The 144,179-nt window shown below is 39.9% G+C and overlaps 1 protein-coding gene across 2 annotated transcripts; it reads left to right on the top strand.

Moving 5' to 3' along the window:
• The first annotated feature begins 40,433 nt into the window (after positions 1 to 40,433).
• On the top strand, positions 40,434 to 142,303 carry NACC1 (nucleus accumbens associated 1). 2 transcript variants are annotated; one of them, XM_053717826.1, is made up of 7 exons: positions 40,434 to 40,699; positions 41,150 to 41,302; positions 68,707 to 69,655; positions 70,993 to 71,166; positions 137,357 to 137,462; positions 137,775 to 137,872; positions 138,385 to 142,303. In XM_053717826.1, the coding sequence occupies exons 3-7, from the start codon at positions 68,803 to 68,805 to the stop codon at positions 138,636 to 138,638; spliced, it is 1,485 nt and encodes a 494-aa protein (XP_053573801.1). In that variant the 5' UTR covers positions 40,434 to 40,699; positions 41,150 to 41,302; positions 68,707 to 68,802; the 3' UTR covers positions 138,639 to 142,303. The 2 variants fall into 2 exon arrangements, with proteins under 2 accessions (XP_053573801.1, XP_053573802.1); XM_053717827.1 differs by having other exon boundaries at positions 40,456 to 40,513.
• The last annotated feature ends 1,876 nt before the right edge of the window (positions 142,304 to 144,179 follow it).

Here is a 144,179-nt window from a genome sequence, read left to right as displayed (position 1 = left end):
CCAAATCATGAAAGAAAATGTTGGAGTTTCCAGTTCCTTTAATATCGCTTCATCTGGCCATGCTTTTGCTTTTGCCCCCTAATGCTGGTTTCTTATCTCTTACCTTGGCCTACATGTCTTTATCTTGTTTTACCTTTGTTTCTCACTGTTTTTCATCAATGTTTATAACATCCATGCCTCTTAGTCCTGTTTGCACTTAAAGGGACATTATACACTCATTTTTTCTTTGCATAAATGTTTTGTAGATGATCTATTTATATAGCCCATAAAGTTTTTTTTATTTTTAAAAATGTATAGTTTTGCTTATTTTTAAATAACATTGCTCTGATTTTCAGACTCCTAACCAAGCCCCAAAGTTTTATGAGAATACCTTCAGATACCTACTCCAGCTTGCTCCTGTTTGTGTAAAGGGTCTTTTCATATGCAAAAGAAGGGGGAGGGGGGAGTGTCTTATTTCCCACTTGCAGTGGGCTTTCCAGCTACCTTTTCAACAGAGCTAAACTGAGAGCTTCTAAGTAAGTTTCTAAATGGTTTTATACTGGATTTTTATATCAGTATCTGGGCATCTTATTCTTTATAGTAGTGTTTATTACATGCAGTTATATGAAAATGAGTGTATACTGTCCCTTTAAAGGGACAATCTACTCAAAATTAAACTTTCATGATTCAGATAGGGCATGTAATTTTAAACAACTTTCCATTGTACTTTTATCATAAAATTTGCTTTGTTCTCATGGTATTCATTGTTAAAAGTTAAATCTATGTAGGCTCAAATGCTAATTTCTAAGCCTTTGAAGGTCACCTCTTATCTCTTATGCATTTTGACAGTTTTTTACAGATAGACAGTGCTAGTTCATGTGTGCCATATAGATAACATTGTGCTAACACCCGTGGAGTTACTTATGAGTCAGCACTGATCTGATTGGCTAAAATGCAAATCTGTCAAAAGAACGAAAATAAGGGGGCAGTCTGCAGAGGCTTAGATACAAGGTAATCATAGAGGTAAAACGTATATTAATATAGCAGTGTTTGTTATGCAAAACTGAGGAATGGGTATTAAAGGGATTATCTATCTTTTTAAACAATAAAAATTCTGGAGTAGACTGTCCCTTTAATTTGTTTTTATTCATTACCCACTATTTATCTGTTCCTCTGTAATGCCTATCTGACTCCTTAATTAGTGTAGGTTTCTCGCTTTCATTGCTGTAACTACTAGCATTTCATGTTAGTGGTTACAGTCAGGGGCAGAACAGTCGTGGTTGCGACCGGGGCCTGGAGGTCCGCCACTTCCCAGCAGATTAAATAATGGTTGCCGCTTCTGCAATTACTGTGCTTTATGCAGGTAGCTGCTCTGTTGTATAGAGGCCCGCGGCATTGATCTATATTCGGCACCTGTAAAATGAAATACTTTAGGTGGCCGGTTCCCTCACCACCCGATATGCTGCTACACATACACATTATGCTCGCCTCAAGTTCAGTGCCGGTCACATTTCTGGAGCTGTTGACTATAAGGAACATGACCGGCGCTAAACTTGTGAGGAAGAGGGAGGAGCATGATGAGCAGTTTGAGGAGGACAGAGGAAGAAACTGAGCTGGAAGACAGAGCACTGCAGGCATCACAACAAGAGCCGTAATGCCAACAACCGGCAGCAAATCTGCAAGGCAGTAGAAGATCTGGCCTTGTGGTTAAATTTGAGTAGAGAAGATCTGGGGTAAGCCAGTGATTACAACTTGCAAGTACACATCACGCAGGGGAAGCACTGTACATGTCTATGCTGGTGTTCCAGAGGTAGGGGGCTGCTTGGGACCTGTTGAACTTGTCAACATTAGTTTGTGTGCATGTTTGGCTTTCCTGACCCCTTAGCGCTCACTGTTTGTATATATGTCTGTCATTCTGAGACACCTCAATCATGTATGAATATGTGACAGTGTTTGCATGTATGTTACTTCAGGAACAACAGAAGTTCTTGTGCATGTGTTTCCTTCATCATGACTCATTAGTACTTTTTGTTTGGACATATATGTGTATTTGATGTACAACAGTATTCTTTGTGATACCTTCTGTTCTGATTTTATGGTTTTATACTGTGTATATAGACCCCTCGCTATGGTATACTACTATACATTTGCACATATGTGTGTTACTTGATGTACAACAGTATTCTTTGTGATACCTTCTGTTCTGATTGTTTTATACTGTGTATATAGACCCCTCGCTATGGTATACTACTATACATTTGCACATATGTGTGTTACTTGATGTACAACAGTATTCTTTGTGATACCTTCTGTTCTGATTGTTTTATACTGTGTATATAGACCCCTTGCTATGGTATACTACTATACATTTGCACATATGTGTGTTACTTGATGTACAACAGTAGTTTGTGTGCACGTGTCCTTTGTGACTTTTCTCAGTACAAGCAAATATGGTCCCTCATAAGACCAATAACCATAATATACATGCATATTAATATATTTATAAATGTATGTAATATACATACATATTTAGACATGTATACGTATGTATCTCTATATGAAAACCCTTTGGCTGCCTTTTATTATTATTTTAACACATGAGACCTCATATTTTTGAGCCTTTATAACTTTTGTGTGCAATATTTTTTGTGAATAATTTTTATCAGATGGTGTTATTATGAGTGTAACTATACTTTATAATGTATTTTTGATGTGTTTTGTGCAACTTTTTTGTTTCACGAAGCAGTTAACCACAGCTCTGAGGAGACAAGAGAGAAATGTGTGCAGGCACCAATCAGCAGTTAGCTCACACTAGTGTTGTATATGTGATGTGCATATTCTTTTTCAACAAAGGATACCAAAAGAACGTTGCACATTTGAAAATACAAGTGAATTTAAAAGTGTCTTAAAATTACATGCTCTCCTTAGAGGGCTGTGTTCTAAAAATGAGTTCTGGTTCCGGAGGAGGAGCTAACTGCACACACCTGTGTGTGAGATTACCTTCCAGTCCTGCAGCTGCTGGCGGAGCCTCTCGTGCCTAACCCAGAGAACTGGGTAGCTATTTGGATAGCTTATTTCATCAAAAGCCTGTATAATTGGACTCTTTTTATTTTTCCCTTTTTTTTTATGTACAAGCCGAACTCTCAATCTAAATTTAAGGAGGACCTGGGTGCTCCCCTCCCCCACCGGTGCTGCGTGGGAGGTCGAGGCTGACTTTATTCACTTTTTCTTACCATATTGACAAAACTGCCCTGAGTCCTACCTGCAATATAAACAGCAGTTTCTTTATATGCCCTCCCTCCCCCACCGGTGCTGCGTGGGAGGCCGTGGTTGATTTCATTTCATCTCTTTTGCTACACTGACAAACTGTCCTGAATCCTATCTACAGCATAAACAGCAGTCTTTTCCCACACCCTTCCCTCCCCCACCGGTGCTGCGTGGGAGGTTAAGGCCGTCCACACATCTCAGCATAGCTGTATCTGCAGAGGACCTGCTGTTTTTCCCCCCTGGCTCCTGCCCCGAGTGTCTACAGTGATCCGGCGAACCTCTCACATACCTTCCCCTCCCCCACCGAAGTTGTGAGGGAGATAGAGAGCAACTGCGGAGCTGGCCCGAAGTGTGGTGGCGAAGTACATTTTCAAGCAGGGGTCGCTGGATATCCGAGGCGGTTCTGTCAGGTGACTAGCTGAAGGTCTGCCGGAGACTTCCCCCCTCCTCCACCGGTGCTGCGTGGGAGGTCGGGACTGAGTGTGACCGATCTTGGGACAGCTGCTGAGGATCTCCTTGCTTGGCGCCTTCAAGTGTCTTCATCCTGGTCTCCTTAGACGCTGGGGCCAAATGTCAGCATAAGAGGCGAATATTCCTGGATCAGGTTTTCTCTGTTTCGATTTTCTTTTTCTTCACAGAGGTACTATCCGAGTCTGCCTGTCCTGGGGAACGCTGCGCTGGTGCTGGTAAAAACGCTTGATAGCTGGACACTAAACAAACCCCACAAACAGGTATTGCAATTCGGTACTACCATATTTGCAGGCTCTCTCCGCCTACCTACCTTGACATTAGTTGAATACTAACACAGGAACATTCCAGGTAAGGTGGAGAGCTCTACACATAAAGAGACTGGCTGTATTTCTTTAATTATACAAAGGAACTTTTTTCTTTTTTTTTCTCTTTCTGCTTTTTTTTTGGCTTAGTTAAAATGTAATTCCTATATTTTGTTACAATATCGCCATATCAATGTATTGAAGGCAAGAGTTAAGCTTAGAAAATTGTAAGTTGTGTATAACATGTAAAAGTTCATTGTATTTTTCTCCTCTAAGAAGCGAAGTTTATTCAGGGAAGGGAATGCAAGGTTATTAAGTGTATTTGGAGAATCAATGTCTTAAAATCAAAGGAGTTTTTTATAATCACTACAAGATTTATCATTTCTTATTACTGCTAAAAGGATAAGGTTATATAGAAATATAAAAGATCCCTAACTACACTATTTAATTAGCCTTTATTAAGAATAAATCTCCTGTTTTCCCTGAAAATAAAATATCATCTTTATCTATTTGGCAGGGGGGAAAGCCGGTATAGAAATACAAAGATTATTAGTTAATTTACTTAACACCCATTTTCAAAGGAAAAAAAGGATTCTATTTTCACTGAAAATATACATAAATGTAACTGAGGGAACCTGGTTATAAATAGGTCACTGCACATATATCTCGCAATCTGCAAGATACATTGTATACAATCGCTGGAATAACACTCTTTTGGCTATAAAGTTAACTGAGGAACTGCTATTGGTGCTTCTAGAGATATTATTCTCTTTATAGTCCATAATTCGTCACAATTTTGCCCATAGTAATAACGTCCCTGATCATTGCACCCTTGACTGGACTTAAATAGCACGATTTAACTCACTTTTTTTTTTTTTTTTCTCCTCCCCTTTCCCTCACTTAGCCACCACACTGCACATACCCATCCTCACTTGTCCAATTGAGAACGGTTTACCCTCTCAAACTTAATTCGGAATAATTCACCCCCTGTATTGACCCTCACTGAGATAACTCGCTTCACTTTATTTTTTTAATTTCTTTTTTCTTTTCACTGGCACATGGATAAATTCCTTCACACTTCACCCCGGAACCCTTCACCAGTCATGGCAGCAAGACAGAGAGACAGAAAATTGAAGGGCAATCAAGAGACCACCACAGAAGCACAATCAACAATGCTTAATCTATCAGCCATACAGGAGTTAACCAATATTCACAGTTTAGTTGCCAATATATCAGATGCGCTCTCCCCTAAATTTGAGGCTCTTAGAGCTGAAATTAAGCAAGATTTTCTCTCCCTTACACAAGAGGTTCATCAATTTTCAAATAGGTTACAAGAAGCCGAACAAAGAGTTTCGGACCTGGAAGACTTAACAATAGTACACAGCTCCAATCTAGAAGGTATAAACAATAGCGTGCAGAAAATTCAAAATAGATTAGAAGATCTTGAAAACCGTTCTAGAAGAAATAACATAAGAATCATAGGTCTTCCGGAAGAGCAGCAATATGACAACCTCGTTAATTTTATATCAGAAACCTTGCCTACAATTTTAAAAATGCCATCTACTTTATATCCTATCCCAGTGGAGAGAGCACACAGACTTGGTATCTCTCGATCAGGCAACAAAGAAAGAACTAGGCCTAGGCCGGTTATCGCTAGAATATTAAATTTTCAAGATAAACACACTTTATTCCAGTATTATCGCAAACAACAGCCTGTTAAGGCTGGTGACGCTACAATCCTCATGTTTCAAGATTTCTCTGCTGACACTGCAGCAAGGAGAAGGGAGCTTGCTCCTATTTGCTCCAAATTGATACAAAAAGGGTATCAGGCAACCATAATGTATCCTTACAAATTAAAGGTTAAAGTTGGAGAAGTCACACATTTCTTTGAAGAACCCCAATTGGCTGAGAGCTTCTATAACACACTGGGCTCTTAGTTTAATAATAACAATTTTAAATAATCAATTGTTAGACTGAGTGTAATTTACAGGTTTTTGCTTATGGGGAAGACTGTGTCTCTTCTAGACACGTGTCTTAGGGTCCTACCCCCACCTATGCGGAGAATATGTAATTGTTCAAAAAATATTCTTCCCCTTTTTTTAATTTTTTTTTTTTTTTTTTCTCTCTCTCTCTCCTTCTCTCTCCTCCTTCCTCCTAAATACATAATCGACTATGCGGAATAGTAATTGTAAAATAGTATCGTGGAATGTTGGTGGTATAACCACCCCTATAAAGAGAAAGGCAATTCTTAATCATTTACGAAAGCTTCAGACTGATATAGGGTTCATTCAAGAAACCCACTTATCAGCTGAAGAATCTCTAAAACTTAAATCAACATGGGTAAAAGAAATTTACTTTGCACCCAGTGTTAAGAGGAAAAGGGGGGTAGCAATTTTAATAGGAAAGAAAATTAATACAGAAGTTGTACATTTTGAGGCTGATATCGGGGGGAGATATGTCTTATTGAAAATAAAGATTGCCCAGAAGATGTATACATTTTGCAATACATATGGCCCTAACGAGTTTGATCCAAAATTCTGGAATACTCTGCAGACTAAATTATTATCTTATGCGGAAGGTTCCTTAATTGTAGGAGGAGACTATAACATGGCACCACAGTGCCCGATCGATAGGCTTAGGCACAATGTTAAACAATTAAAACAAAAAAAAGACAACCTAGAGGGTAAGATGTTTAAAAAAATCATGCAGAATTTAGCGCTGCGGGATATTTGGAGACAGCAAAATCCTTCCATTCAAAACTTTACATGCCTCTCCAAGGCGCATAAGACACTCTCTAGAATCGACATATTTTTAATTGATGAACGTATGGTATTGCAAGGGGTAAATTCAGATATAGGACCAATCTTCCTCTCAGATCATGCACCGATTGTACTCGAATTTCAGCTTGCACGTTCCCATTCTACTCCAGCACGTTTTTTTTTTCCCTATTATTTAATCACTGAGTTAAAATTCAAGAATTGGCTCATAAATAGATACAAGGAATTCGCACATTTTAATAGAGATTATCTAAATCGCCCTGAAATATTTTGGGATACTGCAAAAGCAGTGATGAGAGGGGAGATAATTTCATACAGTGCAGCTCTGCATAAGAAAATTCGAACTAGAGAAAAGGAGTCATGCCAACGTTTAACTAACGCATATAATCATTATCTGCTCGATAAGACCCCTTTAAACTGGGCAAAATATGTTAGAGCAAAAAATGAAAGGGACACTTTTGTTTTATCGCAAGAAACTCAAAAGGAATTAAAATTGCAGGCTAAACTACATAAATATGGTAACAAATCAGGTAAGATGTTGGCCAAACTAATAAAAAATGAGAAAAAACAATCAATCATAGACAAATTGCATAATAAAGGGCTTCAGCTCTCCAAAGCCGAAGACATATTGGCTGCATTTAATGAATATTATCAGGAACTTTATTCATTTAAAACAAGTAATTTACATGCATCTGATGACTTCCGGAGGGATATTACATATCCTACTGTCACATCAGAAATGCTTGACAGCCTCAACGCTCCTATTTCTATAGAAGAAATAGAGAAAGTAATATCTAAACTTGCCCCAAATAAAGCAGCAGGCCCAGACGGCCTCCCTAACGAATTTTACAAAATTCTTACCGGCGAAGCCACCTCACATCTCTGTACGCTCTTCAATAGTTTTTTCATTGGTGGTAAATTGATTCCCTCTTCGTTTACCAATTCTTATACAACTTTAATATTAAAAGGCGGAAAATATCCTGAATATAAGGAATCTTATAGACCAATCGCTTTGCTAAACTCAGATTACAAAATCCTTACTGCAATTCTTGCATCTAGACTTCAGGGGCCGCTCTCAGAAATTATTCATACTGACCAAGCAGGTTTTCTAAATAATCGCAATTCAGCTTCAAAAATCAGGGAAGCCCTAATGGTGACAGAATACTTTGAGGTTTTACCTAGCTTAACTAATGGGGGGGAGGACTTACCTGATCTTTCTATTATTTCCTTAGATGCTGAAAAAGCCTTCGATTCAATATTCTATGAACATATCAAAACATCGTTAAGGCAATTTGGGATCGGAGGTAATTTTCTTGAATTTATCAAGAATCTATATAAACAACCATCTACAAGATTGATAGTGAATAACAATATTTCTCCTCCTATTCTTTTAGGTAGAGGAACAAGGCAGGGTTGTCCTCTCTCCCCACTTTTATTTAATATCTCTATCGAACCTCTGGCAATTAAAATTCGTCACCATCTTGATGGTATAAAAATTTGCCACTGTGAAATAAAAATTGGTCTCTATGCTGATGATCTGCTGCTTTATCTGGCTAATACCAAACTAAATTTACCAAAACTTTTCCAGATCTTGGAGCAATTTGGCTCATTCTCTGGATACAAAGTAAACATGGCAAAATCAGAGATGTTATGGCTTAGGAAAAATAAAACCTCAATATTAAACATTCCTTTTCGCCAAGTAAAAGACTCCTTCAAATATTTAGGAATTCATATCCCGATAAGATCTGCAGATCTCTACACTTTGAATGTACCCCCAATAGTTAAATTGATCAAAGAAAAGCTTACGACATGGCAAATTCTTCCAATATCACTCTCTGGAAGGATTGCCCTTTTTAAAATGGCTCTTCTCCCAAAACTCTTATATATACTTCAAAACACACCAATAATTCTATTAGGAAAAGATATACGTTCAATTAATACCTCACTTATCCAGTTCCTATGGCAGAATAAGAGGTCAAAGATATCTCTTTTGAAACTTTCAATATCAAAAAAAGATGGTGGTCTTGCTTTACCAGATATAAGGTTATATAATCTCTCTTTCCTGGCCCGTGTTGTAGTAGATTGGATCTCATCTAATAATTATGTTTTGAACAACCATCTTGAGGCCAGTGTCTGCCATCCGTACTCCTTATCTGCATTATTACACTTAGCACCTAAGGAAATCCCCTTAGAAATTAAACGACTCAAAACAATTCTCAACCCACTTAAAGCCTGGCACAAAATAGTAACTCTTCTCTCAATTAATAACAGCGCTACTTGCCTTTTGCCCATAATAGGTAACCCTAATTTTCAATCAGGAATATCTTCCGAAGTCTTTAGGAAATGGCATACGCAGGGGTTAACAAAGGTATATCAAATAATTGACAAAGAGAGAAAATATATTAAAACATTTCAGGAACTAAAAAGAGATTTTGATATATCTAACAAAGATTTCTTTGCGTACTTGCAATTAAGGCATTATGCACAAGATCTAGTCAAGAAAGCAGGCTGGGAATGGGGATTAGGTAAACTCGATGACTGGCTTGTTTTAACCAGAAATGGCCATATGTCAATTGCACCATGTTATCATCTTCTGGGTACAAATAAAGGTGAGCCGGTTTTGGCAAGGATTGCCTCCTACTGGAATACAGTAATTCCTCAGAGTAATATTGAGCCTAAAAACATTCAAATGTCAATTAAAAAAATTGCACAAGTAACGCTCTCTGCAACTTGGAGAGAGGCTCATGTTAAGCTCCTTCATGGGGCGTATTTTACCCCCGAGAGAGGCTTTAAATGTGCAAATGCAGGGTATAACAAATGTCCTAAATGTTCAGGCAGCTGACTTAACGCACATGTTTTGGCACTGCCCAAGGATTAGAAATCTTTGGGCTAGGGTTGAATATTGGTTAAAAAAGGTTCTTAAGATAGATCATGTCTCCTTGACAATATATCAAATAATATTATGCCTTAAGGAAGAGCCTGGTAAACAAATCGAGGAAAAAATAATAATCTCCGCTATCCTTGCGACTAGATATTTAATTTGCAAGAAGTGGAAAAGTCATGCAATGCCAAGCATTACTGAAATAAAAAACTGCATGAAAAAGCAATATATTTTGGATCAGAAAAATGCAGATATAAATAACGAACAAGATATTAAAAGGTTCTTTGATAAATGGGCCGCTTTTTTAAAAATATTCCCTGCTGCAGAAATAGATTATTTAATCTTTCCCTTCAGAAACACAGAAATTGTTTTGCTAGGAAACTGGTAAAATCTCTGGAGGAGGAGGGTGATGGCAGAGGAGAGGGGGGGGGGGGGGAGAGGGAGGAAGAGGGAAGGGAAAAGGGAAATTTTCCCCCCTTCTTTTTTTTTTTTTTCCTTTTCTTCGCATGGGGGGGGGGGAGGTTCGAAAATTAAAATCCCAAGCATTGTTGGAAATTAAAATGTTCATGTTTTCACCAACATGATGATTAATTTAAATTTAACTATATGCATAATTGAATATAGTATTATATTGTCGAATCTATTGTATCTTTTATGTTATGCTTTCATTATGGTTGATTTTGTCTTGTTCAATGACTTGGATCATAAATAAAAGTTAAAAAAAAATAATTACATGCTCTATCTGAATCATGCAAGTTTAATTTTTACTTTTCTATCCCTTTAACCCCTTAGTGACCAGACCATTTTTCAATTTTCTTGCCCTTAAAGGGACAGTAAACACCAGCATTTTTGTTGTTTAAAAAGGTAGATAATCCCTTTATTGCCCATCCATTCCCCAGTTTTGCATAACCAACACAGTTATAATATACTTTTTACCTCTGTGATTACCTTGGATCTATGCCTCTGCAAACTGCCCCCTTATTTCAGTTCTTTTGACAGACTTGCATTTTTAGCCAATCAGTGCTGACTCCTAGGAGCTTCACGTGCCTGAGCTCAATGTTATCTATATGAAACACATGTAGAAGCAACAAATGTCCACAGCACTTGTAAATAACTTTCAATTTTATTCCAAACCCTTAGAACAAGCGACGTTTCGAGTCCACAGACTCTTATTCATGCTAGTTACATTGTATTCAACGACATACTTTTAAAACAACATTTTCGCGCCAACAACCAAACATTGTGGCTCTGCTGCCATCTATTGGTAAATGCTGCACATTACAGTGTCAAAAAATTCTTTAAAAACAGTTACATTTGCCATAACCTTATTGCTACAAACTTTCTATAGACATGTTAAGTGGATACATCTTAACCACTATTGTTTTCTATTAATTTTAATTTATACAACACCTCTCATGTGACATAATCATATCTACATTTGTATTGCATCTATATAAATATTTATTCCATATCTACAAAAATATTGACCAGTCATATTCCCTATTAAGGCCTTTTGGTGCCAAACTTTCCAACTCATATACCCAATACATTTCTCTCTGTTTGAGTAGTTTTTTCCTACTAACCCCACTTCTTTGCTGTTTAATGCTATCAATTATTTGCCATCTTAGCTGGCTAATGTGATGGCCACATTTTAAGAAGTGGTTTGCTACTGGTGCTTCATAATTTCTACATCTTATGTTTGAGCGATGTTGACTAAGCCTATCGCGGGCCTTACAAGTCGTTTCCCCTATATAAATTAGGGAACAGGGGCATTTAATTAGGTATATAATGTAAGTGGATTCACATGTAAAGAATTCTTTTATTTCATACCTCTTACCTTTTCTAGGGTGAAAAAAGCTAAAGAGGATAAAATAAATAAATGTTGTCACAGTAAACCTAGGGGTTACAATTTGACAAAAGGGGAATTTAAAGCAATACAGACCCTTAAAAGTAAAACTAAAGAGGTAACCATTAAAAAAGCAGACAAGGGTGGAGCCACAATAATCCTTGATAGACACTATTATATTAATGAAATAGAGAGCCAATTGGGGGATATAGAAACCTATAAAAAGCTTGACTTTAACCCAGTTGAAAATATCCAAAAAGAGATGGACAATGTATTATATAAAGCGTATAACAACAAATTAATTGATAAAAAACTAAAAGAATATTTATTTAACCTCTTAAGGACATATGACGGAATTTTTCCGTCATAAAACAATTGAGCAAACTGAAAGCTGTGTCCTTAAAGGGTTAACAAAGAACCCAGAAACCCTATTTTTTTACACAGAGCCCAAAGTGCATAAAGACGTGAATAGACCCCCTGGGAGGCCTATAGTCTCTATTATTAATTCAATATTTACTAATATTTCTGTTTTCCTCGATAAGCTACTGCAACCAGAAGTGTTACAAATGTCTTCATATTTGAAAGATACTGGGGGTTTTCTGAGTAAGGCTAGAGATTTATGCCTAGAGTCTGATAATTTTTTGCTGTATACAATGGACGTAAAAAGCTTGTATACAGCTATTAAACATGAGACAGGCATTGGTGTCATTAGGAAAGTCCTTAAAATTAACCAGAAACATACAGAGGTGCAAGTGAAATTCATTGAAGATTTGCTAAGGCTTATTTTGTACTGGAACCATTTTATCTTTCAGGATGACTGGTATGTCCAGATCAAAGGTACAGCAATGGGGACCAACGTTGCCCCATCATATGCCAACTTGTTCATGAATGAGATTGAAGAGAGAGTCATCTATGAAAATGAAAAGTTTATTACATATGGGGCCACATGGTGGCGCTATATAGATGACGTGTTTGGCATATGGTGGGGCAGCATTGAGTCCCTATTGGAATTTGTTAACAAGATTAATATAGCTGTAAGGGGTTTGGAATTCTCTGTTGTATATAGCGTAGAATCTGTTTCATTTCTAGATACAAAGATTAGTAAAGAGGGGAACAAGCTTACGTTTGACCTTTATGTAAAAGAAACTGATAGAAATACATTGTTAAGCTATGACAGCTTCCACCCCAAGAATCTTATAAAATCATTACCTAAAAGCCAACTACTGAGGGTAGACAGAATAGTTAGTAACAGCAACATTAAAGAAAAGCGGCTAAAAGAAATGCAGTAAAAATTTGTAAATAGAGGATACCCACAGACATTAGTTAAAGGGACACTGTACCCAAATTTTTTCTTTCATGATTCAGATAGAGCATGCACTTTTAAGCATCTTTCTAATTTACTCCTATTGTCAAATTTTCTTTATTCTCTTGGTATCTTTATTTGAAAAGCAAGAATTTTAAGTTTAGATGCCGGCCCATTTTTGGTGAACAACCTGGGTTGTCCTTGCTGATTGGACAGCACCAATAAACAAGTGCTGTCCATGGTTCTGAACCACAAATTGGCTGGCTCCTTAGCTTAGATGCCTTCTTTTTCAAATAAAGAAAGCAAGAGAACGAAGAAAAATTGATAATAGGAGTAAATTAGAAAGTTGCTTAACATTGCTTGCTCTATATGAATCATACAAGAAAAAAAATTGGGTTCAGTGTCCCTTTAATGAACAGCTAGACAATCTGAAAGATGCCAAGAAAACAAAAAATAAAGATACAGACAGGATGGTTCTAGTAACACAGTATAACCCTAACAGTGAGCAGGTGTCACGAATAATAATAAAACACTGGCATATCCTTAAAGAATGCAACAAGGATATGGAAGTATTTAGGACCCCCCCCTTATGGCATATAGGAGGGTGAAAACCCTTAGGGACCAATTAACTAGCACTGATATAGGGTCTAAAAAGAAAGACACACAGACTTTCCTTAGCAAAAAGCAACTAGGATGTTTCCCATGTCTAGGATGCTTAAGTTGCAATTCAATGATTAAGGGTAAATACTTTTTTCACCCTAGAAAAGGTAAGAGGTATGAAATAAAAGAATTCTTTACATGTGAATCCACTTACATTATATACCTAATTAAATGCCCCTGTTCCCTAATTTATATAGGGGAAACGACTTGTAAGGCCCGCGATAGGCTTAGTCAACATCGCTCAAACATAAGATGTAGAAATTATGAAGCACCAGTAGCAAACCACTTCTTAAAATGTGGCCATCACATTAGCCAGCTAAGATGGTAAATAATTGATAGCATTAAACAGCAAAGAAGTGGGGTTAGTAGGGAAAAACTACTCAGAGAGAAATGTATTGGGTATATGAGTTGGAAAGTTTGGCACCAAAAGGCCTTAATAGGGAATATGACTGGTCAATATTTTTGTAGATATGGAATAAATATTTATATAGATGCAATACAAATGTAGATATGATTATGTCACATGAGAGGTGTTGTATAAATTAAAATTAATAGAAAACAATAGTGGTTAAGATGTATCCACTTAACATGTCTATAGAAAGTTTGTAGCAATAAGGTTATGGCAAATGTAACTGTTTTTAAATAATTTTTTGACACTGTAATGTGCAGCATTTACCAATAGATGGCAGCAGAATAAAATTGAAAGTTATTTACAAGTGCTGTGGACATCTGTTGCTTCTATATGTTATTTTGGGGAATGGGCAGACCCCCAGTCTTCACAGGCACTTGCTCCATTTAGTTGCTGTTATTGAAGTACATTGGATATATGAAACACATGAACGCCCTCTAGTGGTGAAAAACTGTCAAAATGCTTTGAGGTTAGAGGCGGCCATTAAGGTCTAAGAAATTAGCATACGGACCTCCTATGTTTAGCTTTCAACTAAGAATACCAAGAGAACAAAGCAAAATTGGTAATAAAAGTAAATTGGAAAGTTGTTTAAAATAACATGCCCTATTTAAATCATGAAAGTTTTTTTTTGACTTGACTGTCCATTTAAGTACAAAGGCTATTTTTACATTTTTGCGGTGTTTGTGTTTAGCTGTAATTTTCCTCTTACTCATTTGCTGTACCCACACATATTATAAACCGTTTTTCTCGCCATTAAATGGACTTTCTAAAGATACCATTATTTTCATCATATCATATAATTTACTATAAAAAATGATAAAATATGATGAAAAAATGGAAAAAAAAACACTTTTTCTAACTTTCTAAATAGTTTCTAAATTTTGTCCTGAGTTTAGAAATACCCAATGTTTTCAAGTAGCACTTTGCTATTTCCAAACAATTTTTTTTTTCATATTAGCCATAGTGACATTGTAACACTGATATCTGTCAGGAATCCCTGAATAACCCTTCACATGTATATATATATTTTTTTTAGAAGACAACCCAAAGTATTGATCTAGGCCCATTTTGGTATATTTCAAGCCACCATTTTACCGTCAAATTTTTTTTTTTTTCACTAACTTTAGGTTTCTCACTGAAATAATTTACAAACAACTTGTGCAATTATAACACAAATGGCTGTAAATGCTTCTCTGGGATCCCTTTTGTTCAGACATAGCAGACATATATGGCTTTGGTATTTCTTTTTGGTAATTAGATGGCCGCTAAATGCTGCTGCGCACCACACTTGTATTATGGTGGAGAGGATAGGGCTAAGAACCACCCTATGGAGGTGCGCTAATGATGATAAGCAATGCTTCGCAATCGGTCAGGATGATGGCATTAGCAGCTCTTCCAGATAATAAGGTCAGATGGAAGTCCTGTAGATACAGAAAAGAAGGCACCACATGGAACAGTATTGTCAGGTAAAAGAACCAAACACATCAGACAATTTCCAAGTCACATAGGAAGCGGCACTCGTGGTGTCAAAAACAGCAGGCCGGGACCTATTAGTTGCCTGACAGACTCAACCGCAATGTACGCAGTCCGATCACGTGGGTACATCTCACCAATTAGAGGCAGCGGATTCCCAATGCCTTCAGCTACTGGTACCAATCAGCAAAGCCAAATGAGGAGGTGTGTGTGAGAAGCTCTGCAGTCACTCGTGTCAATAAAGTGCTCGAACAGCTCGACACCACCAGTAACGGCCAAATATACAAAGCAAGAGTATAAAAAGCTTAAAACAAGTTTATTAAAACAAGTAAAACACAGCAACGCATTTCTCGGCTACACAGAGCCGTTTCATCAGGCTGTTACATACACACACCCTCATTTGGCTTTGATGATTGGTACCAGTAGCTGAAGGCGTTGGGAATCCGCTGCCTCTGATTGGTAACACGTACCCAGGTGATCGGACTGCGTACATTGTGGTTGAGTCTGTCGGGCGACTAATAGGTCCCGGCAGGGCCGCCACTAGAAATTGTGGGGCCCCTGACTTAACCATTGATCAGCCCCCCCCCTCCTTTGACATGTGCAATTTTTGACAGAGTGACTAAAATGTATATGCACTTTATTCTTAAGTGTCTATTTAAACTTGGAAATGTTGTAAAGGTAGTAACATACACTGAAACACACACACTCACACATAAAGATTCACATATAGACACTCTAGCAAACACGCAAAGAAACTCAGACACAGACACCCAAACAGACACTTAGCACTTGTTTACATTGACCTGACAAGTAATGAGGTAAACTACAGTTTTGTAAAAAAAAAAGGAGATTTAGAAAACAAAATATGGAGTTCTGATTATCTTTTTGTAAAGGACGATGCCAACTAAATGATGACAACAGCATGCAGTGGCTGAAAGGAAGGGCCCTGAACTGCCTAAACAATAATATAAAGGTTAAATGGTAGATTGGTGACTTCCGGAAAGGTCTCATTAGTCTCAAAGTCTGTAGAAAGTTGTGAATAATCAGTAGTAAGGTCAAAATGTCCTAAAAAGGAACAGACAATGGACACACACACACACAAACTCAAACTTGCACATACACTCTAGGAAACACCAACAGAGACAGCCTCAGAAAACACAGAAAGACATACACACACACACAGAGACACCCACAGAAAACACAGAAAGACATACACACACACACAGAGAGACACCACAGAAAACACAGAAAGACATACATACACACCCTCGCTGAGACATCCACAGAAAACACACAAAGACATACACACACCCTCACAGAGACACCCACAGAAATTACACACCCTCACAGAGACATCCACAGAAAACACAGACATACATACACACACACCCTCACAGAGACATCCACAGAAAACACAGACATACACACCCACCCTCACAGAGGCATCCAGATAAAATATACAAAGACAAACACACACCCACCCTCACAGAGACACCCATAGAAAAAGCTCAAAGACATATGCACACACCCTCACAGACATCCACAGAAAATGCACAAAGACATACACGCCCACCCTCACAGAGATACCAACAGAAAATAAATACATACACACACACTCATAGAGACACAAACCAAAGCACAAAGACATAAACACAGACACCCACAGAAACACTCACCGGAGGAAACATTTATGCACCTTGCATCCCCTAAATCAACAGTGTGTGAAATGCATGATAAAAAATGCAGAAATTAAGAGATCACTTTTTAAAGAATCATATTTGTAAATGTGCAAACAAAAATAATTCTGTGAATTCAAAATTGTACATTAATGATCTGGGTAGATGGCTAGATGAAGAAAAGTACTTTTAAAAGGTTGACATATGTTTGTTTGATATTTTCCCCATTTTCCCCAACCAAGAGCACCACTTCAAATATAGTGTACAAATATTCCCATCTTAAAAAAGTGTTTAAGCAGAGCGCTGGTTAACAAACGGGATACCACACAACTTACAAGGGAGAAAAGATCCTTCTATCTTTTCAAAAATGTGGTAGGAGTTTTGGTGGTAGTAAGTGCGCTAAAAGAAAGCTAAAGGTATCCAATTGTATCCAGTATTAAATAAAAGAGTTATAAAATATATATATAACAATGTGCAAAGTGTAATGCGTGTATTAGGATTCCACAGTCAAAAAAGAAAGATAGGGTGTGTGGGGGGAAATGAGAGGATCTATACAAAAATAACAGTGTCCGTGAAAAAATAGTGGTTTTTAAATATCTTACTTAAGGAGGATGATAGTTAAGCGTTCTATCAATAGTGTACTAATGATAAAAATAAAGTCAAAGTATGTGACAATTAGCAGTGTGACCATATATTGGTGTAATATTAAAAGTATCAAGCAAATTGTTAGTGTATGTTAAAAAGAAACAATACGTTAAATTGTAGTGAAAAAACTAAATATATCTAAAAAATTTCCTTGCAGCCTAAATCATATATCAAAAATATTTAATTATACACAATCACAATCAAATTGGAACTTGAAAGGCAAATAAGTAACGAAATTTCAGATAGTATTCAACATACAGATTTCAAAATAAAATCCAAATTTAATCCCACACATGCTAAGGGTAACTACCTTGATACTTTTGAAAAGCTAGTATGTAAGGATATACAGAAATACAATCCCAAGAAACTTAAAAATTATAATTTAAGCATTAAAGATAAAGAAATTATCGAGAACCTCCAAAAAAACAGTGGGGTGACCATCAAACCTGCCGATAAGGGTGGAGGAATTGTCCTGATGGACACTACTAATTACATCAAAGAGGCAAATAGACTTCTAAATGACACCAAGACTTATAAAAAATTAGATTTTGATCCTACAAAAAAATTCAATAGGACACTAGATAAATTACTTAAGGAAGGCAGCAAATCTGGCATTTTGAATGATAAAGAACTTGAATTTTTGATACCTAAATTTCCTCGTATCCCCATTTTTTATTTCCTGCCGAAAATCCACAAATGTTTGGTCAACCCTCCGGGTAGACCAAACATTTCTGGGATAGAATCTTTATCAGCGAATTTATCTAGATATGTGGACAATTTTCTCCAGAAACATGTCAGAAATCTTAACTCATACCTTAAAGACTCCACACAAGTCTTAAATGCACTTAAATCCATACATTGGGAGGAAGGGATGATCTTAGCAACGTGTGATGTAACATCATTATACACGGTAATTGATCACTCCAAGGGAATTAAAGCGGTTGAAATGTTTTTAAAATCTGATCTAAACATGTCAGATCAACATAGGGCTTTCATTTTAAAAAGCATTAAATACATACTTGACAATAACTACTTTTCCTTTAATGACAAATTTTACCTGCAGATAGAGGGTACAGCGATGGGCACAAGGTTTGCACCTAGCTACGCCAATCTTTTTATGGGTGTTTGGGAAACTCAATTCCTTAATACTGGCAGCTATGGTGCAAACCTTGTGCTCTATAAAAGGTACATAGATGACCTTCTAATAGTCTGGAAGGGTACTGAAATTGAACTTAAGAATATGTTTGATGAAATGAATAATAATACTTGGGGACTAAACTTTACATATAATTACAGTACAGATTCAGTGGTGTTTTTAGACCTAGAAATAATGAAAGCAGAAAACAAAATTGAAACTAAGACCCATTTCAAGAAGGTCGACTGCAGTAATTATATACATGCAAAAAGTTGCCATCTAGATGTATGGAAGAAAAACATCCCGGTAGGACAATTTTTACGTATTAGAAAGAACTGCTCTAGGATGACAGACTTTGAACAGCAATCTGAAATCTTACTAGAAAGATTTAAGGTGAGAGGTTATAAAGATGATATTACAGATAAAGCCATAGAGAGAGCTAAGAACACAGACAGAGAGTCCCTTCTGACCTACAAAGAGAAACAAAAAGAGACCAGTGATAAGATCATGGTCCCTTTTATAACAGATTATAGTGCTGACCTGAATGTCATCAAACGGATAATAAGAAAACATTGGCACCTGATAAGAGAAGATGATCTGTTAGGGGATAAAATTATTGACAACCCCAAATTTATTTTTAAAAAGGCAGCGAACCTTAAAACATTTTTGGCACCTAGTGAACTGAAAACAAAAAAGAAAAATATACTAAAACAAAAAGATATAACTGGGAAAAGTATTATGGTTTTTTTTCCATGCTATTCATGTAAGGCATGTGGCCACAGTAACAAATTAAAAAATATTAGAATTAATAATATAGAGAAACCCTTCACAACTAAAGACACCATAAGATGTACCAATAAAAATATAATCTATGTTCTTAAGTGCACTTGTAACCTTTTTTATTTTGGGGAAACCAAAAGAATGGTCAGAGACCGAATAAGAGAGCATATTGGCAATATAAAGAATGTTAGAGATGATACTCATCTATACAAACACTTTAAATCAGTCCATAAAGGTAAAACTAAAGATCTAAAATATTGGGGTGTACAAAAAGTACATAATCATTGGAGAGGTGGCAGTATAGAGAAGAAATTACTGATAAAAGAAGCAGAGCTAATTTATAAATACGATACTCTGTACCCAAGAGGTTTAAACTCGGAACTAGATCTCTCACCCTTTCTGTTTGATTAATGGTGATTCTATATTGTAATTTTTATACTGTTTAAGTTTTATGGTCATAATCAACTCGACAAAATTCCTTTTGGAATTTCCAGTAATGTAGGATGTACATATATATCTCTTCTGTCTTATAAAAACCCTTATATTACAAGATTCAAGTTTTAAGGCCATTTTTATTAAAATACTCTAAAAGAGGTTTTATATATATATGTAAGACAAATTTTATGAATATTATTATTTTTTAGATGCTGTTAGATAAATTTTATGAATATTAAAAAATTTTTTATGAATATCATTCATTTTAGAATATTATGAATATTGCAGTAGTACCTATATAGTAGCCTTTTTTAGTAAACAAGATATTAAGCTAAAAAGATATTCCTCTTTAAGCTGAGAATGAACATGAAGAGACTATTCCACCTTAATCAGTTGGGACATACACAGATACATAGTATTCCTGTGATTCCACCTTAAATACACCAATCAAAAAACTACCAATGAGGGTTTTCTGACACCTTTATAAGGGTACACCTGACCAGTCACATCTATCTTGAAAAAGCTCCCTGGCGAGCGAAACGCGTTGATCTGAGTGGCTGTGTTACCTGACATTACAACTTGAATGAGGACATTCTATATTTAAGGATTTTCTCAACTTTACTTATTAACCCGGGTTATCTACATTTTTCAACATCCTCCTTTTTTCCTGCGTGCAATCAGCACTAAGTGCAGGGAATTACCTCCGTTGGAAACACAAAGAGTGATTATCTCCAAAACAACCTGTGATTCTAATATCCAGAAACCCGATTATCACGGTAACAGCAGTTGAAGTTTGCCGATGACGTCAGACGCCGAGATACACGCGGCGCACTGACTTAGTTTGGAAACTTGGAGCTGTACAGATGATATCGTTGCCACACGAGTGGTGAAGTAAGTAGAAAGAATCTTAAAGCATTAAGTTCAATAAAGTTGAATGACTGTATTGTGCTATAAGGAGTCTACACATTTCCCAAACCCTGAACTTGGTCAGTAAAACCTATCTATAAAGCAACAACGAAAGGTTCTGATGCTATAAGAGACTGTCTCTCTCTGCACAACACAGTGGATTATTAACACATTTCCTCAGCCAAGTCTGCTTACTTAGTATTGAGTATGGAATTTCTACTTGCTTAAATTCTGTTTTTATTATTTTTTATCTGGGGAGACGTCCCTTTGTTTCAAGTTCCAATTTGATTGTGATTTTTGATATATGATTTAGGCTGCAAGGAAATTTTTTAGATATATTTAGTTTTTTCACTACAATTTAACGTATTGTTTCTTTTTAACATACACTAACAATTTGCTTGATACTTTTAATATTACACCAATATATGGTCACACTGCTAATTGTCACATACTTTGACTTTATTTTTATCATTAGTACACTATTGATAGAACGCTTAACTATCATCCTCCTTAAGTAAGATATTTAAAAACCACTATTTTTTCACGGACACTGTTATTTTTGTATAGATCCTCTCATTTCCCCCCACACACCCTATCTTTCTTTTTTGACTGTGGAATCCTAATACACGCATTACACTTTGCACATTGTTATATATATATTTTATAACTCTTTTATTTAATACTGGATACAATTGGATACCTTTAGCTTTCTTTTAGCGCACTTACTACCACCAAAACTCCTACCAAATATTCCCATCTGTCAGCTGTACTTGTGGATTTTGAAAATGCTGTACTCTATATGGTCTTGGTGGAACTATAAGCTGTGGTACTCATACCATTAGATCTGGTTAAATGCAGGATTTAAGCTTGTTGGTATGCATTTCAAAATTAAGTCAGCTGTAGAGTAAACTGAACAGTTTTAAGTTAACCAGTCTCATTTCCAACACTGAGCAATCTTAGTCTGAGAGTATAACATGTTATGCAGATGTAAAAATCTTAGATAAAATGCCTCCTTGTATCTGGAAAGTCCTTGCATAAAGGGGAAGTAAACTGGAATGTAATATATATAATTTGTGTATTGAGGAGGAAAAATGTCTGCATGGTTTTAAATATAGAATTTCTACAGCATTGTCAAATAATCATAAATACACTGCTGCCAAAAAATGTGTTTTTATGGACCCCTGGCCCCACCATACAACTACTACTACACTGAAGTTACAATCTTAAATTGCACAAAGAAATTAAAAACATTTGCTAAGTAATTCCTACCTCCTCTGCAAATTAAAGTGATCAGCCGTCTGACTCAGGCACACACTCTACAAACAAAGTGCCAAGTCTGTCTCACACTGTGCATAGTTGTTTAGTGCACACTCAGAAATCCTCTCAAATGCTAATACTTTACTCCTTGTAATAACATTTCCCATGCTCAATTAGCACTCTGCTGTAGTACCCACTGGTGGCTACCAAAATTTAAAAAAAAACAAACATTTTTTTTTTAGTTCTTGCCTCATGGGGCCCCCCTAGCCCATTGGGCCCCTGACAGGAGTCACCCCTGTCACCCCCTGATGGCGGCCCTGGGTCCCGGCCTGCTGTTTTTGGAACCACGAGTGTCGCTTCCTATGTGAGTTGGAAATTGTCTGATGTGTTTGGTTCTTTTACCTGAAGATACTGTTCCATGTGGTGCCTTATTTTCTGTATCTACACTTGTATTATGCCCAGCAGTTAAGGGGTTAATTAGGTAGCCTGCAGGGTTAATTTTAGCTTTGGTGTAGAGATCAGCCTCCCACCTGACACATACCACCCCCTGATCCCTCCCTGACCCCCTTAAAACAGCTCTCTTCCCTCACCCACCTCAGAATTGTCACCACCATCTTAAGTACTGGCAGAAAGTCTGCCAGTACTAAAATAAATAGCATTTTTTTTTTATTGATTCTGCAGTGTTGGATCCCCCCTTTGCCCCCAACCTCCATGATCCCCCCCATACAGCTCTCTAACCCTCCCCCCTCTACCTATTTGCCGTCATCTTGGGTACTGGCATCTGTCTGACAGTTTTTTTTTTATATATACAATAGAACGTTTTCTGTAGTGTAGCTGCCCCACCTCAATACCCTACCCCCTCCCAGGTCCCTTGCCCAACATTTTTCCTTTCCACTCCCTCTCCCACCTTCCCATACATTTACAATACATAAGACTACTGCTCCTTAAAGGGACAGTCTACACCAGAATTGTTATTGTTTTAAAAGAAAGATAATCCCTTTATTACCCATTCCCTATTTTTGCATAACCAACACAGCTATATTAATACACATTTTACATCTGTGATTATCTTGTATCTAAGCCTCTGAAAACTGCCCCTTTATTTCAGTTCTTTTGACAGACTTGCACTTTAGCCATTCAGTAACTCCTAGGTAACTCCACGTGCGTGAGCACAGTGTTATCTATATGATACACATGAACGAACACCCTCTAGTGGTAAAAAAAATGTAAAAATGCATTCATATAAGAGGCAGCCTTCAAGGTCTAAGAAATTTGCATATGAACCTCGTAAGTTTAGCTTTCAATTAAGAATACCAAGAGAACAAAGCAAAATTAGTAAAAAAAAAAAAAAAGTATATTGGAAAGTTGTTTAAAATGACATGCCCTATCTGAATCATGAAAGTTCATTTTGGACTAAACTGTCCCTTTAACTCATCCGCCACCTCTGAAGAAAAGTAGAAGCCACAGCTCAGGAGATTCACAGCCTTAGATCAGCAGGAGAGTGGAAGGCATGTTCAGGAGGAGTCTGAAATATATAAAGAAGAGAGTGCCCCAATAGTGAAGTATGTCACTGTAGCAGAAATCATAGTAATACAAACATGCCGTAGGTGAAGGTGCACTTAAAAGTGCCGAAAAAGCAGGCTGAACCTTTCAGAGCCGTCCAGCTGACTCTCACTCCGGTACAAGATGGCACAAACAAGACTCCAAATGCTGTGTAGTGAAGTAAGTTGGGGTCTCACATCCAATGTGGCATATGTTTTCTAGTACAAACACCACTGCGATTGAGTATGGCAATCCTCCCAAGTGCAAACACCACTAAGAAAAGGAGAACTTCCACCCCCAACAGTATTTCTCAGTCCATGGCACACATTAAAAGATATATATTTCTTTTAATAGAACAATATATATAGATAACACTCCAGTATAAGATGACACAAACAAGACTCCAAATGCTGTGTCTTGAAGTAAGTCAGAGTCTCACATCCAATGTTGAGTATCTTTTCTGTCACAAACACCACTGTGATTGTGAGTGTGGCAAATCCTCCCTGGTGAAAACACGAAAAAGATTCACCTGATTAAACAATTGTATAACCGAGAAACGCGTTGTGGATGTATATATTTTATATTGTTTTATTAAAAGAAATATATATCTTTTAATGTGTGCCATGGACTGAGAAATACTGTTGGGGTGGAAGTTCTCCTTTTCTTAGTGGTGTTTGCACCTGGGAGGATTGCCATACTCAATCACAGTGGTGTTTGTACTAGAAAATATACACCACATTGGATGTGAGACCCCAACTTACTTCACTACACAGCATTTCTGTTTGTTTGGGCCATCTTGTAACGGAGTGAGTGTCAGCTGGACGGCTCTGAAAGGTTCAGCCTGCTTTTTCGGCACTTTCAAGTGCACCTTCACTTGTGAGTACGGCATGTTTGTATTATTGTGATTTCTGCTACAGTGACATACTTCACTATTGAGGTACCCTCTTCTTTATATCTTTCAGACTGTATACCTTTTTCTGGTTTGTGGGAGACGCTATTTGAAGAGGAAGCAGCCTGGATCACTGCCAATAGTATTTGGACTGTGATTGTAGTTACTGACGTATTCTTTATAGTTTTACTGTGCATATTCTGTTTTGGCGCATTCCAGTTTAGGAGTGATTACACCTTAGAATATTTTGTATAGTTCAGGAGGAGGGTTGCAATTCTGGCTCAATCCCATTTTCAGGAGAGTGTCAAACACAGTTTAAGATAAAACTGTTAGGCATGGCTCATAAAGATGATGTCAGTCATCATGGTATAGGAAAAGGATCCAGCTCAGGAGCAGAGTGACAGCCACAGCTCAGGAGGAGAGTAGCCCACATACTTCATAAAAAAATAATTGAAGGCATGGTTTATGAGAATAGTGGCAGACAGGAGAAGAGTCCATAGCTCAGGAGGAGGGTAGCAAGTATGGCTCATGAGAAGAATGGCAGACATGATTTATAAATAGAAAGACAGACATGGCTTATAGGAACAGAGGTAGGCAGGGCTAAGAAGGGGAGATGCAGCCATGGCTCCCCAGGAGAGCTGCAGACATGGCTCAGGTTAGTAACAAGCAAGGCTCAGGAGAAGAATGGCAGACATGGCTCTGTAGGAGTGTAGTGAGCATGACTTAGGACAAAAGTTGCAGACATGTTTCTTGAGAAGGGTGGCAGGTATGGCTTATACGGATAGTGGCAGGAAATCATTAAGAGGAGGGTAGAAGATCAACAAATAGAGTTATTTGTGGTAAGGGGAGGTTGCGATTAAAATTAATTCTGGCGGTAGATCTGGTCAGCTATTGGGTTTATTTGTGGGTGGGGAGGTTATGGTTGCATACCGGATTATGAGGGTCATGTATTGGGATTAACTGGATTCTGGGGGAGCAATGGATACGTCACCAATAGGGATCTAGGGCTTAAACACTGGTATCTAAAAAACACAGGTTTCACTGTTATAGTTTTGCACAGAGACTGCTGGCAGTTCCTAAAGCTAATTGTGAACATGGGTCTTCTGGGTGTTATCTTAAATATTTGGTCTGCTTCTGTATGTGATAAGGCAGCATTCCATCGTTTAGCTCTGCACGCCTAAGCCCACAGGTGTGCTTTATATCAGTAATTGTAGCCTCTCCCATATCTCCCTGGCTGGACATTGGTGTATTCTATTTAGTTCTTGGATCTCTTTTTACTACTAAGGCAACATGGTTTGCTATTAGCAGCTCTGATTCAGCTTCTGCCAAGACTTCTGCTCCTCTGGCAACCCAGTTTGCAATTATCAGGTGTGCTGTACTTTAGCTTCTGACAATACTCTGAGTCCTGCCCCTCTGGGACCCTGGTTTGTAACTGCCAGCTTTACAGCACTTGAGCTTTTGCAAAGCCTCCTGCTCTTGCGGCAACCCAGTTTGTAATTGCCAGCTCTGATGTACTTTGCCAATGCTCTTGCTTATCTCACTACCTGGGTTATTATAACTACCAGCTCTGCTGAAATGTAACCTCTGTCAACACTCCTACTTATAACTACAAGCCTTGTAAGTAAACTGGAAGCAGGTGTCAGTGCCAAAGTACAAGAGAGAATCAGAGAAACATGCTGAGGTTAGCAACCATTAGATAATACTATAGCGGAGATGTGGAACACAGGAAGTAGTGAGAATAGTCTGAAATACAGTTTCAATAGTAAGCTGCCAGATAATCAGTCCAAAACTCAGCAAAGGGGCAAGCAAAAGAAAGAATCCAGAAGGCAGACCAAGGTCATAATAGAAAATAAATATCAGAAGCATGAACACCAGGATCATCATCAACAAGCACTAAATAGCACTTGAACAAGCCTTTTAAATCTTCCTGCACAACTTTTGATGCACTTTCAGGGTCACTCATGATGTTAGGTTCACAAATAGTGATGTCATCAGTGCATAACTCACAGCCTGCGTCATGTTTAGCCCTACCATAGATGCACATTGTACTATCTCTGAAGCAGCGCTGCCCTCAGAGCTAATTTCCACAGCTCCTTCGTGCACTGAATACTCCCATAGCGCTGCCACACACATTCCTCTTAGTGCAGGCTTAAATACAGACTGGCAAATGCCTCTGGCCCTGATCCTAAGATTAGAAACATACATTTTAATGGAGGACATGAATAAATATGCCCATCTAACCTCCTTGTTTACACCTATGAAGTGTTTGCTTATATAATATTCACAATAGCCTCATGTACTGTAAATCCCAGATATTTGTGAATTTATTATTGCATTTGCCCATTATACTTTTCCTTGAAGGTTATTTCAATACTTTAAAGAACCAGTAAACACAGCAGATTTGCATAATCAACAAATGCAAGATAACAAGACAATACAAAAGCATTTACTCTGAATTTCAAATGAGTAGTAGATTCTTTTCTAACACATTTTAAAGTTATGTATATTTCAACTCCCCCTGTACCATGTGATAGAAATCAGCCAATCACAAATGCATATACGTATATAGTCTGAGTTCTTGCACATGCTCAGTAGGAGCTGGTGATTCAAAAAAAGTGTAAATATAAAAGACTGTGCACATTTTTTTTAATGGAAGTAAATTGGAAAGTTGTTTAAAATTACATGCTGTACCTGAATCGTGAAAATTTAATAAAACCTGAGTGTCCCTTTAAAAGTGATTCTAAATTATCTACACTTCAGCTCCCCCCCCCCCCCAAATACAGACATGCAAAGCACTAGATCATGTGTCAGACAGATAACGCATGTAGCATGTGTTTTGCTATTTAATAAGATACTAACTCATATAAACCTTGATTTACAATGATTTGCAGTATTTATGTCATAGGTTATATATTTTGTTGTTCTTCCTTCAATGTGTTATAATATTATTCTACTTGTCTTATTAAAGGGACATAAACATTTTTCTTTCATGACTCAGATAGAGAAAACTAAAAAAAAAGTTTTGAATTTACTTCTATTATCAAATATGCTTTGTTCTTTTGTTATTATTTGTTGGAGAGCTTTCTAGATAGGTTACGGTATCATGCACATGTCTGAAGCACTACATTACAGGAAATAGTGGGCATCTAGTGCTCTTGCTAATTATACGTGTTGCAAAACTGCTGCAGACACGTGCACACTCCTCAACTTACCTTCCTGCTTTTCAACAAATGATAACAAGAAAATTTGAAACGTTTAAAAAAATTGTATGCATAATCTAAACCATGAATGAAATATTTTGTATTTTTTTATACTCCTTTAATATTCAGTAGGCATTTTAATAAAAATGAAGGTCTAAATTATCTTTCAAAAACAATTTATGTATGCAGAGATTAAAGCTAGAGCATTCAGCCAATGAACAGAATAACTTTTGCATTAATTGCACAACTTTCTAAAATGAAATTCAGACCTCGGAAAAGATCACCAAGGCTGTAACCACATTTATACATCAGGCTTCAGGCTATACCCCTGGGCCTGAAATTCAATAACCCAAACTGGCCTAAAATAGACATCCAGTCCTATTGCAAAATCACACCTTATATGAGACTGCTGAACCTACAGTCGCATACTAAGATCACACCGCAGATAAGACACCTTTGTTAGACTCATAACCCTTAATAGGCCCTATGTCCATTTCTGGTCACAAATCAGCCCACTCTGTCAGCTCCATGTCCACTAAGGCCCTCAGACCAGTATTTTCAAACAATAAAAGCTATTATATAGATATACAGAAGGCCTGCATTCAATAATTACAGATTTATAAGTAACTACTGTGTGAGAGACTTGAAAAAAAGGTACTACAGCCTTGGCAGATATCATAAACTGACCTTTATTGAACCATGATCCACAAAAAAACAAGGTTTTAGACCCTCATTAGGTCCTTAGTTATGTCTAAGGACCTAATGAGGGTCTGAAACGTTGTTTTTTGTTAGAATTAAACTTTAATAATGTAGATATAGTGTGCACTTGTATATTTACAATTTACTTCTGTTATAAGTTTTGCTCTATTCTCTTTGTATCATTTGTTGGAGTAGCAATTTACTACTGCGTTTTAGCTGAACACATTGGGTGAGCTAATGCAAGAGGCATATATTTGCAGCCACCAATTGCCAGCTAGCTCCCAGTAATGCACACATTGCATCTATCTAGATATCCTTTTCAACAGAGGATAACCAGAGAATGAATCAAGTTCGATAATGGAAATACAATAGGAAGGTGATTAAAATTGCATGCTGTATCTGAATAATGTAAGTTTTTAATTTTGACTTTACTGTCCCATTTAAACTCCAGAAAGGGTTTAAACACACAAAGTCCCACTCGGGAGCTGCATCCAATCAGAAGTGGCAGTTTCATATCACCAATCGCCTGCTGTGCAAGCCCTTCACAACTAAAGACACCATAAGATGTACCAATAAAAATATAATCTATGTTCTTAAGTGCACTTGTAACCTTTTTTATTTTGGGGAAACCAAAAGAATGGTCAGAGACCGAATAAGAGAGCATATTGGCAATATAAAGAATGTTAGAGATGATACTCATCTATACAAACACTTTAAATCAGTCCATAAAGGTAAAACTAAAGATCTAAAATATTGGGGTGTACAAAAAGTACATAATCATTGGAGAGGTGGCAGTATAGAGAAGAAATTACTGATAAAAGAAGCAGAGCTAATTTATAAATACGATACTCTGTACCCAAGAGGTTTAAACTCGGAACTAGATCTCTCACCCTTTCTGTTTGATTAATGGTGATTCTATATTGTAATTTTTATACTGTTTAAGTTTTATGGTCATAATCAACTCGACAAAATTCCTTTTGGAATTTCCAGTAATGTAGGATGTACATATATATCTCTTCTGTCTTATAAAAACCCTTATATTACAAGATTCAAGTTTTAAGGCCATTTTTATTAAAATACTCTAAAAGAGGTTTTATATATATATGTAAGACAAATTTTATGAATATTATTATTTTTTAGATGCTGTTAGATAAATTTTATGAATATTAAAAAAATTTTTATGAATATCATTCATTTTAGAATATTATGAATATTGCAGTAGTACCTATATAGTAGCCTTTTTTAGTAAACAAGATATTAAGCTAAAAAGATATTCCTCTTTAAGCTGAGAATGAACATGAAGAGACTATTCCACCTTAATCAGTTGGGACATACACAGATACATAGTATTCCTGTGATTCCACCTTAAATACACCAATCAAAAAACTACCAATGAGGGTTTTCTGACACCTTTATAAGGGTACACCTGACCAGTCACATCTATCTTGAAAAAGCTCCCTGGCGAGCGAAACGCGTTGATCTGAGTGGCTGTGTTACCTGACATTACAACTTGAATGAGGACATTCTATATTTAAGGATTTTCTCAACTTTACTTATTAACCCGGGTTATCTACATTTTTCAACATCCTCCTTTTTTCCTGCGTGCAATCAGCACTAAGTGCAGGGAATTACCTCCGTTGGAAACACAAAGAGTGATTATCTCCAAAACAACCTGTGATTCTAATATCCAGAAACCCGATTATCACGGTAACAGCAGTTGAAGTTTGCCGATGACGTCAGACGCCGAGATACACGCGGCGCACTGACTTAGTTTGGAAACTTGGAGCTGTACAGATGATATTGTTGCCACACGAGTGGTGAAGTAAGTAGAAAGAATCTTAAAGCATTAAGTTCAATAAAGTTGAATGACTGTATTGTGCTATAAGGAGTCTACACATTTCCCAAACCCTGAACTTGGTCAGTAAAACCTATCTATAAAGCAACAACGAAAGGTTCTGATGCTATAAGAGACTGTCTCTCTCTGCACAACACAGTGGATTATTAACACATTTCCTCAGCCAAGTCTGCTTACTTAGTATTGAGTATGGAATTTCTACTTGCTTAAATTCTGTTTTTATTATTTTTTATCTGGGGAGACGTCCCTTTGTTTCAAGTTCCAATTTGATTGTGATTTTTGATATATGATTTAGGCTGCAAGGAAATTTTTTAGATATATTTAGTTTTTTCACTACAATTTAACGTATTGTTTCTTTTTAACATACACTAACAATTTGCTTGATACTTTTAATATTACACCAATATATGGTCACACTGCTAATTGTCACATACTTTGACTTTATTTTTATCATTAGTACACTATTGATAGAACGCTTAACTATCATCCTCCTTAAGTAAGATATTTAAAAACCACTATTTTTTCACGGACACTGTTATTTTTGTATAGATCCTCTCATTTCCCCCCACACACCCTATCTTTCTTTTTTGACTGTGGAATCCTAATACACGCATTACACTTTGCACATTGTTATATATATATTTTATAACTCTTTTATTTAATACTGGATACAATTGGATACCTTTAGCTTTCTTTTAGCGCACTTACTACCACCAAAACTCCTACCAAATATTCCCATCTGTCAGCTGTACTTGTGGATTTTGAAAATGCTGTACTCTATATGGTCTTGGTGGAACTATAAGCTGTGGTACTCATACCATTAGATCTGGTTAAATGCAGGATTTAAGCTTGTTGGTATGCATTTCAAAATTAAGTCAGCTGTAGAGTAAACTGAACAGTTTTAAGTTAACCAGTCTCATTTCCAACACTGAGCAATCTTAGTCTGAGAGTATAACATGTTATGCAGATGTAAAAATCTTAGATAAAATGCCTCCTTGTATCTGGAAAGTCCTTGCATAAAGGGGAAGTAAACTGGAATGTAATATATATAATTTGTGTATTGAGGAGGAAAAATGTCTGCATGGTTTTAAATATAGAATTTCTACAGCATTGTCAAATAATCATAAATACACTGCTGCCAAAAAATGTGTTTTTATGGACCCCTGGCCCCACCATACAACTACTACTACACTGAAGTTACAATCTTAAATTGCACAAAGAAATTAAAAACATTTGCTAAGTAATTCCTACCTCCTCTGCAAATTAAAGTGATCAGCCGTCTGACTCAGGCACACACTCTACAAACAAAGTGCCAAGTCTGTCTCACACTGTGCATAGTTGTTTAGTGCACACTCAGAAATCCTCTCAAATGCTAATACTTTACTCCTTGTAATAACATTTCCCATGCTCAATTAGCACTCTGCTGTAGTACCCACTGGTGGCTACCAAAATTTAAAAAAAAAAAAACATTTTTTTTTTAGTTCTTGCCTCATGGGGCCCCCCTAGCCCATTGGGCCCCTGACAGGAGTCACCCCTGTCACCCCCTGATGGCGGCCCTGGGTCCCGGCCTGCTGTTTTTGGAACCACGAGTGTCGCTTCCTATGTGAGTTGGAAATTGTCTGATGTGTTTGGTTCTTTTACCTGAAGATACTGTTCCATGTGGTGCCTTATTTTCTGTATCTACACTTGTATTATGCCCAGCAGTTAAGGGGTTAATTAGGTAGCCTGCAGGGTTAATTTTAGCTTTGGTGTAGAGATCAGCCTCCCACCTGACACATACCACCCCCTGATCCCTCCCTGACCCCCTTAAAACAGCTCTCTTCCCTCACCCACCTCAGAATTGTCACCACCATCTTAAGTACTGGCAGAAAGTCTGCCAGTACTAAAATAAATAGCATTTTTTTTTTATTGATTCTGCAGTGTTGGATCCCCCCTTTGCCCCCAACCTCCATGATCCCCCCCATACAGCTCTCTAACCCTCCCCCCTCTACCTATTTGCCGTCATCTTGGGTACTGGCATCTGTCTGACAGTTTTTTTTTTATATATACAATAGAACGTTTTCTGTAGTGTAGCTGCCCCACCTCAATACCCTACCCCCTCCCAGGTCCCTTGCCCAACATTTTTCCTTTCCACTCCCTCTCCCACCTTCCCATACATTTACAATACATAAGACTACTGCTCCTTAAAGGGACAGTCTACACCAGAATTGTTATTGTTTTAAAAGAAAGATAATCCCTTTATTACCCATTCCCTATTTTTGCATAACCAACACAGCTATATTAATACACATTTTACATCTGTGATTATCTTGTATCTAAGCCTCTGAAAACTGCCCCTTTATTTCAGTTCTTTTGACAGACTTGCACTTTAGCCATTCAGTAACTCCTAGGTAACTCCACGTGCGTGAGCACAGTGTTATCTATATGATACACATGAACGAACACCCTCTAGTGGTAAAAAAAATGTAAAAATGCATTCATATAAGAGGCAGCCTTCAAGGTCTAAGAAATTTGCATATGAACCTCGTAAGTTTAGCTTTCAATTAAGAATACCAAGAGAACAAAGCAAAATTAGTAAAAAAAAAAAAAAAGTATATTGGAAAGTTGTTTAAAATGACATGCCCTATCTGAATCATGAAAGTTCATTTTGGACTAAACTGTCCCTTTAACTCATCCGCCACCTCTGAAGAAAAGTAGAAGCCACAGCTCAGGAGATTCACAGCCTTAGATCAGCAGGAGAGTGGAAGGCATGTTCAGGAGGAGTCTGAAATATATAAAGAAGAGAGTGCCCCAATAGTGAAGTATGTCACTGTAGCAGAAATCATAGTAATACAAACATGCCGTAGGTGAAGGTGCACTTAAAAGTGCCGAAAAAGCAGGCTGAACCTTTCAGAGCCGTCCAGCTGACTCTCACTCCGGTACAAGATGGCACAAACAAGACTCCAAATGCTGTGTAGTGAAGTAAGTTGGGGTCTCACATCCAATGTGGCATATGTTTTCTAGTACAAACACCACTGCGATTGAGTATGGCAATCCTCCCAAGTGCAAACACCACTAAGAAAAGGAGAACTTCCACCCCCAACAGTATTTCTCAGTCCATGGCACACATTAAAAGATATATATTTCTTTTAATAGAACAATATATATAGATAACACTCCAGTATAAGATGACACAAACAAGACTCCAAATGCTGTGTCTTGAAGTAAGTCAGAGTCTCACATCCAATGTTGAGTATCTTTTCTGTCACAAACACCACTGTGATTGTGAGTGTGGCAAATCCTCCCTGGTGAAAACACGAAAAAGATTCACCTGATTAAACAATTGTATAACCGAGAAACGCGTTGTGGATGTATATATTTTATATTGTTTTATTAAAAGAAATATATATCTTTTAATGTGTGCCATGGACTGAGAAATACTGTTGGGGTGGAAGTTCTCCTTTTCTTAGTGGTGTTTGCACCTGGGAGGATTGCCATACTCAATCACAGTGGTGTTTGTACTAGAAAATATACACCACATTGGATGTGAGACCCCAACTTACTTCACTACACAGCATTTCTGTTTGTTTGGGCCATCTTGTAACGGAGTGAGTGTCAGCTGGACGGCTCTGAAAGGTTCAGCCTGCTTTTTCGGCACTTTCAAGTGCACCTTCACTTGTGAGTACGGCATGTTTGTATTATTGTGATTTCTGCTACAGTGACATACTTCACTATTGAGGTACCCTCTTCTTTATATCTTTCAGACTGTATACCTTTTTCTGGTTTGTGGGAGACGCTATTTGAAGAGGAAGCAGCCTGGATCACTGCCAATAGTATTTGGACTGTGATTGTAGTTACTGACGTATTCTTTATAGTTTTACTGTGCATATTCTGTTTTGGCGCATTCCAGTTTAGGAGTGATTACACCTTAGAATATTTTGTATAGTTCAGGAGGAGGGTTGCAATTCTGGCTCAATCCCATTTTCAGGAGAGTGTCAAACACAGTTTAAGATAAAACTGTTAGGCATGGCTCATAAAGATGATGTCAGTCATCATGGTATAGGAAAAGGATCCAGCTCAGGAGCAGAGTGACAGCCACAGCTCAGGAGGAGAGTAGCCCACATACTTCATAAAAAAATAATTGAAGGCATGGTTTATGAGAATAGTGGCAGACAGGAGAAGAGTCCATAGCTCAGGAGGAGGGTAGCAAGTATGGCTCATGAGAAGAATGGCAGACATGATTTATAAATAGAAAGACAGACATGGCTTATAGGAACAGAGGTAGGCAGGGCTAAGAAGGGGAGATGCAGCCATGGCTCCCCAGGAGAGCTGCAGACATGGCTCAGGTTAGTAACAAGCAAGGCTCAGGAGAAGAATGGCAGACATGGCTCTGTAGGAGTGTAGTGAGCATGACTTAGGACAAAAGTTGCAGACATGTTTCTTGAGAAGGGTGGCAGGTATGGCTTATACGGATAGTGGCAGGAAATCATTAAGAGGAGGGTAGAAGATCAACAAATAGAGTTATTTGTGGTAAGGGGAGGTTGCGATTAAAATTAATTCTGGCGGTAGATCTGGTCAGCTATTGGGTTTATTTGTGGGTGGGGAGGTTATGGTTGCATACCGGATTATGAGGGTCATGTATTGGGATTAACTGGATTCTGGGGGAGCAATGGATACGTCACCAATAGGGATCTAGGGCTTAAACACTGGTATCTAAAAAACACAGGTTTCACTGTTATAGTTTTGCACAGAGACTGCTGGCAGTTCCTAAAGCTAATTGTGAACATGGGTCTTCTGGGTGTTATCTTAAATATTTGGTCTGCTTCTGTATGTGATAAGGCAGCATTCCATCGTTTAGCTCTGCACGCCTAAGCCCACAGGTGTGCTTTATATCAGTAATTGTAGCCTCTCCCATATCTCCCTGGCTGGACATTGGTGTATTCTATTTAGTTCTTGGATCTCTTTTTACTACTAAGGCAACATGGTTTGCTATTAGCAGCTCTGATTCAGCTTCTGCCAAGACTTCTGCTCCTCTGGCAACCCAGTTTGCAATTATCAGGTGTGCTGTACTTTAGCTTCTGACAATACTCTGAGTCCTGCCCCTCTGGGACCCTGGTTTGTAACTGCCAGCTTTACAGCACTTGAGCTTTTGCAAAGCCTCCTGCTCTTGCGGCAACCCAGTTTGTAATTGCCAGCTCTGATGTACTTTGCCAATGCTCTTGCTTATCTCACTACCTGGGTTATTATAACTACCAGCTCTGCTGAAATGTAACCTCTGTCAACACTCCTACTTATAACTACAAGCCTTGTAAGTAAACTGGAAGCAGGTGTCAGTGCCAAAGTACAAGAGAGAATCAGAGAAACATGCTGAGGTTAGCAACCATTAGATAATACTATAGCGGAGATGTGGAACACAGGAAGTAGTGAGAATAGTCTGAAATACAGTTTCAATAGTAAGCTGCCAGATAATCAGTCCAAAACTCAGCAAAGGGGCAAGCAAAAGAAAGAATCCAGAAGGCAGACCAAGGTCATAATAGAAAATAAATATCAGAAGCATGAACACCAGGATCATCATCAACAAGCACTAAATAGCACTTGAACAAGCCTTTTAAATCTTCCTGCACAACTTTTGATGCACTTTCAGGGTCACTCATGATGTTAGGTTCACAAATAGTGATGTCATCAGTGCATAACTCACAGCCTGCGTCATGTTTAGCCCTACCATAGATGCACATTGTACTATCTCTGAAGCAGCGCTGCCCTCAGAGCTAATTTCCACAGCTCCTTCGTGCACTGAATACTCCCATAGCGCTGCCACACACATTCCTCTTAGTGCAGGCTTAAATACAGACTGGCAAATGCCTCTGGCCCTGATCCTAAGATTAGAAACATACATTTTAATGGAGGACATGAATAAATATGCCCATCTAACCTCCTTGTTTACACCTATGAAGTGTTTGCTTATATAATATTCACAATAGCCTCATGTACTGTAAATCCCAGATATTTGTGAATTTATTATTGCATTTGCCCATTATACTTTTCCTTGAAGGTTATTTCAATACTTTAAAGAACCAGTAAACACAGCAGATTTGCATAATCAACAAATGCAAGATAACAAGACAATACAAAAGCATTTACTCTGAATTTCAAATGAGTAGTAGATTCTTTTCTAACACATTTTAAAGTTATGTATATTTCAACTCCCCCTGTACCATGTGATAGAAATCAGCCAATCACAAATGCATATACGTATATAGTCTGAGTTCTTGCACATGCTCAGTAGGAGCTGGTGATTCAAAAAAAGTGTAAATATAAAAGACTGTGCACATTTTTTTTAATGGAAGTAAATTGGAAAGTTGTTTAAAATTACATGCTGTACCTGAATCGTGAAAATTTAATAAAACCTGAGTGTCCCTTTAAAAGTGATTCTAAATTATCTACACTTCAGCTCCCCCCCCCCCCCCAAATACAGACATGCAAAGCACTAGATCATGTGTCAGACAGATAACGCATGTAGCATGTGTTTTGCTATTTAATAAGATACTAACTCATATAAACCTTGATTTACAATGATTTGCAGTATTTATGTCATAGGTTATATATTTTGTTGTTCTTCCTTCAATGTGTTATAATATTATTCTACTTGTCTTATTAAAGGGACATAAACATTTTTCTTTCATGACTCAGATAGAGAAAACTAAAAAAAAAGTTTTGAATTTACTTCTATTATCAAATATGCTTTGTTCTTTTGTTATTATTTGTTGGAGAGCTTTCTAGATAGGTTACGGTATCATGCACATGTCTGAAGCACTACATTACAGGAAATAGTGGGCATCTAGTGCTCTTGCTAATTATACGTGTTGCAAAACTGCTGCAGACACGTGCACACTCCTCAACTTACCTTCCTGCTTTTCAACAAATGATAACAAGAAAATTTGAAACGTTTAAAAAAATTGTATGCATAATCTAAACCATGAATGAAATATTTTGTATTTTTTTATACTCCTTTAATATTCAGTAGGCATTTTAATAAAAATGAAGGTCTAAATTATCTTTCAAAAACAATTTATGTATGCAGAGATTAAAGCTAGAGCATTCAGCCAATGAACAGAATAACTTTTGCATTAATTGCACAACTTTCTAAAATGAAATTCAGACCTCGGAAAAGATCACCAAGGCTGTAACCACATTTATACATCAGGCTTCAGGCTATACCCCTGGGCCTGAAATTCAATAACCCAAACTGGCCTAAAATAGACATCCAGTCCTATTGCAAAATCACACCTTATATGAGACTGCTGAACCTACAGTCGCATACTAAGATCACACCGCAGATAAGACACCTTTGTTAGACTCATAACCCTTAATAGGCCCTATGTCCATTTCTGGTCACAAATCAGCCCACTCTGTCAGCTCCATGTCCACTAAGGCCCTCAGACCAGTATTTTCAAACAATAAAAGCTATTATATAGATATACAGAAGGCCTGCATTCAATAATTACAGATTTATAAGTAACTACTGTGTGAGAGACTTGAAAAAAAGGTACTACAGCCTTGGCAGATATCATAAACTGACCTTTATTGAACCATGATCCACAAAAAAACAAGGTTTCAGACCCTCATTAGGTCCTTAGTTATGTCTAAGGACCTAATGAGGGTCTGAAACGTTGTTTTTTGTGGACCATGGTACAATAAAGGTCAGTTTATGATATCTGCCAAGGCTGGAGTACCCTTTTTTCAAGATTTACTGATACGGAGGGGGTGGCTGACTCCTTGCTCTCGTGCCTGATTGTTTGGTTGCTGTTCCCCACTCTTTGCTTTTTTGTGTGTGAGAGAGAGAAAATATCCTATAATATAAAAGGCCAAGTATGTTTGTCCAAAGCTGTAATGTGCAGTAGAGACTGTGCGAGGACAAACACACCTGGCCTTCAACAAACTAATCTGAGAGAGGAGGGATAGAGCAAAAGAGAGGGGGTGAGAGCAAAAAAGAGGGGGAGAGAGAGCAAAAGAGAGGGGGGGAGAGAGAGCAAGAGAGGGGGGGAGAGAGAGCAAAAGAGAGGGGGGGAGAGAGAGCAAAAGAGAGAGGGGGAGAGAGAGCAAAAGAGAGAGGGGGAGAGAGAGCAAAAGAGAGAGGGGGAGAGAGAGCAAAAGAGAGAGGGGGAGAGAGAGCAAAAGAGAGAGGGGGGAGAGAGAGCAAAAGAGAGAGGGGGAGAGAGAGCAAAAGAGAGAGGGGGAGAGAGAGCAAAAGAGAGAGGGGAGAGAGAGCAAAAGAGAGAGGGGAGAGAGAGAGCAAAAGAGAGAGGGAGAGCAAAAGAGAGAGAGAGCAAAAGAGAGGGGGGAGAGAGCGCAAAAGAAAGGGGGGGAGAGAGAGCAAGAGAGAGGGGGAGTGAGAGAGCAAAAGAGAGAGGGGAGAGAGCAAAAGAAAAGGAGAGAGAGAGAGAGAGAGCAAAAGAGAGGGGGAGAGAGAGCGCAAAAGAGAGAGGGAGTGAGAGCGCAAAAGAGAGGGGAGTGAGAGCGCAAGAGAGGGGGGAGAGAGAGCAAAAGAGAGGGGGGAGAGAGAGCAAAAGAGAGGGGGGAGAGAGAGCAAGAGAGGGGGGCAGAGAGCAAAGGAGAGGGGGAGAGAAAGCAAAGGAGAGGGGGAGAGAGAGCACAAAAGAGAGGGGGGAGAAAGAGAGAGCAAAAGAGAGGGGAGAAAGAGAGCAAAAGAGAGGGGGGAGAAAGAACAAAAGAGTGGGGGAGAGAGTGAGCAAAAGAGAGGGAGGAGAGAGAGCAAAACAGAGGGGGGAGAGCGCAAAAGAGAGGGGAGTGAGAGAGCGCAAAAAAGAGGGGGGAGAGAGAGCAAGAGAGGGGGGAGAGAGAGCAAAGGAGAGGGGGAGAGAGAGCGCAAAAGAGAGGGGGGAGAAAGAGAGAGCAAAAGAGAGGGGGAGAATAAACAAGAGTGGGGGAGAGAGCGAGCAAAAGAGAGGGGGAGAAAGAGAGCAAAAGAGAGGGGGGAGAGAGCGTAAAAGAAAGGGGGAGAGAGAGCAAAAGAAAGGGGAGAGCGAGCAAAAGAAACGGGGGAGAGAGCGCAAAAGAGAGGAGGGGAGAGAGAAAGCAAGAGGTGGGAGAGAGAGAGCATAAAAGAAAGGGGGGAGAGAGCAAAAGAGAGGGGGGAGAGAGTGCAAAAGAGAGGGGGGAGAGAGCGAACAAAAGAGAAGGGGAAGAGAGAGCGAACAAAAGAGAAGGGGGAGAGAGACCAAGGGGTGGGACCGCTGTACTGCAAAAAATGGCCCGTGTAAAAGGGCTTTAGGACTAGTATATAGTAGTAAAGAATGGGGGTGCACTCGCCAGGATTTCCAAAGTTACCTTTAATGTAACGTTTTGGGGTGTTACCCCCTTTGTCAGACAATACAAAATAATGGTTATTTTGTATTGTCTGACAAAGGGGGTAACACCCCGAAACGTTACATTAGTGGTAACTTTGGAAATCCTGGCGAGAGCATCCCCATTCTTTACTACTACTATCAATACCATGGAAGCCCCCTGGGTGGATGAAATGTTAACCGTGAGTGCTGGCCTGTCTGCTGTATATATATATATATATATATATATATATATATATATATATATATATATATATATAAAATGATTGGTTAGTGATCATTAATTATTGCTGTATACACTAATAGGATAATAAAAACGAGTGATTACTATAACATTTAATTCAGTAATGATTATTTTATAACAAAAATAAAAAGGAACGATCTGAGATATTGATAAAGATGAAAACAAGAATACATTTCAAAGGTATATAGTGAATGAATAACAGATACGGATTTATAATGGAGTACAAATCGCTAAGAAGATAATATTTCCCCCGAGTCTACTTGAGGCCGCTACTTCCTGTCTGGATCGGTGTCTGTTTAATTGGCTTTCAACTGTAGTTTCTGAATCAATCGTTCTTTTATAGACTGCTCTGGCCTTTGTTTGCATTTCTCGTTTTCTGTCTCCTCATTCCTCCTCTGTGTTCTCCCCCCTTGGGTGTCTGCTCTATCACTCGAGACTCCATTGATTACCCTGGTTATCTCGTTCACTGTCTGCTCGATTGCTCTGATGCCAATTGGTGTCCTGAGACTGTAGTCTGCTCGATTCGTTCGACAGTCCGGTTTGTCTCTAAGTCTGATTTTGTTATTTTTCTAATCAGGGATTTTATCGCTCAACAATCTTCCATCAGTGTTTATTCTTTATTAATTTTTTGCATCGGTACCGTGCTTAATCGTGTCTTTCTTGATTTATTGAATCATGCACAGTAATTGTAAAACGGAGTTTTCTTAATCTAGTTTAACACTCAGTAAGTTGTATGTTTTTTCATTGTCTGCTCGACAAGACTGGAACACAATTAATGTAACCTGCATGCTTCTTTGGAATCTGTAATGAAGTCCCGCGTAGCCACACTATTTAATTCACCCGGTAACTTCGTCTACTGCTGTTGGTGCTTTATTTGTGTCCTGTGATTTACCCCATTTAAATGTAGTAAATGCTTTGTGTATTTTTTTTATTCTATTCATATTTAACCCGCTAGTCTGGTTCGATGCGTTCGATGTTCTATTGTTATCCTTTGCCCATCTCTCCTATTATCTAACTCGATGCGTTCTGGGCTCTTGGAAATTCCTCTGTCTATCTTTCCCATAGTCTGGCTCGATGCGATTGTCATTTGATTAATCTCTTTGAATGTTTCTCCAATAGTCTGGCTTGATGTACTCGGGTTTCAATTAATCGTTCCTATCTATTTCTCCCATAGTCTTGCTCGGCGTTCTCGGCTCTCGATTGCTACCTCCTGCCTGGCGATGAATGGCTGCTTTTGGTCCCGGAGCCGCTGATACCCGAACACCGGAAACGGAAGCGGTAACCGGTGGGAGCGGACCGTGGTGAGAGCAAGAGGACCGTTCACAGTGTAAGTGATCCTATTCCTATCCCAAACCGGTTTCCCGTAATGCGTACTGGGCCGCCATTTTTATTTATCCCACAAACTATTGAGAGCGACTGTTTTATAAACCGCGAGGTCTGCCCCTCGGGATTATCCAGGTTGTGAAGGGGTGTTGCGTATATATAAGCCAGGGGAAATGTTTACATCAAACTCATACATCGGTATTTGTGATCAATAACTTCATACAGAACTAAGCCGGTAACATACTTAAACCCCCTAAATCACCGTGGTATATGCCGCAGTGTTACCTAATTTATATACATTTTCATAGTCATAAACCAGTAAATGATCCTTGTCCTCACCACCTTCCATCCTATAAAGATATATAGTTTTTCACTTAGTACCATCTCGCCCCAATTCGTATCTGATAAAATATTTATATCAGTCAGCGTTCTTCCAAGGATATCGTTAATGGGCACACCACCTGGCTGATTTTACTGACCACCTTGCTGAAATTTAAGACAGTATAAAGCATCAAATAGCTAATATAACTTTTTTTTTTCCAATGTATTTTGCAAATATTGTTAAATGAATTTATGTTAAATTCTACAATTAATTTATACTTTGAAAGTCTTAAGTAATATTTATAAATATTACATTTTCCCCACCCAGCTGCTTCATAATATCAGGTGGCTGGTATGTGTGTGTCTTTTTATGCGATTATAAATACGTCTCCTATTCTTTTACTATTGTGCATTTTTTCCCCAAATATTATATATACTTATCCTAATCATATTTTAAAATATAGTTATCCAATTTCTGTACCAATATATACCTAACCTTTTCAAGGGGCATAATAGTTGAAAAATTACATTCTCTAATCCATTAGAGCATGTCATTTTACAATTATCAACCCCACTGTACTGTTTGTTTAACTCCTGTAAAGGGGGTGATCCAATCAGCAGCTCTAATTGCACATCTAAGTTGTGCGACTAGCGCTGCCGATTGGATCAGTGTCAGGTTTCCACTTGGGACCCGCGGTGCACCACAGGTCCTGAGCAGCACTTCTACTGAGTGTTTAACACCTTTGCAGGGGTTGGACATACAGTACAGCAGGGTAGATGATAGTCAAATGGCATGTTCGAACGGATTAGAGTGTCATTTTTCAACTGTTATGGCCCTTTCAGTCCTGGCCAAGATCTGGCTATCATCAGACCTTGTTTAGCTCCTGTTGCTCATGCCACTCCAGAACTATACCATATAGTTTACCTTTTAATCCTATGTCATTATAAATGCGCCTCTTTTTCAAATGCTCTGTACTTTGCAACTAGTCCTATCTAATTATATATTTTTTTGCACCATATTCATTTTCCACTGTATACCTCTACTCCTTTTATGTATACCTCTCATTCTTATCTTGCTCAGTATTTTTACTTTTTTTTTTTAATCCTTTATTATTGAATACTTTGCTTTAAAGGGGCGTACAAGAAAATGCTCTATTTTTTATTCTCTATTATTACACCATTGCTTGTCTATAATTGTATGTTTAAATACATTGTTATGTTAATGTCAGTTTCAGAGCAGCAAGGTACTACTAGGAGTTTTCCCGAACACATCTTGTGAGTCAATGACAAGAGGCATATGTGTAGCCAACAATTATCAGCTAGCTCCAAGTAGTGCATTGCTGCTCTGGAGCTTACATTAACAATGTGTTTTACTCCATGATCCATCCCATCAATACTATAATTTATTGAGTGCAGAGGAATAAAATCATAGGAACCAAAAGTTAAAGGACCAGTAAATACAGTAGATTTGCATAATCAACAAATGCATGATAACAAGACAATGTATTAGCACTTAGTCTTAAAGGGACAGTCTACCATAGAATTGTTAATGTTTCAAAAGATAATCGCTTTACTACCCATTCCCCAGTTTTGCATAACCAACACAGTTAAATTAATATACTTTTTACCTCTGTGATTACCTTGTATCTAGGAACCTTCTTCCAGCCCCCTGATCACATGACTGTGACTGTTTATTATCTATTGTCTTAAATTTAGTTTTGTTTTGTGCTAAATCTTAAATAACCCCCTGTGCCTTAAAGGGACAGTTTACTCAAAATTGTTCTCCCCTTTAATTTGTTCCCAATGATCCGCTTAATCTGTTGGAGTGTATTACATTGTTTACAAGTAGCTCCTTTACCCTTCTATTGACACTTGAAATAGTTGATTTAGCATGTGGTATCCCCACCTATTCTGAAAGTTTGTGGCCGTAGGTCCAAGCTATAAATAAGCTTTTTAAACACAGCCAGCAGAAGAAATTACACTCCCAGTTGGCTATAGCAGAGATAAAGTAATAAAATGTTGATTTTCCATTGTTCTCTCCAAGTACTGGTGATTGTTTTATGGACAGATATAAGATAAAGAAGCAGGTATATGTGCACAATGTGATACAGTAATGAGATCTGATTAAACCTACAAGCTCAACCCATTTTATTAGGTTGTGGCTTCAAAACCCAAAATAAGAGCTTTAATATACACAAATAAACCTTAAAAAGCTAATTTTCATATTTTTTTTGCTCTGCAGTTGGTAAAAAAAAGCAGTTGTAAATAAATTAAGGGACTGTCCCTTTAACACAGTGTTATCTATATGGCCCACGTGTACTTTCTGTCTCTTTGTGTTGAAAAGAGATTTAAAAAGCATGTGATAAGAGGCAGCCCTCAAAGGCTTAGAAATTAGCATATGAGCCTACCTATGTTTAGTTTAAACTAAGAATACCAAGAGAAAAAAGCAAATTTGATGATAAAAGTAAATTGGAAAGTTGATTAAAATTAAAAGTCCTATCTGAATAATAAAAGTTTAATTTATACTAGACTGTCCCTTTAACTTCAAATGAGTAGTAGATTTTTTTTCTGACAAAGTTCAGATATGTCTATTTCCACTCCCCCTGTATCATGTGACAGCCATCAGCCTATCACAAATGTATACATGTATAGTCTGGACATTCTTGTACATGCTCAGTAGGAGCTGATGATTCCAAAAGTATAAATATAAAAAGACTGCACATTTTGTTAAAACCCTTTAAGGACACAGCTTTCAGTTTGCTCAATGGTTTTATGACGGAAAAGTTCCGTCATATGTCCTTAAGAGGTTAATGGAAGTAAATTGGAAAGTTGTTTACAACTGCATGCTCTATTTGAATCATGGATGTTTAATTTTAACTTGAGTGTCCCTTTAAAGACATTTATAGTGATACATTATATACTTTTCCAATTGTAGGGGCCATAAATACAATTTTAAAACCTTATTTCTTTTTTATTCTTTCTCATGTTGTGCCAGTATGCTTCGCGTCTCCCAATTAATTCTTAGTCTAAATATCTCTGTAGTCTTATTCTTGGATAAACTTTTTACCCAGAATTCTATCCAATGTTATATCTTCCTTTCAGGTATATCCTAGTATATATCTATGCACTTAAAGGGACCTGAAACCATGTTTTTTTCATGATTTAGATAATACAATTTTAAACAACTTTCCAATTTACTTCTATTACCAAATTCGCTTCATTCGCTTGGTATCCTTTATTGAAGGAGCAGCAATGCACTACTGAGAGCTAGCTGACCACATTGGTTGAGCCATTGAGAAGAGGCATTTATGTGCAGCCACCAATCAGCAGCTAGTGCCCAGTAGTGCAGTGATGCTCCTTAGCCTTCCTAGGTTTGTTTTTCAACAATGGACACCAATACAAACTAATTTGTTAACAGAAGTTCTTTAAAAGTGTATACTCTATCTGAATCATGATAGAAAAATGTTGGGTTTCATATCCCTTTAATTCTTCCCTACAACTCTCCTACACATTTAGTGGTGCTAACTTTTTTTGTAATGTATTTCTCTGTTCCATGTCCTATAACACCCCCCCCCCCGTGACACACACACATATGGGTGTGTATTTCTGTCCCTATGTATTATCTCTTCTGTCACTATGCTTTTTCCTAATTCAGCTACAGCATGTAGGTATTCAAACTATTACATAATATACTTCTCAGCCTATTATTTATCACTGCTAATTCCAGTCGGGTATATATTTCTTCCCTCTAATTCTTTACTACTGCACTTCTCATCATTATTTTAGCTCATTATAGGCCCCATCCCATAAGTATGTTCCAGAGTATGCCTTTACCAGTAATTATATCTCATTATTTTCTGATATACCTCTTCCTGTCTTTCTCAGTAAATACACAGTTGCAGAATAGTAACCATTATATATTCTGAATACACACAGAGAGAAATGCACTCACAGGAACGAACAACCAGCTCAATACCATTGTTAGCCTGTTCTATGGCGATTTACCACCTGGGTGCAACTTCTTTTAGCCCAGTAATGCTTTTCACAGAGTAGAACTTTCCTGTAGTATATCAGTCTGATTCTGCCTATTACAGTCAGTCCAGCGCTGAAATATCAGGCAGTTCCTCTCTGAACAAGGAACACAGCAACCCTAGACAATCGTTTCGGCCTTCATTGGGCCTTGTCATTGAGATGTAGCCATATTCCTCTATGCACACTGAGCAAGGAGTCCACGTCTGGTTGTATTCTGAACCCTGTTCCAGTGTAAATTTCTATGTAGAAAAGATAAAAAATATTTACTCACACACTGCTATATTTTTAAATAATGTTATCCTGTCTAATATATGCTAATTGCTTTATATACACTATCTTAGAAACTGAGTAACTCAGTTGCATACAACTAAGCACCAATTATATCTTTCTAAATGTTATTGCCGCACCCAACTAAATATGTTAGTCCTCACTGTTTGCTTCCTTCTTGCTCAGATAATTGCATGTAAGTATCTATTTAGTTTTACAAATTATACAGTTCTGATTCTCTTTAATATGTACAGTCTTCTTAAAGGGACAGTCTAATGAAAACATTTGTTGATTTGTTTGAACATGTGACTTTTAAAATACACAGTCACCTAGGATTAGTGATGCAAAAGGAAAGTTAGAATTAAACTTTAATAATGTAGATATAGTGTGCACTTGTATATTTACAATTTACTTCTGTTATAAGTTTTGCTCTATTCTCTTTGTATCATTTGTTGGAGTAGCAATTTACTACTGCGTTTTAGCTGAACACATTGGGTGAGCTAATGCAAGAGGCATATATTTGCAGCCACCAATTGCCAGCTAGCTCCCAGTAATGCACACATTGCATCTATCTAGATATCCTTTTCAACAGAGGATAACCAGAGAATGAATCAAGTTCGATAATGGAAATACAATAGGAAGGTGATTAAAATTGCATGCTGTATCTGAATAATGTAAGTTTTTAATTTTGACTTTACTGTCCCATTTAAACTCCAGAAAGGGTTTAAACACACAAAGTCCCACTCGGGAGCTGCATCCAATCAGAAGTGGCAGTTTCATATCACCAATCGCCTGCTGTGCAAGCTACATGGTTTGCAGCTCCTGACTTTACCTATGTGTTTCGCTCCTTTGCCTAGGTTAAACACATTGTAATATAGGCTCTGTAATGCAAAAATTACCAATTCTAATGATCTGGAACATGTTATTTTGCTTAAAGGGACATGAAACCCAAATGTTTTCTTTCATGATTCAGATAGAGAATACCATTTTAAACAACTTTCTAATTTACTTCTATCGTTTAATTTGCTTCATTCTCTTGATATCCTTGGCTTAAAATCATTTCTAGATAGGCTCAATAGCTGCTGATTGGTGGCTTCACATAGATGCCTCGTGTAATTGGCTCACCTTTGTGCATTCTTTCTTCAACAAAGAATGAGGCAAAGTAGCTAATAGAAGTAAATTGGAATGTTGTTTAAATTTGAATTCTCTACCTAAATCATGAAATATTTTTTTGGGGTTTAATGTCTCTTTAAGTATTCTTCAGCTGCCTTACATTCATGCTTTGTCATTTTTCTTTAATTTTATTTATATGCAATAAGAACAATTGGATAACTATATAATTGCATACATTAACCCTTTCACTACCAGGACTTTCAGATAAAAACTTGCCCAAAATACCAGATAATTTTTAGCATTTTTGTTATCACTCCATTTAAACAGAATGTTTTTATTTTATTTATCTATCAAAACTATATATATATATATATACACAGTGGATATAAAAAGTCTACACACCCCTCTTAAAATGTCAGGTTTCTGTGATGTAAAAAAGAGACAAAGATAAATCATTTCAGAACTTTTTCCACCTTTTAATGTGACCTATAAACTGTACAACTCAATTGAAAAACAAACTGAAATCTTTTAGGTAAAGGGAAATAAAAAAAATAAAATAATATGGTTGCATTAGTGTGAACACCCTTAAACTAATACTTTATTGAAGCACCTTTTGATTTTATTACAGAACTCAGTCTTTTTGGGTATGAGGTTTTCAGCATGGCACATCTTGACTTGGCAAGATTTGCCCACTCTTCTTTGCAAAAACACTCTAAATCTGTCAGAATGCGAGGGCATCTCCTGTGCACAGCCCTCTTCAGATCACCCCACAGATTTTGAATTGGATTCAGGTCTGGGCTCTGGCTGGGCCATCCCTAAACTTTAATCTTCTTCTACTGAAGCAATTCCTTTGTTGATTTGGATTTATGCTTTGGGTCGTTGTCATGCTGAAAGATGAAGTTCCTCTTCATGTTCAGCTTTCTAGTAGAAGCCTGAAGGTTTTGTGCCAATATTGTCTGGTATTTGGAACTGTTCATTATTTCCTCTACCTTGACTAAGGCCCCTGTTCCAGCTAAAGAAAAACAGCCCCAAAGCATGATGCTGACACCACCATGCTTCACTGTGGGTATGGTGTTCTTTTGGTGAAATGCAGTGTTGTTTTTGCGCCAAACTTTTGGAATTATGACCAAAAAGTTCAACTTTGGTTTCATCAGACCAGAACACCCTTTGCAACATGCTTTTGGGAAACTTCAGATGTGTTTTTGCAAAATTTAGCCGGGCTTGGATGTTTTTTGTGTGTAAGAAAAGGCTTCCATCTTGCCACTCTACCCCATAGCCCAGACAAATGAAGAATACAGGAGATTGTTGTCACATGTACCACACAGCCAGTACTTGCCAGATATTCCTGCAGCTCCTTTAATGTTGCTGTAGGCCTCTTGGCAGCCTCCCAGACCAGTTTTCTTCTCGTCTTTTCATCAATTTTGGAGGGACATCCAGTTCTTGGTAATGTCACTGTTACACCATATTTTCTTCACTTGATGATGACTGTCTTCACTGTGTTCCATGGTATATCTAATGCCTTGGAAATTCTTTTGTACCCTTCTCCTGACTGATACCTTTTAACAATGGTTTAGAAGCTCTCTGCGGACAATGGCTTTTGCTGTAGGATGCGACTAACAAAATGTCAGGAAAGACCTATTAGAACAGCTGAACTTTATTTGGGGTTAATCAGCGACACTTTAAATAATGACAGGTGTGTACTGACTCCTATTTAACATGATTTTGAATGTGATTGCTTAATTCTGAACACAGCTACATCCCCAGTTATAAAAGTGTTCACACTTATGCAACCATATTATTTTAGTTTTTTATTTCCCTTTACCTAAAAGATTTCAGTTTGTTTTTCAATTGAGTTGTACAGTTTATAGGTCACATTAAAGTTGGAAAAAGTTCTGAAATGATTTATCTTTGTCTCATTTTTTTACATCACAGAAACCTGACATTTTAACAGGGGTGTATAGACTTTTTATATCCACACTGCTTTATTTTCAGGAATCTGAGGACGGGCGTTGTAGCCTGAAAACGTTCACTCTGTAACTTAAAAAATTTTGTTTTCACACGGCGAGTGCCTCTCCTTTGGATTATTACATTGGATTTTATATATATATATATATATATATATATATATATATATATATATATATATATATATATATATATATATATATATATATATATATATACATACATATACACACACAACCCAAGGTATTGATCTAGGCCCATTTTGGTATATTTCATGACACCAATTAATCTCCAAATGCAATCAATCAAAAAAAAAAAAAGTGTTACTTTTTCGCAAACTTTGGGTTTCTCACAGAAATTATTTACATACTGCTTGTGCAATCATGGCACAAATGTTTGTAAAAGTTTCTCTGGGATACCCTTTGATCAGAAATAGCAGACATATATGGCTTTGCCATTGTTTTTTGGTAATTAGAAGGCTGCTAATTGCATCTGCGCAATACACTTCTATTATTCCCAGCAGTGAAGGGGTTAATTAGGTACCTTAAAAGGTTAATTTGGTGTAGAGATTAGCCTCCCACCTGACACTTCCCACCCCCTGATGCCTACCTTTTCCGTCTTAAACAGCTCTTTTCCCTCCCCCACCCCTCACAGGTAATCCACATCTTGGGTACTGGCAGACAGTCTGTCAGTATGAAAATATAAGTAATTTTTTTTTTTTCAATAAAATGTTTTTTATTATTTTTTTTTTATATTTTCTGCAGTGTAGGATCCCCCCTAACAGCTCTCTAAACCTTGCCCCTCTATTACCCGCCATCTTAGGTACTGGCAGCCAGTACCTATAAACCTTTTTTTTTTTTTATTATTATTTTTGTACATATTTTCTGTAGCATAGTGTGTGTCCCCCCCAGATCCCCTTTTCTGAAGTGTAGCTGCCCCATCCCTCCATGACCTCCTTTTTTTTTTTTTTCTATATGTGACTAGAGGTTCAGGAATCAAACACTATACCTGCACAGAGAGCTGGCAGTGGTGTGTATTTAGTGAAGACTTGGAGGCCGATTTATCAAAGTCTGGCAGGCATTGCTGAATGCCGACAACATACGCTGTCAGCATTTAACATTGCACAAGCAGTTCTAGTGAACTGCTTGTGCAATGCCATCCCCTGCAGATTTGCGGCCAATCGGCCGCTAGCAGGTATGTCAATTAACCCGATCAGGCAGATTAATGTCTGCAGCCTCAGAGGCAGAGGACCAGTTAAGGAGCAGCGGTCTTAAGACCGCTGCTTCATAATTGCTGTTTCCGGCAAGCCTGAAGGCTTGCACCGAAACAGGGGCATCAGGGGCCATTCAGCCCCTTGGTTTGTGTCATACAAGTCACTGCTGATTCTCTTAGAAGGTGTAGAGTTTGAATGCTTGTGCACGGGCACTCACATTGTGTTTGTATATGCAGCTGAAAAAACACTAACTTATACTAAAATCTTTTGTTGCTAATAGAAGTATACTGCTAAAAAATTTGCTTCTATTTACAATTTAAGTGCACTCATGCACATTTAAATTTTCACCTTTCTGTCCTGTTCAATGATACTTAAAAGTGCAAAAATAAAACCTTCTTATGTATTAAAACATTTTATATTTGAACTGTTACTTGCATATAACTGTGTTTATCCCCTGCAAACACATAGTAAAAGTCAGTTTTAGAGGAGCACTCCTGAGAGCTAACCGGTTATTGGTGGCTAGATACATATGCCTCTTGTCATTGCCACACTATGGGCCTGATGATATAAAATGATCCTCCAGCACTGCGAGATCCCTAGTGAAAGTTTCAAAATGCAGATTTTGCTTTACTTCTCCAAGGGGTGCTCTCTGCATTTCTGTATGTGAAGGAGAGACAAGCCCAGTGCAATATAACACTGCATAACATGACATTTCTGCTGCATTTACATTTTGTGCTTTGTGTTCTATATTACTGCACAGTTCAGATTCAATTTAATTACATTTAATCTTTGCACTTTCTATTTTGTATACAGCAGTGAATTTTGGATTGTGATTATGCTTTCACAATTTCTCTATAACTTTTTAACACATTTAGGATCATACTTTAGTATGTATATTTGCATCTTTTACAAATTACATTGCTTTGCATTTCTATTTAAAATACAGCTGAAAAACTTAAGCTTCATTACTTTCTATGGGCCAGATAATGGAACATTCTCTAGTTTGGAGATATATTATAGTGCAGACTTCACATGGGCTGAACTCACTGAATTTTCTTAGGAAAAGTATGGAATTTTGAACTTTCAAGATTCCACCCTTTTCCTTAGAAAATTCAGTGAGTTTAGCTCATGTGAAGTCTGCACTATAATATATCTCCAAACTAGAGAATGTTCCATTATCTGGCCCATAGAAAGTATGACAGAAAGATGACAGATGCCTTCCACAGATACACAATCTTGGGATACAAAATTTCAGATGCAAGTGAAAAGGTAACTGGAGGACACCTGGGGCTGATATAAAGGCTCAGTTTGCATAAATTACAAATTAAACTGAAATATTTTTACTACACTTTAACTTGATTTTGTCTATATTATAGTATATATATATTCCTTTTATTTTAAAATTAGTGTATTATGAAATGTGAGCAAACGTCACCTGCATACAACTGGCAAGATAAATGAGACCAGCTTGTTTTAAATACATTTCACAAGAATTGTGAGAGAGCTTCAGACATGCCCAGGGAACTGTCCTGTCCCTTCCACTTTCTGAAACTGTTAGTTTTAGTTTACAATAAAGCAAATACAAAGTGCAATGTAAGTTGTAAACGATACACAGAAATATACAAAGTATGATCCTAATTTGTTAAAGGGACAGTCTACTCCAAAATTGTTATTGTTTAGAAAGATAATCACTTTATTAACCATTCCCCAGTTTTGCTTAACCAACACGGTTATATTAATACACTTTTTACCTCTGTGATTACCCTTATTTCAGTTATTTTGACAGACAAGGATTTTAGTACTAGATTGAAGGGAGTTATTTGAATTGATGTGCAGTATCATCTGTTTGTACAATTATTAGTGGGTCGCTTGCTATTGCTGATTATAGGTACTGTATAGATAAATATGTGAGGCTTTGTCCTGTTATAATAAATATATATATATATATATATATATATATATATATATATATATATATATATATATATATATATATATATATATATATATATATATATATATATATATATATATATGATAACAAGTCCAAGCCCAGGTGTTCCTGGGAGCTCAGTTACCAACTACCATACCCCCAATGGCAGGCCTGTAGATGGACTTGTATAAACAAAAATATGATTTGTGAAATAGAAAATGTGATCTTTAAGTGGCACTTAAAGCTACATAATTTCCCTGACGTACACAAAGCAAAATTACTTTTGATTTGCTCATAGAGGTCAGCAATACATAAAATCAATATGCTTGCTAATTGCTGTCACAAATAGAACATAATTTGTTGCATTCTGATAAATTTTACACATTTGCAAAACCTTTCACTAAAGCAGCTATATGTGACAATTTTTTTAATTTAAATATTTTATTTTCCCCTTTGATGAGCATAGAAAAAAACATTAAAAAAAAGATAGTTCAGGCACAGCAATTAAATATCCACAACAAACAACCTTGAGTAGAAAGCTATGCAGTATAGGAGACTAGTATCAATATTCTCTAGCATTGAACAATGCTCTGACCATTCAGTGGCGTTGTTACACATGTATAAAACTGCCCATAACTGACATAATAAAGAAACTTAAAGTCCACTCCTCAGTACCAGGGAAGGTATTTGCAATCCAGTAAATATATGAGCATATTAAACATGAAAGCAAATGAATAAATCTCGCACTGATATTCCAGCATGTCCGTTCTTTCTCTGTCAACTGGCAGTATATATATATATTTTTACTTTACTTTTAACCCTTATCTGTAAAGTGTACCAAGTGAGCGTGTTTTTAGTGAAGTGGCAGCAATATATGAAAAAAACAGAAGCCGTTTTAACAGGCGAACATGCTGAAATGTTATGCTTTCTGCACTATGTTTTTCTACTTAAAGAGATAGGAAAGTCAAAATTAAACTTATGTCATTTTAACACACTTTTAAATTCACTTCTATTTTCAAATGTGCCTCGTTCTCTTAGTATCCCATTTAGAAAATGAATACGCACATATCATACACTAGTGGGAGTTGCTGCTAATTGGTGCCTGCACACATTTGTCTTTTGTGATTGTCTAACTAGATGTTTTCAGCTTCCTGTCAGTAGTGTAATGCTGTCCCTTCAGCAATGGATAACAAGAGAATGAAGCAAATTTGATAATAGAAATAAATTGGAAAGTTGTTTAAAATTGTATGTTCTATCGAAATCACAAGAAAGTTTTTATGTTTACTATCCCTTTAACTGGGAGTATTAAAGAAATCGTGTAGTGTCTAGCTTTACAGTAGTGACTTTAATTTTATATCAGTGTGCAGTTTAAAAGGGATTTATGCCATTCTTTTATGTTTCGGGAAGCCATTTAATAAGTTAATTTAAAAGCACTTTATTTTTCCCAGTTGTTTCTTTTAATATTTAAAATTTTAATAAGCATGTTCAGTTTATACCAGATTTGTGTATAAATTGTGTTGATTTTTCAAAATTTTAAATGTACAGAATATCGACCCCTGAAAGGCGGTCAATAATCGGTATCTGTATTGGCCCTGAAATTATATATAATATAAAATATATATATATATATATATATATATACACACACACACACACAGGGAGTGCAGAATTATTAGGCAAGTTGTATTTTTGAGGATTAATTTTATTATTGAACAACAACCATGTTCTCAATGAACCCAAAAAACTTATTAATATCAAAGCTGAATAGTTTTGGAAGTAGTTTTTAGTTTGTTTTTAGTTATAGCTATTTTAGGGGGATATCTGTGTGTGCAGGTGACTATTACTGTGCATAATTATTAGGCAACTTAACAAAAAACAAATATATACCCATTTCAATTATTTATTTTTACCAGTGAAACCAATATAACATCTCAACATTCACAAATATACATTTCTGACATTCAAAAACAAAACAAAAACAAATCAGTGACCAATATAGCCACCTTTCTTTGCAAGGACACTCAAAAGCCTGCCATCCATGGATTCTGTCAGTGTTTTGATCTGTTCACCATCAACATTGCGTGCAGCAGCAACCACAGCCTCCCAGACACTGTTCAGAGAGGTGTACTGTTTTCCCTCCTTGTAAATCTCACATTTGATGATGGACCACAGGTTCTCAATGGGGTTCAGATCAGGTGAACAAGGAGGCCATGTCATTAGATTTTCTTCTTTTATACCCTTTCTTGCCAGCCACGCTGTGGAGTACTCGGACGCGTGTGATGGAGCATTGTCCTGCATGAAAATCATGTTTTTCTTGAAGGATGCAGACTTCTTCCTGTACCACTGCTTGAAGAAGGTGTCTTCCAGAAACTGGCAGTAGGACTGGGAGTTGAGCTTGACTCCATCCTCAACCCGAAAAGGCCCCACAAGCTCATCTTTGATGATACCAGCCCAAACTAGTACTCCACCTCCACCTTGCTGGCGTCTGAGTCGGACTGGGGCTCTCTGCCCTTTACCAATCCAGCCACGGGCCCATCCATCTGGCCCATCAAGACTCACTCTCATTTCATCAGTCCATAAAACCTTAGAAAAATCAGTCTTGAGATATTTCTTGGCCCAGTCTTGACGTTTCAGCTTGTGTGTCTTGTTCAGTGGTGGTCGTCTTTCAGCCTTTCTTACCTTGGCCATGTCTCTGAGTATTGCACACCTTGTGCTTTTGGGCACTCCAGTGATGTTGCAGCTCTGAAATATGGCCAAACTGGTGGCATCTTGGCAGCTGCACGCTTGACTTCTCAGTTCATGGGCAGTTATTTTGCGCCTTGGTTTTTCCACACGCTTCTTGCGACCCTGTTGACTATTTTGAATGAAACGCTTGATTGTTCGATGATCACGCTTCATACGCTTTGCAATTTTAAGAGTGCTGCATCCCTCTGCAAGATATCTCACTATTTTTTACTTTTCTGAGCCTGTCAAGTCCTTCTTTTGACTTATTTTGCCAAAGGAAAGGAAGTTGCCTAATAATTATGCACACCTGATATAGGGTGTTGATGTCATTAGACCACACCCTTTCTCATTACAGAGATGCACATCACCTAATATGCTTAATTGGTAGTAGGCTTTCGAGCCTATACAGCTTTGAGTTAGACAACATGCATAAAGAGGATGATGTGGTCAAAATACTAATTTGCCTAATAATTCTGCACTCCCTGTATATATATATATATATATTTTTTTTTAATATATTTATAAATATATATATATACATACATACATAAAGAATGCGCTCTCTGGATTTATAGTTTCAACAAAATTTTACTATGTGACGTTTTGAGGTATTCACCCCTTCCTCAATTTGGAGAAAGATATTAGATACATATATAACTTCTCTCTCTCTCTCTCTCTTTTTTTTTTTTTTTTTTTTTTGTATTATAAAAGGGACACTGTACCCACAAATTTTCTTTCGTGATACAGATAGAGCATGCAATTTTAAGCAACTTTCTAATTTACTCCTATTATCAATTTTTCTTCGTTCTCTTGCTATCATTATTTGAAAAAGAAGGCATCTAAGCTTTTTTTTTTTGGTTTCAGTACTCTGGACAGCAATTTTTTATTGGTGGATGAATTTATCCACCAATCAGCAAGGACAACCCAGGTTGTTCACCAAAAATGGCCCGGCATCTAAACTTACATTCTTGCAGTTCAAATAAAGATACCAAGAGAATGAAGAAAATTTGATAATAGGAGTAAATTAGAAAGAGAATGAAGAAAATTTGATAATAGGAGTAAATTAGAAAGTTGCTTAAAATTTCATGCTCAATCTGAATCACGAAAGAAATTTTCTCCTGTTAAGTGTAGTCAGTCCACGGGTCATCCATTACTTATGGGATTATAACTCCTCCCTAAAAGGAAGTGCAAGAGGATCACCCAAGCAGAGCTGCTATATAGCTCCTCCCCTCTACGTCATACCCAGTCATTCTCTTGCACCTAACTAAAGATAGGACGTGTGAGAGGACTGTGGTGTGTTAAACTTAGTTTTTATTTCTTCAATCAAAAGTTTGTTATTTTAAACGGCACCGGAGTGTGTTGTTTGTCCTCAGGCAGCATTAGAAGAAGAATCTGCCTGAGTTTTTCTATGATCTTAGCGGTCGTAACTAAGATCCGCTTGCTGTTCTCGGCCATTCTGAGGAGTGAGGTAACTTCAGAACAGGGGATAGCATGCAGGGCCCACCTGCAAGGAGGTATGTGCAGTAAATTATTTTCTAAGCAATGGAATTGACTGAGAAAATACTGCTAATACCGATGTAATGTAAGTGCAGCCTTAAATGCAGTAGTAGCGACTGGTATCAGGCTGATATGTATGTATGTATACTCTGAGGTATTTCTGGGGAATGGAATTTCACTGAGAAAATACTGTCAATATTAAAGTAATATTTGAGCCTGCACTGCAGTGAAAGCGACTAGCAGCAGGCTTATTAATAACACTTCATAATTTTCAATTTTTAAAACGTTTACTGGCATGTTAATCGTTTTTTCTGAGGTACTTGGTGATAAAACTTTATGGGCATGATTTTTACCACATGGCTGTCGTTTTTTTCTGAATAAAAACAGTTTACTGAGCTTCCCCACTGTTGTAATATGAGTGGGAGGGGCCTATTTTAGCGCTTTATTGCGCAGTAAAAATTTAGTCACAGTCTTCCTATTTTTTCCTCCATGATCCAGGACGTCTCTACAGAGCCCAGGGGTCTCCAAAACTAGTTTGAGGGAGGTAATCAGTCACAGCAGACCTGTGACAGTGTGTTTGACTGTGATAAAAACGTTTATTATTTCAACTGTTATCCGTTTTGGGTATTAAGGGGTTAATCATCCTTTTGCTGGTGGGTGCAATCCTCTGCTAACTTTATACATTTTCTGTTAAAATGTGGTTGTTTTAACATATTTGGTTCATTGTTAATTCAACTGTGTCACATTTTTATGTTTCTTAAAGGCGCAGTAGCGTTTTTTATATAGCTTGTAAATTTATTTAAAAGTTTTTTCCAAGCTTGCTAGTGTTATTGCTAGTCTGTTTAAACATGTCCGACACAAATGAATCTGTTTGTTCACTATGTTTAAAGGCCAATGTGGAGCCCAATAGAAATTTGTGCACTCAATGTATAGATGTTACTTTGAATAAAAGTCAAACTTTATATGTTAAAAAAATATCACCAGACAACGAGGGGGAAGTTATGCCGACTAACTCTCCTCACGTGTCAGTACCTTCGCCTCCCGCTCAGGAGGTGCGTGATATTGTGGCGCCAAGTACATCAGGGCGGCCCATACAAATCACTTTGCAAGACATGGCTAATGTTATGACTGAAGTACTATCTAAATTGCCAGAATTAAGAGGTAAACTTGATCAATCTGGGGTAAGAACAGAGTGCGCTGATAATAGTAGAGCCATGTCTGATACTGCGTCACAATTTGCAGAACATGAGGACGGAGAGCTTCATTCTGTGGGTGACGGATCTGATCCAAGTAAACTGGATTCAGAGATTTCAAATTTTAAATTTAAGCTTGAGAACCTCCGTGTATTACTAGGGGAGGTATTAGCGGCTCTGAATGATTGTAACACGGTTGCAATTCCAGAGAAAGTATGTAGGCTGGATAAATATTTTGCGGTACCGGCGTGTACTGACGTTTTTCCTATACCTAAAAGGCTTACAGAAATTGTTAACAAGGAGTGGGATAGACCCGGTGTGCCCTTTTCACCCCCTCCTATATTTAGAAAAATGTTTCCAATAGACGCCACCACACGGGACTTATGGCAGACGGTCCCTAAGGTGGAGGGAGCAGTTTCTACTCTGGCTAAGCGCACCACTATCCCGGTGGAGGATAGCTGTGCTTTTTCAGATCCAATGGATAAAAAGTTAGAGGGTTACCTTAAGAAAATGTTTGTTCAGCAAGGTTTTATATTACAACCCCTTGCATGCATCGCGCCTGTCACTGCTGCGGCGGCATTCTGGTTTGAGTCTCTGGAAGAGACCCTTAGCACAGCTCCATTGGATGAGATTATGAACAAGCTTAAAGCCCTTAAGCTAGCTAATTCATTTATTTCTGATGCCGTAGTACACTTAACCAAACTTACGGCTAAGAACTCCGGATTCGCCATTCAAGCGCGCAGAGCGCTGTGGCTTAAATCCTGGTCAGCTGATGTGACTTCTAAATCTAAATTGCTTAATATTCCTTTCAAAGGGCAGACATTATTCGGGCCCGGCTTGAAAGAAATTATCGCTGACATTACTGGAGGTAAGGGCCATGCCCTGCCTCAAGACAGGGCCAAACCAAAGGCTAAACAGTCTAATTTTCGTGCCTTTCGTAACTTCAAGGCAGGAGCAGCATCAACTTCCTCCGCTCCAAGACAGGAAGGAACTGTTGCTCGCTACAGACAGGGCTGGAAACCTAACCAGTCCTGGATCAAGGGCAAGCAGGCCAGAAAACCTGCTGCTGCCCCTAAGACAGCATGAAGTGAGGGCCCCCGATCCGGAAACGGATCTAGTGGGGGGCAGACTTTCTCTCTTCGCCCAGGCTTGGGCAAGGGATGTCCAGGATCCCTGGGCGTTGGAGATCATATCTCAGGGATATCTTCTGGACTTCAAAGCTTCTCCTCCACAAGGGAGATTTCATCTTTCAAGGTTATCAGCAAACCAGATAAAGAAAGAGGCGTTTCTACGCTGTGTACAAGACCTCTTACTAATGGGAGTGATCCACCCAGTTCCGCGGTCGGAACACGGGCAAGGATTCTATTCAAATCTGTTTGTGGTTCCCAAAAAAGAGGGAACCTTCAGACCAATCTTGGACTTAAAGATCCTAAACAAATTCCTAAGAGTTCCATCGTTCAAAATGGAAACTATTCGAACCATCTTACCCATGATCCAAGAGGGTCAGTACATGACCACAGTGGATTTAAAGGATGCCTACCTTCACATACCGATTCACAAGGATCATTACCGGTATCTAAGATTTGCCTTCCTAAACAGGCATTACCAGTTTGTAGCTCTTCCCTTCGGGTTAGCTACGGCTCCAAGAATCTTTGCAAAGGTTCTGGGCTCTCTTCTGGCGGTACTAAGACCGCGAGGCATAGCGGTAGCTCCGTACCTAGACGACATTCTGATACAAGCGTCAAGTTTCCAAACTGCCAAGTCTCATACAGAGTTAGTTCTGGCATTTCTAAGGTCGCATGGGTGGAAGGTGAACGTAGAAAAGAGTTCTCTATTGCCACTCACAAGAGTTCCCTTTCTAGGGACTCTTATAGATTCTGTAGAAATGAAAATTTACCTGACGGAGGACAGGTTATCAAAACTTCTAAATGCTTGCCGTGTCCTTCATTCCATTCAACACCCGTCAGTGGCTCAGTGCATGGAGGTAATCGGCTTAATGGTAGCGGCAATGGACATAGTACCATTTGCACGCTTGCATCTCAGACAGTGGAATGGGGATTACTCAGATTTGTCCCCTCTGCTAAATCTGGATCAAGAGACCAGAGATTCTCTTCTATGGTGGCTTTCTCGGCCACATCTGTCCAGGGGGATGCCCTTCCGCAGGCCAGATTGGACGATTGTAACAACAGAAGCCAGCCTTCTAGGTTGGGGCGCAGTCTGGAATTCCCTGAAGGCTCAGGGATCATGGACTCAGGAGGAGAGACTCCTTCCAATAAACATTCTGGAATTAAGAGCAATTTTCAATGCTCTTCTGGCTTGGCCTCAGTTAGCAACTCTGAGGTTCATCAGAATTCAGTCGGACAACATCACGACTGTGGCTTACATCAACCGTCAAGGAGGAACAAGGAGTTCCCTAGCGATGATGGAAGTCTCAAAGATAATTCGCTGGGCAGAGTCTCACTCTTGCCACCTGTCAGCGATCCACATCCCAGGCGTGGAGAACTGGGAGGCGGATTTTCTAAGTCGCCAGACCTTTCATCCGGGGGAGTGGGAACTTCATCCGGAGGTGTTTGCCCAACTGCTTCATCATTGGGGCAAACCAGATCTGGATCTCATGGCGTCTCGCCAGAACGCAAAGCTTCCTTGTTACGGATCCAGGTCCAGGGACCCAGGAGCGGTGCTGATAGATGCTCTGACAGCACCTTGGGTCTTCAACATGGCTTATGTGTTTCCACCTTTCCCGATGCTTCCTCGATTGATTGCCAGGATCAGGAGAGAGCATCAGTGATTCTAATAGAGCCTGCGTGGCCACACAGGACCTGGTATGCAGATCTAGTGGACATGTCGTCCTGTCCACCATGGTCTCTGCCTCTGAGACAGGACCTTCTGATTCAGGGTCCTTTCAAACATCCAAATCTAATTTCTCTGAGGCTGACTGCATGGAGATTGAACGCTTGATTCTATCAAAGCGTGGATTCTCGGAGTCAGTGATTGATACCTTAATACAGGCTAGGAAACCTGTTACCAGGAAAATTTACCATAAAATATGGCGTAAATACTTATATTGGTGAGAATCCAAGAGTTACTCATGGAGTAAGGTTAGGATTCCTAGGATATTGTCTTTTCTACAAGAAGGTTTAGAAAAGGGTTTATCTGCTAGTTCGTTAAAGGGACAGATTTCAGCTCTGTCTATCCTTTTACACAAACGTCTGGCAGAAGTTCCAGACGTTCAGGCTTTTTGTCAGGCTTTGGGTAGGATTAAGCCTGTGTTTAAGACTGTTGCTCCGCCGTGGAGCTTAAACTTAGTTCTTAACGTTCTGCAGGGTTTTCCTTTTGAACCCCTTCATTCCATTGATATCAAGCTGTTATCTTGGAAAGTTCTGTTTTTAATGGCTATTTCCTCGGCTCGAAGAGTCTCTGAGTTATCAGCCTTACATTGTGATTCTCCTTATCTGATTTTTCATTCAGACAAGGTAGTTCTGCATACTAAACCTGGGTTCTTACCTAAGGTAGTCACTAACAAGAATATCAATCAAGAGATTGTTGTTCCATCATTGTGCCCTAACTTTTCTTCAAAGAAGGAACGACTTTTGCACAATCTGGACGTCGTCTGTGCCCTGAAATTTTATTTGCAGGCAACTTAAGATTTTCGTCAAAATTCTTCCCTGTTTGTCGTTTATTCTGAACAGAGGAGAGGTCAAAAAGCTTCGGCTACCTCTCTCTCTTTTTGGCTTCGTAGCATAATACGTTTAGCCTATGAGACTGCTGGACAGCAGCCTCCTGAAAGAATTACAGCTCATTCTACTAGAGCTGTGGCTTCCACTTGGGCCTTTAAGAATGAGGCCTCTGTTGAACTGATTTGCAAGGCTGCAACTTGGTCTTCACTTCACACTTTTTCAAAATTTTACAAATTTGACACTTTTGCTTCTTCGGAGGCTGTTTTTGGGAGAAAGGTTCTACAGGCAGTGGTTCCTTCCGTGTAAAGATCCTGCCTGTCCCTCCCGTCATCCGTGTACTTTTAGCTTTGGTATTGGTATCCCATAAGTAATGGATGACCCGTGGACTGACTACACTTAACAGGAGAAAATATAATTTATGCTTACCTGATAAATTCATTTCTCCTGTAGTGTAGTCAGTCCACGGCCCGCCCTGTTTTTACGGCAGGTCTAAATTTTAATTAAACTCCAGTCACCACTGCACCCTATAGTTTCTCCTTTCTCGTATGGTTTCGGTCGAATGACTGGATATGACGTAGAGGGGAGGAGCTATATAGCAGCTCTGCTTGGGTGATCCTCTTGCACTTCCTGTTAGGGAGGAGTTATAATCCCATAAGTAATGGATGACCCGTGGACTGACTACACTACAGGAGAAATGAATTTATCAGGTAAGCATAAATTATATTTTTTGGGTACAGTGTCCCTTTAAGCTATCCAAAGCAAAAATGAATTGCTTTATTCAACATAAATCGATTTATTATAAAATTGGCTTAAAGTTTAGCTGATTGGTCAGTAAAAGCAGATGGGTGGACTGCCTCTTAAATAAGTTCTAGGGAAAACAATGTACATATGTATGTTTGAATGTATATTCTTAATTGTTTTTCTCAGAGCTGCAGCATCTTGTATCATGTCCGTTTAAGAGTCAGAAGTTGTTCTCAAGCCAGGGGCATATCTGTTGTCCTGCTCTGATGTGATTTCATTGTTAGTGCATCTTTTAAATGTATCTGATCAGATATTGGTTGTGAGTATATGTTTTCTTGCACAGTGTATGGTTATTATATCTAAACAGATTCTGGCACATATGAATATATACAGTCATGTGAAAAAGAAAGTACACCCTCTTTGCAGTCTATGGTTTTACGTATAAGGACATAATAAAAACCACCTGGTCGTTAGCAGGTCTTAAAATTGGGTGAATACAACCTCAGATGAACAACACATGACAAATAAATCATGACACAGTGTAATATAACATCCTTACTGCTTACATAGGAATTAAGAGACTAAATATCAGCCAGGTGCTGTTAATCAAATGCCCTTGATTCACTGATCATCAGCAAGTGTGACCACCTCTATAAAAGTCAAAGATTTAGAAGTTTGCTGGTCTGGAACATTCACGTGTGTGATAACACAATGCCAAGGAGGAAAGACATCAGCAATGATCTAAGAAAAGCAATTTTTGCTGCCCATCAATCTGGGAAGGGTTATAAGGCCATTTCCAAACAATTTAAAGTCCATCATTCTACAGTGAGAAACAATATTAACAACTGGAAAACATTCAAGACAGTTGCCAATCTTCCCAGGAGTAGACGTCCCAGCAAATTCACCAGGTCAGACCGTGCAATGCTCAGAGTAATTGCTAAAAACCCCAAAAGTTAAATCTCAGACTCTACAGGCCTCAGTTAGCATGTTAAATGTTAAAGTTCATCACATTACAATTAGAAAAAAACTGAACAAGTATGGTTCATATGGAATGGTTGCCAGGAGAAAGCCTCATCTTCTCTCTAAAAAGAACATGGTAGAACGACTTAGGTTTGCAAAGTTGGATCTGAACAATGTCCTTTGGACAGACAAGACCAAAATGGAGATGTTTGGCAAAAACCAAATGTAGCATATCAGCACAAACAGCTTTACCAACTGTCAAGCACGGTGGTGGAGGGGTGATAATTTGGGCTTGTTTTGCAGCCACAGGACCTGGGCACCTCGACCATGAACTCTACTGTATACCAAAGTATTCTAAAGTCAAATGTTAGGCCATCTGTCTGACAGCTAAAGCTTGGCTGAAATTGGGTCATGCAACAGGACAACTATGTGAGAGACTGATAAAGTCATACAGAAAATGATTACTTCAAGTTATTGCTACTAAAGGTGGTTCTACAAGCTATTGAATTATAAGGTGTACTTAGTTTTTTCACACATGGCTTCCCCATTTTGGCTTCATTTTTGTTAAAATTAGGTAAATACAACCTCAGATGAACTACAACAACACATGACATATTACAACGTGTCATGATTTATTTAAAGGGACACTCAAGTCAAAATACATTTATGATTCAGAAAGATAATGCATTTTTAAGACACTTTCCAGTTTACTTCCATTATCAAATTTTGCAGTCTTTTTTTGATATGGACACTTTCTGGGGAGCAAAATCCTACTGAGCATATGTGCACAAGTTCACAGGGTATAAGAATACTAGTCTGTCATTGGCCGATGTCTGTCACATGATACAGGGGGCAGGAAAATGAGAGAGAATAAATTTGTCAGAAAAAAAATCTGCTTATTTGAAATTCAGATTAGGTACTAAACCATTGTCTTTTTATTATGTACTTGTTAATTATGTAATTCTACTGCATTGAGTGGTTTAAGACCTGCTAAGGACCAGATTATTGTTATTATGTCCTGATAAGTAAAACCATAGAATTCAAAGAAAGTGTACTTTTCTTTTTTCACATGTACATACACATATATATATATGTGTGTGTGTGTGTGTGTATATATATATATATATATCTATCTATCTAAGTCTCTGGACTAACACGGCTACTCCAATCAATGTGTATGTATGTATGTATATATATATATGTGTGTGTGTGTGTATATATATATATATATATATATATATATATATATATATATATATATATATATATATATATATATATATATATATATATATATATATATATATATATATATATATATAATCACAGCATATAAACTGTTCTTCCATCAGTTAATGAGATTATTCTGCTGTTCTAGTAATGAATACATACACACTGTGTATGTATGTATTCATTACTAGAACAGCAGAATAATCTAACTGATTGAAGTATAGTTTATATGCTGTGATTTTGTGTGGTATGAGATGTCTTAATGAGACACAGTGACAGCTATGCATAAATGCGGTCACTACAGGAACGGATGATGTTGTAGAGAGAGTGATGAATAGGTAATGACAAATCTGTAAATTGCATTATTTTGGCAACTTGCAGATGTTGCCACTGGAACTGATATAGTAGTAACAGGGGTGTGTGTAATCACATTGCTACTAGGTATTTCTGCTATAGGTTAAAGCACCAGTATGTGTGGATGGGTATACTATTTTATTTTTTTAGTTTAAATATAGTGATTGGGTTTTATGAGGTAAAACAGTAAATATTTTCTATTCCAAACGAGGGTGTGTGCTGCATGTAAGCCTTCTAGTGTTACCATTTGGTCACTACCATTCTGCAATGAAGTAAAAGTGACTGCTGTGCATTTGAAGTTACTAGAGGAATTGGTAGTGTTGCTACTAGCAATATGTGTAGAGTAATGATAAAGATGTAGAGACAGAAACATATGATTATTATAGTGACCATGAAGGAACTGGTGTGTGCTATGTGACAGCACTGTTTGTATATAGGGTCACTAAAGGAATAGTTATCCTCCATATGCTACTAGGAGTCAGAACAGTAGAGTAGAAATGATTGTTTATAGGAATAGTAGTAGCTCTACAGCAACTGGTTTGTAGGCTCAGTGACAACACTGTGTAAATGGGGTTAACACAGTAAGAATAGTTACATATAGTCATTATAGGAATACGAGTGGCCCTATTGAAACTAGCGTAGAGTTAGTGATTGCTGTTGATGTATATGGGGTAGTTACAGGAATAGCGTGTGTTGCTACAGGGCTCATTGGAGGTGTAGTGATGGCTGTATTTTTTGAGGGGGGTGGGGGACATAGAGGAATCGAGGAAGCAGACAGCCTTTTGTTGGGTCACTACTGTATGAGCAGAGGGAGGAGCAGCAGTACTGAGTACACACAAAGTGTTGTCTTCATAGAGGTGTGTTTGTGTTGGTATAAACGCTCCTTGTTTATATTTGCTTAGCTTACTGATAAGAGCAAGAGAAAAGGAGGTGTTTATGGGCATGTAAATAGTGTGCATTGTATACCTTTATGGGTCTGTTGTCTGTACTCACAGATGAGAATTACCTCTAGTCTTACAGGAAATTCTGTGAGCTACCCACAGTGAAATCGTTTTCCTCCTGCATAACCTCTTATGATAACTTCATACCATGTTTGCAACTCTGTTTCTTCACCCAATCATGTGTTGTTTTTTTGTTTGTTTTTTCCCCCTCAGATTCTCCTGTTGCCATCTCCCTGTTATCTCTTCTCTGACTCTCACTTTCCCTGGGCTCTGTGTGTTTGCTGTGTCTTTTCCTGTCCTGCCTTTTGTTTTGTTTTGCACTTGTATGTTACTCTGCTCTCTATGTCCTCCCTCACATACCACATAGGTACTTTTATAAATGATACATTACATTTTGGAAAACATGAATAATTAGGGAGAAAAGAACATGGCAAGTGACATGAATTTATAATATGAGCCATGATTCCATAGTAATATATCATTTTAAGACACTTTTTTTTAAAAGGACAATGAAGTCAAAATAACCTTTTATGATTCAGAAAGAGAAATTCAGTTTTTAGACACTTTCCAATTTACTTCCATTATCATGTTTTGCACAGTCTTTTTACTTCACTTTCTGGGGAACAAGATCCTACTGAGCATGTGCACAAGCTCACAGGGTATACGTATACTAGTCGGTAATTGTCTGAGTAGGTGTTAAATCATTGTCTTTTTATTATGCACTTGTTAATTATGCAATTCTACTGCATTGAGTGTTCCATTTAAATTTACTTTTGTTTCTTTGGTATCCTTTTGTTGAGAAGCATATGTACATATGGTCAACAAAATGCATTCACTATCTAATGATTGCGGCTACATAATTTATCTCTTTTCATTTGCTCACCAGATGTGTTCAGCTAGCTCCCAGTGGCCCCCTGCTGGTCTGCACCTGACATTAACCCCTTAGTGACCAGAGCACTTCTCAATTTTCTGACCGTTTAGGACCAGGGCTATTTTTACATTTTTGCAGTGTTTGTGTTTAACTGTAATTTTCCTCTTACTCATTTACTGTACCCACACACATTTATATACCATTTTCTCACAAAAATTAAATTGACTTTCTAACGATACCATTATTTTCATCATATCTTATAATTTACTATAAAAAAAATATAAAATATGGCAAAATTGAAAAAAACACACACTTTTTCTAAATTTGACCCCCAAAATCTGTTACACATCTACAACCACCAAAAAACACCCGTGCTAAATAGTTTCTAAATTTTGTCCTGAGTTTAGAAATACCCGATGTTTACATGTTCTTTGCTTTTTTTTTGCAAGTTATAGCGCAATAAATACAAGTAGCACTTTGTTGTTTCCAAACCATTTTTGTTTCTTCAAAATTAGCGATAGTTACATTGTAGCACTGATATCTGTCAGGAATCCCGGAATATCCCTAGACATGTGTATATAAAAAAATTTTTAGTAGACAACCCAAAGTATTGATCTACGCCCATTTTGATATATTTCATGCCAGCATTTCACCGCGAAATGCGATCAAATAAAAAAAAAAATTGTTCACTTTTTCACAAACTTTGGGTTTCTCATTGAAATTATTTACAAACAGCTTGTGCAATCATGGCACAAATGGTTGCAAATGCTTCTCTGGGATCCCCTTTGTTCAGAAATAGCAGACATATATGGCTTTGACATTGCTTTTTGGTAATTAGAAGGTTGCTAAATGCCGCTGCGCACCACACTTGTATTATGCCCAGCTGTGAAGGGCTTAATTAGGGAGCTTGTAGGGTTAATTTTAGCTGTAGTGTAGTAGACAACCCAAAGTATTGATCTAGGCCCATTTTGGTATTTTTCATGCCACAATTTCACCGCCAAATGCGATCAAATAATAATAAAAAAAAAATGTTCACTTTTTCAAATGCTTTAGGTTTCATACTGAAATTATTTGCCCAGCAATGAAGGGGTTAATTAGAGAGCTTGTAGGGATAATTTTAGCTTTATTGTAGAGATCAGCCTCCCACCTGACACATCCCACCCCGTGATCCCTCCCAAACAGCTCTCTTCCCTCCCCCACCCCACAATTGTCCCCGCCATCTTAAGTACTGGCAGAAAGTCTGCCAGTACAAAAATAAAAGGCCTTTTTTTTTTTAAATTCTTTTTAATTTAAATTCTGCCTTGTAGGATCCCCCAAACAGCTCTCTAACCCTCCCCCTCTCCCTATTTGCTGCCATCTTGGGTACTGGTAGCTGTCTTCCAGTACCCAGTTTGCCATATAATTAGCTTTTTAAAAAAAAAAAATAAAAAAAAAAAAATCAGTAGTGTAGCTGCCCCCCTCAATAACCTTCTCCCCCCCCCCCCCCCCAGTTCCCTAAGATAAGATTTTTGCCCCTCCTTCCCTTTACACTTTGTCCCATAGTGTAGCGCTCCCATGCACGCGCCCGCGCACGCAATCCTGCCCCCCTCTGCCGGATATCCTCCAGCGATGGTCGCCCCCGCCTCCCTGCAATGGCTCCTGCCCACCAACAATCGGCACCATCGCTGGCCGATGCAGAGAGGGCCACATAGTGTCTCTCTCTGCATCGGATGGTTAGTAAAGGGTATTGCACAATGCCTCAATGTTAAGGCATCACTGCAATAACCTGAAAGCGATCAGGATAGCTTCCACTGCTTGAGACCCCTGACGACGTACAGGGTATGTCATTGGTCGTTAACAACAGCTTTTTGTAGGACGTACCCTGTACCTCGTCGGTCATCGCTGAAAGAGGACCTGCAATTTTAAACAACTTTCCAATTTACTTCTATTATTTATTTATTTTTGTATCCATTGTTGGAAAGCATACCTATGTATGCTCATGCGCTGCGGATTGGTGGCTGCACATATATGCCTCGTTATTGGCTCACCTAGTGCATTGCTGTTTCTTCTTCAAAGTATACCAAGAGAATGAAGCAAATTTCATGTTCTTTAACTATGTGGTTAATCCCTTTGCAGGAGTTAAACACACAGAACATGTTATTGTTGTGCTATTGCTTTTATAGAAGATATTAGAGCATTTTCTTTTTGTACTTTTTATGTTCCTTTTATATAAATTTATTAAATGGATATTTATGTCCTAATATAGTTTATAAGAAATACTTTAATTGCATTATTTTTACATGTATTGCGTTTTTTTTGTAATATAAGCTCTACATCCCTATCTGTAAATAAAGTTGTGGTATCTAATTAGATTTCTCTTTATTTTTTTCTTTTCAGCCTCTGCACTCTCCCCTCTGTCCCTGTTCCCCCTCCCTTCTCTCCCCTTTTTTCCCCTCTCTTTCTTTGTTTCTTCTTCTGTTTTCTTTCTTCAGCATGTCTCAAACTCTGCAGATGGAGATCCCTAACTTTGGCAACAGCATCCTGGAATGTTTGAATGAGCAGCGCCTCCAGGGGCTGTATTGTGATGTTTCTGTGGTTGTCCGAGGCCACCAGTTCAAAGCCCATCGAGCTGTTTTGGCAGCCAGTAGTTCCTACTTCAGAGATCTGTTTCACAACAGCAAGAATCCGGTAGTGGAGTTGCCTGGATCTGTCCAACCCCAGTCTTTCCAACAGATTTTAAGCTTTTGTTACACGGGGAGGCTTAGCATGAATGTGGGAGATCAGTTTCTACTCATGTATACTGCTGGCTTCTTACAGATCCAAGAAATTATGGAGAAGGGAACAGAATTCTTTTTGAAGGTCAGCTCTCCTAGCTGTGACTCCCAGGGCCTCCATCCCGAGGAGACTCCTAGCTCTGAACCACCAAGCCCAGCAGCAGTCGCAGCAGTGGCAGCAGCTGCAGCCTCTCTTTCATCCTCATCTTCCTCATCTTCTTCCAGAGCGCCAAGAGTGAAAACTGAGAACCAGGAGTCTGAAGCAGTACAGTGCACTCCAGTGGCCAAGAGACTGTGGGAGGGTGGGCAGAAGGAAGCAGGTGGAGGAGGCAGGAAGGTGGCACGTTTTTCACAAGGAGGTGGTGGAAGTGCACCATCAGCATCAGTGGTGCCACCTGGATCAGAAAGGACAAGCCCAGGGACTTCCAGTGCTTATACAAGTGACAGCCCTGGATCTTATCATAATGAGGAAGATGAAGAGGAGGAAGTGGGAGAAGATGGGACTGAGGAACAGTACAGGCAAATCTGTAACATGTATACCATGTACAGCATGATGAATGTCAACCAAACTGGTAAGATCCTCAGCATGTATGGGATATTATAGTGTGTATGCATGAATATCTATGATCATGTGACTGGGTGTGGCACATACCATGAGTGCAGAGGGTTATTCTGTGTTGGGCTATAGCATGAGAATGTGATGGTGAAGGGTTTTACTTGTGCTGTCTTGTTATGGGATCATGTGATTGTGTGATGCTGCATAATTCAATATATGTTACAGTTTGTGGGAGACAGCTTGAGCTACGTTTTTATTGGACTTTGCATGAGTGATTAACGTTGTCTAGGTTTATGGGATATGCATTTAATATGTGAACATGAGACACTGCATGGTATTTAATTTCACCTCATATAATGTATGTGTTTAAGTATATATGATCCTGTAACTGAGACAATGGGGTTTTGCAAGAGTGTGGGGTGCATTGTTTATATTCAGACCTCACAAATCTCAGAAACCATGGAGCTCTTAAAAATGTACTTCTGATACCTAACTATTTTGTCTATTTTGACATTTATCTATTGATAAATTCCTTTCCTGGCTGGCTACTGAAAAGTATGTTGTTTCCTAAGTTTCATATACATTTGTCAACCTTTGGTATATATATAATCACGTGCGTGTATATGTTGGAAAACAGAATAATTTAATATCTAGCTAAATTGCATACTCTTTATCCAAAGGTTCTTTCATCTGGGTTTGTATGTATTTGTATAGCTGCTGGTGTGGAACTATGTATGGTCTAGAAACACTGCATCTTTAAATATGGTGATACAAAGGTCCTTCAAGATACGTGTGTGATTGACAGGTGTGGGCTATTCATGATTTAGACATAATTGTGTGAGTATACATAATAAGCGAAATTGCAACTAAGTGCAAAATACTGAACGAGTTTAAGAGATACTTCAAAATTGTATGTATTCCTATAACTGTGTGGAATACTGTACTACATAGTACATGCCAAAGTCATGCTCTCTAGGATTCTGAAGAAGTATACATGATGTGATTTGGTGTAAGATACTATTAGGGTATATATGGTCATATTTATTAATGTGATTATCAAGTTAAAAAATGTGTAGAAGTTTGCAGGTGTTTTATGATGTTCTTTAGGTGTATTTAAGCATAAATTGATCAGTGTAACAGTTGGTTCCCTCTGTAGACAATTATGGGCCTGTGGGTATGGCCCTAATTTTATAAACAATGTCACTGTGTCTATGCTTTTCTTGTGCCAGTCTGATAAGTCTGTTTGTTTACATGATGAATGTTCTCACCTCTTGGTTATTTGTCTTTCTGTTTTTCATTGTGTTAGGCTCTCTAGGGGCTACTGTACTATATTTTTTTTCCTCCCCATTCCAGCAGAGAAAGTGGAGGCTCTCCCGGATCCTGTTTTCTCGGATTCTCGGAATCGAGTACGTGTTAGGCAGGACCTGGCCACACTTCCGGCAGAGCTAATCAGTCAAATTGGAAATCGCTGCCACCCCAAACTTTATGAGGAGGGGGACCCCACTGAGAAAATAGAGTTGGTGACAGGTACTATATCTTACTAAATTTAATATAATCCTTTTGTTCAATATCTTCCTTTTATCTGGATGAATAGACTTAATATATCATAATCCTCACACTAGTGAAAGGTTTCATCTTCCACAGCTTATATTTGCTGAAGTAATTGTCACTGTGTAGCGATAGGGAGAGATTTGAATTCCAATAGCTTTCGCTCTGTGTAACCCAGCACTAGGAATGAATGTGCCATAACCCTTTTTTTTCTAGTAATGTGTAACAATGTAGTGGAAAGGACCATTTTATGTGTCACTTGCATTAAGGGTTAGGCTCTTTCCCACAGCTTATCTTGTCTCTTTTGTCTTCCTTCTTTCTATGTCACCTTCACCCTTAAAGTGAAGGTAAACTTTGATGAATGAAAGCCCGGTTTTTAAAAATACTATTAAAAACAGGGGCACTTTCATTCATCAAAGTTTAGAAAGCAGCCGTTTTGATTAAAAACGTAACTTTTTGTTTTTTTCACAGACAGAGCAGCTTCCCTCACCCGGAGATCCTCTCTTCACACGTCATCAATGACTAATCCGGCTTCCTCCAATCACGGCATGGCCTCAGGCAATGACTCCCCTGGGGGGAAAGCCGTGATTGGAGGAAGCCAGATTAGTCATTGATGACGTGTGAAGAGAGGATCTCCGGGTGGGGGAAGCTGCTCTGGCTGTAAAAAAAAAAAACAAAGGTAAGTTTTTAATCAAAACGGCTGCTTTCTAAACTTTGATGAATGAAAGTGCCCCTGTTTTTAATAGTATTTTTAAAAAAACGGACATAAAACCCAAAATTGATCTTTCATGATTTAGAGAATACAATTTTAAACATTCCAATTTACTTCTATTATTTAATTTGCTACCAATCGGCAGCTACTGAGCCTGTTTGGATTTGCTTTTCAACAAAGGATATCAAGAAAATGAAACAAATTAGATAAAATATGTAAATTGCAAAGTTGTTTAAAATTGAATGCTTGTTATCTAAATCATGAAAGGAAAAAAAAATTGGGTTTCATGTCCCTTTAAGCCCTTAGTGACCACAGCACTGCCCTAGTTTAGAAAGCCAGAGTTGGCTACTCTGTTGTTTCTTTTTCAAAGGTCTCTGTGAAGAACTGTCTTCTCGTACCTTGTAACTGTCTGCATGCCGGACAGAGGAGCAGGTAATTGCTTTTTCTTCCAGTTGGGGAGAACATGCACTTATTTATTGGGACATAGATAATCCTGTGTTATGGGTTACACTTGGGCATGAAGCAGGCTTTTAAAAAGAAAGGGTAAAATGTTTTTATTAGGTTTTTTTTTCTGACACATATTTACTTGATAAAGCAATACAAGTTTGAACTTAAAGTAAGGCTGAATTTCTTTCATGTAATTGGCAAGAGTCCATGAGCTAGTGACGTATGGGATATACAATCCTACCAGGTGGGGCAAAGTTTCCCAAACCTCAAAATGCCTATAAATAAACCCCTCACCACACCCACAATTCAGTTTTACAAACTTTGCCTCCTATGTGCTAAGATTTCTACGTTGATATGCACTTCTCAGCATTGTTGAAGCTCGATTCCTCTCAGAGTACAGTGAATGTCAGAGGGATGTGAAGGGAGTATCACTTATTGAATACAATGATTTCCCTAACGGGGGTCTATTTCATAGGTTCTCTGTTATCGGTCGTAGAGATTCATCTCTTACCTCCCTTTTCAGATCGACGATATACTCTCAATTTACCATTACCTCTACTGATAACTGTTTTAGTACTGGTTTGGCTATCTGCTATATGTGAATGGGTGTCTTTTGGTAAGTATGTTTTTTATTACTTAAGACACCTCAGCTATGATTTGGCACTTTATGCATTTATATAAAGTTCTAAATATATGTATTGTACTTATATTTGCCTTTATTTCTTAACTGGGGTTTAGTCTTTTTTTCAATTGACTACTTTCTTGCAAATTGCGGGCGGTATTAATCCCGCGGGTGCGTCAAATGCTAAACTTTATTGCGTCATTCTTGGCGCGAAAAATAAGTCTGACGCAACTTCGTCATTTCCTTTCACACGGTTGCGTCATTAGTGACACGAGTGTGTCATTTCCGGTTATTTTTGGCTCCAAAAAAGTTTTACGTTGTGCGTCATACTTGGTGCCAAACTTTTTCATTATTTCAATACCCCATTGATGTTTGCCTCTTGCCTTTTTTCTCTATCAGAGGGCTATGCTATTTGCATTTTTTCCCATTCCTGAAACTGTCATATAAGGAAATAGATAATTTTGCTTTATATGTTGTTTTTTCTCTTACATTTTGCATGATGTCTCAATCTGATCCTGCCTCAGAAGTTTCTGCTGGAAGCTTTTGGTTCTACCAAAGCTAAGTGCATTTGTTGTAAAATTGTAGAAATTATTTCGCCAAATGTAATTTGTAATAGTTGTCATGAACACTTTTACATGCAGATAGTGTATCCATCAGTAATGGTACATTGCCAGTTGCAGTTCCTTCAACTTCTACTGTGCATTATATACCTGTAAATTTTAAAGAATTTGTTTCTGATTCTATCCTGAAGGCTTTGTCTGCATTTCCACCTTCTAATAAAAGTAAAAGGTCTTTTAAAACTTCTCATTTAGTTGATGAAATTTCAAATGACCAACAACATAATAATTTATCCTCCTCTGATGAGGATCTATCTTATACAGAAGGTCCTTCCTCAGACATTGACACTGACAAATCTACTTATTTATTTAAAATAGAGTATATGCGTTCTTTATTAAAAGAAGTGTTAATTACTTTGGATATTGAGGTAACCAGTCCTCTTGACGTTCAGTCTAATAAACGTTTAAATGCTGTTTCTTCTGTTATGTGTGATCAGTCCACGGGTCATCATTACTTCTGGGATATAACTCCTCCCCAACAGGAAATGCAAGAGGATTCACCCAGCAGAGCTGATATAGCTCCTCCCCTCTACGTCAGTCCCAGTCATTCTCTTGCACCCAACGACTAGATAGGATGTGTGAGAGGACTATGGTGATTATACTTAGTTTTTATGACTTCAATCAAAAGTTTGTTATTTTACAATAGCACCGGAGCGTGTTATTACTTCTCTGGCAGAGTTTGAAGAAGAATCTACCAGAGTTTTTTTACTATGATTTTAACCGGAGTAGTTAAGATCATATTGCTGTTCTCGGCCATCTGAGGGAGGTAAAGGCTTCAGATCAGGGGACAGCGGGCAGATGAATCTGCATTGAGGTATGTAGCAGTTTTTATTTTCTGAATGGAATTGATGAGAAAATCCTGCTATACCGTTATAATGACATGTATGTATACACTTCAGTATTCTGGGAATGGTATTTCACCGGAACTACTCTGTTAAAGGTCACTAATCCTTTTAATAAATATTATCATGTTAAACGTTTTTGCTGGAATGTAGAATCGTTTACATTGCTGAGGTACTGAGTGAATATATGTTTGGGCATTATTTTCCACTTGGCAGTTGTCTGCTTTAAATTGTGACAGTTTCGTTTCTCCTCACTGCTGTGTGTGAGAGGGAGGGGCCGTTTTTGGCGCTCTTTTGCTACGCATCAAAAATTTCCAGTCAGCTACTATTATATTTCTTGCATGATCCGGTTCACTGACAGATCTCAGGGGTCTTCAAACTTCTTTGAAGGGAGGTACATTCTCTCAGCAGAGCTGAGAGAATTTTATATTGACTGTGAATAAATACGTTACTCTATAATTTTTTATGTCAAATTTAGTTATTGTTATTTACTAATGGGAACAAACCTTTGCTAAAAGTTGGGTTATTTTAAAGTCGATGCTATAACTGTTTTTCAGTTCATTATCTCAACTGTCATTTAATCGTTTAAGTACCTCTTTGAGGCACAGTACGTTTTTGCTAAAAAAGATTATAACCAGGTTGCAAGTTATTGCTAGTGTGTTAAACATGTCTGACTCAGAGGAAGATATCTGTGTCATTTGTTCCAATGCCAAGGTGGAGCCCAATAGAAATTTATGTACTAACTGTATTGATGCTACTTTAAATAAAAGTCAATCTGTACAATGTGAACAAATTTCACCAAACTGCGAGGGGAGAGTTATGCCGACTAACTCGCCTCACGCGGCAGTACCTGCATCTCCCGCCCGGGAGGTGCGTGATATTATGGCGCCTAATACATCTGGGCGGCCATTACAGATAACATTACATGATATGGCTACTGTTATGACTGAAGTTTTGTCTAAATTACCAGAACTAAGAGGCAAGCGTGATCACTCTGGGGTGAGAACAGAGTGCGCTGACAATACTAGGGCCATGTCTGATACTGCGTCACAGCTTGCAGAGCATGAGGACGGAGAGCTTCATTCTGTGGGTGACGGTTCTGATCCAAACAGATTGGATTCAGATATTTCAAATTTTAAATTTAAATTGGAGAACCTCCGTGTATTACTAGGGGAGGTCTTAGCGGCTCTCAATGATTGTAACACCGTTGCAATACCAGAGAAACTGTGTAGGTTGGATAAATACTTTGCGGTACCGGGCGAGTACTGACGTTTTTCCTATACCTAAGAGATTAACTGAAATTGTTACTAAGGAGTGGGATAGACCCGGTGTGCCGTTCTCACCCCCTCCAATATTTAGAAAGATGTTTCCAATAGACGCCACCACTCGGGACTTATGGCAAACGGTCCCTAAGGTGGAGGGAGCAGTTTCTACTTTAGCTAAGCGTACCACTATCCCGGTGGAGGATAGCTGTGCTTTTTCAGATCCAATGGATAAAAAATTAGAGGGTTACCTTAAGAAAATGTTTGTTCAACAAGGTTTTATATTGCAACCCCTTGCATGTATCGCGCCGATTACGGCTGCGGCAGCATTTTGGATTGAGTCTCTGGAAGAGAACCTTAGTTCATCTACGCTAGACGATATTATGGACAGGCTTAGAGTCCTTAAACTAGCTAATTCATTCATTTCGGAGGCCGTAGTACATTTAACCAAACTTACGGCTAAGAACTCTGGATTCGCCATACAGGCACGTAGAGCACTGTGGCTAAAATCCTGGTCAGCTGATGTTACTTCTAAGTCCAAATTACTTAATATACCTTTCAAGGGGCAGTCTTTATTTGGGCCCGGTTTGAAAGAAATTATCGCTGACATTACAGGAGGTAAGGGCCACGCCCTACCTCAAGACAAAGCCAAAGCTAAGGCTAGACAGTCTAATTTTCGTCCCTTTTGGAATTTCAAAACAGGAGCAGCGTCAACCTCCACTGCACCAAAACAGGAAGGAGCTGTTGCTCGTTACAGGCAAGGCTGGAAACCTAACCAGTCCTGGAATAAGGGCAAACAGGCTAGGAAACCTGCTGCTGCCCCAAAGACAGCATGAATCGAGAGCCCCCGATCCGGGACCGGATCTAGTGGGGGGCAGACTTTCTCTCTTCGCCCAGGCCTGGGCAAGAGATGTTCAGGATCCCTGGGCGCTGGAGATCATATCTCAGGGATACCTTCTAGACTTCAAATTATCTCCACCAAAAGGGAGATTTCATCTGTCAAGGTTGTCAACAAACCAGATAAAGAAAGAAGCGTTTCTACGCTGTGTACAAGATCTGTTATTAATGGGAGTGATCCATCCAGTTCCACGGTCGGAACAAGGACAAGGGTTCTACTCAAACCTGTTTGTGGTTCCCAAAAAAGAGGGAACTTTCAGGCCAATCTTAGATTTAAAGATTCTAAACAAATTCCTAAGAGTTCCATCGTTCAAAATGGAAACTATTCGGACAATCTTACCTATGATCCAAAGGGGTCAGTACATGACCACAGTGGATTTAAAAGATGCTTACCTTCACATACCGATTCACAAAGATCATCAACGGTATCTACGGTTTGCCTTCCTAGACAGGCACTACCAGTTTGTAGCTCTTCCATTCGGATTGGCTACGGCCCCAAGAATCTTCACAAAGGTTCTGGGTGCCCTTCTAGCGGTACTAAGACCGCGAGGGATTTCGGTAGCTCCGTACCTAGACGACATTCTAATACAAGCTTCAAGCTTTCAAACTGCCAAGTCTCATACAGAGTTAGTTCTGGCATTTCTAAGGTCGCATGGATGGAAAGTGAACGAAAAGAAGAGTTCTCTTTTTCCTCTCACAAGAGTTCCATTCTTGGGGACTCTTATAGATTCTGTAGAAATGAAGATTTACCTGACAGAAGACAGGTTAACAAAGCTTCAAGATGCATGCCGTGTCCTTCATTCCATTCAACACCCGTCAGTAGCTCAATGCATGGAGGTGATCGGCTTAATGGTAGCGGCAATGGACATAGTACCTTTTGCACGCCTACACCTCAGACCGCTGCAATTGTGCATGCTAAGTCAGTGGAATGGGGATTACTCAGATTTGTCCCCTACCCTGAATCTGAATCAAGAGACCAGAAATTCTCTTCTATGGTGGCTTTATCGGCCACACCTGTCCAGGGGGATGCCATTCAGCAGGCCAGACTGGACAATCGTAACAACAGACGCCAGCCTGCTAGGTTGGGGCGCTGTCTGGAATTCTCTGAAGACTCAGGGATTATGGAATCAGGAGGAGAGTCTCCTTCCAATAAACATTCTGGAATTGAGGGCAGTTCTCAATGCCCTTCTGGCTTGGCCCCAATTAACAACTCAGGGGTTCATCAGGTTTCAGTCGGACAATATCACGACTGTAGCTTACATCAACCATCAGGGAGGGACAAGAAGCTCCCTAGCAATGATGGAAGTATCAAAGATAATTCGCTGGGCAGAGTCTCACTCTTGCCATCTGTCAGCAATCCACATCCCGGGAGTGGAGAACTGGGAGGCGGATTTCTTGAGTCGCCAGACTTTTCATCCGGGAGAGTGGGAACTTCATCCGGAGATCTTTGCCCAAATACTTCGACGTTGGGGCAAACCAGAGATAGATCTCATGGCGTCTCGCCAGAACGCCAAACTTCCTCACTACGGGTCCAGATCCAGGGATCCGGGAGCGGTTCTGATAGATGCTTTGACAGCACCTTGGAACTTCGGGATGGCTTATGTGTTTCCACCCTTCCCGCTGCTTCCTCGATTGATTGCGAAAATCAAACAGGAGAGAGCATCAGTGATTCTAATAGCGCCTGCATGGCCACGCAGGACTTGGTATGCAGATCTAGTGGACATGTCATCCTGTCCACCTTGGTCTCTACCTCTAAGACAGGACCTTCTGATACAGGGTCCATTCAAACATCAAAATCTAACTTCTCTGAAACTGACTGCTTGGAAATTGAACGCTTGATTTTATCAAAGCGTGGTTTTTCTGAGTCGGTTATTGATACCCTGATCCAGGCTAGGAAGCCTGTTACCAGAAAGATTTACCATAAAATATGGCGCAAATACCTATACTGGTGCGAATCCAAACGTTACTCCTGGAGTAAGGTTAGGATTCCTAGGATATTGTCTTTTCTACAAGAAGGTTTAGAAAAGGGGTTTATCGGCTAGTTCTTTAAAGGGACAGATTTCAGCTCTGTCCATCTTGTTACACAGGCGTCTGTCAGAAAATCCAGACGTCCAGGCCTTTTGTCAGGCTTTAGCTAGGATCAAGCCTGTGTTTAAAGCCGTTGCTCCGCCATGGAGTTTAAACTTAGTTCTTAACGTTTTACAAGGTGTTCCATTTGAACCCCTTCATTCCATTGATATAAAATTGTTATCTTGGAAAGTTCTGTTTTTAATGGCTATTTCCTCGGCTCGAAGAGTCTCTGAGTTATCAGCATTACATTGTGATTCTCCTTATCTGATTTTTCACTCAGATAAGGTAGTTCTGCGTACTAAACCTGGGTTCTTACCTAAGGTAGTTACTAACAGGAATATCAATCAAGAGATTGTCGTTCCATCCTTGTGTCCAAATCCTTCTTCAAAGAAGGAACGTCTTCTACACAATCTGGATGTAGTTCGTGCCCTCAAGTTCTACTTACAGGCAACTAAAGATTTTCGCCAAACTTCTTCCCTGTTTGTCGTTTACTCTGGACAGAGGAGAGGTCAAAAAGCTTCTACTACCTCTCTCTCGTTTTGGCTTCGTAGCATAATACGTTTAGCCTATGAGACTGCTGGACAGCAGCCTCCTGAAAGAATTACAGCTCACTCCACTAGAGCTGTGGCTTCCACTTGGGCCTTTAAGAATGAGGCCTCTGTTGAACAGATTTGCAAGGCTGCAACTTGGTCTTCGCTTCATACTTTTTCCAAATTTTACAAATTTGACACTTTTGCTTCTTCGGAGGCTATTTTTGGGAGAAAGGTTCTTCAGGCAGTGGTTCCTTCTGTATAATGAGCCTGCCTATCCCTCCCGTCATCCGTGTACTTTTGCTTTGGTATTGGTATCCCAGAAGTAATGATGACCCGTGGACTGATCACACATAACAGAAGAAAACATAATTTATGCTTACCTGATAAATTCCTTTCTTCTGTTGTGTGATCAGTCCACGGCCCGCCCTGTTTTTAAGGCAGGTAAATATCTTTTAAATTATACTCCAGTCACCACTTCACCCTTGGTTACTCCTTTCTCGTTGATTCTTGGTCGAATGACTGGGACTGACGTAGAGGGGGAGGAGCTATATCAGCTCTGCTGGGTGAATCCTCTTGCATTTCCTGTTGGGGAGGAGTTATATCCCAGAAGTAATGATGACCCGTGGACTGATCACACAACAGAAGAAAGGAATTTATCAGGTAAGCATAAATTATGTTTTTTAAACCTCCTGTGGTTTCTCCAGGGGTGTTTCCTATTCCTGAGGCTATTTCTGATATGATTTCTAAGGAATGGAATAAGCCAGGTACTTCTTTTATTCCTTCTTCAAGGTTTAAAAAATTGTATCCTTTACCAGCAAAATCTATAGAGTTTTGGGAAAAAATCCCCAAAGTTGATGGGGCTATTTCTACTCTTGCTAAACGTACCACTATTCCTATGGAAGATAGTACTTCTTTTAAGGATCCTTTAGATAGGAAGCTTGAATCTTATCTAAGGAAGGCCTATTTATATTCAGGTCATCTTTTCAGACCTTCAATTTCTTTGGCTGATGTTGCTGCTGCATCAACTTTCTGGTTGGAGAATTTAGCGCAACAGGAATTGGATTCTGAATTATCTAGCATTATTCGCTTACTGCAATATGCTAATCATTTTATTTGTTATGCCATTTTTGATATTATCAAAATTGATGTTAGATCCATGTCTTTAGCTATATTAGCTAGAAGAGCTTTATGGCTTTAATCTTGGAATGCTGATATGACATCTAAATCTAGATTACTATCTCTTTCTTTCCAAGGTAATAATTTACTTGGTTCTCAGTTGGATTCTATTATTTCAACTGTCAGTGGGGGAAAGGGAGTTTTTCTGCCTCAGGATAAAAAACCTAAGGGTAAATCTAAGGCTTCTAACCGTTTTCTTTCCTTTCGTCAGAATAAGGAACAAAAACTCAATCCTCCCCCCAAGGAATCTGCTTCCAATTGGAAGCCTTCCTCAAATTGGAATAAATCCAAGCCATTTAGGAAACCAAAGTCAGCCCCTAAGTTCGCATGAAGGTGCGGCCCTCATTCCAACTCAGCTGGTAGGGGGCAGATTAAGGTTTTTCAAGGATATTTGGATAAAATCTGTCCAAAATCAATGGATTCAGAGCATTGTCTGAATCAACTAGTGTTGTTTCTTCGGAAACATGGTTGGAGGATCAATTTACCAAAAAGTTTCTTGATTCCTCAGACAAGGGTCACCTTTTTAGGCTTCCAGATAGATTTAGTGTCCGTGACTCTGTCTCTAACAGACAAGAGACGTTTAAAATTGGTTGCAGCCTGCCGGCACCTTCAGTCTCATTCATTCCCTTCAGTGGCTATGTGCATAGAAGTTTTAGGTCTCATGACTGCAGCATCGGACACGAACCCCTTTGCTCGTTTTCACATGAGATCTTACAGCTTTTTATGCTGAAACAATGGTGCAGGGATTATACATAGATATCACAATTAATATCCTTAAATCCCAATGTACGACACTCTCTGACGTGGTGGATAGATCACCATTGTTTAGTTCAAGGGGCTTCTTTTGTTTGGCCAACCTGGACTGTGATCACAACAGATGCGAGTCTTTCAGGTTGGGGAGCTGTTTGGGGATCTCTGACAGCACGAGGGGATTGGAAATCTCAAGAGGCTAGATTACCAATAAATATTTTAGAACTCCGTGCAATTCTCAGAACTCTTCAGTTTTGGCCTCTGTTAACCCCTTAACGACAGACGACGTATGCCATACGTCCTAAAAAAAAAAGCACTTAACGACCGAGGACCTATGGCATACGTCGTCGGTTAAACAGAGCACTGGAAGCGATCGAAATGGCTTCCAGCTGCTCTAACAGTATTGCAGGCTTGCCTTGAGGTCTAGGCATTCTGCAATACTGTTCCCGAGTGCCGGGACCGGATTGATCACTCCCCCACGTGGAGCCCGGCAGTGTTTCAGAGCATCGGAAGCGATCGGACACGCTTCCGATGCTCTGCTTGTGTGCTAAGTGCCTCGGTGGGTCGAGGCACTTAGTTAGTTATAAAATAAAAGTAAAAATGTTTTAAAAAAAAAAAAAACGTATAAAATAAAAAAAATCCTAAAATAGCCCCTCCCCCTTCACTAGGCATCCAAGATGGCGATGCCCAGTGCATCATGGGGCCTCTGGGGGTGTCCCTAGCCTGCATCATCATAGGGGCAAGCTAGGGTCACCCAATCTGAGCCTCCCACCCAAAAACAAAATAATAATAATAAAATACCCCATTTGTCTGATCATGTCAATATTTGTAAATATTGACTATGATCAGTGTGGATCTCCCTCCCTCTCCTCACTTGCCATTTTGTTGGAGAGAGAGAGAGACCTGTATTTAGCAGAGAGAGAGATTTATTTCTTTTATTTGTTAAAAAATATAGAACCAAAGGCTCTTTTCAGAGCCATTAACCCCTAGCTTGCCAGTGATCACTATATATCACTGGCAGTAGCATAGGTGCACTTTTTTTTTGCTGCATTTTGCTGTCTGTGCATTTTTTTAGGGGTTAATTTTGTTGTTGTAATTTTTTAAAAACCCAAAGGCTCTTTTCAGAAACATTTAGTTAATTTAATTTAATTTTCAGAGCCATTAACCCCTAGCTTGCCAGTGATCGCTATAAATCACTGGCAGTAGCATAGCTGTACTTTTTTGCTAGTTAATTTAGTTAATTAATTTAGTTAATTTAATTTTTTTTAGTAATTGTTTTCTGTGACAGATACAAAAATGTCACAGAAAAGATATAGTGCTGAGGAGGCGTATGCCATCCTTGCGTCAGAGTCAGATGCCTCTATTTCTGACTCAGACCCCAATTTTGACCCTGCCATGTGCTCAGATACATCACTAGATGCAGTCTCAACTGATAGTGATGTATCTGTGGCTGCTAGCCCCCCTGCCAGAAGGAGGCGTGTTGCTGCCATTGCTGCTGAAGAGTGGGTAACGCCTCATCTCCAGAGGCCAGATATCCCACCCTTCACAGCAAATGCTGGCATAAATATAGATGTGGCAGGTTTTAGCCCCCAGCAGTTTCTGGAAGTGTTTCTGGGCGATGATATATTGGGGAACATTGTCGCCCAAACTAATTTATATGCCCATCAGTTCCGTGCTGCAAAGCCTGGAACATATTTGGCAAAGCAGCAATGGGCCCCCATCAATGTGCCCCCATCAATGTGCCAGAATTCAAAAAATTCTGGGCATTGACTATGCTGATGGGCATCATAAAGAAACCCTCCATTCGCTCCTACTGGAGTAGTAGCCCCATCTGCTCTACCCCCATTTTCTCCCAGACTATGTCGAGGAAGAGGTATGAAATGATTCTGCATTTCATGCACTTCAGCGACAACAGCCTGTGCCCCCCTAGGGAGCTTCCCCAATTTGACAGGCTGTATAAAATCCCACTTTTCTGCCAGGTTTGCAGAGGCTTATACACCTGGAAGGAATATATGCGTTGATGAATCCCTAATGAAGTATAAGGGAAGGCTGGGATTCAAGCAGTATATTCCTTCCAAACGCTCCAGATATGGGGTAAAGGTGTATAAGCTCTGTGACAGCGAGACTGGGTATACTCAGGCCTTCCGGGTGTATGAGGGAAAAGATAGCCACCTTGACCCTCCAGGTTGCCCAGAACATATGGGAACCACTGGCAAGATTGTCTGGGACCTGATATTACCCCTAATGAACAAAGGGTATCACTTGTACTTAGACAATTTTTATACAAGTGTCCTTTTGTTCAAGCTACTGTATTGCTTTGATACAGTAGCTTGCGGTACAATTAAAAAGAACCGCGCAGGTTTCCCAGGACAACTTGTATGCACCCGGCTATGAAGGGGGGAGACCTCAGCTCTGCGCCAAGAGGAGCTGTTGGCACTTAAGTACAGAGACAAGAAGGATGTATACCTTCTTACCACCATCCACACAGAGAGGACGGTGGCGGTTTCTGTACGTGGCAGAGCTGAGATCATAAGGAAGCCAGTGTGCATCAAGTCTTATAACCGGCATATGGGTGGGGTTGATCTGGCTGATCAGCTGCTGCAGCCCTACCTAATTATGCGGAAGACAAGGGCCTGGTACAAAAAGGTTGCAATTTACCTAATGCAGATTGCAACCCACAACGCTTTTTTGTTGTTCAAAAAAGCAAACCCCAGAGTTAAAAAAACTTTTTTACAGTTTCAGCTCCAGATTATTACTGGGATTTTGTACCATGATGCACCTGCTCCCCGGGCGGTGATGGGAGAGAGCAGAGTTGGGGCTACTCATTTTATTTTTAAAATCCCCCCCTACTGCCGCAAAGCAGAAACCACAAAAAAAATGCAGAGTCTGTACCAAGAGGGGGAAGAGAAGGGACACCATATATCACTGTCCTGATTGCCCTGGACAGCCTGCACTCTGCATTGGAGACTGCTTCAAGCGGTACCATACAATGGTCAATTTTTTAAAAAAATAAATACATTTGGTGTTATATATATAAATATTATTTTTTTGTTATGTTTACTGTTAGATGGTTTTTTTTTTTTTTTTTTTTTACTTTTACTGTGCCAGATTTTTACATTTCACTACTCTATTTTTTCTAAAATTGGGCCTGTTATTTTTTTTAACCAAAACCCTGTCAAACCTATGCATGGGGGACATAGGTGTTCTCAAGGTTGCCTTGCAAAAAACAACCTGAAGTATGTTTTTGTAATAACTTACAACAGTCTCTCCTAAATCATAGTCAAAAAGCAATGGTGTCTGTAAAAATGAAAATTGAAAAATAACCACCATACACTTTCTCCAATTTTTTGGGCTAAAACGGTTTGCTTCAAAGGCATCAAAGCACACCATATACAATACCTAGGGGTGTCAACATTTAAAAATATACACTTTCATGGCAATAAATAAAAGTGGGGTATGCAATAGGCCACAAACTAAAGATAGGCCTATCAGAAGAAATACTCTCATTGTTAATAACTAAAATCACAAGTCATAAAATTGTAACATAACCTTCCCAAAATCCTGGCAAACCTATGCATGCGGGGCATAGGTGTACTCAGGGTGCCTTGCAGAAAACAACCTGAAGTATTCTTTTGCAATAACTTACAACAGTCTCTCCTAAATCATAGTCAAAAAGCAATGTGTCTGTAAAAATGAAAATTGAAAAATAACCACCATACACTTTCTCCAATTTTTTGGGCTAAAACGGTTGCTTCAAAGGCATCAAAGCACACCATATACAATACCTTGGGGTGTCAACTTTTCAAATATATGCACATTCATGGAAAACAAATAAATTGGGGTATGTTAAAAGACCCCCCAAAAAGACGATAGGCAAAGAAAATATGTTAAATGTGAAAAAAAATCACAAATGCATGTCAGACATTTGGCATTGCACCCCCCAAACAAGCCACCAAACCTATGCATAGGTGGTATCACTGAACTCAGGAGATGTTGGTGACCACATATTGGTGTCTTCTTTGGTAGTAACACATAACAGGAGCTGTGAATCCATGTCTAAAGTACAATGTATGTGAACAATAACACAAAAATATGAATGCCCAATAGTTTGACAAAGACTAGTGGTTAAATTAGTGCATGGAAAGTGTTAAAATACCTGCATTTGAAATACCCTAGGAAGTCTACTTTTCAAAAATATATGGTTTGATTGAGGTAAATTACATTGTCCGGCTTCAGAAATGTCTTAAATAGGACATGGGTGCATGGGATGTGAAAATTCAAAGTGGAAAAAATGGAATGGGCTTCCTAAAAATAAGGCCTTTTAGCCCCCAGAGAACCCAACACACCTATACATGGGTGGTATCACTGTACTCAGGAGAGGTTGTTGAACACATATTGAGGTGTTTTTTGGCAGTAACACATAACAGGTACTGAAAATCCATGCCTAAAGTACAATGTGTGTGAAAAATAACACAAAAAAATGACTACCCAAAAGTTTGACAAAGACTGGTGGTTGAATTAGTGCATGGAAAGTGTTAAAATATCAGCATTTGAAAACCCTAGGGTGTCTACTTTTCAAAAATATATGGTTTGATGGGGGTAAATTCCATTGGCCAGCTTCAGAAATGTCCCAAATAGGACATGGGTGCATGATGACCGATGTGAAAATTCCAAGTTGAAAAACTGGAATGCGCTACCTAAAAATAAGGCCATTTAGCCCCCAGAGAACCCGACACACCTATACATAGGTGGTATCACTGTACTCAGGAGATGTTGTTGAACACATATTGAGGTGGTTTTTGGCAGTAACACATAACAGGAACTGAAAATCCATGCCTAAAGTACAATGTGTGTGAAAAATAACACAAAAAAATGACTACCCAAAAGTTTGACAAAGACTGGTGGTTGAATTAGTGCATGGAAAGTGTTAAAATATCAGCATTTGAGAAACCCTAGGGTGTCTACTTTTCAAAAATATATGGTTTGATGGGGGTAAATTCCATTGGCCAGCTTCAGAAATGTCCCAAATAGGACATGGGTGCATGATGACCAATGTGAAAATTCCATGTTGAAAAACTGGAATGCGCTACCTAAAAATAAGGCCATTTAGCCCCCAGAGAACCCGACACACCTATACATAGGTGGTATCACTGTACTCAGGAGATGTTGTTGAACACATATTGAGGTGGTTTTTGGCAGTAACACATAACAGGAACTGAAAATCCATAGCTAAAATACGTGTGTGAAAAATAACACAAAAAAATTACTACCCAAAAGTTTGACAAAGACTGGTGGTTGAATTAGTGCATGGAAAGTGTTAAAATATCAGCATTTGAAAAACCCTAGGGTGTCTACTTTTCAAAAATATATGGTTTGATGGGGGTAAATTCCATTGGCCAGCTTCAGAAATGTCCCAAATGGGACATGGGTGCATGATGACCGATGTGAAAATTCCAAGTTGAAAAACTGGAATGCGCTCTCTAAAAATAAGGGCTTTTAGCCCACAGAGAACCCGACACACCTATACATGGGTGGTATCACTGTACCCAGGAGATGCTACTGAAGACATATTAGGGTGTTATTTGGCAGTAACTCTTACCATTTTATCAGTAAATGTATTCTTAAATTGCTATTTGTCAAAAAATCAAATTATTTCCCCCCCCCCCCAAACTTTGGCATAGATTGGTGGTAAAATGGTTGCATGAAAAAAGTCAAAATACCCCAAGTTTAATACCTTAGGTTGTCTTCTTTTAAAAAATATATACATTTGAAGGGTTATTCAGGGATTCCTGACAGATATTACAATGTAACTATCGCCAATTTTGAAAAAACATGGTTTTGAAATAGCAAAGTGCTACTTGTACTTATTGCCCTATAACTTGCAAAAAAAGCAAAGAACATGTAAACATTGGGTATTTCTAAACTCAAGACAAAATTTAGAAACTGTTTAGCATTGGTATTTTATGGTGGTTGTAGATGTGTTAGAGATTTTGGGGCTCAAAGTTAGAAAAAGTGTGTGTTTTTTCATTTTTTCCTAATATTTTATAATTTTTTTTATAGTAAATTATAAGATACGATGAAAATAATGGTATCTTTAGAAAGTCCATTTAATGGCGAGAAAAACGATATATAATATGTGTGGGTACAGTAAATGAGTAAGAGGAAAATAACAGTTAAACACAAACATCGCAGAAATGCAAAAATAGCCTTGGTCCCAGATGGTCAACAAATTGAAAAGTGGCCTGGTCACTAAGGGGTTAAAGAGAGAACCGTTCATTTGTTTTCAGACAGACAATATCACAACAGTAGCATATGTCAATCATCAGGGTGGGACTCACAGTCCCCAAGCTATGAAAGAAGTATCTCGGATTCTTGCTTGGGCGGAATCCAGCTCTTGTCTAATCTCTGCGGTGCATATCCCAGGTGTAGACAATTGGGAGGCGGATTATCTCAGCCGCCAGACTTTACATCCAGGGGAGTGGTCTCTCCATCCAGATGTATTTTCTCAGATTGTTCAGATGTGGGGTCTTCCAGAGAGAGATCTCATGGCCTCTCAACTAAACAAGAAACTTCCCAGATACCTGTCCAGGTACAGGGATGTTCAGGCGGAAGCAGTGGATGCGCTGACACTTCCTTGGTGTTATCATCCTGCTTACATTTTCCCGCCTCTAGTTCTCCTTCTAAAAGTGATCTCCAAAATCATCATGGAACAATCATTTGTGTTGCTGGTGGCTCCAGGATGGCCACACAGGTTTTGGTATGCGGATCTGGTTCGGATGTCCAGTTGCCCGCCTTGGCCACTTCCGTTACGGCCAGACCTACTATCTCAAGGTCCGTTTTTCCATCAGGATCTCAAATCCATTAAATTTGAAGGTATGGAAATTGAACGCTTAGTACTAAGTCATAGAGGTTTCTCTGACTCAGTGATTGATACTATGTTACAAGCTCGTAAATCTGTCTCTAGAAAGATTTATTATAGAGTTTGGAAGACTTACATTTCAGGGTGTTCTCATAAATTCTCCTGGCATTCTTTTAGAATTCCTAGAATTTTACAGTTTCTTCAGGATGGTTTGGATAAGGGTTTGTCTGCAAGTTCCTTGAAAGGACAAATCCTCCACTCTTTCAGTTTTATTTCACAGAAAGATTGCTATACTTCCTGATATACACTGTTTTGTACAGGCTTTAGTTCGTATTAAGCCTGTCATTAAATCAATTTCTCCTCCTTGGAGTTTTAATTTGGTTCTGAAGGCTTAACAGGCTCCTCCATTTGAACCTATGCATTCTTTGGACATTAAACTACTTTCTTGGAAAGTGTTGTTACTTTTGGCTATCTCTTCTGCTAGAAGAGTTTCTGAGCTATCTGCTCTTTCTTGTGAGTCTCCTTTTTTGATTTTTCATCAGGATAAGGCAGTTTTGCGGACTTCTTTTCAATTTTTACCTAAGGTTGTGAATTCTAACAACATTAGTAGAGAAATTGTTCTTCCTTCCTTCCTTCCTTATGTCCTAATCCTAAGAATTCTTTGGAAAGATCCTTACATTCTTTGGATGTGGTAAGAGCTTTGAAATATTATGTGGAAGCTACTAAAGATTTCAGGAAGACTTCCAGTCTATTTGTTTTATTTTCTGGTCCTAGGAAAGGTCAGAAGGCTTCTGCTATTTCATTGGCCTCTTGGTTGAAACTTTTGATTCATCAAGTTTATTTTGAGTCGGGTCAGGCCCCGCCTCAGAGAATTACAGCTCATTCTACTAGATCAGTCTCCACTTCGTGGGCCTTTAAGAATGAAGCTTCAGGTAATCAGATTTGCAAAGCAGCAACTTGGTCCTCTTTGCATACATTTACTAAATTCTACCGTTTTGATGTATTTGCTTCTTCGGAAGCAGTTTTTGGTAGAAAAGTTCTTCAGGCAGCTGTTTCAGTTTGATTCTTCTGCTTTTGATTTAAGTTTTTTTCTTTCAGTTATGAAAATAAACTTATTTTTTTGGGTTGTGGATTAATTTTTTTCAGCGGAAAATGGCTGTTCCTCTCCAACATAGGTGTGTCCGGTCCACGGCGTCATCCTTACTTGTGGGATATTCTCTTCCCCAACAGGAAATGGCAAAGAGCCCAGCAAAGCTGGTCACATGATCCCTCCTAGGCTCCGCCTTCCCCAGTCATTCTCTTTGCCGTTGTACAGGCAACATCTCCACGGAGATGGCTTAGTTTTTTGGTGTTTAACTGTAGTTTTTATTATTCAATCAAGAGTTTGTTATTTTAAAATAGTGCTGGTATGTACTATTTACTCTGAAACAGAAAAGAGATGAAGATTTCTGTTTGTAAGAGGAAAATGATTTTAGCAACCGTTACTAAAATCGATGGCTGTTTCCACACAGGACTGTTGAGAGGAATTAACTTCAGTTGGGGGAAACAGTGAGCAGACTTTTGCTGCTTGAGGTATGACACATTTCTAACAAGACGATGTAATGCTGGAAGCTGTCATTTTCCCTATGGGATCCGGTAAGCCATTTTTATTACATAAAGAAAAAAAGGGCTTCACAAGGGCTTTTAAGACTGTAGACATTTTCTGGGCTAAAACGATTTATATATAAGCATATTTTATACTCCATAGCCTTGAGGAATTATTTTAATCTTGGGAACTATGTAAAATAACCGGCAGGCACTGTATTGGACACCTTATTCTCTAGGGCTTTCCCTAATCATAGGCAGAGTCTCATTTTCGCGCCTCTATTGCGCACTTGTTTTTGGGAAGCATGACATGCAGATGCATGTGTGAGGAGCTCTGATACATAGAAAAGACTTTCTGAAGGCGTCATTTGGTATCGTATTCCCCTTTGGACTTGGTTGGGTCTCAGCAAAGCAGATACCAGGGACTGTAAAGGGGTTAAATATAAAAACGGCTCCGGTTCCGTTATTTTAAGGGTTAAAGCTTCCAAATTTGGTGTGCAATACTTTTAAGGCTTTAAGACACTGTGGTGAAATTTTGGTGAATTTTGAACAATTCCTTCATACTTTTTCACATATGCAGTAATAAAGTGTGTTCAGTTTAAAATTTAAAGTGACAGTAACGGTTTTATTTTAAAACGTTTTTTGTACTTTGTTATCAAGTTTATGCCTGTTTAACATGTCTGAACTACCAGATAGACTGTGTTCTGTATGTGGGGAAGCCAAGGTTCCTTCTCATTTAAATAGATGTGATTTATGTGACACAAAATTTAGAGAAAATGATGCCCAAGATGATTCCTCAAGTGAGGGGAGTAAGCATGGTACTGCATCATCCCCTCCTTCGTCTACACCAGTCTTGCCCACACAGGAGGCCCCTAGTACATCTAGTGCGCCAATACTCCTTACTATGCAACAATTAACGGCTGTAATGGATAATTCTATCAAAAACATTTTAGCCAAAATGCCCACTTATCAGCGAAAGCGCGGCTGCTCTGTTTTAGAAAATACTGAAGAGCATGAGGACGCTGATGATATTGGTTCTGAAGTGCCCCTACACCAGTCTGAGGGGGCCAGGGAGGTTTTGTCTGAGGGAGAAATTTCAGATTCAGGGAAAATTTCTCAACAAGCTGAACCTGTTGTGATTACATTTAAATTTAAATTGGAACATCTCCGCGCTCTGCTTAAGGAGGTGTTATCTACTCTGGATGATTGTGAGAATTTGGTCATTCCAGAGAAATTATGTAAAATGGACAAGTTCCTAGAGGTCCTGGGGCCCCCCGAAGCTTTTCCTATACCCAAGCGGGTGGCGGACATTGTAAATAAAGAATGGGAAAGGCCCGGTATACCTTTCGTCCCTCCCCCCCATATTTAAGAAATTGTTTCCTATGGTCGACCCCAGAAAGGACTTATGGCAGACAGTCCCCAAGGTCGAGGGGGCGGTTTCTACTCTAAACAAATGCACCACTATACCCATAGAAGATAGTTGTGCTTTCAAAGATCCTATGGATAAAAAATTAGAGGGTTTGCTTAAAAAGATGTTTGTTCAGCAAGGTTACCTTCTACAACCAATTTCATGCATTGTTCCTGTCACTACAGCAGCGTGTTTCTGGTTCGATGAACTAGAAAAGGCGCTCAATAAAAATTCTTCTTATGAGGAGATTATGGACAGAATTCATGCTCTCAAATTGGCTAATTCTTTCACCCTAGACGCCACTTTGCAATTGGCTAGGTTAGCGGCGAAAAATTCTGGTTTTGCTATTGTGGCGCGCAGAGCGCTTTGGCTAAAATCTTGGTCAGCGGATGCGTCTTCCAAGAACAAATTGCTTAACATTCCTTTCAAGGGGAAAACGCTGTTTGGCCCTGACTTGAAAGAGATTATTTCTGATATCACTGGGGCAAGGGCCACGCCCTTCCTCAGGATAGGTCTTTCAAGGCCAAAAATAAACCTAATTTTCGTCCCTTTCGCAGAAACGGACCAGCCCCAAGTGCTACGTCCTCTAAGCAAGAGGGTAATACTTCTCAAGCCAAGCCAGCCTGGAGGCCAATGCAAGGCTAGAACAAAGGAAAGCAGGCCAAGAAACCTGCCACTGCTACCAAGACAGCATGAGATGTTGGCCCCCGATCCGGGACCGGATCTGGTTGGGGGGCAGACTCTCTCTCTTCGCTCAGGCTTGGGCAAGAGATGTTCTGGATCCTTGGGCACTAGAAATAGTCTCCCAAGGTTATCTTCTGGAATTCAAGGGGCTTCCCCCAAGGGGGAGGTTCCACAGGTCTCAATTGTCTTCAGACCACATAAAAAAACAGGCATTCTTACATTGTGTAGAAGACCTGTTAAAAATGGGAGTGATTCATCCTGTTCCATTAGGAGAACAAGGGATGGGGTTCTACTCCAATCTGTTCGTAGTTCCCAAAAAAGAGGGAACATTCAGACCAATCTTAGATCTCAAGATCCTAAACAAGTTTCTCAAGGTTCCATCGTTCAAAATGGAAACCATTCGAACAATTCTTCCTTCCATCCAGGAAGGTCAATTCATGACCACGGTGGATTTAAAGGATGCGTATCTACATATTCCTATCCACAAGGAACATCATCGGTTCCTAAGGTTCGCATTCCTGGACAAGCATTACCAGTTTGTGGCACTTCCGTTCGGATTAGCCACTGCTCCAAGAATTTTCACAAAGGTACTAGGGTCCCTTCTAGCGGTGCTAAGACCAAGGGGCATTGCAGTAGTACCTTACTTGGACGACATTCTGATTCAAGCGTCGTCCCTTCCACAAGCAAAGGCTCACACGGACATTGTCCTGGCCTTTCTCAGATCTCACGGGTGGAAAGTGAACGTAGAAAAAAGTTCTCTATCTCCGTCAACAAGGGTTCCCTTCTTGGGAACAATAATAGACTCCTTAGAAATGAGGATTTTTCTGACAGAGGCCAGAAAATCAAAACTTCTAAACTTCATTCTGTTCCTCTTCCTTCCATAGCGCAGTGCATGGAAGTAATAGGTTTGATGGTAGCGGCAATGGACATAGTTCCTTTTGCGCAAATTCATCTAAGACCATTACAACTGTGCATGCTCAGTCAGTGGAATGGGGACTATACAGACTTGTCTCCGACGATACAAGTAGATCAGAGGACCAGAGATTCACTCAGTTGGTGGCTGTCCCTGGACAACCTGTCACAGGGGATGAGCTTCCGCAGACCAGAGTGGGTCATTGTCACGACCGACGCCAGTCTGGTGGGGCTGGGGCGCGGTCTGGGGACCCCTGAAAGCGCAGGGTCTTTGGTCTCGGGAAGAATCTATTCTCCCGATAAATATTCTGGAACTGAGAGCGATATTCAATGCTCTCAAGGCTTGGCCTCAGCTAGCAATGACCAAGTTCATACGGTTTTCAATCAGACAACATGACGACTGTTGCGTACATCAACCATCAGGGGGGGAACAAGGAGTTCCCTGGCGATGGAAGAAGTGACCAAAATCATTCAATGGGCGGAGACTCACTCCTGCCACTTGTCTGCAATCCACATTCCAGGAGTGGAAAACTGGGAAGCGGATTTTCTGAGTCGTCAGACATTTCATCCGGGGGAGTGGGAACTCCATCCGGAAATCTTTGCCCAAATCACTCAATTGTGGGGCATTCCAGACATGGATCTGATGGCCTCTCGTCAGAACTTCAAGGTTCCTTGCTACGGGTCCAGATCCAGGGATCCCAAGGCGACTCTAGTAGATGCACTAGTAGCACCTTGGACCTTCAAACTAGCTTATGTATTCCCCGCCGTTTCCTCTCATCCCCAGGCTGGTAGCCAGGATCAATCAGGAGAGGGCATCGGTGATCTTGATAGCTCCTGCGTGGCCACGCAGGACTTGGTATGCAGACCTGGTGAATATGTCATCGGCTCCACCATGGAAGCTACCTTTGAGACGAGACCTTCTTGTTCAAGGTCCGTTCGAACATCCGAATCTGGTCTCACTCCAACTGACTGCTTGGAGATTGAACGCTTGATCTTATCAAAGCGAGGGTTCTCAGATTCTGTCATTGATACTCTTGTTCAGGCCAGAAAGCCTGTAACTAGAAAAATCTACCACAAAATATGGAAAAAATATATCTATTGGTGTGAATCTAAAGGATTCTCTTGGGACAAGATAAAAATTCCTAAGATTCTATCCTTTCTTCAAGAAGGTTTGGAGAAAGGATTATCTGCAAGTTCTTTGAAAGGACAGATTTCTGCCTTGTCTGTGTTACTTCACAAAAGGCTGGCAGCTGTGCCAGATGTTCAAGCCTTTGTTCAGGCTCTGGTTAGAATCAAGCCTGTTTACAAACCTTTGACTCCTCCTTGGAGTCTCAATTTAGTTCTTTCAGTTCTTCAGGGGGTTCCGTTTGAACCCTTACATTCCGTTGATATTAAGTTATTATCTTGGAAAGTTTTGTTTTTGGTTGCAATTTCTTCTGCTAGAAGAGTTTCAGAATTATCTGCTCTGCAGTGTTCTCCTCCTTATCTGGTGTTCCATGCAGATAAGGTGGTTCTGCGTACTAAACCTGGTTTTCTTCCGAAAGTTGTTTCTAACAAAAACATTACCAGGAGATAGTCGTGCCGTTCTTTGTGTCCGAATCCAGTTTCAAAGAAGGAACGTTTGTTGCACAATTTGGATGTATTCGTGCTCTAAAAATTCTATTTAGATGCTACAAAGGATTTTAGACAAACATCTTCCTTGTTTGTTGTTTATTCTGGTAAAAGGAGAGGTCAAAAAGCAACTTCTACCTCTCTCTCTTTTTGGATTAAAAGCATCATCAGATTGGCTTACGAGACTGCCGGACGGCAGCCTCCTGAAAGAATCACAGCTCATTCCACTAGGGCTGTGGCTTCCACATGGGCCTTCAAGAACGAGGCTTCTGTTGATCAGATATGTAAGGGCAGCGACTTGGTCTTCACTGCACACTTTTACTAAATTTTACAAATTTGATACTTTTGCTTCTTCTGAGGCTATTTTTGGGAGAAAGGTTTTGCAAGCCGTGGTGCCTTCCATCTAGGGGACCTGATTTGCTCCCTCCCTTCATCCGTGTCCTAAAGCTTTGGTATTGGTTCCCACAAGTAAGGATGACGCCGTGGACCGGACACACCTATGTTGGAGAAAACAGAATTTATGTTTACCTGATAAATTACTTTCTCCAACGGTGTGTCCGGTCCACGGCCCGCCCTGGTTTTTTAATCAGTGTCTGATAATTTATTTTCTTTAACTACAGTCACCACGGTATCATATGATTTCTCCTATGCAAATATTCCTCCTTTACGTCGGTCGAATGACTGGGGAAGGCGGAGCCTAGGAGGGATCATGTGACCCAGCTTTGCTGGGCTCTTTGCCATTTCCTGTTGGGGAAGAGAATATCCCACAAGTAAGGATGACGCCGTGGACCGGACACACCGTTGGAGAAAGTAATTTATCAGGTAAACATAAATTCTGTTTTTTATTTTATTCCCTCCCTCTCTAGTGACTCTTGAGTGGAGATCCACATCTTGGGTATTGCTATCCCATACGTCACTAGCTCATGGACTCTTGCCAATTACATGAAAGAAAACATAATTTATGTAAGAACTTACCTGATAAATTCATTTCTTTCATATTGGCAAGAGTCCATGAGGCTTCACCCCTTTTTTTATGGTGGGTTATGATTTTTTGTATAAAGCTCAATTATTTCCAAATTTCTTTTGTTGATGCTTTCTACTCCTTTCTTTATCACCCCACTGCTTGGCTATTTGTTAAACTGAATTGTGGGGTGTGGTGAGGGGTGTATTTATAGGCATTTTGAGGTTTGGGAAACTTTGCCCTCCTGGTAGGATTGTAACTATATCCCATACATCACTAGCTCATGGACTCTTGCCAATATGAAAGAAATTAATTTATCAGGTAAGTTCTTACATAAATTATGTTTTTCAATTTTCTTACTGTTAAGCACCATGGCTATTTTTACATTTCTGCATTGTTTGTGTTTATATGTAATTTTCCTCTTACTCATTTACTGTACCCACACATATGTTTTTATCGCTATTAAATGGACTTTCTAAAGATATTATTTTCATCATATAATATAATTTACTATATTTTTTTTTTAATAAAATATGATGGGGAAAAATAGAAAAAAACACACTTTCCTTCTTAATATAAGTAGAGTCCACGGCATCATTCCTTACTGTTGGGAAATACTGAATCTGGCCACCAACAGGAGGCAAAGACACCCCAGCCAAAGGCTTTAATACCTGTCACACTTCCCTCAGTCATTCTTTACCCCCTCAACGTTATCCAGGAAAGAATTAAGGCCTTGAGAATTGCCAATTTTATCTGTGATGAATCACACTCTGAGACTTCAGAGGGTGAACTTTCTGGGTTGGAGTCTGCTACCTCTAGGCCTCCTGCTGCTGAGGAACTAGCCTTCAGATTTAAGATTGAACACTTACGTTTTCTTCTAAAGGAGGTTCTGTCTACATTAGAGGTTCCAGAGGCCAAGCTGCCTGATGAACCTTTAATTCCTATATTAGAGTTTGAGGACAGGGTTGTGCCGTTAATTTTTCCTGTACCTGTAAAAATGTCGAACATTATTAAAAATGAGTGGGATAGAATTGGATCTTCCTTTTCCCCTTCGTCTTCCTTTAAGAAATTATCCGGTCCCGGACACTCAAATTGGAGTTGTGTGGTTCCGTCCCCTAAGGTGGATGGCGCTATCTCCATGCTGGCCAAATGTACTACTATCCCTCTGGAGGATAGCTCGTCGTTCAGAGAGCCGATGGATAAAAAGATGGAAACTTTTCTAAGAAAAATGTTTCTACATACGGATACTTGTTTCAACCGGCAGCAGACTTGCCTCGGTTGCTGGGATTATTCGCCTAAATACTAAGGTTTTGGGCTTTTCAGTGCAGACCCGGCGGGCGCTCTGGCTGAAGTCCTGCTTTGCGACTATGACTTCTAAGTCTAGACTCCTTTCCCCTTTCTTTTAAGAGAAGGATTTTATTTGGTCCAGGTCTGGACTCCATTATCTCCACGTTTACAGGGGGAAAGGGTACCTCCAACTGCAGGATAAGAAGAACAAGTCTAAGGGACAAGGCTCCTCCTCTAAGGCCTGAGCAAACCAAGAGTACTTGAAAAGCCGGCCTAATCCTGGAATAAATCCAAGCAGAGCAAAAAGCCCACTGAGACTAATTCGGCATGAAGGGGCAGCCCCGCTGGATCGTGTAGGGGGCAGACTGTCGCTGTTTTCAAACGCTTGGTTCAGGGACGTGGAGGATCCATGGGTTCCTTGAGGTCATAGCCAGGGATACAAGATAGGTTTCAAATCTCATCCACCCAAGGCAGATTTCTCCTCTCAAGCCTGTCTTCCAAACCAGAAAAGAGGGAAGCCTTTCTGGGGTGTGTGCAGGATCTATCCTCTTTAGGGGTCATTGTCCCGGTTCCTATTGCAGAAAGAGGTTTGCGATACTATTCAAACCTGTTCGTGGTCCAAAGAAGGAGGGAACTTTCTGCCCGATTCTGGACCTAAAGTGCTTAAAACAAATTTCTACATGTCCCCTCGTTGAAGATGGTGACAATAAGGCCCATCCTTCCCTTCGTTCAGGAAGCACAGTTCATGACCACTATAGATCTGAAGGATGCTTACCTTCACGTTCCAATCCACAAGGATCACTTCCAGTCCTAAGGTTTGCGTTCCTGGACCAGCACTTCCAGTTCATCGGTACTTCAGTTTGGCCTAGCTACTGCCCCAAGGATTTTCACAAAGCTTCTAAGGTGCTCTTTGAGCCATTGCCAGAACCCGGGGCATAGCAGTAGAGCCCCCTACTTGGCTGATATTCTAGTACAAGGCACCATCTTTTGTCTGGAGAGGGACCATTCAGAATTTCTTCTCTCCTTTGATTACATTGGATGGAAGATGAACTTAGAAAAGAGTTCTTTTATTCCAAGCACCAGGGTGGAATTTCCTGAGTACTATAATAGACTTCATATGCATTAAGGATATTTCTAACAGACCAGAGACGTTGCAAGCTAACTTCGGCATGTCTTGTCCTCCAGACCTCCTCAAGGCCATCTGTGGCTCAGTGTATGGAGTTAATTGGTCTCATGGTGTCTAGCATGGAATGGACATAATTCCCTTTGCCAGGTTCCATCTCATACCGATCCAACTGTGCATGCTCAGGCAGTGGAACGGCGATCATTCGGCTCTGTCTCAACAGATTTCTCTGGACAGCTGTCGAGAGAATCGCTCTCTTGGTGGCTCTTCCAGATCATCTGTCCCGAGGGACATCCTTTCTAAGACCATCCTGGGAGATTGTGACTACGGACGCGATTCTATCAGGATGGGGAGCTGTTTGGGGTGCCAAGAAGGCACAGGGCCTGTGGTCTCAGGAGGAACGCTCCCTCCCGATCAACATTCCGAAACTTCAATGCGCTGAAGGCTTGGCCCCTTCTGGGTTCATCCCGGTTTATCCGATTCCAATCGGACAATATAACCTCGGTGGCTTACATCAATGGATCAGTGGATTTTCTCAGCAGACAATCCTTTCAACCGGGGGAATGGTCTCTCCATCCCGATGTGTTTGCGGAGATGTGCAATAAGTGGGGGACGCCGGAGATAGATCTTATGGCGTCTCGTCTTAATACCAAGTTACTCCGATATGGGTCGAGGTCCAGGGATCCTCATGCGGAGCTAATAGATGCATTAGCGGTGCCTTGGAGGTTCAATCTAATTTACCTTTTCCTGCTGTTACTACCCCTTCCTCATGTAGTGGCCCGCATCAAGCAGGAGCAAGGCATCGGTGATACTGATTGCTCCATTGTGGCCGTCGAAGGACGTGGTTCACGGGATCTGGTGGGGATGTCATCTTCTCCTCCATGGAAGTTACCTTGTCGCAGGGATCTGCTGGAACAAGGTCCTTTAGTTTATAAAAATCTAGATTTCTTCTCTAAGGTATGATGATTCCACCGGATTCATCCTTTACTTGTGGGATATTATCCTCCTGCTAACAGGAAGTGGCAAAGAGCACCACATGCAAGAGCTGTCTATTTAGCTCCTCCCTTAGCTCCACCCCCCAGTCATTCTCTTTGCCTACTCTAAGTACTAGGAAGGGTAAAGTGAAAGAGGTGATAAAATATTAGTTTCTTTCATGTAATTAGCAAGAGTCCATGAGCTAGTGACGTATGGGATATACATTCCTACCAGGAGGGGCAAAGTTTCCCAAACCTCAAAATGCCTATAAATACACCCCCTCACCACACCCACAAATCAGTTTTACAAATTTTGCCTCCCATGGAGGTGGTGAAGTAAGTTTGTGCTAGATTCTACGTTGATATGTGCCTTCGCAGCAGGCTGGAGCCCGGTTTTCCTCTCAGAGTGCAGTGAATGTCAGAGGGATGTGAGGAGAGTATTGCCTATTTGAATTCAATGATCTCCTTCTACGGGGTCTATTTCATAGGTTCTCTGTTATCGGTCGTAGAGATTCATCTCTTACCTCCCTTTTCAGATCGACGATATACTCTTATATATACCATTACCTCTACTGATTCTTGTTTCAGTACTGGTTTGGCTTTCTACTACATGTAGATGAGTGTCCTGGGGGTAAGTAAGTCTTATTTTCATGTGACACTCTAAGCTATGGTTGGGCACTTTTTTATAAAGTTCTAAATATATGTGTTTAAACATTTATTTGCCTTGATTCAGGATGTTCAATATTCCTTATTTCAGACAGTCCAGTTTCATTTATGGGATAATGCATTTGAATAATAAAAAAAATTTCTTACCTTAAATTTGACTTTTTTCCTGTGGGCTGTTAGGCTTGCGGGGCTGAAAATGCTTCATTTTATTGCGTAATCTTGGCGCAGACTTTTTTGTCGCAAAAAAAAAATTTCTTAGTCATTTCCGGCGTTCATACTTGTCACCGGACGTTGTTTGTATGTGCGTAATTTTTTTTGACGTTTTTGCACCAAAGATGTCGGGCGGTCACCGGATGTGGCGTCATTTTTGGCGCCAAAGCAATTTAGGCGCCAAATAATGTGGGCGTCTTTTTTGGCGCTAAAAAATATGGGCGTCATTATTGTCTCCACATTATTTAAGTCTCATTGTTTATTTGCTTCTGGTTGCTAGAAGCTTGTTCATTGGCATTTTTCCCATTCCTGAAACTGTCATTTAAGGAATTTGATAATTTTGCTTTATATGTTTTTTTTCTATTACATATTGCAAGATTGTCTCAGATTGACCCTGGATCAGAAGCTACTTCTGGAAATTTGCTGCCTGATGCTGGATCTACCAAAGTTAAGTGCATTTGTTGTAAACTTGTGGTAACTGTCCTCCGGCTTGTTGTTTGTGATGAATGTCATGATAAACTTGCTAATGCAAATAATATTTCCTTTAGTAATGTTCCATTACCTGTTGCTGTTCCATCAACATCTAATACTCAGGGTGTTCCTGTTAACATAAGAGATTTTGTTTCTAAAATCTATTAGGGAAGGCTATGTCTGTTATTCCTCCTTCAGTAAACGTAAAAAGTCCTTTTAAATACTTCTCATTTATCAGATGAATTTTTAAATGATCATCATCATTCTGATTCTGTTTTTGATGATGATTTCTCTGGTTCAGAGGATTCTGTTTCAGAATTGACACTGATAATCTTCATATTTATTTAAAAATGGAATTTATTCGTTCTTTACTTTAAAGAAGTCTTAAATGCATTAGAAATAGAGGAATCTGGTCCTCTTGATACTAAATCTAAAGTTTAAATACGGTTTTTAAACCTCCATGTAGTTATTCCGGAAAGTCTGGGTAATTCTTTTACTCCTTCTAAAAGGTTTAAAAAGTTGTATCCTGTGCCATCTGACAGATTAGAGTTTTGGGACAAAATCCCTAAAGTTGATGGGGCTATCTCTACTCTTGCTAAACGTACTACTATTCCTACGGCAGATAGTACTTCTTTAAGGATCCTTTAGATAGGAAAAATTGAATCTTTTCTAAGGAAAGCTTATTTATGTTCAGGTAATCTTCTTAGACCTGCTATATCTTTGGTGGATGTTGCTGCAGCTTCAACTTTCTGGTTGGAAGGCTTTAGCACAAGTAACAGATCATAATTCTCATAGCATTGTTAATCTTCTTCAACATGCTAATAACTTTATTTGTGATGCCATCTTTGATATCATTAGGGTTGATATCAGGTAATATGTCTTTAGCTATTTTAGCTAGAAGAGCTTTATGGCTTAAAACTTGGAATGCTGATATGTCTTCTAAGTCAACTTTGCTTTTCCCTTTCTTTCCAAAGGTAATAAATTGTTTGGTTCACAGGTGGATTCTATTATTTCAACTGTTACTGGGGGGAAAGGAACTTTTTTACCACAGGATAAAAATCTAAAGGTAATATAGGGCTGCTAATCGTTTTCGTTCCTTTCGTCAGAATAAGGAACAAAAGCCTGATCCTTCCTCTACAGGAACAGTTTCTGTTTGGAAACCATCTCCAGTTTGGAATAAATCCAAGCATTTAGAAAGCCAAAGCCAGCTCCCAAGTCCACATGAAGGTGCGGCCCTCATTCCAGCCAGCTGGTAGGGGGCAGATTACGATTTTTCAAAGAAATTTGGATCAATTCGATTCACAGTCTTTGGATTCAGAACATTGTTTCACAAGGGTACAGAATATGTTTCAAGATAAGGCCTTCTGCAAGAAGATTTTTTCTTTCTCGCGTTCCAATAAATCCAGTGAAGGCTCAAGCGTTTCTGAATGTGTTTCAGATCTAGAGTTGGCCTGGAGTAATTGTACCAGTTCCAGTTCTGGAACAGGGTCTGGGTTTTACTCAAATCTATTCATTGTACCAAAGAATGGAGAATTCCTTCAGACCAGTTCTGGATTTAAAATATTGAATCGTTATGTAAGAATACCAACATTAAAAATGGTAACTATAAGGACTATTCTGCCTTTTGTTCAGCCAGGGCATTATATGTCCACAATAGATTTACAGGATGCATATCTGCACGTTCCGATTCATCCAGATCATTTTCAGTTTCTGAGATTCTCTTTTCTAGACAAGCATTACCAGTTGTGGCTCTGCCGTTTGCCTAGCAACAGCTCCAAGGATTTTTACAAAGGTTCTCGGTGCCTGCTATCCTGTAATAAGAGAACAGGGTATTGTGGTATTTCCTTATTTTGGACGATATCTTGGTACTTGCTCAGTCTTCACATTTAGCAGATATCCATACGAATAGACTTGTATCGTTTCTTCAAGAACATGGTTGGAGGATCAATTTACCAAAGAGTTCATTGATTCCTCAGACAAGGGTAACCTTTTTAGGTTTCCAGATAGATTCAGTGTCCATGACTCTGTCTTTGACGGACAAAAGACATCTGAAATTGGTTTCAGCTTGTCGAAACCTTCAGTCTCAATCATTCCCTTCGGTAGCCTTATGCATGGAAATTCTAGGTCTTATGACTGCTGGCATCGGACGCGATCCCCTTTGCTCGTTTTCACATGCGACCTCTTCAGCTTTGTATGCTGAACCAGTGGTGCAGGGATTATACAAAGATATCGCAATTAATATCTTTAAAACAGATTGTACGACACTCTCTGATGTGGTTGGAGAGACCACCATCGTTTAGTTCAAGGGTGCTTCTTTTGTTCTTCCGACCTGGACTGTGATCTCAACGATGCAAGTCTGACAGGTTGGGGAGCTGTATGGGGGTCTCTGACAGCGCAGGGGGTTTGGGAATCTCAGGAGGGCGAGATTACCAATCAACATTTTGGAACTCTGTGCGATTTTCAGAGCTCTTCAGTCGTGGCCGCTTCTAAAGAGAGAGTCGTTCATTTGTTTTCAAACAGACAATGTCACAACCGTGGCATATGTCAATCATCAAGCGAGGGACTCACAGTCCTCTGGCTATGAAAGAAGTATCTCGAATACTTGCATGGCAGAATCCAGCTACTATCTAATTTCTGCGGTTCACATCCCAGGTATAGACAATTGGGAAGCGGATTATCTCAGTCACCAGAACTTTACATCCGGGCGAATGGTCTCTTCACCCAGAGGTATTTCTTTAGATTGTTCAAATCTGGGGACTTCCAGAAATAGATCTGATGGCTTCTATCTAAACAAGAAGCTTCCCAGGTATCTGTCCAGATCCAGGGATCCTCAGGCGGAAGCAGTGGATGCATTTGTCACTCTCCTTGGAAGTATCATCCTGCCTATATCTTTCCGCCTCTAGTTCTTCTTCCAAGAGTGATTTCCAAGATTCTAAAGGAGCGTTCGTTTGTTCTGCTGGTGGCTCCAGCATGGCCTCACAGGTTTTGGTTTGCGGATCTTTTCCGAAGGGCTACTTGCCAACCGTGGACATCTTCCGTTAAGACCAGACCTTCTATCGCAAGGTCCTTTCTTTCCATCAGGATCTCAAATCATTAAATTTGAAGGTATGGAGATTGAACGCTTGATTCTCAGTCATAGAGGTTTCTCTGACTCCGTAATTAATACTATGTTACAGGCTCGTAAATCTGTGTCTAGGAAGATATATTATCGAGTCTGGAAGACTTACATTTCTTGGTGTTCTTCTGATCATTTTTCTTGGCATTCTTTTAGAATTCCTAGAATTTTACAGTTTCTTCAGGATGGTCTGGATAAAGGTTTGTCTGCAAGTTCCTTGAAAGGACAAATTTCTGCTATTTCTGTGTTGTTTCACAGAAAGATTGCTAATCTTCCTGATATTCATTGTTTTGTACAGGCTTTGGTTCGTATAAAACCTGTCATTAAGTCAATTTCTCCTCCTTGTAGTTTGAATTTGGTTTTGGGGGCTCTTCAAGCTCCTCCGTTTGAACCTATGCATTCGCTGGATATTAAATTACTTTCCTGGAAAGCTTTGTTTCTTTTGGCCATCTCTTCTGCTAGAAGAGTTTCTGAATTATCTGCTCTTTCTTGTGAGTCTCCTTTTCTGATTTTTCATCAGGATAAGGCGGTGTTGCGAACTTCATTTAAATTTTTACCTAAGGTTGTGAATTCTAAAAACATTAGTAGAGAAATTGTGGTTCCTTCATTATGTCCTAATCCTAAGAATTCTAAGGAAAGATCGTTGCATTCTTTGGATGTAGTCAGAGCTTTGAAATATTATGTTGAAGCTACTAAAGATTTCCGAAAGACTTCTAGTCTTTTTGTTATCTTTTCCGGTTCCAGGAAAGGCCAGAAGGCTTCTGCCATTTCTTTTGCATCTTGGTTAAAGTCTTTGATTCATCATGCTTATGTTGAGTCGGGTAAAACTCCGCCTCAAAGGATTACAGCTCATTCTACTAGGTCAGTTTCTACTTCCTGGGCGTTTAGGAATGAAGCTTCGGTTGATCAGATTTGCAAAGCAGCAACTTGGTCTTCTTTGCATACTTTTACTAAATTCTACCATTTTGATGTGTTTTCTTCTTCTGAAGCAGTTTTTGGTAGAAAAGTACTTCAGGCAGCTGTTTCAGTTTGATTCTTCTGCTTATATTTTCATTATAAGATTGAAACTTTATTTTGGGGTGTGGATGGTTTTTCAGCGGAATTGGCTGTCTTTATTTTTATCCCTCCCTCTCTAGTGACTCTTGCTTGGAAGTTCCACATCTTGGGTATTCATTATCACTAGCTCATGGACTCTTGCTAATTACATGAAAGAAAACATAATTTATGTAAGAACTTACCCGATAAATTCATTTCTTTCATATTAGCAAGAGTCCATGAGGCCCACCCTTTTTTATGGTGGTTATGATTTTTTTTGTATAAAGCACAATTATTCCAATTCCTTATTTTTTATGCTTTCGCACTTTTTTCTTATCACCCCACTTCTTGGCTATTCGTTAAACTGATTTGTGGGTGTGGTGAGGGGTGTATTTATAGGCATTTTGAGGTTTGGGAAACTTTGCCCCTCCTGGTAGGAATGTATATCCCATACGTCACTAGCTCATGGACTCTTGCTAATATGAAAGAAATTAATTTATCAGGTAAGTTCTTACATAAATTATGTTTTTTAATTTCTTCAAGCAAGAGTTTTTTGTTTTAAATGTACCGGTGTGTACTATTTACTCTCAGGCAGCAGATGGATGAAGACTTCTGCCTGGAGGATGATGATCTTAGCATTTGTAACTAAGATCCAGTGCTGTTCCCACAGAGGCTGAGCAGTGCAGGAAACTTCAGTGTGAGGAACGTTTTCATGCTATATAGCAGTGATGTATGTTGAGTAATTTTTTCTGGAGAGACTGTATTTCAGAAAGGCTGACAGTATCCCCATGAGGGTAAGGGTAAGCAATAATCATAAGAGCTATAGAAAGGCATTACTAAGCTTGCATAAGGGGCTAATTTAAAAAATGGTTGACACTGAGTTTTGAATGTTTGTGGGCAAACTTTTTTTGAACTGGGAGTGCTGTTAACGTTTTGTGGGCAATAACGTTTTTTGGGCAACTTTGAGGGTACACTTGGCTTATCTTTGGGGTCTCAGAACCCACATGGCTAGTTTTAAACCGCTCTGGTGCGGTTCTTTGAGGCTGTAGAGACATTGAGTGAGATGGGCGGGGCCTATTTTCGCTCCTCAGATGCGCAGTTGTTTTCACTCTGCAAGCAGCAAGCTCCAACTCCTGAGGGCCCTTGTGGATGTTTTGGGCCAAATCAAAGCTTTAACCCCATATTTACAATCCCTGAGGGCCACAGCAGGGCTGTGGCAAGGTGCTAGGGGTGTTTTTTCCGGATTTAGGCCTTATTTCAATCTGGTTTGCACAATAAGGGGTTAAATGTTAAATTTTCTTGTGGAGCAAACTTAACTACACATATTGAGCCTATCAAAAATTTGAAAAATGTGGTGCATTTTAAAGCAGTTTTGCAGAACGTGTATGCTTTTTTTTTCTCTTAAAGGCGCAGTACCGTTTTTTAAGATTGTTATTTTTTTCACTAAATAAAGTGTTCATGCTTGTTTGTAGTTATTACTAGCCTGTTCAACATGTTTGACATTGAGGAAAGTCATTGTTCAATATGTTTAGAAGCCATTGTGGAACCCACACTTAGAATGTGTCCCTCATGCACTGAAAGGTCAATAAATTGCAAAGAACATATTTTAGCTACTAAAAGTATGTCGCACGATGATTCTCAGTCAGAAGGGAATCGGGTTATGCCATCTAATTCTCCCCAAGTGTCACAACCATTAACGCCCGCACAAGCGACGCCAAGTACTTCTAGTACGTCTAATTCTTTCACCCTGCAAGATATGGCCACAGTTATGAATACTACCCTCACAGAGGTTTTAGCTAAGCTGCCTGGGTTGCAGGGGAAGCGCAGTAGGTCTGGTGTGAGAACAAATGCTGAGCCCTCTGACACTTTATTAGCCATATCCGAGGTACCCTCACAATGTTCTGAGTTGGGGGTGAGGGATTTGCTGTCTGAGGGAGAGATATTTCTGATTCAGGAAAGATGTTCCCTCAGACAGACTCACATATGATGGCTTTTAAATCTAAACTAGAACACCTCCGCTTGTTGCTCAGGGAGGTTTTAGTAACTCTGGATGATTGTGACCCTATTGTAGTTCCAGAGAAATTGTGTAAAATGGACAGATTTCTAGAGGTTCCTGCCTAAACTGATGTTTTTCTGGTCCCTAAGAGGATTTCGGACATTGTTACTAAGGAGTGGGATAGACCAGGTATTCCTTTCGCTCCCCCTCCTACTTTTAAGAAAATGTTTCCCATTTATACCTATTGAGGACAGTTTGCTTTCAAAGATCCTATGGATAAAAAATTAGAGGGTTTCCTAAAGATAATATTTGTTCATCAGGGTTTTCTCTTGTTAAGTGTAGTCAGTCCACGGGTCATCCATTACTTATGGAATATATCTCTTCCTAACAGGAAGCTGCAAGAGGATCACCCAGCAGAGCTTGCTACATAGCTCCTCCCCTCACATGTCATATTCAGTCATTCTCTTGCAGCCTAACTAGATAGGTCGCTGTGAGAGGTCTGTGGTGTTTTTTAACTTAGTTTATTTCTACAATCAAAAGTTTGTTATTTTAAATGGCACCGGAGTGTGCTGTTTATTCTCAGGCAGCATTAGAAGAAGAATCTGCCTGCGTTTTCTATGATCTTAGCAGACGTAACTAAGATCCACTGGCTGTTCTCATCTGAGGAGTGAGGTAACTTCAGAGAAGGGGAATAGCATGCAGGGCCCCCCTGCAAATGAGGTATGTGCAGTAATTATTTTTCTGAGGAATGGAATTGACTGAGAAAATACTGCTGATACCAATGTAAAGTAAGTTCAGCCTTAAATGCAGTGATAGCGACTGGTATTAGGCTGATGAGTGTGTGTACACTGAATGTATTTTTCTAAGGAATGGAATTGACTCTGAAAATACTGTTAATACTGAAATAATGTATGAGCCTTAACTGCAGTAAAAGCGACTGGTAGCAGGCTTATTAATAACAATTCATAACTTTTCAAATGTATGTTTAAAACGTTTACTGGCATGTTAATCGTTTTTTGTGAGGTACTTGGTGATAAAACTTATTGGGGCATGATTTTTACCACATAGCCATCTTTGTTTTCTGCATAGAAACAGTTTTCTGAGCTTCCCCACTGTTGTAATATGAGTGGGAGGGGCCTATTTTAGCGCTTTTTTGCGCAGTAAAAATTCAGTCACAATCTGTCTACTTCATCCTCCATGATCCAGATCGTCTCTAGAGAGCTCAGGGGTCTTCAAAATTCTTTTTGAGGGAGGTAATCAGTCACAGCAGACCTGTGACAGTGTGTTTTGACTGTGAGAAAAACGTTAATTATTAAATTGTTAATCCGTTTTTGGGTATTAAGGGGTTAATCATCCATTTGCTGGTGGGTGCAATCCTTTGCTAACTTAATACATTTACTGTGAAAAATTGGTTGCTATAACTATTTTGGTTCATTGTTATTTCAACTGTAACAGCTTTTTGTGCTTCTTAAAGGCACAGTAGCGTTTTTTATATTGCTTGTAAATTTATTTAGAAAAGTATTTCCAAGCTTGCTAGTCTCATTGCTAGTCTGTTTAAACATGTCTGACACAGATGAATCTCTTTGTTCACTATGTTTAAAGGCCAATGTGGAGCCCAATAGAAATTTATGTACTAATTGCATTGATGCTACTTTAAATAAAAGTCAATCTTTACATGTAAAGAAATTATCACCAGACAACGAGGGGGAAGTTATGCCGACTAACTCTCCTCACGTGTCAGTACCTTCGCCTCCCGCTCAGGAGGTGCGTGATTTTGTGGCGCCAAGTACATCAGGGAGGCCCTTACAAATCACTTTGCAGACTGGCTACTGTTATGACAGAAGTATTATCTAAAATTGCGAGAATTAAGAGGCAAGCGCGATAGCTCTGGATTAAGGACAGAGCGCGCGGATGAGGTGAGAGCCATGTCAGATACTGCGTCACAGTTTGCAGAACGTGAAGACGGAGAGCTTCATTCTGTGGGTGACGAATCTGATCCAGGGAGACTGGATTCAGAGATTTCTAATTTTAAATTTAAGCTTGAGAACCTCCGCATATTGCTAGGGGAGGTATTTGCGGCTCTGAATGATTGTAACACGGTTGCAATTCCAGGAAAATTATGTAGGTTGGATAGATACTATGCGGTACCGGTGTGTACTGACGTGCTTCCTATACCTAAAAGGCTTACAGAGATTATTAGCAAGGAGGGGAAAGACCTGTGTGCCCTTTTTCCCCCTCCTCCCATATTTAGGAAAATGTTTCCTATAGACGCCACCACACGAGACTTTATGGCAGACGGTCCCCTAAGTGGAGGGAGCAAGTTTTCTACTTTAGCTAAGCGACCACTATCCCGGTGAGGACTAGTTGTGCCTTTTCAGATCCAATGGATAAGAATTAGAGGGTTACCTTAAGAAAATGTTTGTTCAACAAGGTTTTATCTTACAGCCCCTTGCATGCATTGCGCCTGTCACTGCTGCGGCGGCATTCTGGTTTGAGTCTCTGGAAGAGGCCATTCGCACAGCTCCGTTGGATGAAATTATGAACAAGTTTAAAGCACTTAAGCTAGCTAACGCATTTGTTTCTGATGCCGTCGTACATTTAACCAAACTTACGGCTAAGAACTCCGGATTCGCCATCCTTACAGACCTTATACAGACCTTATTCGAGCCCGGCTTGAAAGAAATTATAGCTGACATTACGGGAGGTAAGGGCCATGCTCTACCTCAGGACAGGGCCAAATCAAAGGCCAAACAGTCTAATTTTCGTGCCTTTCGTAACTTCAAGGCTGGAGCAGCATCAACTTCCTCCACTCCAAAACAGGAAGGAGCTGTTGCTCGTTACAGGCAGGGCTGGAAAGTTAACCAGTCCTGGAACAAGGGCAAGCAGGCCAAGAAACCTGCTGCTGCCCCCAAGACAGCATGAAGAGAGGGCCCCCTATCCGGAAACGGATCTAGTGGGGGGCAGACTTTCTCTCTTCGCCCAGGCTTGGGCAAGAGATGTCCAGGATCCCTGGGCGTTGGAGATCATATCTCAGGGATATCTCCTGGACTTCAAAACTTCTCCTCCACGAGGGAGATTTCATCTTTCAAGGTTATCAGCAAACCAAATAAAGAAAGAGGCGTTTCTACGCTGTGTACAAGACCTTTTACTAATGGGGGTGATCCACCCAGTTCCGCGGACGGAACACGGGCAGGGATTCTATTCAAATCTAATTGTGGTTCCCAAGAAAGAGGGAACCTTCAGACCAATCTTGGACTTAAAAATCCTAAACAAATTTCTAAGAGTTCCATCATTCAAAATGGAAACTATTCGAACCATCCTTCCCATGATCCAAGAGGGTCAGTACATGACCACAGTGGATTTAAAGGATGCCTACCTTCACATATCGATTCACAAGGATCATTATCGGTACCTAAGATTTGCTTTCCTAGACAGGCATTACCAGTTTGTAGCTCTTCCCTTCGGATTAGCTACGGCTCCAAGAATCTTTACAAAAGTTCTGGGCTCACTTCTGGCGGTACTAAGACCGCGAGGCATAGCGGTGACTCCGTACCTAGACGACATTCTGATACAAGCGTCAAGTTTTCAAACTGCCAAGTCTCATACAGAGATAGTTCTGGCATTTCTGAGGTCGCATGGGTGGAAGGTGAACGTGGAAAAGAGTTCTCTATTACCACTTACAAGAGTTCCCTTTCTAGGGACTCTTATAGATTCTGTAGAGATGAAAATTTACCTGACAGAGGCCAGGTTATCAAAACTTCTAAATGCTTGCCGTGTCCTTCATTCCATTCCACACCCGTCAGTAGCTCAGTGCATGGAAGTAATCGGCTTAATGGTAGCGGCAATGGACATAGTACCATTTGCGCGCCTGCATCTCAGACCGCTGCAATTGTGCATGCTAAGTCAGTGGAACGGGGATTACTCAGATTTGTCCCCCCTACTAAGTCTGGATCAAGAGACCAGAGATTCTCTTCTATGGTGGCTCTCTCGGCCACATCTGTCCAAGGGGATGACCTTTCGCAGGCCAGATTGGACGATTGTAACAACAGACGCCAGCCTTCTAGGCTGGGGCGCAGTCTGGAATTCCCTGAAAGCTCAGGGATTATGGACTCAGGAGGAGAAACTCCTCCCAATAAATATTCTGGAATTAAGAGCAATATTCAATGCTCTCCTAGCTTGGCCTCAGTTAGCAACTCTGAGGTTCATCAGATTTCAGTCGGACAACATCACGACTGTGGCTTACATCAACCATCAAGGGGGAACCAGAAGTTCCCTAGCGATGTTGGAAGTCTCAAAGATAATTCGCTGGGCAGAGTCTCACTCTTGCCACCTGTCAGTGATTTACATCCCAGGCGTAGAGAACTGGGAGGCGGATTTTCTAAGTCACCAGACTTTTCATCCGGGGGAGTGGGAACTTCATCCGGAGGTCTTTGCTCAACTGATTCTTCGTTGGGGCAACCCAGATCTGGATCTCATGGCGTTTCGCCAGAACGCCAAGCTTCCTTGTTACGGATCCAGGTCCAGGGACCCGGGAGCGGTGCTGATAGATGCTCTGACAGCCCCTTGGGTCTTCAACATGGCTTATGTGTTTCCACCATTCCCGATGCTTCCTTGTTTGATTGCCAAGATCAAACAGGAGAGAGCTTCGGTGATTCTGATAGCGCCTGCGTGGCCACGCAGGACCTGGTATGCAGACCTAGTGGACATGTCGTCCTGTCCACCGTGGTCTCTACCTCTGAGACAGGACCTTCTAATTCAGGGTCCTTTCTACATCCAAATCTAATTTCTCTGAGGCTGACTGCATGGAGATTGAACGCTTGATTCTATCAAAGCGTGGCTTCTCGGAGTCGGTTATTGATACCTTAATACAGGCTAGGAAGCCTGTTACCAGAAAAATTTACAATAAGATATGGCGTAAATATTTATATTGGTGCGAATCCAAGAGTTACTCATGGAGTAAGGTTAGGATTCCTAGGATATTGTCCTTTCTACAAGAGGGTTTAGAAAAGGGCTTATCTGCTAGTTCGTTAAAGGGACAGATTTCTGCTCTGTCTATTCTTCTACACAAACTTCTGGCTGAAGTTCCAGACGTTCAGGTTTTTTGTCAGGCTTTAACTAGGATTAAGCCTGTGTTTAAGACTGTTGCTCCGCTGTGGAGCTTAAACTTAGTTCTTAATGTTCTTCAAGGCGTTCCATTTGAACCCCTTCATTCCATTGATATCAAGCTGTTATCCTGGAAGGTTTTGTTTTTGATGGCTATTTCCTCGGCTCGAAGAGTCTCTGAGTTATTTGCCTTACATTGTGATTCTCCTTATCTGATTTTTCATTCAGACAAGGTAGTTCTGCGTACTAAACCTGGGTTCTTACCTAAGGTAGTTACTAACAGGAATATCAATCAAGAGATTGTTGTTCCATCACTGTGTCCTAACCCTTCTTCAAAGAAGGAACGACTTTTGCATAATTTGGACGTAGTCCGTGCCCTGAAGTTCTATTTGCAGGCAACTAAAGATTTTCGTCAAACTTCTTCCCTGTTTGTCGTTTACTCTGGACAGAGAAGAGGTCAAAAGGCTTCGGCTACCTCTCTCTCTTTTTGGCTTCGTAGCATAATACGTTTAGCCTATGAGACTGCTGGACAGCAGCCTCCTGAAAGGATTACAGCTCATTCTACTAGAGCTGTGGCTTCCACCTGGGCCTTTAAAAATGAGGCCTCTGTTGAACAGATTTGCAAGGCTGCGACTTGGTCTTCGCTTCACACCTTTTCAAAATTTTACAAATTTGACACTTTTGCTTCTTCGGAGGCTATTTTTGGGAGAAAGGTACTTCAGGCAGTGGTTCCTTCTGTTTAATGTTCCTGCCTTGTCCCTCCCTTCATCCGTGTACTTTAGCTTTGGTATTGGTATTCCATAAGTAATGGATGACCCGTGGACTGACTACACTTAACAAGAGAAAACATAATTTATGCTTACCTGATAAATTTATTTCTCTTGTAGTGTAGTCAGTCCACGGCCCGCCCTGTCTTTAAGGCAGACCTAAATTTTAATTAAACTCCAGTCACCACTGCACCCTATGGTTTCTCCTTTCTCGTCTGCTTTGGTCGAATGACTGAATATGACATGTGAGGGGAGGAGCTATGTAGCAAGCTCTGCTGGGTGATCCTCTTGCAGCTTCCTGTTAGGAAGAGATATATTCCATAAGTAATGGATGACCCGTGGACTGACTACACTACAAGAGAAATAAATTTATCAGGTAAGCATAAATTATGTTTTTCAACTGGCTAAATTGGCGGCAAAGAATTCAGGTTTTGCCATTTTAGCGCGTAGAGCGTTATGGCTTAAGTCCTGGTCTGCTGATGTGTCATCAAAATCTAAGCTTTTAGCCATCCCTTTCAAGGGTAAGAAACTATTCGGGCCTGAACTGAAAGAGATAATTTCAGAAATCACTGGAGGGAAAGGCCATGCCCTTCCTCAGGATAAGAGAAATAAGATGAGGACCAAACACAATTAATTTTCGTTCCTTTTCGAAACTTCAAAGGTGGTCCCTCTACCTCTTCCCCTGCTACAAAGCAAGAGGGGAATTTTGCTCAATTCAAGTCAGTCTGGAGACCTAACCAGACTTGGAACAAAGGTAAACAGGCCAAGAAGCCCGCTGCTGCCACCAAGACAGCATGAAGGGGTAGCCCCCGATCCGGGACCGGATCTAGTAGGGGGCAGACTTTCTCTCTTTGATCAGGCTTGGGCAAAAGACGTCCAGGACTCCTGGGCTTTAGAAATCGTAACCCAGGGGTACCTTCTAGATTTCAAAGATTCTCCTCCAAGGGGGAGATTCCATCTTTCTCAATTGTCTGTAAACCAGACAAAAAGAGAGGCGTTCTTACGCTGTGTAGAAGACCTATATACCATGGGAGTGATCTCCCCAGTTCCGAAAACAGAACAGGGGCAGGGGTTCTACTCCAATCTGTTTGTGGTTCCCAAAAAAGAGGGAACCTTCAGACCAATTTTAGATCTCAAGATCCTAAGCAAATTCCTCATCCTTCAAGATGGAGACCATTCGGACTATTTTACCAATGATCCAGGAGGGTCACTATATATGACCACTGTGGACTTAAAGGATGCGTATCTACACATCCCTATCCACAAAGATCATCACCAGTTCCTCAGGTTTGCCTTTCTGGACAAGCATTACCAGTTTGTGGCTCTTCCCTTCGGGTTGGCCACAGCTCCCAGAATTTTCACAAAGGTGCTAGGGTCCCTTCTGGCGGTTCTAAGGCCGCGGGAACTCTGATAGATTCGGTGGACATGAAAATTTTTCTGACAGAGGTCAGGAAATCAAAGATTGTAACCACCTGCCGAGCTCTTCATTCCATTCCTCTGCCCTCAGTGGCTCAGTGTATGGAGGTAATCGGTCTAATGGTAGCGGCAATGGACATAGTTCCGTTTGCTCGCTTGCATCTCAGACCACTGCAACTATGCATGCTCAATCAGTGGAATGGGGATTATGCAGATTTATCTCCTCAGATAAATCTGGATCAAGAGACCAGAGACTCTCTTCTTTGGTGGTTGTCACAGGATCATCTGTCCCAGGGAATGTGTTTCCGCAGGCTAGCATGGGTCATAGTGACGACGGACGCCAGCCTATTGGGCTGGGGTGCAGTCTGGAATTCCCTGAAAGCACAGGGTTTGTGGACCCAGGAGGAGGCTCTCCTCCCAATAAATATTCTAGTCGATGGGCAGAGACTCACTCTTGCCATCTATCAGCAATCTATATCCCAGGAGTGGAGAACTGGGAAGCGGATTTTCTAAGTAGTCCGGGGGAGTGGAAACTTCATCTGGAGGTGTTTGCACAATTGATTCAGCAATGGGGCACACCAGAATTGGATCTGATGGCGTCTCGTCAGTACGCCAAACTTCCTTGTTACGGGTCCAAGTCAAGGGATCCTCAGGCAGTACTGATAGATGCTCGAACAGTACCCTGGTCGTTCAACCTGGCTTATGTGTTTCCACCATTTCCTCTCCTTCCTTGTTTGATTGCCAGAATCAAACAGGAGAGAGCCTCTGTGATTTTGATAGCACCTGCGTGGCCACGCAGGATTTGGTATGCAGACCTGTTGGACATGTCATCTCTTCCACCATGGACTCTGCCACTGAGACGGGACCTTCTGGTTCAAGGTCCGTTCCAGCTTGGAGATTGAACGCTTGATTTTATCCAAGCGGGGTTTCTTCGAGTCCGTCATAGATACCTTTATTCAGGCTCGAAAGCCTGTTACTAGGATAATTTATCATAAGATATAGCGTAAATATCTTTATTGGTGCGAATCCAAAGGCTACTCAAGGAGTAAGATCAGTTTCCTAGGATTTTGTCCTTTCTCCAAGAAGGATTGGAAAAGGGGCTATCAGCGAGTTCCTTAAAGGGACAGATATCTGCTTTATCAATTCTACTGCACAAACGTCTGGCAGATGTTCCAGACGTTGTCGTTCTGTCAGGCTTTAGTTAGAATCAAGCCTGTGTTTAAACCTGATGCTCCGCCATGGAGTTTTAATTTAGTTCTTAAGGTTCTTCAAGGGATTCCGTTTGAACCTATGCTTTCCATAGATATTAAGCTTCTATCTTGGAAAGTTCTGTTTTTAATTGCTATCTCTTCGGCTCGAAGAGTTTCTGAACTATCTGCATTGCAATGCGACTCGCCTTATCTTGTTTTCCATGCTGATAAGGTGGTTTTGCGTAACAAACCTGTATTCCTTCCTAAGGTTGTTACTAATAGGAATATCAATCAGTTAATTGTTGTTCCTTCTCTGTGTCCTAATCCTTCTTCTAAGAAGGAGCGTCTCTTGCACAACTTGGACGTGGTTCGTGCTTTGAAGTTTTACTTGCAAGCAACCAAAGATTTCCGTCAAACATCTTCTTTGTTTGTTGTCTATTCTGGAAAACGTAGAGGTCAAAAAGCTAGGGCTATCACTCTTTCTTTTTGGCTGAAAAGCATCATCCGTTTGGCATACGAGACTGCTGGACAGCAGCCTCCTGAAAGGATTACAGCTCACTCTACTAGAGCGGTGGCTTCCACATGGGCTTTTAAAAATGATGCTTCTGTTGAACAGATTTGTAAGGCTGCGACTTGGTCTTCGCTTCATACCTTTTCCAAATTTGATACTTTTGCTTCTTCGGAGGCTATTTTTGGGAGAAAAGTTCTTCAAGCAGTGGTGCCTTCTGTTTAACCATCTGTCTTGTCCCTCCCGTTCATCCGTGTCCTGTAGCTTTGGTATTGTATCCCACAAGTAAAGGATGAATCCGTGGACTCGTCGTACCATAGAAGAAATTAATTTATCAGGTAAGCATAAATTTACTTTTTCTGAGGCTGACTGCGTGGAGATTAAACGCTTAGTCCTAGCCAAGACAGGTTTCTGAGAGAGTTATTGAAAGTGAATGTAACTTTTGATGCTAAAGTGCCGTTTTGGGCACTTTAATTCATCAAAATTTACATTTCACTTGTGTTGTGAAAAAATACTTACCTTTTAATCTTGACAGCCGCTCCAGCTTCCTCCGCCCGTCGCAAAGCCTCTTCCTGGGTCTAAAATGAGGAATCCGGCTTCCTCCAATCACGGTGTTGAATCAGACATTGATTCCCCCAGAGGGAAAGCTGTGATTGGAGGATGACCGATCCATCATTTCTGACATCAGAAATGGCTTGCAACGACCGGGGGAAGCTGGAGCACCTGTCAAGATTAAAAGGTAAGTATTTTTTCACAACACGTGTGAAATGTAAATTTCGAATTTTTAAAAACCGGGCACTTTAGCATCAAAATTTACATTCACTTTAAGCCTGTGGCTGGGGTGTCTTTGCCTCCTCCTGGTGGCCAGGTTCAGTATTTCCCAAGAGTAAGTAATTATTCCTTGGACTCTCCTTCTCCTTATACAGAAGGAAATTAAATTATCTGGTAAGCATTTTTTTTTCTAACTGTGACCCCCAAACTCTGTTACACATATACAACCACCAAAAAAACACCCATGCTAATTAGTTTCTAAATGTTGTCCTGAGTTTAGAAATACCCAATGTTTACATGTTCTTTGCTTTTTTCGAAAGTTATAGGGCAATAAGTACAAGTAGCACTTTGCTATTTCCAAAGCATTTTATTTTCAAAATTAGCGATAGTTACATTGTAACACTGATATCTATCAGGAATCTCTGAATAAACCTTCACATGTATGTATGTATGTACGTATGTATGTCTATGTGTGTGTATATGTATGTATGTATATATATGTGTGTGTGTGTGTGTGTGTATATATGTATGTGTATATATATATATATATATATATATATATATATATATATATATATATATATATATATATATATATATATATATATATATATATATAACAAAATTGAATCGGTTGCACTCTCACAAACAATTTTCCAAGGGCCAGGGTGCTAGAGTAGGTGAAATGTAGTAGAGAAGAAAACAGCACTCTCTGGACTTAGCTTAAACAGATAGTTTAATCGGTAAAGTTTCGGGGAATGCTCCCCTTCATCAGACCAACAACATACAAGTGAACCAAACTTTTAAACATACATAGACCCCTCCCCCTTGTGCAAAAACCGCCAAAACTGGTTGCCATGGCAACCATACATACAGTGCAAAGTAAATATAAATGATAAAGCAATAGTCTTGTCACTGAACCCAAACTATCAAGTAATCTTGAGACATGCCTCTATACAAAGAGCCCTTGGCAGATATAGTCTAAAGCCCTTGAAACATACAGTTTAGAACAGTGCATCTATACCCATATCACATGTTAATGTATATTATACAGGGAGATGTAACACAATACCCTTCTGCTTCAGGCTATATAAACCTATCAAATGTATCCTAGTTAATAGACCTGTGAACAAACATACCCATCACATCAGTAACTATAATAGTGTCAAGACTGACTTATACTGCACATAATCTTGATCCAATAGCGATCCGTTCTAACATTGATCAGTGATCCTAATTCCTACATGGAGGGATAATATGCTAACTGCACTCCCCTTAACCTGCTCTATAGCCGGGTTACAAGCGTCAAGGATAATAGCGTAATACCAGTCCTACCTGATCCTAACTGTGGCCAAGGGCAGCGATCCCGTGCGGCAGTATCACCTGCAGGCCAATGTTAGCGCTTACAGTATGCCCCATACACAACATGTATTTAGTGGTGCGCATGCGTATCACGCCGGGACAGACCGCCCCCGATCCGCCCCAACAGTGTTATCATTGGGTCTAATGGACAAGCCCCCATATGTATCAGTGTAACCTAGTAACCAACGGGTATTGTCTATATACAAATTGTAACATGAGAGGCCAATATTGGCACAGCAACTGTGTTCACATGAGGTATACACACATACGTGCAAGAGTAAACTAAATATGGGTAGTCAAGGGCAAGATAATAAGCCAGTTTAGTCCTACAGATTAATAAGTGACAAAGCCCGCATTGAACAATGGCCCCCTTATAGGATCAGGGATACTGGTAACGCTCAGCCATGGGATCTACCTATTCATTGGTCCTAGTGGGACAAGGCCCACCACATCACGGTGTAGTGTCTTAAATTATCAGGATAGTGTCTTAAATTATCAGGATGGCACCCACAGAGTTAAGGCACAGGGAGATCAAGAAACCTGAGTAAAATAAAAACTTGCTCCAAGCTTCTGCAACGAGTACACAAAAGTAAATATGATCAGTAAAAAATAATATGATCAGTGAAAAATACAAATATATATCAAAAGCAGAGTTATATTACATTGTCCCCAAATTAGTCATAAATAGATATCACACATGCCCCCAGGCTAGATACTCATAATACAGCGAGCTCCAAGAGGAGCATGATTTGTTCATTAATAGGAGGGGGTTTTTTGGAGGAAGAATATAACTAAAATAACCCCTCTGCGACTCTAGTTAGTCAAATGTTACCCATTGGCAGCACGGAGAGTACTCCAAGTCCTCCATAAGTAGGGTAAGCTAGAATAGGAGCATATGTAACTGAGGAGTGTATTAATACAACCATATCTACATAATACGATGAAATGCACAATATATTAGAGCACATGCTGTAGTCAAATATTGAACAATCATAAAAAGCAGTGCCAGTCTATTCCCATATTCAAACCTCTAGGGTGTATGGTGTCCAATTTAAAGATCCACTCCGCTTCTTTCTGTAGGAGACGAGTGTCCCTATCACCGCCCTAGGCAGTGCGGGTACGTGGTCAATAAGCTTAAATCTAAGGTCAGCAACAGAATGACCCTCCTCCATGAAATGTCCTGGCCACCGGCTGATCACTCTTCCCTTTTTCAATTGCTGTCCGAATCGCACTCCTGTGGTTGGGCCATCCTTTTCTTGATGTCGTCAGGAGTTTTAACCAATGTAAAACAATCCACAGCTGCAATTCAACATATATACAACAAATTTTGTAGTGCACGTAAGGTAGTGCTTAATCTTGTAGCTTGTATTGTTGTGTGGGTGTCTGAATTGTTTTGCATTGCAACATGGAGTTGCACGTCACACAACTAGGGCATTTGTAGGAACCTCTTTAGTAATTGGTGTGACTTTACTATAGCTGTCAATGGGGTCTGTATTCATCAGAATATCTTTCAGGTTCCTTCCCCTCTTGTACCCAATCCTGGGTGGTCCATGATGTTGATAAGGTAGTGATGGGTCTGTCTGATAATCTCCCATTTTTCTTTTAGAGTAACTCCCAGTGTCTTGTGCTGGAGTGTACGCTGTGACAAATTCATTCTCTTCTGGTGATCCCCTCTTAATAGTCTCCAAATATACCTGAGACCTTGCTTCCTTTACAATGTCGCTTTTATATCCTCTGCTGTAGAATCTTGATTCCATTTCATTCAATTGTATCTCCTTTTTCTCATCAGAAGTATTGTTGCGGCAGACTCTCAGCATCTGTGCCCTGGGGATCGCCTTAATGAGTGATCTGGGATGGTAGCTGGAGGCATGTAGCAATGTATTTCTATCGGTAGTCTTTTTAAATAAAGTAGTTCTGAGTCTGTTGTTAACTTTAAAGATTCTTAGATCTAGGAAGTCCACTTCATTGTAGCTGGAAACCTCTTTAAGTTGTACCTGTCCACCTACTTCATTCAAGATATGACCCATTCACCAAAGGACTCAATCGTTCCTCGCCAAATTACCACGATATCGTCAATGTACCGCTTGTAAAAATGTACCTGTTGGTTGTCATATACCTTCAAAATACTTTCTTCAACATACTCCATAAAGAGATTTGCAAACGCTGGTGCCATATTCGAGCCCATGGCCGTCCCCATGAGCTGCAGGTAAAATCTCCTCTCAAATTTAAAATAGTTCAATTTGAGGCATAAGGATAAAAGTTCCACAATAAAGCTGGTTGGTGGTCCCACATATGGGCATCTCTCAAGGCAGTTAGTGATTATCTCCATTCCCATTTCATGCGGTATGATGGGGTACAAGCTTGTGACATCGAGGCTGGCCAGCACATCACCTGGTTCAATATCAATCAGTGTGGTAAGATACGTAATAAGGGCAGAGGAGTCACGTAAATAGGACCGCATATTCACAACTAGAGTTGTAGCAAAGAGTCAACAAACTTGGCCAGGGGTTGTAGCAATGACCCCCGTGCTGAAACTATGGGGCGACCAGGTGGATGTACCAATTGTTTGTGTATTTTCGGTAATGTATAAAGTTTTGGTCTCACTGGATAGTCTGTAGTCAACCATTCCTTAGTAGTTGAATCTATCCAATTCATGCTTGCTGCATGTTCAATGACTGAATCAATCTGTGCTTTATAAGCAAGGGTCGGATCACAGGGTAAAGCCCTATATGTAGAACTGTCCGCCAGTTGTCTATTTCAGTCTTGTAATCCTGGTAGTCCTGAAGGACAACTGCACCACCCTTATCAGCTGGGCGTATGACTATTGAAAAGTCATTTCTAAGGGATTGTACAGCTTCCCAATCACTTGCTGTCATGTTATTTCTGGTGGGGCCATGTTCACCCTGTCTCAATCTTTGTTATACCATACGGGTATAAGTTTTGATACTTGGATTGGTTGTGGGAGGTTCAAACGTGCTTGGTTTCTTAAAGGGGTGTCTGTTATCTTCCAGCACCTTTCCCTGGAAAAAGTCCCCCAATTTCAATTGTCTCTGGAAGCGCATAGTATCAATGTATGTGGTAAAGTCATCAGGTTTAGTTGTGGGCACAAAAGAGAGGCCCTTCATGAGTACTCGTCTTTCATCATCATTCAGGACATGTTGGCTAAGGTTGACAGTCACATCCTCCTCCTTCTGCGCTGTAGTGGGGGTCTTCTTCCAAAATCCGCCCCTGCGTGTGTGTGGTCTTCGCCCCTTCCTCTGGAGCGGGTGGTAATGCCTAAAAAAGGCTGTGTATTGTGCTGATTCTCCGTCTCCTGTAGCCGGTCACTGGAATATTCAGTATCTGAGCCAGAGCTAGAGTCCACAGTGTTTAGTTGCCGGTGTGCATATGTTCTAAATCTCCTTTGTCTTCATGGCTGGTACTGGGCTCTTTCCACAGGTCCCAGTGTCCACCGGTACACTTTTTTATCTTTATAATCCTCCATAACATAGCCCAGCTTCTTATTTTTAAAGGCAATTAGGGCATTGTTATAGTCACGTAATTGGGTATTGATCTTTTCCATCCAATTTTCTGACTTGTCTTGTGTTAAGATATGTCCTTTGATCTCCTCCAGATTGCTGATATCCTCCTTTGCTTTCTGCATCTGACTTCTGACTTCCTTGACTACTAATAGGATTAAGTCCAAGGAGCATTTATTCAATATTGCCACCCATTTTCCTGCAGAAGTCAGAGTTTTGTCTGCCTATAGTGGGCACATTATTAATTCTAAAGCCCCTTGGTATCAGTCTTTTTCTGTGGTATTCTGAGAGGTAGATGCCATGAAGCTTAAGATCTACCTCTCTTTTCTTTAATTTGATCAGTTGGTTGTACACAGTCACTGCATTGTCTGCTGGATCTTCCGGTAGGATGGTATCAAACAGTATCCTTGCTGCATCCAAGTCACTCATGGATAGTGTCTCAGCACCCTCCACGTCCGCTGGGATGGTTGCTGTGGCCTGTGTGGGTTCAATGTGCAGTTAGCATATTATCCCTCCATGTAGGAATTAGGATCACTGATCAATGTTAGAACGGATCGCTATTGGATCAAGATTATGTGCAGTATAAGTCAGTCTTGACACTATTAATAGTTACTGATGTGATGGGGTTTTGTTTGTTCACAGGTCTATTAACTAGGATACATTTGATAGGTTTATATAGCCTGAAGCAGAAGGGTATTGTGTTACATCTCCCTGTATAATATACATTAACATGTGATATGGGTATAGATGCACTGTTCTAAACTTTATGTTTCAAGGGCTTTAGACTATATCTGCCAAGGGCTCTTTGTATAGCTGCCCATGTATCATGATTATTGATTAGTTTGGGTTCAGTGACAAGACTATTGCTTTATCATTTATATTTACTTTGCACTGTATGTATGGTTGCCATGGCAACCAGTTTTGGCGGTTTTTGCACAAGGGGGAGGGGTCTATGTATGTTTAAAAGTTTGGTTCACTTGTATGTTGTTGGTCTGATGAAGGGGAGCATTCCCCGAAACGTTACCGATTAAACTATCTGTTTAAGCTAAGTCCAGAGAGTGCTGTTTTCTTCTCTACTATATATATATATATATACACACACATATACAGGGAGTGCAGAATTATTAGGCAAGTTATATTTTTGAGGATTAATTTTATTATTGAACAACAACCATGTTCTCAATGAACCCAAAAAACTCATTAATATCAAAGCTGAATAGTTTTGGAAGTAGTTTTTAGTTTGTTTTTAGTTATAGCTATTTTAGGGGGATATCTGCGTGTGCAGGTGACTAGTACTGTGCATAATTATTAGGCAACTTAACAAAAACAAATATATACCCATTTCAATTATTTATTTTTACCATTGAAACCAATATAACATCTCAACATTCACAAATATACATTTCTGACATTCAAAAACAAAACAAAAACAAATCAGTGACCAATATAGCCACCTTTCTTTGCAAGGACACTCAAAAGCCTGCCATCCATGGATTCTGTCAGTGTTTTGATCTGTTCACCATCAACATTGCGTGCAGCAGCAACCACAGGCCTCCCAGACACTGTTCAGAGAGGTGTACTGTTTTCCCTCCTTGTAAATCTCACATTTGATGATGGACCACAGGTTCTCAATGGGGTTCAGATCAGGTGAACAAGGAGGCCATGTCATTAGATCTTCTTCTTTTATACCCTTTCTTGCCAGCCACGCTGTGGAGTACTTGGACGCGTGTGATGGAGCATTGTCCTGCATGAAAAACAGAATTTATGCTTACCTGATAAATTACTTTCTCCAACGGTGTGTCCGGTCCACGGCGTCATCCTTACTTGTGGGAATATCTCTTCCCCAACAGGAAATGGCAGAGTCCCAGCAAAGCTGGCCATATAGTCCCTCCTAGGCTCCGCCCACCCCAGTCATTCGACCGATGGACAGGAGGAAAAATATAGGAGAAACCATATGGTACCGTGGTGACTGTAGTTAGAGAAAATAATTCATCAGACCTGATTAAAAAAACCAGGGCGGGCCGTGGACCGGACACACCGTTGGAGAAAGTAATTTATCAGGTAAGCATAAATTCTGTTTTCTCCAACATTGGTGTGTCCAGTCCACGGCGTCATCCTTACTTGTGGGAACCAATTCCAAAGCTTTAGGACACGGATGAAGGGAGGGAGCAAATCAGGTTACCTAAACGGAAGGCACCACGGCTTGCAAAACCTTTCTCCCAAAAATAGCCTCCGAAGAAGCAAAAGTATCAAATTTGTAAAATTTGGCAAAAGTGTGCAGTGAAGACCAAGTTCTGCCTTACATATCTGATCAACAGAAGCCTCGTTCTTGAAGGCCCATGAGGAAGCCACAGCCCTAGTGGAGTGAGCTGTGATTCTTTCAGGAGGCTACCGTCCGGCAGTCTCGTAAGCCAATCGGATGATGCTTTTAAGCCAAAAGGAAAGAGAGGTAGAAGTCGCTTTTTGACCTCTCCTTTTACCAGAATAGACGACAAACAGAGAAGATGTTTGTCTGAAATCTTTTGTAGCTTCTAAATAGAATTTTAGAGCACGGACTACGTCCAAATTGTGTAACAAACGTTCCTTCTTTGAAACTGGATTCGGACACAAAGAAGTTACAACTATCTCCTGGTTAATATTTTTGTTAGAAACAACCTTTTGGAAGAAAACCAGGCCTTAGTACGCAAAAACCACCTTATCTGCATGGAACACCAGATAGGCGGAGAACACTGCAGAGCAGATACTCTGAAACTCTTCTAGCAGAAGAAATAGCAACCAAAATACAAAACTTTCCAAGATAACAACTTAATATCTATGGAATGTAGAGGTTCAAACGGAACCCCTTGAAGAACTGAAAGAACTAGATTTAAACTCCAGGGAGGAGTCCAAAGGTCTGTAAACAGGCTTGATCCTAACCAGAGCCTGAACAAATGCTTGAACATCTGGCATAGCTGCCAGTCGTTGTGTAGTAAGACAGATAAAGCAGAAATCTGTCCCTTTAGAGAACTCACAGATAATCCTTTATCCAAACCTTCTTGCAGAAAGGAAAGCATCTTAGGAATTTTTATCTTATTCCAAGGGAATCCCTTGGATTCACACCAGCAGATATATCTTTTCCATATTTTATGGTAAATCTTTCTAGTTACCGGTTTTCTGGCCTGAACCAGAGTATCAATCACAGAATCTGAAAACCCACGCTTTGATAGAATCAAGCGTTCAATCTCCAAGCCGTCAGCTGGAGGGAGACCAGATTTGGATGTTCGAATGGACCCTGAACAAGAAGGTCCTGTCTCAAAGGTAGCTTCCATGGTGGAACCGATGACATATTCACCAGGTCTGCATACCAAGTCCTGCGTGGCCACGCAGGAACTATCAAGATCACAGAGACCCTCTCCTGTTTGATCCTGGCTACCAGCCTGGGAATGAGAGGAAACGGTGGGAATACATAAGCTAGGTTGAAGGTCCAAGGCGCTACTAGTGCATCCACTAGAGTCGCCTTGGGATCCCTGTATCTGGACCCGTAGCAAGGAACCTTGAAGTTCTGACGAGTCGCCATCAGATCCATGTCTGGAATGCCCCATAATTGAGTCAACTGGGTAAAAATCTCCGGGTGGAGTTCCCACTCCCCCGGATGGAATGTCTGACGACTCAGATAATCTGCTTCCCAGTTTTCCACACCTGGGATGTGGATCGCAGATAGATGGCAGGAGTGATTCTCCGCCCATTGTATTATTTTGGTTACTTCTTTCATCGCCAGGGAACTCCTTGTTCCCCCCTGATGATTGATATACGCAACAGTCGTCATGTTGTCTGATTGGAATCTTATGAATCTGGCCTTTGCAAGATGAAGCCAAGCCCTGAGAGCATTGAATATCGCTCTTAGTTCCAGAATGTTTATCGGGAGAAGAGACTCTTCCCGAGACCATAGTCCCTGAGCTTTCAGGGATTCCCAGACCGCACCCCAGCCCACTAGACTGGCGTCGGTCGTGACAATGACCCACTCTGGACTGCGGAAGCTCATTCCCTGGGATAGGTGGTTCAGGGATATCCACCAACGGAGTGAATCTCTGATCTTCTGATCTACTTGAATCACTGGAGACAAGTCTGTATAGTCCCCATTCCACTGTTTCAGCATGCACAGTTGTAATGGTCTTAGATGAATTAGCGCAAAAGGAACTATGTCCATTGCTGCAACCATCAACCCTACTACTTCCATGCACTAAGCTATGGAAGGACGTGGAACAGAATGAAGAACTTGACAAGCGCTTAGAAGTTTTGACTTTCTGACGTCTGTCAGAAAGATCCTCATTTCTAAGGAATCTATTATTGTTCCCAGGAAGGGAACTCTTGTTGACGGAGACAGAGAACTTTTTTCTATGTTCACCTTCCATCCGTGAGATCTGAGAAAGGCCAGAACGATGTCTGTATGAGCCTTTGCTTTTGAAAGGGACGACGCTTGTATTAGAATGTCGTCCAAGTATGGTACTACTGCAATGCCCCTCGGTCTTAGAAACCGCTAGAAGGGACCCGAGTACCTTTGTGAAAATCCTTGGAGCAGTGGCTAATCCGAATGGGAGGGCCACAAACTGGTAATGTTTGTCCAGAAAGGCGAACCTTAGGAACTGATGATGTTCTTTGTGGATAGGAATATGTAGGTACGCATCCTTTAGATCCACGGTAGTCATAAATTGACCTTCCTGGATAGTGGGTAGAATCGTTCGAATGGTTTCCATTTTGAACGATGGTACCCTGAGAAATTTGTTTAGGATCTTTAAATCTAGAATTGGTCTGAAGGTTCCCTCTTTTTTGGGAACTACGAACAGATTTGAGTAAAATCCCATTCCTTGTTCCGTCATTGGAACTGGGTGTATCACTTCCATCTTTAACAGGTCTTCTACACAATGTAAGAACGCCTGTCTCTTTATTTGGTTTGAGGATAAGTGAGACATGTGGAACCTTCCCCTTGGGGGTAGTTCCTTGAATTCCAGGAGATAACCCTGAGAAACTATTTCTAGCGTCCAGGGATCCTGAACATCTCTTGCCCAAGCCTGAGCAAAGAGAGAGAGTCTGCCCCCCACTAGATCCGGTCCCGGATCGGGGGCTACTCCTTCATGCTGTTTTGTTAGCGGTAGCAGGCTTCTTGGTCTGCTTACCCTTGTTCCAGCCTTGCATCGGTTTCCAGGCTGGTTTGGACTGTGAGGCATTACCCTCTTGCTTAGAGGATGCAGAATTAGAGGCCGTTCCGTTCCTGAAATTACGAAAGGAGCGAAAATTAGACTTATTCTTGGCCTTGAAAGGCCTATCTTGTGGGAGGGCGTGACCCTTTCCCCCAGTGATGTCTGAGATAATCTCTTTCAATTCTGGTCCAAAGAGAGTTTTACCCTTGAAGGGGATGTTAAGCAATTTTGTCTTGGATGATACATCCGCTGACCAAGACTTTAGCCAAAGCGCTCTGCGCGCCACAATTGCAAACCCTGAATTTTTCGCCGCTAATCTAGCTAATTACAAAGCGGCATCTAAAATAAAAGTTAGCCAACTTAAGTGCGTGAACTCTGTCCATAACCTCCTCATATGGAGTCTCTCTACTGAGCGACTTTTCTAGTTCCTCGAGCCAGAACCACGCTGCTGTAGTGACAGGAACAATGCACGAAATGGGTTGTAGAAGGTAACCTTGCTGTACAAAAATCTTTTTAAGCAAACCTTCCAATTTTTTATCCATAGGATCTTTGAAAGCACAACTATCTTCGATAGGAATAGTAGTGCAGTTGTTTAGAGTAGAAACTGCCCCCTCGACCTTAGGGACTGTCTGCCATAAGTCCTTTCTGGGGTCGACCATAGGAAATAATTTCTTAAATATAGGAGGGGGAACAAAAGGTATGCCGGGCTTCTCCCACTCCTTATTCACTATGTCCGCCACCCGCTTGGGTATAGGAAAAGCGTCGGGGTGCACCGGAACCTCTAAGAACTTGTCCATCTTGCATAATTTTTCCGGAATGACCAAGTTGTCACAATCATCCAGAGTAGATAACACCTCCTTCAGCAGTGCGCGGAGATGTTCTAATTTAAATTTAAATGTCACATGGTGTGAGGGTATGACAGAACAATGATCATCAGCGCCCTCCTGCTCTTCAGTGTTTAAAACAGAGCAATCGCGCTTTCTCTGATATGCAGGCATTTTGGATAAAATATTTGCTATGGAGTTATCCATTACAGCCGTCAATTGTTGCATGGTAATAAGCATTGGCGCGCTAGAAGTACTAGGGGCCTCCTGCGTGGGCAAAACTGGCGTAGACACAGAAGGACATGATGTAGAACCATGTCTACTCCCTTCATCTGAGGAATCATCTTGGGCAATTTCATTATTTGTGGCAGTACTGTCCTTACTTTGTTTGGACGCTATGGCACAATTATCACACAATTTTGAAGGGGGAGACACATTGGCTTTCATACATATTGAACATAGCTTATCTGAAGGCACAGACATGTTAAACAGGCTTAAACTTGTCAATAAAGCACAAAAACCGTTTTAAAACAAAACAGTTACTGTCTCTTTAAATTTTAAACAGAGCCCACTTTATTACTGAATATGTGAAAATATATGAAGGAATTGTTCAAAATTTACCAAAATTTCACCACAGTGTCTTAAAGCATTAAAAACAGAATTTATGCTTACCTGATAAATTACTTTCTCCAACGGTGTGTCCGGTCCACGGCGTCATCCTTACTTGTGGGATATTCTCTTCCCCAACAGGAAATGGCAAAGAGTCCCAGCAAAGCTGTTCACATGATCCCTCCTAGGCTCCGCCCACCCTAGTCATTCGACCGACGGACAGGAGGAAATATATATAGGAGAAACCATATGATACCGTGGTGACTGTAGTTAGAGAAAATAATTCATCAGACCTGATCAAAAAAACCAGGGCGGGCCGTGGACCGGACACACCGTTGGAGAAAGTAATTTATCAGGTAAGCATAAATTCTGTTTTCTCCAACATTGGTGTGTCCGGTCCACGGCGTCATCCTTACTTGTGGGAACCAATACCAAAGCTTTAGGACACGGATGAAGGGAGGGAGCAAATCAGGTCACCTAAACGGAAGGCACCTCAGCTTGCAAAACCTTGCTCCCAAAAATAGCCTCCGAAGAAGCAAAAGTATCAAATTTGTAAAATTTGGCAAAAGTGTGCAGTGAAGACCAAGTCGCTGCCTTACATATCTGGTCAACAGAAGCCTCGTTCTTGAAGGCCCATGTGGAAGCCACAGCCCTAGTGGAGTGAGCTGTGATTCTTTGAGGAGGCTGCCGTCCGGCAGTCTCATAAGCCAATCGGATGATGCTTTTAAGCCAAAAGGAAAGAGAGGTAGAAGTCGCTTTTTGACCTCTCCTTTTACCAGAATAAACAACAAACAAGGAAGATGTTTGTCTGAAATCTTTAGTAGCCTCTAAATAGAACTTTAGAGCACGGACAACGTCCAAATTGTGTAACAAACGTTCCTTCTTTGAAACTGGATTCGGACACAAAGAAGGTACAACTATCTCCTGGTTAATATTTTTGTTAGAAACAACTTTAGGAAGAAAACCAGGCTTAGTACGCAAAACCACCTTATCTGCATGGAACACCAGATAAGGAGGAGAACACTGCAGAGCAGATAACTCTGAAACTCTTCTAGCAGAAGAAATTGCATCCAAAAACAAAACTTTCCAAGATAGTAACTTAATATCTATGGAATGTAAGGGTTCAAACGGAACCCCTTGAAGAACTGAAAGAACTAGATTTAAACTCCAGGGAGGAGTCAAAGGTCTGTAAACAGGCTTGATCCTAACCAGAGCCTGAACAAATGCTTGAACATCTGGCACAGCTGCCAGTCTTTTGTGTAGTAAGACAGATAACGCAGAGATCTGTCCCTTTATAGAACTTGCAGATAATCCTTTCTCCAAACCTTCTTGAAGAAAGGAGAGAATCTTAGGAATTTTTATCTTATTCCATGGGAATCCTTTGGATTCACACCAACAGATATATTTTTTCCATATTTTATGGTAAATTTTTCTAGTTACAGGTTTTCTGGCTTGAACCAGAGTATCTATCACCGAATCTGAAAACCCACGCTTTGATAGAATCAAGCGTTCAATCTCCAAGCCGTCAGTTGGAGGGAGACCAGATTTGGGTGTTCGAATGGACCTTGAACAAGAAGGTCCTGTCTCAAAGGTAGCTTCCATGGTGGAGCCGATGACATATTCACCAGGTCTGCATACCAAGTTCTGCGTGGCCACGCAGGAGCTATCAAGATCACCGAGGCCCTCTCCTGATTGATCCTGGCTACCAGCCTGGGAATGAGAGGAAACGGTGGGAATACGTAAGCTAGGTTGAAAGTCCAAGGAGCTACTAGTGCATCTACTAGAGTCGCCTTGGGATCCCTGGATCTGGACCCGTAGCAAGGAACCTTGAAGTTCTGACGAGACGCCATCAGATCCATGTCTGGAATGCCCCATGATTGAGTTATTTGGGCAAAGATTTCCGGATGGAGTTCCCACTCCCCCGGATGAAATGTCTGACGACTCAGAAAATCCGCTTCCCAATTTTCCACTCCTGGGATGTGGATCGCAGACAAGTGGCAGGAGTGATCCTCCGCCCATTGAATTATTTTGGTCACTTCTTTCATCACCAGGGAACTCTTTGTTCCCCCTTGATGATTGATATAAGCAACAGTCGTCATGTTGTCTGATTGGAACCTTATGAATTTGGCCTTTGCTAGTTAAGGCCAAGCTCTGAGAGCATTGAATATCGCTCTCAGTTCCAGAATGTTTATCGGGAGAAGAGACTCTTCCCGAGACCATAGACCCTGAGCTTTCAGGGATTCCCAGACCGCACCCAGCCCACTAGCCCACTAGACTGGCGTTGGTCGTGACAATGACCCACTCTGGCCTGCGGAAGCTCATTCCCTGGGACAGATGGTCCAGGGTCAGCCACCAACGGAGTGAATCTCTGGTCTTTTGATCTACTTGAATCATTGGAGACAAGTCTGTATAATCCCCATTCCACTGTTTGAGCATGCACAGTTGTAATGGTCTTAGATGAATTTGTGCAAAAGGAACTATGTCCATTGTTGCAACCATCAATCCTATTACTTCCATGCACTGCGCTATGGAAGGACGAGGAACAGAATGAAGCACTTGACAAGAGCTTAGAAGTTTTGATTTTCTGACCTCTGTCAGAAAAATCCTCATTTCTAAGGAATCTATTATTGTTCCCAAGAAGGGAACTCTTGTTGACGGGGACAGAGAACTCTTTTCTTTGTTCACCTTCCATCCGTGAGATGTGAGAAAGGCTAGAACGATGTCCGTATGAGCCTTTGCCTTTGACAGGGACGACGCTTGTATTAGAATGTCGTCCAAGTAAGGTACTACTGCAATGCCCCTTGGTCTTAGAACCGCTAGAAGGGACCGTAGCATCTTTGTGAAAATCCTTGGAGCAGTGGCTAATCCGAATGGAAGAGCCACAAACTGGTAATGTTTGTCCAGAAAAGCGAACCTTAGGAACTGATGATGTTCCTTGTGGATAGGGATATGTAGGTACGCATCCTTTAGATCCACGGTAGTCATAAATTGACTTTCCTGGATGGTGGGTAGAATCGTTCGAATAGTTTCCATTTTGAACGATGGTACCCTGAGAAATTTGTTTAGGATCTTCAAATCCAAAATTGGTCTGAACGTTCCCTCTTTTTTGGGAACTACGAACAGATTGGAATAAAATCCCATTCCTTGTTCCTTTATTGGAACTGGGTGTATCACTCAAATCTTTAACAGGTCTACACAATGTAAGAATGCCTGTCTCTTTATTTGGTTTGAGGATAAGTGAGACTTGTGGAACCTTCCCCTTGGGGGTAGTTCCTTGAATTCCAGGAGATAACCTTGAGAAACTATTTCTAGCGCCCAAGGATCCTGAACATCTCTTGCCCAAGCCTGAGCAAAGAGAGAGAGTCTGCCCCCCACCCGATCCGGTCCCGGATCGGGGGCTACTCCTTCATGCTGTCTTGTTAGCAGTGGCAGGCTTCTTGGCCTGCTTACCCTTGTTCCAGCCTTGCATTGGTTTCCAGGCTGGTTTGGGTTGTGAGGCATTACCCTCTTGCTTAGAGGATGCAGAATTAGAGGCTGGTCCATTTCTGCGAAAAGGACGAAAATTAGGCTTATTTTTAGCCTTAAAAGACCTATCCTGTGGGAGGGCGTGGCCCTTTCCCCCAGTGATGTCTGAAATAATCTCTTTCAAATCAGGTCAAAATAAAGTTTTACCTTTGAAAGGAATGTTAAGTAATTTTGTCTTGGATGACACATCCGCTGACCAAGACTTTAGCCAAAGCGCTCTGCGCGCCACAATAGCAAACCCTGAATTTTTCGCCGCTAATTTTGCTAATTGCAAAGCGGCATCTAAAATAAAAGAGTTAGCCAATTTAAGTGCGTGAACTCTGTCCATAACCTCCTCATATGGAGTTTCTCTACTGAGCGACTTTTCTAGTTCCTCGAACCAGAACCAGGCTGCCGTAGTGACAGGAACAATGCATGAAATTGGTTGTAGAAGGTAGCCTTACTGTACAAAAATCTTTTCAAGCAAACCTTCCAATTTTTTATCCATAGGATCTTTGAAAGCACAACTATCTTCGATAGGAATAGTAGTGCGTTTGTTTAGAGTAGAAACTGCCCCCTCGACCTTGGGGACTGTCTGCCATAAGTCCTTTCTGGGGTCGACCATAGGAAATAATTTCTTAAATATAGGGGGAGGAACAAAAGGTATGCCGGGCTTTTCCCACTCTTTATTTACTATGTCCGCCACCCGCTTGGGTATAGGAAAAGCGTCGGGGGGCACCGGAACCTCTAGGAACCTGTCCATCTTGCATAATTTCTCTGGAATGACCACATTGTCACAATCATCCAGAGTAGATAACACCTCCTCAAGCAGTGCGCAAAGATGTTCTAATTTAAATTTAAATGTCACAACATCAGGTTCAGCTTGATGAGAAATTTTTCCTGAATCTGAAATTTCTCCCTCAGACAAAACCTCCCTCATGGCCCCTTCAGATTGGTGTGAGGGTATGACAGAACAATTATCATCAGCGTCCTCTTGCTCTTCAGTGTTTAAAACAGAGCAATCGCGCTTTCTCTGATAAGTAGGCATTTTGGATAAAATATTTGCTATGGAGTTATCCATTACAGCCGTTAATTGTTGCATGGTAATAAGTATTGGCGCACTAGATGTACTAGGGGCCTCCTGCATGGGCAAAACTGGTGTAGACACAGTAGGAGATGATGTAGTATCATGTTTACTCCCCTCATTAGAGGAATCATCTTGGGCAATATCATTATTTGTGGCAGTACTGTCCTTACTTTGTTTGGACGCTATGGCACAATTATCACATAAATTTAAATGGGGAGACACATTGGCTTTCATACATATAGAACATAGCTTATCTGAAAGTACAGACATGTTAAACAGGCTTAAACTTGTCAACAATGCACAAAAAACGTTTTAAAATAAAACCGTTACTGTCACTTTAAATTTCAAACAGAAACACTTTATTACTGAATATGTGAAAAAGTATGAAGGAATTGTTCAAAAATTACCAAATTTTCACCACAGTGTCTTAAAGCCTTAAAAGTATTGCACCCCAAATTTTAAAGGCTTTAAAGTGTCTTTAACCCTTAAAATAACGGAACCGGAGCCGTTTTTCAATTTAACCCCTATACAGTCCCAGATACAGTCTTTGCTAAGACCCAACCAAGCCCTGAGGGGAATACGATACCAAATGATGCCTTCTAAAAGCTTTTTCAGAGATTCTTAGATCCTCACACATGCATCTGCATGCCCTGCTCTCAAAAAACAACTGCGCATTAGTGGCGCGAAAATGAGGCTCAGTCTATGACTAGAAAGGCCCCCTGACTGAAAAAGGTGTCCAATACAGTGCCTGCCGTTTTTATAAACGTTCCCCAAGATTATAAATGTCAATTGTTAGCCTAAATTTGAATAATATGCACAAATAAAGCAATCGATTTAGCCCATAAAAATGTCTACCAGTTTTTTAGCCCATAATAAGCCCTTTATTCTGTTTGTTTTTGACTAAGAAAATGGCTTACCGGTCCCCATGAGGGGAAATGACAGCCTTCCAGCATTACACAGTCTTGTTAGAAATATGGCTAGTCATACCTTAAGCAGAAAAGTCTGCTAACTGTTTCCCCCAACTGAAGTTACTTCATCTCAACAGTCCTATGTGGAAACAGCAATCGATTTTAGTTACTGTCTGCTAAAATCATCTTCCTCTTACAAACAGAAATCTTCATCCTTTTCTGTTTCAGAGTAAATAGTACATACCAGCACTATTTTAAAATAACAAACACTTGATAGAAGAATAAAAACTACATTTAAACACCAAAAAACTCTTAACCATCTCCGTGGAGATGTTGCCTGTGCAACGGCAAAGAGAATGACTGGGGTGGGCGGAGCCTAGGAGGGATCATGTGACCAGCTTTGCTGGGACTCTTTGCCATTTCCTGTTGGGGAAGAGAATATCCCACAAGTAAGGATGACGCCGTGGACCGGACACACCAATGTTGGAGAAAGTATTGCACACCAATTTGCAGAGCTTTAACCCTTAAAATAACGAAACCGGAGCCGGTTACAGATTTAACCCCTATACAGTCCCAGCTACAGCCTTTGCTGTGACTTTACCAAGCCCAGAGGGGAATACGATACCAAATGACGCCTTCTATGAACTTTTCCAACTACTTTCAGGTCCTCACACATGCAACTGCATGTCTTGCTCTCAAAAACAACTGCGCAGTAATGGCGCGAAAATGAGGCTCAGCCTACAACTGGGAAGGCCCTTCCTGACTGGAAAAGGTGTCTAACATAGTGCCTGACGTTAAAAAACGTTCCCCAAGTTTATAAGTGTGAATTATCAGCATAAACATGTATAAAATGTCCAAATAAAGCAATCGATTTAGCCCATAAAAGTGTCTACCAGTTTTATAGCCCATATTAAGCCCTTTATTCTGTTTGAGACTAAGAAAATGGCTTACCGGTCCCCATGAGGGAAATGACAGCCTTCCAGCATTACACAGTCTTGTTAGAAATATGGCTAGTCATACCTTAAGCAGAAAAGTCTGCTAACTGTTTCCACCAACTGAAGTTACTTCATCTCAACAGTCCTATGTGGAAACAGCAATCGATTTTAGTTACTGTCTGCTAAAATCATCTTCCTCTTACAAACAGAAATCTTCATCCTTTTCTGTTTCAGAGTAAATAGTACATACCAGCACTATTTTAAAATAACAAACACTTGATAGAAGAATAAAAACTACATTTAAACACCAAAAAACTCTTAACCATCTCCGTGGAGATGTTGCCTGTGCAACGGCAAAGAGAATGACTGGGGTGGGCGGAGCCTAGGAGGGATCATGTGACCAGCTTTGCTGGGACTCTTTGCCATTTCCTGTTGGGGAAGAGAATATCCCACAAGTAAGGATGACGCCGTGGACCGGACACACCAATGTTGGAGAAAGTATTGCACACCAATTTTCAGAGCTTTAACCCTTAAAATAACGAAACCGGAGCCGGTTACAGATTTAACCCCTATACAGTCCCAGCTACAGCCTTTGCTGTGACTTTACCAAGCCCAGAGGGGAATACGATACCAAATGACGCCTTCTATGAACTTTTCCAACTACTTTCAGGTCCTCACACATGCAACTGCATGTCTTGCTCTCAAAAACAACTGCGCAGTAATGGCGCGAAAATGAGGCTCAGCCTACAACTGGGAAGGCCCTTCCTGACTGGAAAAGGTGTCTAACATAGTGCCTGACGTTAAAAAACGTTCCCCAAGTTTATAAGTGTGAATTATCAGCATAAACATGTATAAAATGTCCAAATAAAGCAATCGATTTAGCCCATAAAAGTGTCTACCAGTTTTATAGCCCATATTAAGCCCTTTATTCTGTTTGAGACTAAGAAAATGGCTTACCGGTCCCCATGAGGGAAATGACAGCCTTCCAGCATTACACAGTCTTGTTAGAAATATGGCTAGTCATACCTTAAGCAGAAAAGTCTGCTAACTGTTTCCACCAACTGAAGTTACTTCATCTCAACAGTCCTATGTGGAAACAGCAATCGATTTTAGTTACTGTCTGCTAAAATCATCTTCCTCTCACAAACAGATATCTTCATCTTTTTCTGTTTCAGAGTAAATAGTACATACCAGCACTATTTTAAAATAACAAACTCTTGATAGTAGAATAAAAAAACTACAACTAAACACCACATACTCTTAACCATCTCCGTGGAGATGTTGCCTGTGCAACGGCAAAGAGAATGACTGGGGTGGGCGGAGCCTAGGAGGGACTATATGGCCAGCTTTGCTGGGACTCTTTGCCATTTCCTGTTGGGGAAGAGATATTCCCACAAGTAAGGATGACGCCGTGGACAGGACACACCAATGTTGGAGAAATCATGTTTTTCTTGAAGGATGCAGACTTCTTCCTGTACCACTGCTTGAAGAAGGTGTCTTCCAGAAACTGGCAGTAGGACTGGGAGTTGAGCTTGACTCCATCCTCAACCCGAAAAGGCCCCACAAGCTCATCTTTGATGATACCAGCCCAAACCAGTACTCCACCTCCACCTTGCTGGCGTCTGAGTCGGACTGGAGCTCTCTGCCCTTTACCAATCCAGCCACGGGCCCATCCATCTGGCCCATCAAGACTCACTCTCATTTCATCAGTCCATAAAACCTTAGAAAAATCAGTCTTGAGATATTTCTTGGCCCAGTCTTGACGTTTCAGCCTGTGTGTCTTGTTCAGTGGTGGTCATCTTTCAGCCTTTCTTACCTTGGCCATGTCTCTGAGTATTGCACACCTTGTGCTTTTGGGCACTCCAGTGATGTTGCAGCTCTGAAATATGGCCAAACTGGTGGCAAGTGGCATCTTGGCAGCTGCACGCTTGACTTTTCTCAGTTCATGGGCAGTTATTTTGCGCCTTGGTTTTTCCACACGCTTCTTGCGACCCTGTTGACTATTTTGAATGAAACGCTTGATTGTTCGATGATCACGCTTCAGAAGCTTTGCAATTTTAAGAGTGCTGCATCCCTCTGCAAGATATCTCACTATTTTTGACTTTTCTGAGCCTGTCAAGTCCTTCTTTTGACCCATTTTGCCAAAGGAAAGGAAGTTGCCTAATAATTATGCACACCTGATATAGGGTGTTGATGTCATTAGACCACACCCCTTCTCATTACAGAGATGCACATCACCTAATATGCTTAATTGGTAGTAGGCTTTCGAGTCTATACAGCTTGGAGTAAGACAACATGCATAAAGAGGATGATGTGGTCAAAATACTCATTTGCCTAATAATTCTGCACTCCCTGTATATATGTATGTTTCTGCAGTGTAGGTTTTCCCCCCTAACTCTCCAACTTCCACGATAAGTGGATAAGTATTTCCATTACCCTTATTTTGCCATATTAAATAGTTTATTTAACCTGTAGTATCCCCACCCATCCTGAAAGTTTTTGGTCTCGAGGCCAAGCTGTGTTAACACAGCCAGTAGAAGAAATTACACTCCCAGTGGGTTATAGAAGAGATAAGGTAATACAATGTTAATTTTCCATTGTTCTCTCCAAGTATTGGTGATTGGTTTATGGACAGATATAAGATAAAGAAGCCTGTATATTTACACAATGTGATAAAGTAATGAGATCTGATTATATCTACAAGCTCAACCCATTTTATTAGGTTGTGGCTTCAAAACACAAAATCAGAGCTTTAAAATACACAAATAAACCTTAAAAAGCTAATTATCATACATTTTATACTCTGCAACTGGTAAAAAAGTAATTGGAAACACATTAAGGGAAAAACTATTTTATAGTATACTGTCCCTTTAAGCTCCCCTCTCTTCCTATTAGTGGCTATTTTAGGTACTGGCAGCTGTCTGCCAGTACTCAGTTTGTAATCAAATTTGCATACTTTTTAATTTATTTTTTCATAACCCCATTTTTTACGTAGTGTAGCTGCCCCCTCCCAGATCCCTTTCCCAACAATTATTTCCCCCATCTACCTCCTTACGTTAACATTATGTGTAACTGTAAAGTGGTTGCACGCGCCTGCCCCACCTCTCTCTCATGCGCCCGCGCTCCCGCCCCTCGCCACAGAGTGTTTCTCTCTGCATCGGTGGGTAAAAAAATGGTATTGCAGGATGCCTCAATATCGAGGCATCACTGCAATACCCTGAAAGCATCTGGAAGCGATCGCGATCGCTTCCAGCGAGGCATCACTGCAATACCCTGAAAGCATCTGGAAGCGAGGCATCACTGCAATACCCTGAAAGCATCTGGAAGCGATCACGATCGCTTCCAGCGCTGGAAACCCCAGAGGACGTGCTAGGCACTGCTTTTTGTAGGACGTGCCTGGAATGTCCTTAGTCATTAAGGGGTTAGGTGGAATACTTCATATTCCATCCCATATTTCTCTTCTGTTACCATACAGTGGGAGGTACTGACTGTGTCCCTTAGTTCTTCTCATTGTGTTAATGGGTTTTCTTGCCTCTCCATTCTTTAATAAATCATCAACTATATAGCAACTGGTGACGTTTGAGACAGCTTTTAGTAAATTTTTGGTAATTTTTTTTCCCCCCTCTGTAATGAGATGTAAATTGTCTTTTTACTTCTATATTCTAGGTACAAATGTATTCATTACTCGTGCTCAGCTCATGAACTGTCATATTAGTGCTGGAACACGACATAAAGTCTTGCTTCGCAGACTCTTGGCTTCCTTCTTTGACAGGTGAGAGTAAAACACTCTGGGATTAGAGAAGAGATAACAGGTGGAATGATTACGCTAGCTGAGCTATAAAGAGAACTGTTGTTGAAAAAGATGTAGGTATGTGCTTGGGATGGTGAGTAATCGCAAGGGACATTTGTGATGAAACAGAAGATAGAAGAGTTAAAGAAGCAGTTTTGAAGGTGCAAGGTAGGGTGTTCGATGAAAATAAGACAGGGGAGAGGGGGGGATTTAGGAACTAGGTCAGATGGTTATGTTAATCTATATATCATGTCAGGAGGAGGTGGAATAATTGCTTTTTATTCTGTGCATTAGAAATACTTTAGCTAACAGCTGTGGTACAGGAATTCGTTCATCTACTAATGACCCCAGCAGAAAACCACTGGACAGCAGAGTCCTTCATGCAGTAAAATGTAAGTATCTATTTGTAACACCGCACTCGTAGACGTTGTGAACAAAAGGCACCTATAATCGAGTAAAGACTTGTATATAATGTTTTTTTATATCAAAGCATAGGAGGTGTGCGCATCTGAGAGCCAGAGGTTGTGACAGTTGACTGAGGGAGATTTGGAGACAGTGCCCGCAAGTATGGAGGGAGATGTGGGTGTAGCATCAGTTCGGTAACACAGCATTGAGGGAGGTGCAGGGTGGGTAGTGATAATCAGTAGCACAGTAGTGAGGGTTTTATAGGGGAATTGACACCTGGCAGCAGAGCAGTGAGGAAAGTGAATAAGCAGTGTCACCCATTAGTACAGCATAAAGTGAGATGTGGTGGAAGCATCAATCAGGAATGCAGCAGCCAGCGTGAAATAGTGACAGTAGCACAGCAGAAAGAGATATATAGTGGTATAGAGCAAAGCATAAATGGATGCAATTGGTTGGGAGCTTTTGCTATATGTGTAAATTTTGTCCTCCTCTTCCACAGTTTACTGCCAAAATTTTGCACCTAACTTCAAGGAGAGTGAGATGAATGCCATTGCTGCAGACATGTGTACAAATGCACGTCGTGTTGTGCGCAAGAGCTGGATCCCCAAACTGAAGCTGCTGATGGCTGAGGGAGATGCCTACACATCTTTTATCAATGACACTGGCAAGATGGAGCCTGACCTAATGGGTGGGGCAACTGTTGGGGAGCATGGGACAGGGTATGATGGAGAGCCTGGTGAGGGAATGCCATGACTCTCTAACCATTATCCTTGAAATGTAGATATCCCCTCCTCTACAACACAAGGAGGAGGTGTGTGGACTATAAGGCACTCAAGAGATGGGCTGTCATCTGTTTGCCACAGAAGGAGGTGCTCAGTATGGCTGAACACTGTACACAATTGTGGGACTGGTGTGGAGGTGCTCAGTATCACTATACACTACTGCATGAGGTACTCCGTATCATTATACAGAACCACGTGTCCATTATCAGTATACAGTTATACGCAGTGTCATTATATAGCGCAGCGTGTTCATTATCCGTGTATAGAGATACTCTGCAACATTATAAAGAGCACCGAGCTACATACAGTATGGGAATACCCCATATTGCAGACTGAAGTTGTCTTGTACATAGATACTCTGCATCGTTTTATAGTGCAATTGGGTTAGATACTCTGTATCACTAGGCCTATGATAACCTGATTCCTGCGTTCCTACTGCCCAGGGGAGAGAGACCATTTTATTTCATTACCCCTCACTCCAAAATATGTGCCTGTTCAAACCCCTCACACATGGAGAGTCAAACATTACTACAGTACAGACACTGCAGCAGACATAAAGTATATGTAGATGAGTAAATGAGAATTATGGCGCTACTTGTGACTTGGCAGTCAGATAAGTAGAGATTGTATAGTTGTACAGTGTGAATGCAACATAATTGTGTGTATAATGTATGTATATGTCAGTGCATCTAATTATAGACATACTGTTATGGCAATACTAATGTCTGTGTGTATATATCATACAAGAGTGGAAAATATCACTTTTATTATTCAGAGATAACAAAAGTCCACTTAGATACTGGAAAATATTACATGCATACACAAATGCACATTCTAGACATGCCTTTTTTATATTTTCTGAGAAAACAGTACTATGAAGTGCAGCTATCACATAATGAATGTTTAAATGGATAGTCTACTCCAAAATTTGTGTTGTTTAAAAAGATAGATAATCCCTTTATTACCGATTCCCCAGTTTTGCATAACCAACATGGTAATATTAACATACTTTTACCTCTGTGATTACCTTGTATCTAAGCCTCTTCTGACCGCCCCCTATCACATGGCTATGTATTTAGTATCTATTGGCTTGCATTTTAGCCAGTTAGTGCAGTGTCAGGCACAACTCCACAGGAGAGAGCACAATGTTATCTATGGCTGTCTGTAGTGGCTTAGAAACAGGCAGAAAATTAGAGGTTTAAATGTTATAAAGAATATTAATATAACAATGTTGGTTGTGCAAAGCTGGAGAAATGGTAGTAAAGGCATTATCTATCTTTTAAAACAATAATAATTTTGGTGTAGACTGTCCCTTTAATGTCCATTTAACAGTCAAATATTGAATGTCACATTTAAACTTTAAATACATTTCATGCACCTCCCTCTAATTATGGGTGCTGCCATTTTGGAATGCGGCGAGTATCTGGAGAAGTGCTGCACATGTGCAAATGTCATTACTGGAAAGCAGTGAAAGTTCAGTTTCAACACGGTGGCACCCATATGATTAGAGAGGCAGAGAAAAACTTCAATACTGTGCTTATGAATTAAGTGTTTTAAACATCCCTTTAACATTTTGTTTTATATAAACATTTAACTTGTCAAGAACTTAAAACATTTTTACAATTTTAATGCTAAAGCCATATATTTGACCATTTAATATATATTTTTATCATAAATAAATAAACCAACGTTTAACTCTTCAGAGTGTATCAAGAATAACATTGGTATTGAAAAGGGACAATTTTGTGACTAAAGAAACTTTGTTATAAATAGTACTGCCCTCTTTTAAAAGACATTTGTTTACACATTGAAACATACATGTTGCCTTTTTGTATTTTTAACATTATTTTAAATTATTATAACGTTTGAAAATGTATTATGCTTTTAAAATGAATCATGAAAAATTACTTTTTTCTTTTTCTTTAAACATGTTTAATTTATGCCCTAAGGATAAAAAATGGCAAGACATTTAACTTTTTCCTATCTTTAACATTGAGCTGGCTTGTGACTTTTTCCTTCTGAGCTAGTAACGGCAAACTAAAATGCCCCAAAAGAAATGTCCATTTAAGTGGAGATGTTTGATGGTACAACCAATTCACAAGGTTTACAGCTGGAGAGGAAACTAGCCCATAGTTTACTTGGTAACCTCGAAAATATGTCTAACAAATTAGAACATTTTAATTTTGCATTCAAATGTCTATTTAAAAAAAAAAAAAAAAGCAAAAACACATAAAATACTCACACAATTTTAACCCGAAGGAATTCATTCTAGTTGAAACGTGCTTAGTTCCCGTCCCTCTAGTTTTAGAGGGTGCATATACAGTGTGTGTGTGTTCTGTATGAATGTATGGAGTAATGTACGGTGAAGATGACTGCTATAGATCAGATATAGAAAGATCACTGATTTTGTAAATATTATAGAAAGTAATTTTATTTGGTAGTGTTTATACAGGTACTGTATACACCAGTTTCTTCACTAGTGGTATAAAGAAAATGTGTATGTTGGACAAATTCACATCCCTATGAGAAAGATTTTGTAAAAACCTACAAAGAAGTAGTGTTAAATACTTTTTATTTCCCCTATCTGTATATTTGTACACACTTATACATATGTGCATTTTTCCCCTTAAATTCCATCGTATATACCTCTTCTCCTCTTCTGGAAAACTAACTCCTTTTCTCGCTCAATCCCAGGGATTTTTTTTTTACTTGTCAATGAAGCAGCAATATGGAGGAATTGTGAGCTTTAATAATGTTAGCAAGGGAGTAAATAGTTTTATTTTGTACATAGATTAAATATACAATCCCAGATCTTACAGGGGAGTTGGTGAGACAGGGGTTAGGAGGTGTGATACTACTTTGCGCTAAGTGGGGAAAAATGTGCACTAGTCAAACAGGACAGCAGACCTCTGTACATATGAATATTTAACTCTCCTCATCCAAAGCGATTCTCACTAAGTTACTCTCCTCTGGGCTTATAAAGGTTGTAAATATTTTCTTTCTTTTTTTTTTTCCTGGCAATGGATGCATGGGAGGAGGTGAGAATCAGGATAAAGCCCCCTTGAAAAGTGTATGTATATCACTATGTGTATATACATTATGTACACACAGGTGACTTTGTTACCTGACAAATTTTCATCTTACGCTAATATGAACGGTGGGACCAAAGCCTACCATGGGCACTGCAGCCATTTTAAAAGCAACACAATGACTGGCTTCTCTTCAAACAGAAAAAGCAAGGAAGAGGGGGAGGGCTGCAAATATATATATTTTTAATGACTCTCTCCCCACCAAGGCTGTTTGTTTTATTTTTTTTTATTTTTTAACTGTTAAAAAAAAAAAAAGACTTAAAAGATAATTAGCCCACCTTTTCCTTCTGCCGTTACAAACCTCTCAATAATTGCGCACTCTTGATTGTCAGTCGCAGATGCTTGCGGAATCCTGTCTCTTTCTCTTTGGAGTGGATGGGGCATAACGCAGTTTCCAAACCACGCTCACTCACTCCCCTATACTTTCTTTGCTCCTCTAAGTGCCAAGATATCGCTGTGTGTTCCCTTAACTGTGAGACTGGAGCATTGCACATTATGATATAAATCAAAAAAACAGATATTAATAAAAGTTTTTAACAAAAAATAATGGTTTCCTTCATCTTTTTGGGGGCAGCAAGTAGGTTATTTTGTATGAAAGTTACTTAAAGAGTTAAAGGGGTATAAAAATGAAACTGCTCTATATATTGATAGCAAATAATATTTTTGACTAACCACCTACTTTTTAAGGGACATGAAATAATAAAAATATTCTAATGTGTTAGAGCATTTTATTATTGCACTATTTAATTTCCACAAAAGGGTTAAACACAGTAAAACAACAATACACTGGCAATGACTGGTGGCTATGCATTTAATGCCATCTTTAATTAGGTCAGCTTTCATGTTCAACTCAGGACCAGTAGTGCATTGCTTCTCCAGGGCTGACTTAGTTTTACCTCCTTTGCAGGTATTAAACACACAGGTCTATTCATGCTAAAGTGCAACAATAACATGCACTAGCACTTTAACTTTAGTATTAAAGGGATACTGAACCCAAATTTCTTTCCTAAGATAAGGTGAGTCCACAACTTACTCAATTACTGTTAGGAACATCTCTCCTGGCCAGCAGGAGGAGGCAAAGAGCACCACAACAAAGCTGTTAAGTATCACTTCCCTTCCCACAAACCCCCGCCATTCTCTTTGCCTTGGTCCATGGAGGAGGTGAAGTTTTGGTGTCTGAAGAAAATTGGATTTCTTTTGCTACAAGCAAGATTTTACCCAGTATAGAAAGCCAGAGTAGGTTTACACTGTTCTTTCCTCTTTTTCAAAGATTGGGTCTAGCCGTAGTCCACGTTAAGTGAAGTGGGCCTTGCTGCGTTTTCCTAAAATTTTGCTGCCCTAGTTTAGAAAGCCAGAGTAGGTTTACTCTGTTCTTTCTTTTTTTTTCTACAGGTCTCTGAGGAGTGGCGTCCTCTCACACCGTGTAGGCTGTCCTCCTGCCGGACGGCTAGATGCAGGTAAGTGCTCGGTCTTCTATGTTTTGGGGACTTGCACTTCTGAAAAATTTAGACTGCAGTATTCTGGGACTTGTATATCCTTGGGAAGGGTATTTTAGGCAGGATGCAGGCACTTTGTAATGTTGTCAATTATCGGAGCTATGCTTCTTACACACAAGCCACGCAATACATGTTTTATGAGCCTAATCAGGATACATTTCAATTGTGTTCTTGGCAGACACGTTCCTTTGAATTCCTCCAATGTCTATGGTAGGGGTAATTATACTGGTGTATTTATCCCCTAGAAGAGGTTTTCAGGATTAAAGTAAAATCCCTCTAAAGTTTAGGGATAATTTATACTGAATTTGGTTTTAATTCCAGCATAGGATATGTTAAGTTCTTGTTTTCACATAGTGACTTGACTTGGGTCATATTTTTCCCTATGAATATATAATTGTTGTCTCTTGAGATACAGAAGATACAACATTCAGGTGTGACTCATAACCCTTCTGACAGGTATATAAATATTTAAATCATATGCACTTCTGTGCTGCACAGTTTGATAGATTGTTAATCACTGAGCCCAATGCCAAACCTCAATGATGTCACATGCAGTGTCCTGCGGTTCCTCTCCATTAATCTCCTGGAGGAAAATATTTGCATATAGATTTTGCTGTACAGCTATCTTATGTGGTTTCTGTAGCATTATCTGTTTTCCTATGTTAAGGGGAAAGTGCATGATGAACTTTAGATTTTCAGATAGTAAGGTTTCTTTTCCGCCTACTGCTACACAGGTTGCCCTCCCTCATAAGTCTGATGAGGAGGATATGTCGGTAGCCTCTGAGGGCGAAATCTCAGATTCGGACAGTATAATTCCTTCGTCTGATGCTGAAGTAGTAACCTTCAGATTTAAGCTTGGACACCTCTGTGTATTGTTTAAGGAGGTTTTGGCTACTTTGGAGCGACTCCAATACGCCTGTCATTGTC

The sequence above is a fragment of the Bombina bombina genome, chromosome 6 (assembly GCF_027579735.1).
Source record: "Bombina bombina isolate aBomBom1 chromosome 6, aBomBom1.pri, whole genome shotgun sequence".
In the NCBI taxonomy this organism is placed as follows: Eukaryota; Metazoa; Chordata; class Amphibia; order Anura; family Bombinatoridae; genus Bombina; species Bombina bombina.
The sequence above is the reverse complement of the archived record's forward strand: the minus strand, read 5'-3'. Positions and strand labels throughout refer to the sequence as shown.

Bases quoted from the DNA above. Each gene is read 5' to 3' on its own strand.
- NACC1 (XM_053717826.1), top strand. From the start codon at position 68,803: ATGTCTCAAACTCTGCAGATGGAGATCCCTAACTTTGGCAACAGCATC. The intron at 137,463-137,774 runs GTGAGAGTAAAA...TCTGTGCATTAG, and splicing joins TTGGCTTCCTTCTTTGACAG to AAATACTTTAGCTAACAGCT. The intron at 137,873-138,384 runs GTAAGTATCTAT...CCTCTTCCACAG, and splicing joins AGTCCTTCATGCAGTAAAAT to TTTACTGCCAAAATTTTGCA.